This window comes from Peromyscus eremicus, chromosome 8b (genome assembly GCF_949786415.1).
Source record: "Peromyscus eremicus chromosome 8b, PerEre_H2_v1, whole genome shotgun sequence".
Lineage (NCBI taxonomy): Eukaryota > Metazoa > Chordata > Mammalia > Rodentia > Cricetidae > Peromyscus > Peromyscus eremicus.
In genome coordinates, this window is record NC_081424.1 from 18,700,449 (window position 1) to 18,844,627 (window position 144,179).

Here is a 144,179-nt window from a genome sequence, read left to right on the forward strand (position 1 = left end):
ATGAATGGAAATGTTGCTTTTGTCTGTAATTTTTCTCATGTGCCAGTATATTTCTTCCCTAAAAACTGCTACAGGTATTTTCCCACTGCTTGTGTGTTTATCTCGAGAAAATATTCCATCTTTGGGCACACATATAGCTGTGGATGTTCAGGAAGATGATTTCTGCTTAAGCTGTATAATTCTGATGAATGGCAATAACACTAGAATGTTTCTCATGACTGACACAGGAAAAGAACAGTATTCTCAGTCACAGAGACAGCTACTTTTAGACTTCATAACAAATTCAAAACAGACTAGCTGTCCCTGCAGAGAATACACAAAGACAAATTCCCAGGTGTTTACTGCTGAATCAAGGTCAGACTTGAAGCAACTTTGGTAGGCATAACCCTCTGCAGTAATGGACTTTCTGCACGTACTCCCAGCCTCCATTTATGTTACAGGACTCAAGAGTTCAGCCAACTAACTGTTATTGTTAAGTCCTGAATTTCAATGTTACTTTCTATCTGGGAAAGAGCTCCGTGCATGGACAAGCATTACTCAGTGTCCAGTCGGTGTGCCCTCTCTAGCCTGAGAAAAACTGTGTGACTTATCATGTGTTATGAGAATGAGTCAGACCCTGAAAATGTACCATTTAATTGTTGAGAGTTTGAAGAGTGAGTGAGAGAGTGAGGTGCGTGTGTGCGCGTGCGTGCGTGCGTGCGTGCGTGTGTGTATGTGTGTGTGTGTTGAAAAGGAGATGGAGCTGAGTGTGCAGGAGTAATGTGAGTGAATGAATGAGTAAAGAGTGAATAAATGGTGTAGTAATATGTGAAAGAATGTAGCAGGGTAGAGAGAAGGAATGTGTATAGAAGAGGGGTGTGGAGCTATGTAAAAAGAGATGTAACTGTATAGACATATGGCTGTGCAGGGAGAGATGTGGCTGTATGGTAAGAGAGCTGTGTAAATGAGACGTATGGCTGTGGCTGTGTGGAGATTTGTAACTGTGGAGACAAGGAAAATGAAGCTGTATAGAAAAGAGATGTAACCGTGCAAAAGAGGTATGTGGCTGTGTGGAGAATGTATGGAGAATGTAACTATGTGGAATGTAACTATGTGGAGACAGATTTTCAGAAAGAGATTTTTTTTTTTAAGATTTATTTATTTATCATGTATACAGTGTTCTGCCTGTATGTCTGCCTGCAGGCCAGAAGAGGGCACCAGATCTCACTACAAATGGTTGTGAGCCACTACGTGGTTGCTGGGAATTGAACTCAGGACCTCTGGAAGAGCAGCCAGTGCTCTTAACCGCTGAGCCATCTCTCCAGCCCCAAGAAAGAGATTTTTTTTAAGATGAAGTAAAAGAGGAAGTTGCCATCAGAAAGTGTGTGTTTCCTTATTTTCCCCTTAAATAGAATAAGTCTAGTCCTCACCCCATTTATGGAATTTTTTTTTTTTCAGACCCTAGTGCTGCCTGGAGGCTGGACCCTCCAGTTAGCAATAGGTTATCCATCAATGTGGTAATGATGGTTTCTGTTTAAGAGGATGTGTTGTGAACTTCACACAGGTTAGAGTCATTTGAGAGATGGGAACCTCAACTGAGAAAATGCCTCCATAAGACTGGGCTGTAGACAAGCCTGTAGGGTTAATTGGTGATTAATGTGAGAGAGCCCAGTCCACTGTGGGTGGGTCCACCCCTGGGCTGATGGTACTGGATTCTGTAAGAGAGGCTGAGCAAGCCATGAGGATCAAGCCACTAAGCAGCATTTTTCCATGGCTTCTTCATCAGCTCCTTCCTCCAGGTTCCTGCCCTGACTTCCTTCAGTAATGGACTATGATGTGCATATGTAAGCCAAATAAACCCCTTTCTCCCTAACCTGCTTCTGGTCATGATGTTTCATTGCAGCAACAGTAACCCTAACCAAGACAGGGGATTTTGTATGTTTGCTTGATTTCCTTTTTGTGATGCAAGGTCCCATTATATAGTCCAAGTTGGTTTCAAACACATCATGTAGCTCAAGCTCGGTTCAAACTCTCAGCTGTTCTGACTTAGCCTCCAAGCACTTGGCCTTTAGGCCTGAACAACCATGCCTGGCTGACTGTTTATTTGAGACAAGGTCTTGCTAATGTAGCTTTGGGTGTGCTGGAACCACTCAATTGAAAACAGCTGTCCTTAAACTTGAGACAATGCTCCTGCCTGTGTCCCAAATGCTGGGGTTATAGGCATTCATCACTATTTCCGCCTTTTGTAATGGTTGTTTAAAGCTGCTGTTTTTTAGGGATTTGAAGACAGCCCTGTGTGGCTCAAGCTCACTGAAGCCAGGGACTTCCTCACTTGGATCTGCAATCATGTCGCATGGATGTCCCCCTCAGATCACACTAATGCTGCCATTCTCTGATATGTGCGCTATAATGAGCCACCAACAGGGTTTACACATGCAGACAGCCGATTTCTTGATTGGTGCTCACCTTCAATCACGTTTTTCCACAGTCCAGACACCCCTTTTGTTCACCCATGAGTCCTCTACGTCCATGAGGCTGGAGAGATGGCTCAGTGGTCAAGAGCACTGGCTATCCTTCCAGAGGACCCAGTTTCAATTCCCAGCATCCATATGATGGTTCACAACTGTCTCCAATTCCAATTCTGGGAGACCTGATGCTCTTTTCTGGCCTCCTGAGGCACCAGGCATGCATTTGGTGAACAGATGCATGCAGGCAAAATACCTGAACGCATAAAATTAAAAAAAAAAAAAAAGAGGTTAAAAAATGATTTAAGCCCTCTAAGATCAATCCTTAGGGAGGCAGATGAGTCCATCATTCTATCACTTACGTTCTGTGGCTGCATGATGAATTAAACTCCCACTTTTGCAAAACAAATCAACTTCATGGATTAGCTCCTGTGCTGTGACTAAGATAAGCCTGGTTCCAAGCAATTCCCAGTAAGAGGGCAGGTGGTAGCAGGGCCTTGGTGGTGCATACCTTTAATCCCAGCACTCAAGAAGAAGAGGCAGGCAGATCTCTTTGAGTCTGAGGCCAGCCCGTTCTACAAAGAGAGTTCCAGGACAGCCAAGGCTACACAGAGAAACCCTGTTTCAAAAAACGAACGATAACAAAAACAGAGAGAAAGACAGAGAGAGAGCAGGTGGTACAATGGATAAGGCATTGGTTTCCACATCCTGATCTCACACACAGGGAGTGATAAATTCTCCTTAGCTAGTTATGTAACACATGGAACTCCAGTTCCTCTGGGTAGAAGATGGTGCCTTTTTTCTGCAAAGGTTGCTGTTTTAGTCACTGATCTATTGCTGTGAAGAGACACCATGACCAAGACAACTCTTACAAAAGAAAGCATTTAATTGGGAGCTTGCTTACAGTTTCAGAGGCTGACTTCAGTATCATCATGGCTGGGAGTGTAGCAGCAGGCAGGCAGGCATGGTGCTGGAGCAGTAGCTGAGAGTTTACATCTTATCAACAAGTTGGAAGGAGAGGGAGGTGTAGAAGTAACCGTCTTATTAAATAAGAAACACAGAGCCAATGTAAAGATAAAAGCCCAAGAGGTCACAGCTAAGAGCCTTACCCTTCCTGCTTCAGCGATCCTCTTCAGCCAAGAGAGACCTACTTCCTGTGTGTTTGTCTTTATATAGACTTTCTGTCCTGCCTTCTCATTGGTTGTAAACCCAACCACATGACCGCCTCGTCACTGCCTGTCTGTACAGACCTCCAGGTCTTCTATGGTTGGTATTGAGATTAAAGGCGTATGTCTCCAATGCTGGCTGTATCCTTGACCACACAGAGATCTACCTAGCTCTGCCTACCAAGTGCTGGGATTAAAGGCGTGCACCACGAATGCCCAGCTTTGCTATGGCTTGCTATTAGCTCTGACCCCCAGACAACTTTATTTATTAACATACAAATAAAATCACATTTCAGTACAAATAAAATATCACCGTAGGGAGGGGAACAGGGAAAGAGAAAGAGAGAATGGGGAACGGCATGGGCTTTTGAAACCTCAAAGCCCTTTCCAGAGACACACCTTCAACAAGGCCACACTCCTCCAACAAGGCCACACCTCCTTCCTAAACAGTCCAACTGGGAACCAAGCATTTTAATATGAGCCTATAGGTGCCATTATCATTTAAACTGCCACAGTTCCAGATAGGAATCTTTTTGCTTGCTTATTTTTGAGGCACGGTCTCATTGAATAGCTCCAGCTGGTCTGCAACTTGCTATGTAGGCCAAACTGGTCTCCAACTCACAAAGAACTGCTTGCTTCTGCCTCCCAAGTTCTGGGCTTCATGGCCTATGTTACCATGCACAGCCCCTAGAATCCTCTTTATACAGTGCGTTCTGCACCCATTACATTCCTTCTCTACACATCTTAGCTCATTCTGACAAAAGAAAGGAGTTTGTTTGAAGACAGCACTCCTTCAGTATGGCCTCACTGTGCAGAACAGGGTGGGTGAGTGGAACTTTCTGATAAACTCTCCACAGCAAAGCCTGGACTAGCAGGTGAGGGCAGAAAAATGGAGCTTTTCTGTGTTCTGAGTATTGTGGCTGCATTCCTGCTGAGCTACTACTCCTGGCCAGGCTCCAGAGAGTAGCACCTAGCTCTGATCCATCTTCTGTTTACCCGATACCTTTTGTTTTTCTTATCATCCTATGTGAATCTTGTCTGAGAGTCTCCCAGGGGTCAAGGGCCTATGCAAAACTTGGTTCAGGAAACCTAGAAAACCGTGTTACCTGATAAATCGAGGAATTTGCACTTGGCATTGTATCTTTGGGAGCGCCTTTCAGGTTGTTTTGAGCATATGGAAATCAACTGGCTAAACTGTAAATATTGAGAAAAATAAAAATGCCCTGGGCGAAGGGAAAGTGCTTCAGTCCTTAAAGGCTGGACCCCCCTGCAGCCAAGAAAGGCGAAATTCATTCTTTTTTTTTTTCTTTTTTTTTTTTTCTTTTTTTCAAGACAGGGTTTCTCTGTGTAGTTTTGACGCCTGTTCTGGAACTCGCTCTGTAGACCAGGCTGGCCTTGAACTCACAGAGATCCTCCTGGCTCTGCCTCCCAAGTGCTGGGATTAAAGGCATGTGCCACCACCGCCCGGCCCTAGATTCATTCTTAAGGTGCCTCTGAATCTTCTTTCCACGGATCTGTGTGAACCCCCACACACATGCAGCGACATTTTGCCACAGAATATTGCCACAAATGATCAGACACACAGACAACTTGATTTCATAGGTGCCATCTCATCATATGGGAGCACACATTGCATTCTGTCACTTATAATTACATCTCCAAGACATTCCTAGTCCTGGGATTACTCCTTCCTTTTGGTTTTGGATACAGAGTCTCATATAGATCAGTGGGCAGGGAATTCATTATGTAGCTGAGGATGCTCCCAAACTCCTGATCTTTCTGCCTCCCTTTCATCACCTTATAGTTCTCCATCACCATTAAAAAAAGTTAAGACTGCTCCAAACCTAGGCTTCATCAGTCCTTGTCCCACTTAGGAAAAAATGAAAGTCATGTAAATGGAATGAGACATGGAAAGCCTTTGATTTCATCTGTAGCTCCCTTTTCTCTCTTCATGGCTTATTAAAGAATGAAGAGAGGACTTTACATCATGACCGACACTGTGTAACCCTGGGCAAATGACGTAACTTCTCCAAACTTCAATTTATTCGTCCTTAGAATGAGTCTAGTTTATGTAAGGAGCCTCAAAAACGCCTCTTTAGCCCAGCAGGTTAAACGCAGCACTTGGAATTTCTTGCCCCCTACTGGCACTCTCCCAAATTGCACCTACCTTTCTAAATTAACAATCTGTTTTAGTGTCTGTTTGACATTTACCCAAATTTCCTCGATACAGACCATCATCCATCTATCTTCCTCATTAGAAACTGCAGGTCTTTCTTTTACCAAATACAAAAAAATACAGCTTTAACTTAAGATTTAAAGCAAACCTTTGTTCAAATCTTGATTTCTTTCTATGTTGTGTTGCTATTACTATGATGGGTTCCAGGGGCTGAACTCATCATCAAGCTGGAGGCTAGTGCTTTTACCCACTGAGTCATCCTGTCCCCACGCCCCTTTATATATTTCGAGGCTATTTTAAGTAGGTGTATACAAGGTGTGGTGGTTTGAGTAAGCATGGTCCTAATAGGCTAATATATTGTGGTAGTCTGAGTAAGAATGGCCCTCATAGGCTAATATATTGTGGTGGTTTGAGTAAGTTAACATATTTGAATACTTAGTCCCATTGGTGGAACTGTTTGGGAAGGATTAGGGGGTGTGTCACTGTTGGCCTTCCCAATTACCTCTCTCTGTCTCATGCTTGTTGATCAATAAGCTCTTAGCTACTGCTCCAACACGATGCCTGCCTGATACTATGCTTTCTGCCATGATGGCATGTAATGCTGAAAATGTAAGCCCCAAATAAACTCTTCTGCTAAGCTGCCTTGGTCCTGGTGTCTTACCACGGGAACAGGAAAGTAACTAAGTCAGAAGGTTAGAATTATTTCAACTTCATGGTAAACTGTAAAAATATTTCTATCACAAATGCTTTTTGTCTTAATCTGTTTTGTATTAACAAATCAGCTTTTGGGGGACAAAATTACAACGTGTATCTCCTCTTTTCCCTCCTGAGCTCTATGTCCTTGTGGTTAAGTATGCTCCTCATAAACATCCTTTTCCAAAGTTAATCAATCCCCCTCCCTGCAACTAGGATTCTTTCTGATTGACCACACCCTTTTATCATCCCATCCTTCGAGTACTCCATTGGTTCTTGGTAGAAGGCAGCTATACCCTACATATGAGTATGGGCTTCTCAAAGATTTGTTTACACCACATTTTATAGGGTCAGTTAGTAGGCACCCACTGCCCAGCATGTACCAAAGTTCCAAAGCCTTGAAGGTAAGCAAGTGTCAAACATGAATCCTGTTGTCTATACAAACATTTCAGGTGTGTGAACCTCTTACTACCAGAAGCCACATCAAGTTTTTTGTTTTGTTTTGTTTTGTTTTATACTGTCTCTGAAATACTTGGCAACCAAGCCATGCCCGAGTGATCAGCACTAGAGGTAGAGGTGTCCAGTCAAGAGCTTCAACGCCCCCCCCCCACGCGTGCACACAGATGTGAGAGCTAAATCACAGCAACCTGACGGCTGGAGGCAAGGATTTCTAAGTGTTCAGAGTAAATGACAGTTTCCGAGTTTATGATCATTTACCAAAAATTATTTCACGTATAATTTGCAAAATTCTAAATTAGATGTATGTAGATGTTGCCATGGTGGAATTTCCTTTCAAATACTAATAGGATTGGGTTTATCCTTTTATCAAGGCTGTCCTTGTTATGGAACATTAACTTTTAAGATCTGTAATGCAAAACTAAGCCAAAGAGACTAGGGTTCCTGTCTTCTTTTTTTTTTTTTTTTTTTTTTTTTTTTTTTTTTTTTTTTTTTTTTTTTTTTTTTTTCCGAGACAGGGTTTCTCTGTGTAGCTTTGCGCCTTTCCTGGAACTCACTTGGTAGCCCAGGCTGGCCTCAAACTCACAGAGATCCTCCTGGCTCTGCCTCCCGAGTGCTGGGATTAAAGGCGTGCGCCACCACCGCCCGGCCAGGGTTCCTGTCTTCTGCTAAAAGTTTAAAACACACTACTGGTCCCAGAGTTGTTCCCACAGTTCGTTCCTTCTAACTACCATATTTTTAATTAATTCAGATGAAACAGTTATGACTAAACAATTAATTCCTACCAGCCCCATAATATTCTACTCCAGAATCTGGATTCAATCTTTGCATATTTCATGACATGGTGGTGCAAGTCATAGAGGCTACTTAGAACCCACAAAAAACCAAAATATTTAATGTGAATGAAAGAAAAAGCATTTATTTTCCTTCAAATCTGGTCAATACCACTTTAATGTAGAAGAGGAAATTTTTATTTACAGGCTAATTAAGAATATGATGCTCAACTTAACTAGATATAATACATTTATCATAAGTCACCTTACATGTGAACCAATATAATTTTGTTTTAAAATATGAAAACAACATAAGCCCACTGCTGTGGGGAATATTCCAGCACCATGGACAGGTTGTGCTAACTTGTAATTTTTCCACTCTAATCAACAGGCTTCATCTCTCTTGAATTTAATTTAACAATAATCCCTAAGCCAAATGTGGCGTTTCCATCATGTTCAGAACAGAGCTGCAGGAGACAATTTTGCACGGCGTTAGGGTGACTCTATCTGCACACACACCTCACGTTCGTTCGTTCTCCTGAACAACTTCCCCTTTCACTGTAATGGTTTCACTGTAATGGCTTTGCAACAGCTGCCTGCCCACTTTTTAGCTTTGTCCAGGAAGCTTCGGTGTTATCTGGCCATCTATATTAATCTATATTATCTCACATCTATATTAATGTGAGATATAAAAACTACTTTCCACTCAGTGCTTTGGAAAAGGTGAAATACCTAGTTCATCCCTAACGATGACATAGTCTGAAAATGAACTCCCCACTAGGCCTGGGAAAGTGCCAGGATGCTCACAGCAGCAGTCAATCACTGTGCTCTCACAGCCTTCCAAACCACAAAGCAGCAGAGACCAGGACACTGACCTGCAGAAACATAAACTACTCTTTCTAAATACACACACACCGTAACCATCTCACACAGTCTCTCAGAGGGAATGCACAAAATGCCCATCCAGCTTCTAAAAATCTTATCCATTTATTGTGCAGATCTTGAAAAAAATCCGAAGGATTATAGCTTATATTTCCTAAATATTCACTCATACATATAAGGCATATTCTTTGGGGGAGAAAAAGCCATGGTCATTCCCAGGCAATGTATATTGAAAGAATATAGGAACAACAGCATGGTTTCATGTCATGGCAAAAATGTTTTCAGATCTGTTACCATGGATATTTTTTCTTCACCTAACTGAATACACTGGCTACCACCTACTTTGAAGATCACAAGTCATGCAGTGGGGCATGTGTTTGGCATGGGGAAATACATGAGAAAAAAACCAATCTTTCTCTTAAGAGGCCTAGCCTGTCAGGAGCAAACAATAATACGTAACTTTTTATTCATTTGTACAATTAAAATACTAACCTTGCTTACAGGCAATGTTACGCTACTAAGTACCTCAGCATCAGTAACAATATACAGACGAAGTGCATCTCTAGTTACCAGTGAACATGGTGATACTCTGAAGGATGAAACCACCCACACAGACCATAAACGAGCAACAGTTACAAACTAAACTTATAAATAGCGAAATCACAAAATAAAGTATATACACTTTATAGATTTAACTTTGAACAAATATATAATGCATCTGGGAAGAAGAATCATACCAAGAAAAGAGATACTAGAGGCTTCTCCCACTTAATATTCCCTTAGATGTAAATCCTTTAGAACAGTGACGGAGCGAAAGTCACCACCTCTTTAAAGACAGTATTTGACTTTGCCTAGCAAGGTGCAGTGCTCTGTGGGTCAGGAAGGAGGGAGCAGGCACTCTGTGCTTAGTTCTGATATGAGAGAACTAACGTATTTACAGAGTTCGCACATGAGTATTGCTTTAGTCAAGCATATACTCAAGAGAAGACCAATACGGTCACTGTACCAAAATGTCTTTACCTCGTCTTGCCCACCTTGGTTCCTGGCTTTTTAAATGATTGGCAAGTCAGGTACTTAAAGCATACTGCAGTTTGAACACAATGTATTTCATGACATCGTAATGTTTCCTGACTATCACAAGACAAAGCTTATAAACAACTCAAAATGTATAAACATTTGAGACTAAACACTAATAGTGTAATGCTCCAGTGCCACGCACACAGATCAACATAATTGACAACAGGTATTTCACACTCGTCTGCGTTTCCTTTAAAAACCCAAAGTAAAATGCACACTAACTTTTCAGAAACTACTTCTAGTGCAGCATTGATTGCTACGGATTGCCTAAAGAAAATATTTTGTACTGCAATAAACTGGAAAGCAAACCCGTTATAATAAATGATCATGAAGAATTAATTTAGATATCAGGAATGTACAACACACCTTTTTAAAAAACCTGAAACAAATTTTTCAGTTAAGCAAAAATGTCAACCTAGATTTCTGCAATTCACTGAGTCAAGTTCTGTCATCTGAAGTTCTGCAGTTTATCCTTAGGGAATATGTGATAAGGATTCATTTACGCTGCTGTGTTTAAAGGGTACTTAGAAAATCCAGTTAGCATTGTCCTGTTAAATATGAAAGGGAGCCAAATGAAATAGCATCCACTTGGCCCTTAAGAGCCTAGTAATACCCCTTGGGAGACACATGCTTTGGTGCTTAGAGTCCAGGAAAATCAAAACTGCCTTCCATGCAATAGCTAATTAAGGTATACCACAGAAAACAGGGTTTATGCACTTAGAATTGCTCACACGAAGCCCTGAGGTTCCCGCCTGTCTTAGGCAGCACACAGCCTGCCCTGATCTTGTGCAATCTATCACCGTCTTCACTAGTGCCCCAAGTTCAGAGTCTGATGACCATCCGGGGGTGGATTAGTAAGCCTTTTTATGATGCAGGCTGTGCAGATCAGCTGCTCGTGAGGTGCTGTCGTCCAGAGGGCTCTCACCCGAAGCCCCCATGTCCCCGTTCTCATGTGCGTCACTCACTGTCTTCTTATACCCTGGAAGAAGGGAACAGAAGGAAAACCAGGAAGTCTGGGCTGAAAATACGTCTATATTTTATAATTTCACTGAGAAAAAAAAGTGTCCACTGAAATTATTAGCAGTGATATAAGGCAAACTAACACTGTCTTGATCAAATTAGGAGTACTTAAGGGTTCATGTTATAGCAGATAGCAACATCACACACATTTTAAAGTGTTACTGAAATCTATTGAAGCCACCTGAAAGTTGTGAAATAAATCTATCTAGTTTTCTAAACAACTTAGGGTTGAGAAACATTCAATTTTACTTATACAACTATCTACTGAAATGCAAATATTTTAATTTTTATATTTTGCTTCCACATGACAATGAGTTCCTGGACATCCTAGGAGTCACAGGAAGACCTCAAACCCAACAAAGATATAATTTTCATTATCTGGTGCAGTTAAAGTGATATGCCATATGGCATGCCTTTTGGCTGAGTCCTATTTCATGGTTTAGGTGCTTGCAGTTTACATAAGTAACAGAGAGTTTTCTAACCTCAGCTATAACAAAAAATAAGAAACATGCTTTCTGCCTTTCTATTTGTTTGTTTGTTTATTTATTTATGTGTCTGTTTGTTTGTTTTTGTTTTTCAAGACATGGTTTCTCTGTGTAGTCCTGGCTGTCCTGGATCTTGCTCTGTAGACCAGGCTGGCCTCGATCACAGAGATCCGCCTGCTTCAGCCTCTTGAGTGCCATATTAAAGGTATGCACCACCACTGCCCAGTGTGGAACAGGTTTTCTAATCCCCATAATAGTAAAAAGACAATGGAACCATGGGATAGCAGCTCAACACTGTAAGGTTCTGACAAAATTCCACAACATTCTATCCATGTCCATCCTGTGGGCCACCTGTGTCCTCAAGACAGAGTCTCATTGTTATGGCTCTAGCTGTCCTGAAACTCACTTTGTAGACCAGGCTGGCCTCAAACTCAGTTTCAACTGTCTCAGCCTCGTAAGTGTTGCCTGCTATTCATTTCTAGACACATTTTTAACATATTTATTTTATTTATGTGTATAAGTATGTACACGTGTCTAAACGCCTGTGGAGGCCAGAAGAGGGCATCAGATTCCCTGGAGCTCAAGTTCCATTAGGTTGTGAGGTGCACAATGTGGGTGCCGGGAACTGAACTCCAGTCCTCCACAGCGTGGCAAGTGCTCTGAACCAGTGCCATCTCTCCAGCCCCAGCAGCTGCTAGCTTTACAGAAGGTAGCTAGATTTGCATCTAGGTCTTTGTTTATTTTGTTACAAGTGCATGCAGAATCAGCTTCATAGACTTATTATTATTTTCAAATAACTGCCAATTTTCTTTAGTACCATACAGAAATCTAACAATGTGGACCTCAGGTATCACCAACTCACAGTTACATTAGAGTTCAATTGCTTTTCTTACACTGTGAAGGTGAACACACACTATTCTGTAAAATCTCATACGGGTCATGTGAAAAACACTGGATTCCTGAAGTAAGTAGCAATTCAAAAGCTGACACATTTTATTGCATTATGTAAGAATTACATTTATTAGTGTGTCCATCCAGCTCATTACAAACTTACATATGGGAAGCAGTCAAGCTCCTGGGGATTGATGCCGTGTTCTACAAAACACTACTTTTCACTGGAGAGCTCCTGTTTTATTTCTGGCAATAAGTACTCTCAATTGTCTTCTCTGAAGTAACAGACTGAAAAATTTTAAGATAATGGCCACCCAACAGTCTGAATAACCATCATCTGTCAGTCATTCCTCCCAAGAAGTTAGGAAGCCAACCAGTGCAGTACTTGTTAAGACCAGCATCTTTGTTCAGTCTGACGAGTAACTGACACTCATACCTGCATCTCATGAATGGAGTTTTAAAAAGCAATGTACAAAAACAACTGGCACTGGGACCTAGGCCAAGAACACTGTAGAAAAATAAAGATAAAAGTGGAGGGGTTTGTGATGCATGCCTGTGATCTCAGCACTTGGAGACTGAGGCAGGAGGACTGCAAACTCAAAGCCAGCCCAGGCTTTACAGTGGGATCCTGTCTCAAAAAGCAAATCAAAACTAAGTAACATACTCAAGAATTAGCATTTAATTTAAAAAAATCAGTTTTTATAGTAACCCAAACGCCAATTTCATCTAAAAATCAATTCTGTTTCATCACAGTATTATTATGAAAAGCTCCCCGAGTCCATGTGCCTCTCTCAAAAGATCCCAAGGACTCCCCGACACTTATCTAGGATAACTTGGAAATCACTACTCTACCCAAAGAAAGTGCTAGCATATTTCTTTAATAATTACCAAATTAAAAATCTTGAGGCTCATATATCCTGATTTGGGCAATAATCATAGACATCAATTTAACCACTAATCCACACTTAAGTTCTAACTCCTTGTGTTCTGAGAAAAGAATTTTCATTAAGACACTTGTACTCTAAAGGGACGTTGGTTTCTGTTTCAGAGTCTAGAAAATCAGAATCTTCTGAAGTGTCTTCGCCAAGATGAACTAGAAAACATGTAAATTAGTATGCATAGTAAACTTTCAGAGTGACTGTTCCTTCCTTTCGTCAGCATCATTAAAGCTGTGTTCCTGGAGAACACTGAGGCCTTCACATGTCAAAATGCCACTAATAATCAGCATATTCATAATACAGTTTGGAGGCATTTTTACCTTGTAACACTTTCATTTCGCCACCGCTCTCCTTGCAGCTAGCACCAGGATTACCACCTCCTTCTAACTCATCAAGGTACAGACGGTAACGCTGTCCACTCTCATCCTCATACTCGACATTTTCATCATCAGAATCCACTTCAGGAGCCACGTACACCACTTCAAATTCAATCTCTCCTCTCTAAACAGGGAGGAAGACAGAAAGTCAGTCACTGTGATCATAATCAAGACAGAATTCCCAGTCTTCGGGAACAGGTACCGGGAGGAGGAGATGGCAGACACTGCTCCTTTTCAGTCAGGCATGACATTCTCGACTCTCTAGAGGTCCAAGTGCGGGAGGCCATGATGGCCAGACCACTCCGTGGATGTCTCTACAAGGGAGTCCCTTCTAACTATTACAGTTCCTTCTACTGATCAAAGCATTCGTTCGTCTGAGACGAAGTCTCAAGCAGACCAGCCTGGCCCTGAATCTGCACACAGCTGAGGATGAGCTTCAACTCCTGGTCTTCCTGCCTCCACTTCCTTTTCTTAAAAAAAGGTATTTATTTATTTATTTTATGTATGTGAGTGCTTTATCGGATTGTATGACTTTATGCCAGAAGAAGGCATCAGATCCTATTATAGATGGTTGTGAGCCACCATGTGGGTGCTGGGGATTGAACTCAGGACCTCTGCAAGAGCAGCCAGTGCTCTTAACCACTGAGCCATCTCTCCAGCTCCCTGCCTCCACCTCTTAAGAAAAGGGATTACAGGTGTATGAGTGACCTGACCATAGTATTTTAAATAGTGTATCTAAAATAAAAGGGATGCTTAACTATTAAATTTACAGAATACTGGAACAAGTGTCCAGTTTAAAGTCATCTTACACTTTACCAGCAATTTAACAAATCTATTTAAACAGATATTAAATAAACTTGTATATAAGGGTGTCAAACAAACTTTACTAGTTCAAGAAATTGCTATGACTATTGTTCTCCCTTTGAGATAGGAACTTATTCTGTAGCCTACACTAGCCTGGAACTCAACCACACTAGCTTCAAACTTGCAGCAATCCTCCTGCTTCAGACTCCCCAAACTGGGATTATGGGTGTGAATTACTACACTCAACTTATTTTTAAGTCTTAAACCTTTGTTTAAAAGAAAAAAAAGCCGGGCGGTGGTGGCGCACGCCTTTAATCCCAGCACCCGGGAGGCAGAGCCAGGCGGATCTCTGTGAGTTCGAGGCCAGCCTGGGCTACCAAGTGAGTTCCAGGAAAGGCGCAAAGCTACACAGAGAAACCCTGTCTCGAAAAACCGAAAAAAAAAAAAAAGAAAGAAAAAAAAACTTCTTACTGAGACAACATTTAATAAAGGTATTTATTTAGTAATAACAGTAATTACTATATTTATTGCATAAAATTATAGGTTTTATTGATCCCCAGGGCATCCCTATTATAGTCTCTTTCTCATAAATGGGAAGCCTTGATGAGTACTGAAGAGAACACGTAGCTTTCTGCACATCACAAGCAAGCACAAAGCAACAGCAGTTTGGCTGTGAAGTCCTTACTCGTTCCTCTATGCTAGGCTAGATGCAGTATTTTTATGGTTATTCTTTAACAACAACTCTATGCTCAAGTATAAAATTATAAGTAATTTGAAGGTAAAGAAAACTCCCAAGATCTAACTGTTATTTACTGAGACTGCAGTCACCACATCCTAGTCTTGTGTGTGTAACTCTGAAAATTACAGCCTGTCTTTTGTCAGAACAGAGTGTGCCGGTTTTGACTGCTACCCACTTAGAGTCTTTGGTGCTCTGCTTTCCCGGTGCTGGCCCTGACAAGTGTGCTGAGGCTGTTTCTTCCACACTCACTACTGCCTACCTGCAGCTCCTTTGCTTTCCCGGTGCTTGCCCTGACAAGTGTGCTACAGGCCGTTTCTTCCACACTCACTACTGCCTACCTGCAGCTCCTTTGCTTTCCCGGTGCTGGCCCTGACAAGTGTGCTACAGGCTGTTTCTTCCACACTCACTACTGCCTACCTGCAGCTCCTTTGCCACAGCTGCTATTCATCCAGTTCTTCTGCTATTGACACACAGTCAAAGTGAGCCCCGAAGACACTAACTCAGGAGGCAACAGTAGTGTCTCTCTTATCAGATAATTAAATGACAGCATCATCACAATATAGGGCGTCAGAGAGAGGACTGCTGGAAGTAGACGGTTTTTAGTCATAAAATATAACTGTCTAGCTTTCTTATTTAACATAATTAAGGTGGGCTGAGGGATAGCTCAGTGGTTAAGGGCACTTGCTGCTCTTGCAGAGGACCCAGTTTCAACTCCTAGCACCCACATAATTAATAAATACCATGTGTGAAGTTAGATAGATAATGTAGTCTCAAAGGCATGTCCATATCCAGCCCATGCCCACATACATGTGCCTAGGATACCCATGAATGTGACCCAACACAAAATTGTAAAACATTGCAAGACTGTTTTTGCCATTTTTTTTTTTCTTTTTTCCTGAGACAGTGTTTCTCTGTACAGCTTTGCACTTTTCCTGGAACTCACTCTGTAGCCCAGGCTGGCCTTGAACTCACAGAGATCTGCCTGCCTCTGCCTCCTGAGTGTTGGGATTAAAGGTATGCACCACCACCGCCTGGCTGTTTTTACCATTTTTTTAAAACTCCATTGTGTGATTCCAAAGACTAAACTTTGCAGGTGACAATGTTCTGTCGCAGTATCAAAAGGTTAGAAATACATACAAACACAAATTTCAGGCTTAATATAGAAGACCTTTCTAAAAGTCATTATCAGTAGGTCTTCCCTTTGAATCCATTTAATCAATGTCATAGAAATGTTTCATGCATCATCATGTAGAGCTGAGCTAATCAAATATACAATCACACTCAAGTACGATTGTTCTACACTAGTATAGTAACGTCGATGATCCCCAACCTTAATGTTGTAATTCCCTCAACCCTATTTTCAGAGGAAAACAGAGGTGATAAGGACATGAGATAACAAATCTGACTCTAAATATGGATTCTTATTCTATAATTTAATTTGCTAGGCAACTCTGAGCACATCCTTCATTCTCTAAGAATTTCAGTTGAGCTACTTTAGTATTTATTACTATCATTATTTTATATTATTTGTATTGGTGTTTTGCCTGCATGAATGCCTGTGCCCTTGGAAACCAGAAAAGGGCTTAGGATAGATCCTGGACCTGGTATTATTATTAATGTAGGTGCTGAGAGTCGAAACAATTAAGAGCAGCAAGTGCCCTTAACCACTGAACCATCCCTCAGCCCACCTTAACTTTGTTAAATAAGAAAACTGCACTAGAGGAATGCTAAGGGTCCTTTCAGTTATATTTTATGACCAAAAGCAGTCTGCTTCCAGCAGTCCTTTCTCTGACACCCTATACTGCGGTGATGATGTCAATCATGCTCTTAAGTGTCTATCCTATTCTGAGTATCAACACATACCTTACTGCTCCATTTCAACTGGACAGATGAGACTGCCACACAGAGGACTGATGCAATCTGTTCAAGGGTAAGTAGCTTTGGAAAGGAGTAAACATAACCACCCTTTTCGGCAAGTATGATCATATGACATCTATAAGCTTCAAAGAATGGAAACAAGCTCTATACCAGTTTTAATTACATGAAGAAAATTAATTCACCTGCTGGGAAAGTATGGTTACAGCTTCTTTATGCTTTGTGTCCCTTAGGTTAACTCCATTCACTGCCAGAATAGCATCTCCAACATGGAGTCCTCCACATCTATCAGCAGGCTGTCCTGGATGGATCTCAGAGATGAGGATGGGAACACCATGCTCCTTCCCGCCCTAACAATAACAGTATCAAAGGCAGTTAGTTAGTTTACATGTTATAAAATGGCTGCAGATCATCTTAGAGACATTTTCTTAAAAACTCATTTCAGTAAGTAGAGGGTTTCTGTAAACACTTGCTACCAAGGAGGCACCTCCGAGCACAATGACTAAAAACAACCTCACCTCATTTCTTAAACATTAAGAACAAATTATGTATGTCCCCAGAACTTTGTGCCATCTTGTGGGCCCTTCGATAGCACTTTTACCCAGTGTAAATTGTTATGTACTGTGATGGCAGAGTATCGGGGCTCCCATAGGCTCATATATCCGACTGCTCAGTCACCAGGGGGTAGAACTGTTGGAAAGGATTAGGATTATTATGAAGTGCGGCCTTTCTGGGGAAGTGTGTCACTGGGGATGGATGGGCTCTGAGGTTTCAGGTCTAGTGACTCTCTCTCAGCCTTCAATCGGGATGCAGTTCTCAGCTACCGCTCCAGTGCCATACCCGCTGCCGTGCTCCCCACCATGACGACAACGGACTAAGCCTTGGAAACTATAAACACCCCAGTTGAAGAGTTGCCTTTTATAAGAGTGGCCTCGGTCCTGGTGTCTCTTCAGAGCAATAGAACACTGACTAAGATATGGATGATAAGATCAATTCTTTTATGTATAACCAAGATAATACAGGTTTTTTGAGACAAGGTCTCTCTATGCAGCTCTGAAACTTGGTATGTAGACCAGGCTGGCCTAGAACTCAGAAATCCACCTAGCTCTGCTTGACAAGTGCTGGGATTAAAGGCATGTGCCACTATGTACAGCTCTAACCAAGACAATTTTAAAATTGCATAATAACTCTTCAATTTCAGAAATACAAAAATATGTAATGTTGAATTGAAGAAATACAGTAATAGTTAACTGCTTGTATAATTGTTATGTTATTTCTATTTAAAAAGTTTTATTTTATGTATATTGGTGTTTTGCCTGCCCCTATGTCTTTATAAAATGGTCGTGCCAGGTGCCTTAGAAGGCCAGAAGAGGGTGTCAGATCCCCTGGAAATGGAGTTACAAACAGTTATGAGCTGCCATGTAGATGCTGGGAATTGAACCTGGGTCCCTTCAAAGAACAGCCAGTGTGCTTAACCACTGACCTTTTCTCTAGCCCTAAGGGCATTGCATTTTGAAAAGTAGATACTTAATAAATAAGTAAATAAATATAAATTAAATCTTTTTTTTTTTCTTTAATGTCCTGGAACTCTGTAGACCAGGCTGGCCTTAAACTCACAGAGATCCTCCTGCCTTTGCCTCCCAAGTTCTGAGATTAAAGGAGTGAGTCATCATCACCCAGCAGTTAAATCATGTTTTTATAAGAAACATTTCTACATTAGGCAATACCAGAAAACAAATGAACTCATACAATACTTAAACAGTCTCAAATGAAAACCGAAGGAAAGCATTAATATAAAACAAAATGACTCCTATTATGTATTGCTCTTTAATATGTTGTCCAAGAATAAGCTTTGGTAAAGTAGCAAAAAAAAAAAAAAAAAAAAGATGCTGAAATACGGATCCAAGGCCCAGTGAAATCTGACAGGTAAAAGTGACACATAACCCAAGGAGAACAGAATCTGGAGCCACTTAACTCAGAGGGAACAGCCATGGCTGCACACAGGCTCCAGAAACAAAACAGAGACTTGTACAGATCACGCTTCCAGTTGTACTGAAGATGTTAGCAACTAAGTTATAACAAGTTTTATACACAAAAAAAGGTTTTTTGCAAAAGTGTTACTGCCTAAGTCTTGAAAAATTTAGGGGCACCTGGCAGAGGGATGAGGATCTATCCCTGGTGTGAGCAGGCTTTCTGGAGCCCATTACCTAGGGAGGGACACCTTGCACAGCCTTGATGCAGTGGGGAGGGGCTTGGACCTGCCTCAACTGAATGGACCAGGCTCTGCTGACTTCCCACGGGAGGCCTTACCTTAGGAGGAGGGGATGGGAGGCCGGGGAGAAGGCTGGGGGCGGGGGAGTGGGAGGATGGATAAGAGGAGGATCTGTGGTTGGTATGTAAAATGAAAAAAAAAATTTCTTTAAAAAAAAATAAAGAAAAAGAAAAATTCAGTTGTTTTGAGCTATATCCAAAACATTTTGTTCCCCAGACAACGCCCAACAAAGGAGCCTGGTTCTACCAGACACCTGTCCATTAGGAATCCGGAAGCACTACTTCTTACTGTAATTGAAATGCCAAGGCCTTCATGATCTTCCTTAAGGAGGAGAACTTTCCGAATCGGACCAACTCCCTGGCTTTTCTTCAAAGAGTCTTGATCCTTATTGCAGGGAAAAAAGAAAAAAAAAACGTAGTATTTAAATAACAAACCAAGCAGAACTCTTGTTACATAACTCGTTTTTAGAAATCATTATTAATCTCCTGGTATAGATAAACAGCACAGTAATTAAAAGATGAAAATGCTGTTCAGTAGGTATTGTAAATTTTAAGATAATTTTCTCACCTTTTGTAAATATCTGTTTAGATTATAAAATGACCAGGAAGCAGTCAATAAACAAATATCTTCAAGGAATAACATATCTTAATATCCTATATAAATGCTAACTGATTTTTAGAATTGAGAATTTTTTTCAACTTGAACAACTACTTACTTTTTATTCTCTAGTGTTCTAGAACCTATCTGTTAAAAACAGTTCCTTTAATTGTTCTTTCTTTGACTTCCCTTGCCTTTTTTTTTTTTTTTTTTTAGTTCAAACCTAAGACCTTATTGCACGCTAAGCAAACACTTTGCTCTGGCACCCTCAACTCCCTCTGGTATCTTTGATCCTTTTCTCTCTACTAAACTCCTTTTCAACTCAGCAGGTAGATAATTCTAACCATCTTCCAATTTTAGGAAACTTGACAAACCCCCAAACCAAGCCAAACAGGAGCCCAACCCAACACCCCTCCAGTCTTCCCGTCTTGTTATCACCACCTTCTACCCTTCATGCATGGTCACTTCCTTGCCTCCACATTACTTAGGTCACTTTGATTAAGACTATTCCCTAGTCTGCAATTTTCTTTCTGGTCACTTGGAACAATACTGCTGAATCCAGTGAACACCTTTCATCACTGCTCTACCCAGCGGAAAGTTAACAGGCCATAAGTACCTGGTGTGAAACCCCCTCTTTCCCTCTGGCTCTATCACACTACTTTCCCAGGTGATCTGCATCGACTGTTCGGGCTTCTCTCTTGGTGACCCCCTCTTTCCCTCTGGCTCTATCACACTACTTTCCCAGGTGATCTGCATCGACTGTTCGGGCTTCTCTCTTGGTGACCCCCTCTTTCCCTCTGGCTCTATCACACTACTTTCCCAGGTGATCTGCATCGACTGTTCGGGCTTCTCTCTTGGTGACCCCCTCTTTCCCTCTGGCTCTATCACACTACTTTCCCAGGTGATCTGCATCGACTGTTCGGGCTTCTCTCTTGGTGACCCCCTCTTTCCCTCTGGCTCTATCACACTACTTTCCCAGGTGATCTGCATCGACTGTTCGGGCTTCTCTCTTGGTGACCCCCTCTTTCCCTCTGGCTCTATTACACTACTTTCCCAGGTGATCTGCATCGACTGTTCGGGCTTCTCTCTTTGTGACCCACTCTTTTCCTCCACACTAAGTTCCCATCCGTGGCCTCCTGTTCCTGTTACTTTATACATGCTTTCCCTGGCTACTTACTTCCATGATTTCAATTCTACCAGACAAAACACAACTTCCCTAATAGCTCTCCAACTTCAGTCTTCTGTCCTGAACTGCAGCCACTCGCTCAAGTGGATGGATTTCTAGATGTCACACGGGCACTTCAAACACTGCTTGTCTAGAACTGAGGTCATCTTTCCTCTCACAGAACTTCATCTTCCTGTACTTCCTCCATCAGTAAAAGCCAAAGAACACTTAGTTAGCCAAACCAAAAGCTCAGACTTACTTCCTCATCTAACAGCTGTCAAAGCTCAGCCAGGCAAACCCTCCTCATTCCAACTCCCTCGGAGCTGCCCTCCTGTATTTCCACTGTTACTTCCCCAGCTTTTCCCATTTTCTCCCTGGATCACCACTATGCCCTTCTGACTGAGGTAGCTGGGCACATAATCATACTATTATGTTCACTATTTTATTTAAAAGGTCCATAATTATCAGAGTAATTAAGCCTCCTATATTTAATGTAAAATAACTTTGATCTTCTGGTTTCTAGCTAACTAGTTAGATGATGTCACAAAGTTATTTGAGTATGCTTTATCACTCTGATACCACCCACACCAACCACTGTATCCCTCTTGTAGGCGGTTCTCAGATCCACTGGACCTCAGGGTTAATACGGGGCATCAGGCTCTAGAAGACAGTGACATATCTATGCACTGGGACCGTGTTCCTCATTATGTCCTATTAATTCTTCTTACAAAAACTTTTGTGGAGGCAACAGATTATTATACTGTTTAAGGCTGTGGTGGTTTGAATGAGAATGGATCATATATTTAAATGTTTGGTTTCTACTTGTTAGACTGTTTAGGAAGGACTAGGAGGTGTGGTCTTGTCTCTGTCTCTCTACTTGTTGCCTGCAGATCAGGGTGTCAGCTCTTAGCTACTGCTCCAGCATCATGCCTGCCTGCCTGTTACTGTGTTCCTCATCATGATGTTCATGGATTAATTCTCTGAAACTGTAAGCAAGTCCCCAAATAAAATCTTCCTTTTATAAATTGCTTTAGACATAGTGTTTCATCATAGCAATAGAACAATAACTAACACAAAGGCCACATTCATATGGTACTAAAATGTGTGAACTACTGTGGGAAAGTGGTTCATATATTAATTTTTTTTATTTGTTTGCTTTTTTTGAGACAGGGTCTCACTATGTACCTCTGGCTGTCCTGGAACAAATTTTGTAGACCAGGCTGGCCTCGAACTCATAGAGATCCGCCTGCCTCTGCCTCCCAAGTTCTGGGATTAAAGGAATGTGCCACCATCACCTGGCCCAATATATTAAATTTTTATAGTTAAAGTCTGTATTATCTAATACAATTTAATAAGGATTTATCCAGGTAGAATGCTCCCGTAAAATGATGGCTATGGAAGCAGAAACCTGAATAAAGACTTCAAATTCTTCTAACTGAAGACAAAATAAATGTAAATATTATTTCAGAATCTATGTTTGGATATAGGTACCAAAATTCCCTTGAAAAGTTCTCCCAAATACAACTCATCACAGATAAGTTTATAATAAATTTCAACATGCTCAATCATGATACAGGAAAATTTTGAAATATGATCCAAAGTACAAACAATATGTGTTTGCTAGACAGGGCTTACGGTCTGCAGAAACACCACTCTTGGGACATCAAGTCAGAAAAATGACCAAATTCCTTTGGGTAATTAAACCTTTTAAATATTTAACTACTTAAATAAGCTGAACCCCCTTTTCATTCTTTAAGTAAAGGTTTCAAATACTGGTAGAAGGGAAGAAGGAACAGAGAAGTAGACTGGTAATCAAGCCACGACAGGATAAGTGGGTGGGAAGCAGGAACATACGTGGCCTGGGGGTGCCTGCATGGGTCGCTTCAGGTCATTGCGTCCTCTGCAGGCTCTGATGACAGTTTTGTGGCGATGCAAATGTATTTCTGCTTCTAACTGGTTCCAGAGCTTGTCATGAGCAGGTCCTTTCATATCTCGTCCCAGTAACTGTATTTGTTGGACCCTTCACATGGGAAAAAGAGAGTAGCTCTTGGTACGCTTATTATATTTAAGATATTTGAGAAGAATTATTACTTTAAGTAGCTATTACATACATTTTAGTTGATAACAAAACTAATACCCAGGTTTTTCACAATGTCTCTCAAATTTGTACAGGTAAATGGAAAGGGACAAGTATCTTTAAGGAAAAATCAGCTAAAAAAATTTTTTTAAAGACATAAGTGAGAACTACTTTAACTATATACTTAATTTAAATACATCTAAGAAAACATTTTTTGAGGTTAAAGGCAACACGTTTTATTTCTTGCATAACTGAATTCAGTGTACTATTGGCATAGAAGCAGTTAGATGACTCTGACCATATAAAAACATTTCTTTTAATTATATTTCAAAATGATAAAATTATTTGCTTAAGGGCTAGAGAGAGAAAGCTCAGTGGTTCAGAGCACCTGATGCTCTTGAAGAGGACCCAGGTTCAGTTCCCAGCACCCATATGGTCTCACAACCATCTGTAACTCTTGTTCCAGGGGATCTGACCTCTTCTGACCTCTGAAGGCACTGCATACACACGGTGTATATTTAACATGCAGGCAAAACACTCACACATAAAATAAAATTTAAAAATCTAAAAATAATTTAAAAAATCTTTGCTTCATCTCAGTTCTTTTTTTTTTTTTTTTTTTTTTTGGTTTTTTTTTTTTTTTTTTTGGTTTTTTCAGACAGGGTTTCTCTGTGTAGCTTTGCGCCTTTTCCTGGAACTCACTTGGTAGCCCAGGCTGGCCTCGAACTCACAGAGATCCGCCTGGCTCTGCCTCCCGAGTGCTGGGATTAAAGGCGTGGGCCACCACCGCCCTCATCTCAGTTCTTAATAGAACATAAAAATGAGTATAAAATGATTTGATACTAGCATGTCACCAAAGTTTGTGACTGATTTCCTAACAATATTAAAGCCAACAGAACTAACTTTTATAATAAAATTACTTTTATTCTTAAATATATTTGAGGGGCCAAAAAGAGCAGATGTAGCAGACCAAGGGACTCCTCATTGATGACCACATGGGTACTGCCTATTGGCAGAGTTATAGGCATCTCACAGTAAGTTAATGTCAGTCTGTATGAGTAAACGACACTTAGTATGGGTAAATAAATAATGCTGCCAATATTAATTCAACACTGCTAACCTATAGCTACACATAAAAACAACTGAGGGTAAAATGGTTCCTTTACAGGAGGTGAGTCAGCCGCTGGCCACTAAGAATACAAGCAGAGCCGTCTTTACACACCTGCCCGCCAGCTCCTTATCCAAGTACTTGGCAGCCAGCCTGGCCCCGTAGACCTCCGCCTGGAGAACAGCGATGTGCCTGCGGAGGGCCTCATTCTCCTTCCTGAGCAGCTTCACTTCAGCTTCCAGTTGAGCTTCCTTTACCTTCTCCGTTTTATTTGCCTCAAGTTCTCTTTCCTAGAGAAATTTAGAAACCATAGCTTTATAACAATGTCTTTATGACTCTACAGCCAGGAGATGATGCCCTGTAAAAATACATGCAAGCTCAGGACAAAACACAAACAATGAAAACATGAGAAACTGGATTGGAACACAAGGCTGAATCTAGTTCTTTGTTTTCATACGTATTTTAGTGTGTGTGGCACACATATGTGGGCTGTCCGCGGAGGCCAAAGGAGGGCTCATATACCTGGGAGCTGCAGTTCCTGGTGGTTGTGAGCAGGCTGATAGGGTGCTGGGTCCTCGGGAAGAACAGCAAGTGCTCTTAACTGCTGAGCCATCTCTTCAGAGCATAATTCTTGGTTTTTGAGATAGTCTTTCTCGGCAGCTCAGGCTGGCCTGCTCACTATATAGCTCTGGCTAGCCCTGAATCTGAAATCCTTCGTCCGTCTTTCAAGTACTGGGATTACGGATACATAAAACAATGCCTGGCTGGATTTCCTTCTTTTAAAATTAGGAATACAATGTCTTGGACCTTCTTTTGGATAAGTGCATGCCATGATGCACGCTGCCATTAAGAGAAGCAAGAGCAGTCTTAAGTAAATACTGAGTTGACTCACTTTCTAAAAATGACTAGACTAATAGAAAAACATAAGTCACACATGGCAGCTCACGACTGCAAGCCTCAGGAGGCTGCAGTAGAAGGACCCTGAGTTCCCGGTCACCCTTGGCTACACACAGTTTCAGGCTGGCTTTTACCCACTGTCCTATTCCAAGTTTTAAGAAAATACCATATAACCATGCTTGGAGAGCCTATAGTTACTACGTTAGAACACACACTTAAAAATTCTGTAGGAAAGAATGTCTATGGTATAGAGTATTCTTTTTTTTTTTAGAGATTTATTTATTTATTATGTATACAGTGTTCTGCCTGCATGTATGCCTGCACATCAGAAGAGGGCGCTAGATCTCATGATAGATACTTGTGAGCCACCATGTGGGTGCCGGGAATTGAACTCAGGACCTCTAGAAGAGCAGCCAGTGCTCTTAACCTCTGAGCCATCTCCCCAGCCCAGTATAAAGTATTCTTACTACATGGATCTAGGTCATTTTTCTAGGGAAAACAACTTCTTCCCTTTGCCTCCTATGAAGTAAAATAGTCACCCATTTTCAGCTCTCATAAAAGAAGTTCTATCTTCAGCCTTCTATGTGCGTCTACAGGTATTAGAGGACATAATCCCCAAACCATCACTATTAACGTTTTTTCCTCCTAAGACAGGCTTTCCCTGTGCAGATCTGGCTGCCCTGGATCTTGCTCTGTAGACTAGGCTGGCCTCAAACTCAGAGATCCACCTGTCTCTGCCTCCTGAGTGCTGGGACTAAAGGTATGCACCACCACCGCCCGGCTAAATTTTTACTTTGAGTTCATATATGAGAACTAATGTTCACTTTTCCTTGTGTTTATACAGTGTGATTATGCTCACAGACCATGGGATCAGGATCCAAGTATAAAATGGGAAGCTTCAAGTCAAAGCAGAATGCAAAATGGAAGGTACAAGTCCTGGCCAAAGAAAGGCAAATTCCAAATCAGATGCTCACTAAGTGTGTGGCTAAACACACCTCTTCTACAGTTGAATAGAGGCGCCACAGGTATTAGTTCTGAGTCAAAACCAGAAGAGGATCGCTGAAGCAGGAAGGGTGAGGCTCTTAGCTCTGACCTCTTGGCTTTCTTCTCTGAATCAGCTCTGTGTTTCTTATTTAACAAGACGGTTGGTTACATCCACACTAGCATTTATCCTGATCTGAGCCACTCCTGCTGACTTACAGAAGTCCACAGAGCCGAAGAAAACATGATTATACTTTTATGATATGTATATCATGATATATGATACGTTGATCATGAGATACAGAGGACATTACTCAATTCATCGTTATGTCCCCTTTATGAATACTCTGCTTCTCATCACAAGGAGAAGCTGTTTCTGTTGAGGAACTGGCAACGGTATTATTCTGGTATAGGCACCAACTAAATAGTTATTTTTCCTTTTAATCTAGATACTGAGAAGGTACACACTGGATATGCACCCAGTCACTGGGAGGCTGAGGCAGGACAATTAGGAGTTCAAAGCCAGCCTCAGCTGTATAGCAAGTTTGAAGCTAGCCCAGAATACCAGAGACCCTGTCTTAAGCAAACACTTGGGCATGGTGGCTCACTCCTGTCATCCCAGCATTCTGGAGGCAGAGGCAGGAGAAACTGCTCAAGTTTGAAGCCAGCTTGGGCTATACAGCAAGTTCCAGGACAGCCAGCGCTACACAGTGAGGTTTGCCTCAGTAAAGAAAGGGGGCGGGGAGAGAACACAAATCAAATATAAGCAAATGTTGGCCAACTTGTTGAATATATTTTGGTACTAATTTAGTTGATGCTTTTGTTCTATTTTGACCAGCATCAAAAATGATATGTTCAAAAACAAGGTATTACATAATCTTAATACACATGCATTTTAAGTACATTATGTGTGTATACACATGTAGAAAGAAGGGAAAACTATCAAATGCTGAATATTCAGCAATTTCCTTGAGTACAAACGTCTGTTATATATAAGGCTGGGAGTGTAGCTGAATGGTGAGGGCTTGCCTAGCTAGCATGGGTCTGATCGCAGCTGGGGAAGCCCGTCTCATTTGTAAGGATATTTATTATATAACGGATGAGCAGAAGGAAGAGAAGCAGGGTTTCCCTCAGCTTTTGTAAACACAAACACACACACACACAAGCCCATTCACAGTCTCTAGGCACTCTTGGTAGAGACATGGAAAGCTAGTAACGTAGACTCTTTTATAGCAACTCCCCTCCTTCCGCCTGCTTTCTCTTCTCTGAGACAGTTTCATCACGTAGCCCAGGCTGGCTGTGGTAGCCCAGGCTGGCTGTGCTACCCTGCCTGGTTTTAGGTGGTGCTGGGAGCTCTCTCCACGCTAGCAACTCCACTCACTGAGCTTCACTCCCAGCCTGGAGACCAAGACTTCTTTGGTGTACAGGTTATATAAACATTACTACAAGGATTACCTCCTTCCAATTACTTTAATGAGCTAGTTACAGCGTACTAATGAATTGCAGATGCTTATGAGGCTACCACTTCCTCTTAATAATTCAAATTCCTAAAGACTCTGACAGTCTCTGAGACTTGAAATGAAGACATGTAAGCAAGCCAGCAGCCACAGGGTGTACATACCTTTAACCCTAGCACTGAGGGGACAGAGACAGGCAGATCTATGTAAGTTCAAAGACAGTCTGTCATTTAAAAAATATGCAAATAATATGATTAAGGAAACTCAAGAGAATTACTTTAAGATTTAAAGATAATTTGTAAGTTTGTTTCCTAGTTAACTTTTCTGTATTAGGTAACAAGCATAAAGTTTGTTTCACGTCTTAGACTTGCAAAAAATATATTTTCAGAAGTGGTAAAGTCATAAGTCAACTGGAATCTGATTAGCCTGAGGTAACAGGAAAGACATTAAGAATTTACATACTGTTACTGTCTAAAATAATTTCTGATAAAAATTTTAAAATGCAGTGCTTTAAAGGCTATACAATCATTTCCAAACCCACTAAAAGGTACCAACAACACATGCAATAGATGAAGGAATCAGCATGCACGCTCTCTAAATGGGAACAAGTTCAGATAGAAACTTGGGGGTAAAAACTAGGTCTGTTCAATACACCTTCAATACCCTCATGCAGGTATTTTTGCCGAAGCAGAAGTGTGAGCAAGTTACAAGACTCAAAAGTTGTCAAAAATTGATGGGCTCTGCTAACGTTGGCTGTAAGTCCCAAGTGAAAGACAAGTCTTTAGCCACAGGCAGGGAGCAAAGCACAATGGGCCCCTCTGAACTTCAGGTATCTGAACATGGGAAAACTGGCAATAACACTGTTTTCAGAGTATGACGACAGGCAATACACGGAAGACCAGAACACTTCAGCAGCACAGTAATTAAAGCATGAGAAACAACAGACTTACCAGCTCCTCCACAGAGGGGACAGACTTCAGATACAAGAAAAAAGGTTTGCAATTAGAAAACTATTGAACAAACACATTTAACTAGTGGTATTATCATTACAAGGAAAACTTCTACAGTTTGACTATCAGTTGGGTAAAGCTCATTAGCACAAATATATTTGCAAATCTATAAACAACAGTTATAATATTAGACTAAACTTTTTTAAATTAAAATTAGTTAATACAACTGGCCCACTATTTGTTTCTCTACAGCACCTGTTAAAAGTTTAGGACTTGGAGCTGGGCAGTGGTGGCACATGCCTTTGATCCCAGCACTTGGGAGGCAGAGGTAGGAGTACCTCTGTGAGTTCAAGGCCAGCCTGGTCCACAAAGTGAAATTCAGGACAGCCATGGCTACACAGAGAAACCCTGTCTCAAAAAAACCCAAAAAACTAACAAAAAGTTTAGGAACTCTTCGAATGAAAATGTAGAATGTTTCTTCATGTTAATATCACATAACTCAAATAAGAATTTATGATCTGACTTTTAAGGCGGTTAAATAAAACACTATTAACACAGATCCATAGCCCTTCAGTTTGTGAGGACTTTAGGAAAATATCAATGTTGAAGTAGATTTCAACATATCAGTACCTAAACCAGTCAAACCTGATTAAGGGCAACTAAGCCAAACTTAAACATGTTGTACACTCAGGACACCAGGAGCAGGGTTCATGGCCTGTCTCTCCCAAGCTTTACCTTTCTTACTACTGTCTCCATATAGTTAGCCAAATGTCTGGAACATGGAACGCACTCAATACATTGGTTAAATTGAAACAAGCCTTACAATTTGATTTTCTATTTAAATAGCTTGTTTTGATTAAGAGCATTCTGACTAATTAGAGTGAACTCACAACAAAACAATATATAGACACGACAATGTTCAGTGGCAGAAGAAATGCTCACACGCTACTGGGAGCTAAGAACCTCGTTGGTATTTAACTACACTGGTCCCTTCTCTGTATTACCAGCACTCCGACTTTACCAAGATATCCAGACTAACACACAGCTAGGGCTGAGCGAATGGGATGCTGGCAAGTTACTGAGGAAATTTAATGCTCTTTATGAAGGCTAACACAGTTAAGAAGAAGAATTTTTCTACCCCTCTTTAGACCCTTCCTTGTTCCTGTCTAGGCAGAGACACGAGGAAATCTCAAGGCTGGAACTCATCTGATAAAAATGGCAGAGTCCAACAGAAGCAGCTCAACCCCTAGGACATAGGAGTGGCTGCATCAGTTCTGGGATGCCTGCCTCAGGGCTAGCTGAGGAAAAAAACCAACAACACTACTCAAGAACAATCTTAATGCTACTTGGGATGTTTGCTACAGCAGCTGAATTTAACCCTGACAGACAGTAGAACAAACATTGGTTTATGTTATATCATAAATTCCCTTTAAATATATTTATACCAATATTTTAAGATAGAGAATTTTCTGTTCTATCGGGTAGCTACTGATATCATCACAGATGCTACTGGTGAACATGATGACCATAAACTTTCTATTGCCTGAATTCTCACAATGAACACAACATTTTAGGATTGTAACTCTGCTAAAAACCATCTTTACACCCTCCAAAGCACCACTGCCCACCATGGTTCACTTACCAACTTTGCCTTAATGGTGCCAGAGTCGGCACTTTGCCCAGTTTTGGCATGCAGCTGAAGCTGCGTGGAGTGCAACTGTAAAAGCTGGTCGTGGACTTCCTTCTCCAGGACAACTTTCTCCGCTTGAGTTTCTGTCAGTTCAGAGCGTAGATCGACCAGTTGTGCCTTACGGAGCAACAGGAAACAGTAAAGGCACTTAATTGTCTTTATTATTCGAGAATGACAAAAAGATAACCTTTGAAATGAAAACATAAACACTAGACAACTATTAGCTGATCAAAATACCCATCTGAAGTAACAAGAGGGCTGGCAAGATGGTCAGTGGGTAAAAGCACACACTGCTGCCTTTGATCCTCAGGACGCACATGCACACACACAAATAAACAAAATGCAATTAAAAAATTTAAACCTACCAGAAACCAAGTGTGGAAAACAGAAGTGGCAAGAGAATTCTACTAGAAGCAGTGTCTTCTAGTAATAGAGGTTACTTCCATTTAACAACCCTTTTCAAAGGCTTTTCATCATAAAGATGACTTCAGAGCTTTTGAAATCACAGAAGTGTGGGATACAGAAGTGTTCATCATCCTGTTCAGACAGTATGTGCTGTGGTGGTTCACTACCATCTTCATGTTAGTGGGGTTCTGTCTTCAACCCAGAAACGATCAGCCTACATTAGACGTCTGGAACTTTTCCCACTTGCAACATTCATTAATTCGAATGGTTTCTAGACCAAGCTGCCTTGAATCTGCTATGCAGATGAGGATGACTCTGAACTTCTGATCCTTCTGCTTCCACTTCCTGGGTGGTCAGATTAGATGTGTATTTCCATGTTCCATGTATGTGTGGCTAGGGACTGAATCCTGGTCCTCATGCATGCTTAGGCAAGCCCTCTACCAACTGAACTGTTCCCACTGCTCTTTATTTTTGAATTTCTTTTTCTTTTTTCTTTCTTTCTTTTTTTTTTTTTTCTTTTTTTGGTTTTTTGAGACAGGGTTTCTCTGTGTAGTTTTGCGCCTTTCCTGGAACTCGCTTTGGAGACCAGGCTGGCCTCGAACTCACAGAGATCCGCCTGGCTCTGCCTCCCGAGTGCTGGGATTAAAGGCGTGCGCCACCACCGCCCGGCTTATTTTTGAATTTCATTGTGTGTACTCACTGTGCGCGGCACTGTGTTACATAAGGACATTTTCACACAAGCATATATTCTATGTTGAGCTTATGCCTGCCCTCCACTTCCCTAGTTTCCCTTTTCTTACAACCCTTTCCACTGGATTTTTTACACGACCCCAGGTATGCAGGTATATAAAATAAATACACAAACATTTCCTGGTAATAAATCATATTTATTTTAAAACAATCACTAAACAATACCCAATTTATTAAAGACCAATACTAATTTGCATAATGAGGTATGTGTATTTATTTTTACATAGTTCTTGGCTGAGGATGTGATACTATAAGACATAGGAGGTATGCCTAACATGGGTCACATGCCCATGGGTCACATGTGGTTGAGGACAGCTATGAATGCAGCCCAACACAAAATGCTAAACATACTTAAAACATAAGAATTTCTTTGGAACTTGATTTCAAAGTTCTCAATTGTGAACTTCACAGGTGACAAGATGTCACGAGGTTAGCCAAACCTTAGTTAGAGCACCTTCAACATTTTTCAGAGTTGATTAATACTCTGATTGGATAGGTAACTGTCAATGCAGAGACTATGGTTCTGCATGTAGAAGTACACTTAGGGCTATTTCAGAAGCTGTTGGAAATTCTTTCCTAATCGCAAGTCAAAATTCATTTACCAATAAAAAAATTAGTAATTAAAAATACTATTATTTTTATTTATGTGTCTATGTTCCACAGATGTGCAGGTACCTGATGATGCCAGAACATATTGTATTTCTTGGAGCTGGAGTTACAGAAGGTTGTGAGCTACCTGACATGGGTGCTGGGAACTGAACTTGGGTCATCTGAAAGAGCAGCAAGTACTCTTAACCACTGAGCATCTCTGCAACCTCCAAAGTGTTTATTTATTCATTTATTTGTATGTGTGTACATGTCAGTGTGGAGTGCTGCAACATGTGGGGGGAGGTCGAGGACAATGTCGGGTTTGGTCCTCACCTTCCACCTGGAGGTAGAGCCTCTCTGTGTGCTGCTGCACTGCACATTCCGGCTATCTACCGCGGGCTTCTAGGGAATTCTCTTGTCCTTGCCTGACATCTTGTCACACATACACACACACACACACACACACACACACACACACACACACACACACACCACCGCTTTTACACTGGCTCAAGGGATCCAAACTCAAGTTGTGAGGCTTGTACAGCAAGTGCTTTTTATCTGCTGAGCCATCTCCTTGGCTCAACAATTCTATTCTGTTCTATTCCATTCCATTCATGTTATTTTTTGAGACAGGGTTTCTCTGTGTAGCAGTCCTGGCTGTCCTGGAACTCACTCTGTAGACCAGGCTGGCCTCAAACTCAAGAGATCTGCATGCCTCTACCTCCCAAGTGCCGGGATGAGAGGCATGCGCCACCACTGCCCAGTTACTTTTTTTTTAAATGAAACTAAAGTCAGAAACTCAAATACCAATTTTTGAGATCTATCATTCCAACACAATATAATCTAGGTATATACTGATCTGAGCTTTATATGCTGAAGAATGGTAACGGGAAAACCTTAAGGTTTTGTTTTCTGTAGGTAAGCTGTACATATTTGTACAAACAGAAAACTATGTATGTGGAAGAGCACTGTCATTCATAACCTGCATCTGAGCCAAGGTGCTTCAGGCACGTTCCTCCTCACTGTGGTGCAACAGTATGCACAGTGCAAACTGTACATGGACTCAGAACCAGGGCTGCCGTAAGGTTGTGTGAGGCAATACCGGCAGGTGCTGCCCGAGCACCTTGGGTTCACTATGTGTTGGAGTTTGAATCCATTTTTGGTTGCTGCACATTCAGAAGCCTTTTACTGTTCTCCAATTTCTTGAGACCCTCCCATTCAGTTACAAGACCTCATATAGGAGCCCAAATCTCATTTATGGAGATGTGGGGTTTTGGTTTTTGTCAGAAGACTACCCTTTGTACTGTGTAGCAATTATTTTAAGTGTAAACGTGCCAAGTGCTGAGACCACAGTGAACGTAAGCGTCATAGTTAACGGTTAAGTTTTCAGTTACAGCAGAGAAGCCTCTCAAGAGGGCTTATTCCATGAGAAGCTTTCTGTTTCTGCACAGCTGATAACAGTGGTTTACCACTGTGTACTGCACACAGCCCTTACGCTTGCTCTTCCCAACTAGTCAGCACCTGCACCTTTCCTTCCTATTCAACTCAAAAGACTTTGAAAATTTAATATTTAATTTAAAAATTAAAAAGTCAGAGAACTATACTGTCATAGAAAAAAAAACCATAGAAAATAATGAGTTACCTTGGCTCCAAGGAAAATCAACTTACAGTAGCAACCCTGTTGTGGCTTTCTAGAAAAATCTGCTACCATGGCGACTTTATAAATGGAAATAAAGGATTTTATAATGTTAAAAAACAGTGTTAGCAAGCCGGGCGGTGGTGGCGCACGCCTTTAATCCCAGCACTTGGGAGGCAGAGGCAGGTGGATCTTTGTGAGTTCGAGGCCAGCCTGGTCTACAAAGTGAGTTCCAGGAAAGGCGCAAAGCTACAAAAAAAAAAAAAAAAAAAAGTGTTAGCAATACTCTGTGCAAAACATTCAAAAATAAGGTCAAAACCAGAACAAGACAAAACCTTTCCAAGGTGCAGCCATTGATGCAAGCAGTTACGTTAAGATTAACAGCTTACTTAGGAGGAAGGAGGTCTTAGGGATGCCCATCTTGGCGTCATACGTCACGGTATGAAGAACACCAGGAGTGCACAGCTGAGAGCCTAGCACTGGAACTGGGAGCAGAGATATAATATCCCAACACAGAGTTACATGGAGAAGAGAATGTAGGGCCTGGGACCCGGGAAGTTACAGTCAGAGATGGTCTGAGAAGGAGAGGGAAAAAAATAGCAGGTGAGGACATCGAGTCAAAATGAGGTGGCAAAATACTGCCACATGCGATGGCTAGTGTTGATTGCTAACTTGACAGAATTAGGATTACCTGGGAGATGGACCTCTGTGTGTGTGTGTGTGTGTGTGTGTGTGTGTGTGTGTGTGTGTATGTGTGTGTGATCTTGCTTATGTTAATTCATGTGGGAGGACCCATCTTAATTGTAGGTGGAACCATTCTCCGGGTAGAGGGTCCCACACAGTATAAAACGCAGAACTCTGCAGAGCACTGCATGCAAGCATGTGCTGGTCTCTGCTCCTTACTATGGATGCAATGTGACCAGCTGTGCCACCGTGACGTCCCCACAATGATGGACTGTAGCGTCAACTGTGACACAGAAAAGACCCGTTCTTCCTCAAGCTAGCTCCTTCCTGTGTCAGGTGCCTTTATCTCAGGAGGGTTTTTATTGCTAGGCTGGTCTTGGATTCATAGAGCTGCCCCCGTCCCTGCCTCCCAGGTGCTGAGATTATAGGGGTGTGCCACCATGCATGGCTCCTGGCAGACTCCCCCCCCCCCCCCTCCCCAGACAGGGTTTCTCTGTATGTAGTCCTGGCTGTCCTGGATCTCACTCTGTAGACCAGGCTGGCCTCAAACTCACAGACATCTGCCTGCCTCTGACTCCCGAATGTTGGGGATCAAAGGCATGCGCCATCATCGCCCGGCTCTGGCAGATTATTTTATCACAGCAACAGAAAAGAAACTGAGACACTGCTCTTTCTTTGCTTCCTCCAGACACCTCCATAAACCAGGCCTTCTCATTCTCTGTTGTTGCTGTCACCGTTGGTGCCAGTAGAACTCAGGCCCTTGTGTATGTCAGGCAAACACTCTACCATCGAGCTACATCCCCAGTCCTTCCTTCCTTTTCCTAACATTCTTATTCAGGTACACCTCACTTCAGAGCAATACACAAATCACATATTGTCAAAAATAAGCATATCTCTTTAACAGCACACAATTAAAGAGCAGTCTGTTTTTGAATGTCACACAAATGCAATCATACAGGGCACATTCACTATCTGGTCTTTTGCTTCAAGAGTGCATTTAAGATTCACTTATGCTAATACTTTATTTTCATTCTATGTGATTTTCACTAAGACACAATTTGTCAATTTCTTTGACTTTCAGTGGGTACCCCTTTTGGTTACAGGTATGAAAAGGATAAAACAACCTGTCATTTGTTACATACAGAGTACACTTTCCTTGACTGTGTCTAAGAGGGAAATTCTGGGTTACAGAATGGAAACAGTTGTTTTGTGATTGATTCCAAGACCCTTACAGAAAACGGCTAATATTTACAAATAACCTATGTGCTCTACATACCTCTAGTCACCTCTAGATTACTCATGTAAATGCTATGGAAATAATTGTTACAGCATTCTTTTTTCTTTTTAAATAAACTTTTATTATCTTTTAAAAAATTGCAAAGAAATAAAAACATCACGCACCAAAATTAACCAGACTCAAAGTCTATACAACTTAAGAACTATTAGAATTGGCATTAGGGCAGAAGTTGTAAAGGTTAGTGTTACAGTGTATCATTTAGGGAATAAAGTTGAGTAGATAAAATTATTTTTACCTACATTTGACCTGTGGGGTCCCCTTTTCCCTCGAGGTCTGTTGGCCACCAGTCCATGAGGACAAAGGGGCAGACATGGCCAGAGAACTTTGTATGGCCTGTGAGCACAATGGAATAGCCTTCTGAGAGGCAGTTGCAGTGAGGCAGCTGGGCTTTATTCCAGAGTATAGGGCATATATAGGACTGGAAACGGTAAAGAGGGGTGACGGGCGGGGGGTGTCACCTAACTTGCATTAAGGGGCACACTCTTATAGCTGGATTAGCAGCAGCACAGCCCAATCAAATTAGCTAAAGCATGTCACCTAACGACCATATGGGCAACAGGGGAAGAGCATTTGTAGGGAACTGTGTCAAGGGTCACACTAGAGAGAAGTCAGGCATCCAGGCCTAGAGACATTCTCCAAATAAGACAAGGTAGAGAGCAGGAAGCCCTCTGGAGGGCAGGGGAGTGTCCTCCACATTGTCGAGCTGGAAGAGAGCTGGCAAGCCATGGTAGACTGTCACCTCTGACCAGCAGGGCCTCTCAACATTGACCTATGGTTTCTTGACTGTCCAGATGTAGAACTCTGTGTGCTAAAGCTCAGGAGAAAAGGCCCAGCACCTTTTCAAGGGATTTTAGGCATCATCATGCCCACCAAGTATGAGAGCTACGCTTCACATCTTTGTCTGTACTTGATTGCCAGTCTTTTAAATGTTAGCTATATTGATAAAGAGGTAAAGGCAGTTACCTGTGGTTTTAATTTTTTTTCCTCATTGCTCACCTTTGCATGTGTTTTACAATGAACTTTGTCTTGAAATCTTTGGCTCACATTTTTCTTTCCTTGAGTATCTCTACATATGCTACCCTATTGCCCTCCAGTATAAAACACTGCCACTAAGAATCCAATGCTAATTTTTCCCTTGGACGTGACCAAAGTATCATAGCTTTCCTATTACAGTAAAAGTAGAAATGAGAACTTGTGATCTAAGGGAAAGTGTGATGAAAGAACCTTTGTGAAAAAAATTTAACTTAAAAAAAGGGAAACTGGAATCACAAACAAAACCCAAGGGTGGACTACCCAACAAAACTAGATGTGAAGGTTTCCTCTCAAATTCCAGAGTATGGTGAGTTGAAGTAGCAGGACCTGCCCACATCTCAAGTGGAAAGATTCCTGTGTGACAGAAGGGATTCCAAGGAGCCTAGACACAAGTCACCAGCAGATGCCAAAGGGAGAGACTATCCCTTCACTGGAACACTGAAGCAGACAGGTCACAGAGGCCAGAGAAGTGCTTATAAACAACAGGAAATCGAGACAGAGTGGCATGGATGTCTCACTAACAAACATTCAAAAGGTCTGGGGATACTTTCAGGATTTTAGAAATTTTCAACCAAAGCTGCTTTTATGTGTATGAGGTAGAAAGAAAAGGTTTATTATTTATTTGTGGATGTGTGGATAGGTGGACATAAGTCATAGTCTGCCTGTAGAGGTTAGAGAACAACTTCTGGGAGTCAGGTCTTACCTTCCACCTCAATTATTAATTTCTTTATTAAGACAGGGTCTCACAGTATATCCCTAGCTGACCTGAAATCACTATGTAGATCAGGCTGGTCTCCAACTCAGGCAATATCGGCTGCCTCTGCCTCCCAAGTGCTAGAATTAAAGCCTGTCAGGTTGCCATCACCTTGTTTTGAGTAAACATATTCTGCATATCAGATATCTACATTACAATTCATACCAGCAGCAGAATTACAGTTACGAAGTAGCAACAAAATAATTTATGGTTGGGGAGTCACTATATGAAGAACAGTATTAATGAATCACAGTGATAAGAAGGTTGATAACCACTGGTTTAGACTAACACTGTGCAAAAGAAACAGCCAGACATTTGATTTAAATATTTCTGCTAACTACATTAATAAAACGGGCCAAAGAGATTGTTCAGTAAAGGTGCCTGCCACCATGCCCGACAACCTAATTTTAACCCCTGGGAGACCAACATGGTGGAAGGGGAGAACTGACATCCATATGCAATGCAAAAAAAGTGGGAGGGGGGAGGGCAGCCTCTGCTACGAAGTGAATTTAAGCTCAGCTTGGGCTACCCCAGACTCTGTCTTAAACACATGCACACACACAAGTAAAAAGGCCAGTGAAATAATTTCTGTAGTATAGTTTATTTGACATAACATATATAAATAGAATCAGTATAACACTTACTGAGATATTACACTTTTTATACCAAGTCTTTAGGTCCATTATGTAGATATCTGTGTAGCATATCTAAATCAGAATTAGCCATTTTTCAAGTACACACAATGGCCACATCATACTAGTTAGTAACTACTGATCTAGACTGTTCATTACGATGCCAAACTAGGGATAAATTTCATTATGAATTATATGCTTAAAGGGATAATACTAGCAACTGAATCATATGTAATAAACATATGTAATACATAAAATAGAGCAGTGTAACTGGAAGTTTTCCTGTGTCCTGCCTGGTCCTGCGGCTGTTTGGACCCAATTATACATATAGAGGCTTATTTTACTTACAAACTGCATGGTCTATGGCAGGCCTCTTGCTAGTTAGCTCTTATATCTTAAATTAACCCATTTTTATTCATTTAAGTTTTGCCACATCTCCCGTGGCTTTACCAGTGTTGGCATGTTGCTTTTCTTTCGGTGGTGGCTCGCGTCTCTCCCCACCTTTTTTTTCCTCTATTTGGATTTCCTGCCTTCATCAAAGCTGTCTTGCCATAAGCCAAACAGCTTTATTTATCAACCGATCAGAGCAACACATATTCATAGCATACAGAAAGACATCCCATAGCATTTCCCCTTTTCTGTCTAATCAAAAAGAAAGGTGTTAACTTTAACATAATAAAATTACATATAACAAAATAGTTATCAAGCAAGAATTATAGTTACAATATCTAGTCTTTTCGTATGTGGCAAAATTAAAGAAAAATATTCTATCATCTATCTTGGATTTGTTAGTCTAAAGTTTCATATCTAATTTATCTTTTATCATAACCAAGGAAAATTATGATTATAACTATCTAGTCTTCAACTACATCAAAGACCCCAGGATATAATATTACGCAAGTAAATAGGGAGTGCATGGTAAGTAACTTCCAAAAATTCTGGAAATGACAGAGACAGCTGCCTGCCTGGACAGTCACCCAAAGTTCCTCTGTAACGTTGGAGCATCCATCTTCAGCCTATAGGCTTAGAGTCTCACAGTTGCTTCTCTCTGTGTCCTGTAGAATGTTTGGCAGTCTCCTCTGCAAAGCAGGAACCCGAAGGACTGTTTCACCTTGTTTTAGCAAATTCAGTGGTCATTTTTCCATGGGTCCTGCATGTCCAGTCGATACATTTTGTCAAGCAGTCCAGGCAAGAACAGTTTCTTGCCTAAACGGCCATTTTGTGCCAAGAAGATAAACTCCATATGGAGTGTCTTCGATGCCCATCTTTCTCTTTGAAGTAAATCGGTGCTGCCAGGAGCAGACGTGTCTCACTGTCCAGGAAAGTCTAAGTTTTTTGTTTTTGGAGCTGAGGACTGAGCCCAGGGCCTTGCACTTGCTAGGCAAGCACTCTACCACTGAGCTAAATCCCCAACCCTGAAAGTCTAAGTTTTAAAAACATTTTAAATGCCATATCCTATAGTCTTTGAAGTGTTTGAAGATTACCTACCTAATTGAAATATATCTAGAAATATACCTAGAAAACTTAATTAACATGACTATAAGTTTGACTATCATAGAAGACTAATTATTAATCTGCATTTCTTAATTATCCATTACAATTTAAAAGAGTTACATAAACATAATATCTTAAATGAGAGTAGAAATATATATACAATATAGCAAAATTAACTTTAAATTTGTATCAATAAACTAAAATCCATAGCAATGTAAAACATTTTTAAACAAGTTGTTGCTCTTTAAAAGTAGGTTCAATAATCTACCCTTTTATCCATATCTATAGAGCAATATTTCATTTCCACCATCATCTATAAGAGTATGTAGCAGGTTTTGTTTCTCATTTTTCGGCACCAGGAATCAACTTGACCCTGCATGTATTAGACAAGCACTCTACCACCAGTCCTCAGTGACGTTTCTATCACCTTTGATAAATCTTCAACAGAAAAACCTGACCAGTACCATAAAGATGGTGGACAAACCTCATTCAACAAATTATCCACCAAAAGAAAAAGTATAAACATTTAAAACCACATCCCACTAGACAATGTTGAGCACACTTTGAAGACCGCTGTTATAAAGACATGTGAGCCTGGCCTAGAAAGTGAAACAAACAACAGAAATCCTCTGAAATTATAAGAAGAAAACAATTATTTTCATAATATATGTACTCTGAGCAATATATATAGCTTGCGTTACACCCAGCATACCCACAATGTTTAAATTCAGCAATTTAATCTACAACAACTTTTTTGTCTCTTTTCCTGCTGTTGCCTTTCCTGCTATGTTTGATTTTTTTTCTTTGCAACGTCTTCTAATGTACTTTTTCATTCTTTGCATTTCTTGTACACTGGAAGCTAGAATGAAATGCTTTTAGCCTTCTTAGTAAGAATATGGGTATGCTGTGTATTTCTTAAGTGGACATATATAGTCTAGTTCTCTTACTATGTTTTGTATTTTAATCCACAAATAGCATGATATATTAATACATGTAAAATCTGTCATTAACAAAGAGATGCAAATGCAAATTAGATCTAATTATATCCTAAAATGACAAGAAAAATGGGGCTGTGAACAGGTCTTCAAATTGAATGTGGTCTATTGCACAGGTTCAGTTAAATGAAGGAATTTCCTCTTAGTTTGCTTAACACAAAAATAAATATTGGCGGCGGTGGTGGCGCACGCCTTTAATACCCACACTTGGGAGGCAGAACCAGGCGGATCTCTGTGAGTTCAAGGCCAGCTTGGTCTACAGAACGAGTTCCAGGAAAGGCTCCAAAGCTACACAGAGAAACCCTGTCTCGAAAAAAGTAAAAAGGTAAAATAAATATTGGGGCTGGAGAGATGGCTCCGTGGTTAAGAGCACTGGTAGCTCTTCCAGTGGACACAGGTTCATTTCCCAGCATTCACAGGGTGGTTGAAACTGTCTGTACCTCCAGTTCCAGGGGATCTGACGCCCTCTTCTGGCCTTCACGGCCACCAGACACGCATAGTTCACAGACATACAAGCAGACAAAACACCCATACATACAAGATTAAAAAAAAAAAAAAAAGATGCAGGTTATCAAAATCTTCAGTCTTATTTGGTATCTAGGGAATAAGACTGTTTCAGATTTACTCTAAATTCTGTAACATATACTAACCCCTTTCTTGCTTAAAATGTAAGCATTCTGCCAAAGAAAATTTAATCATGGATAAACTTTAGGTAGTGATTTAAAATTTCTTCATACTATTTAATGGTCACCCTTTAGCATGGCAGAACTCTAGAAAGGGACCTACAAGAACACAAAGACTATGATTATTATGATTATGACAATATTTAGGTAATGCAATCAAAGCTGCATATTTTCTAAGACTACCTAGGTGCTCAGTGGTATTCCTTCCTGCATCCAATCCTGATTTCCAGGGCAGCACTGTGGAAGTACTACTATCAAGCAGGCAACCAGAGGAAAACTGTGCTTTTATCACTCTAGTATATGGTTAGTGCACCGACAATAGTCACACTCCCACAAAGCAAGCAGCTGCCTACCATATGGTAGGCAAGTATATTACCTCTACTTGTCATACTTAACTTTTTTTTTTTACAGTTAAGGAAATGGAAATCAGGATCTAAACAGCTCACCCACGACACACAGCCAAACAGGACCTGAAGCTAGTTTAAAAAAAAAAAAAAAAAACTTGAGGATCCTTTACCTCATTGTTGTAGACCATACCTTTCTCCCCTCTCAAATAAATAGGAAGCTTCTGTTGTTTTTGGTTTTCCGAGACAGGGTTTCTCTGTGTAGCCCTGGCTGTCCCGAACTCATGCTGTAGACCAGGCTGGCCTCAAACACTGAGATCTGCCTGTCTCTGCCTCCTGATTGCTGGGATTAAAGGCGTGCACCACCACTGCCTGGCATAATATGAAGCTTTTTATTCAGAACAATTTCCTTAAAGATGTTTACAAAAGAAACTGTACGCCGTAAGTTTTCCTTGCTTGTCACTACTTTTTTATTCAAAGTGAACTGGTGAACTACAGTTCTGCTTCAACTCTGTGGGTGTGGCTTGAGGGCATAAGGATTTGTCTGAGGTGTCTGTACACGGACGGATGCAGTAGTAGGTTTTCATCAAGTCCACTCCCAATTCCCTCTTCTTGTGTGTTCCTTTCTTTCATTTAATCTTTTGTTTTTCAGGTTCACTGAGTCTAGGCAGCACCGCCAGTATGTGCCTGGATGCAGGGCCATCCATGGGGGGCAAGGGTTGTAGCTGCTCAGGGTTGAATCCCTGAGGAAAACTGACTTTTCTTTTCCCGGCAGCCATGGCTTGCCAATAGCTCCTCAGTTACACTGCTCTTTTATTCTGAGCAAACAGGAAATTACTGGGACTAACTACCTAAGTCTTTCTTAGCTCTGTTCACTTGGGTCAAAGAACCCTCTCTATGATGTGTGCACATCTACCAGAGGTGGAGGAAAGGAAGAAAGAAGGAAGGAAGGAAGGAAGGAAGGAAGGAAGGAAGGAAGGAAGGAAGGAAGGAAGGAAGGGAAGTCAGGAAGGGAAGGAAAGAGAGCGAGAGATGGTGTGAGTGAATGAAAGCTAACTTTCAGTAAGGGAACAGAGAGCACTGTGAATTTTTTGTGCTTAGGCTGACCAACTTAAAAACAAAAACCAGCTGATTTCAACCTTAATTAACTCCTCAAGAGTGTTTTAAAGAAAAAGAAAACCAGTTTTTGGTGGTGGCACAGACATTAAATCTCAGCACTCTGGAGACAGAGGCAGGAGAGTCTGAGGCCAACGTGGTCTACAGAGTGAGTTCTAGGACAGCCAGAGCTGCAAAGTGAGGCCCTGCCCCCCCAAAAAACAAAACAAAACAACAACAACAAAAACCCTCCAAAACATGACATACAGATTTTCCTTGGTAGACATCTTTTCATTTTCTTACATCTGACCTGGAAGGTTCATTAAATCAACCCCAGGAAAAAGATTTTCTAGGACAGCGGTCCTCACAGGGTGGTCCTTGGATCGCCAGCGTCAGCAAAGGAAGGAAGGGCTCAGCAGACAACTCAAGGTCGATGTCACCAGGCTTCGCTCCTGTTTTCCTTCTCACAGTTTCACATCCAGCACTTAGAGCTTCAGCCCATCTGGGGTTGATCTTTTTGGGGGGCACATGGTTAGAAAACAAGCCTAACTTCTCTTCCACATGGAGTCCTCCTACCTGGCACCATTTATTGATGAAGTCTATCCTTTACCTACTATGTATTCTCGCCAGCTTTTCCAGAGTCAGCTCACTGTAAATTGGGACGGGTTCATTTCTGGGCTATTTCGGCATCCTTATGCTGCTGTTCCAGTGACTACAGTTTGGTGGATTATTTCCCTTTTTGCTTTCACAACTGCTTTGACTATTCAGGCTTTTTTGTGGTTCTACACAAATTTTAGAGTTTGGTTTTTTTGTGTGAGGAATATCAATTATACTGTGATAGGAACTGCATTAAATCTGTAGACTTCTTTGTGTAGTATCAATAGTTTAACAATATTCTTTCAACACTAAACACAAGGTATTTGTCCATTTTTTTTTGAGCCTTATTAAATTTCTTTTCTTGATTTTTTTTATTGGTATAAAACCTTAAAAGCACAGTGTGGTGGTCCCCATAAACTCATATATGGAATGTTTGTTCCCAGTTAGTGGAACCATTTGAGAAGGATTAGAAGGTGTGGCCTTGTTGGAGGAGGTGTGTCATTCCAGTTAGCTCTCTCTACCTAGCGCTTGTGATCAGATGTAAACTCTTGACCGCTGTGCCAGCTCCACTGCCTGCTGCCGCCACCCATGAAAGCTAACCCTCTGGAACTATAAACCCCCCAATACACCCTTTCTTCTGTAAGTTGCCTTGGCCATGGTGCCTCTTCACAGCAACAGAAAAGTAATTAAGACGCACAGTAGCAAAAGCAAAAATAAGTGAAGGAACTATAACACACTAAAAACAGCCAAACGAAACCCAACAACCACAGATCAGCCTACAGCGTGGAAGACTGTATGTGCAAACTATATATCTGATAGGGAAATAATATCCAAAGCACACAAGGAACTAGGGCTACTCCACCAACAACAACCAACTACCCCAGTTAAAAATGGACAAGACACCTGAGTAGACGTTTCACAAAATATTTAGAAACAGGTACATTTAAAAAAAAAAAAAAAGTGTAACAGCAGGGATCACTAGTGAACTAATAAAAATCAAATCTACAACAAAATATCGCCACCACCCCCAGTTAAAATGGTGACTATCAATGGAAATAAACCAAGAAAAACACTAGCAAGAATATGGGGGGGGGGGGGGGACAAATAGTATAGCCATCATTGAAGACAGTATGGTGTTTCCTTAAACAAACAAAGAAGCAAAACACCAAAGATACAACTACCTGCAAATTCACAATTTAGGTCTATCCAAAGGAAATGAAATTAGTACACCAAACAAACACAAACCCATATATATATATATATATATATATATATATATATATATATATATGCCTATGCTCACTGTAGCGCTATTTGTTATAGCCAAGATAAGAAATCAGCATATGGGCTGGAGCAATGGCTCAGGGGTTGAGAGTATTGCCTGCTCTTCCAGAGGTCCTGAGTTCAATTCCCAGCAACCACATGGGTGGCTCACAACCATCTATAACGAGATCCGGCATCCACTTCTGGTGTCCAGGCATATGTGCATGCAAAACACTGCATATGTGATAATCTTTTTTTAAAAAGATTTTATTTATTTATTATGTATACAGTATTCTGGCTGCATGTAGGCCTACAGGCCAGAAGAAGGCATCAGACTTCATTACAGATGATTGTGAGCCACCATGTGGTTGCTGGGAATTGAACTCAGGACCTCTGGAAGAGCGACACCTTAACTGCTGAGCTATCTCTTCAGCCCGTGACAAATAAATCTTTTGAAAAAAGACAAAAAAAAAGAAATCAGCCTAGGTACCCATTAATGGATAAAACAACAAACAAAAAAACAGTATATAAGATGTAGTACACACACACACACACACACGTACACACACACACACAGGTGTACATACACACAATGGGACAGTATTCACAAATCAAAAGAATGTTATGTGGGCAGCCCCAGCAACCAGATCAGCAGAACCCTAATCCAGTAACTGATGGAAGCAGATGCAGAGATCCACAGTAAAGCACTGGGATGAGCTCCTGGAGTCCAGTTGAAGAGAGGGAGGAAGGGTTACATGAGCAAGGGGGTTCAAGATCATGATGGGGAAATCCAGAGACAGCTGGCCTGAGCTAATGGGAGCTCATGGACTCTGGACAGACAGTTAGGGAGCCTGCACGGGACCAAACTAGGCCCTCTGCATGTGGGAGACAGTTGTGCAGCTTGGTCTGTTTGAGGGGCCCCTGGCAGTAGGATCAGGATTTATCCCTGGTGCATCAACTGGCTTTCTGGAGCCCATTCCTTATGGTGGGACACCTCACTCAGCCTTGATGGGGGGAGGGGACTGGTCCTGCCTCAACTTGATGTGTCAGGCTTTGATGACTCCCCAAGGGAGACCTTTCCCCTCTGAGGAGTGGATGGCGACATGAAGGGAGAAGAGGAGGAGGAGAGAGAGGGGGAACTGTGGTTGTTATGTAAAATTAAAAAAAGAAATGTCATGTGAAGCAACATGTGAGGTAAGCAACACGGTAAGTAAAGTAAGCCAGACAGGTAGCTGAATACTGCATGGTCTCACTCATATGTGGCCCCTAAAAAACTGTTTTCATAGAAGCAGAGGTTCAAGTGGTTACCAGGGACTTGAGGGGGGGGTGGGGGATCAGTAAAGTCTAATCACAGGTACAAAGTCATAGTTAGAGAGGAAGGATACATTCTGGAGCTCTACCGTACAGTTAGATGCCTGGGGTTAACATTGTGTATATTTCAAAAGAGCTGGAGAAGCAGTTTTTACACATTTTTACTATGAAGAAATAATAAGGGTATCAAAAATAATGCTTTTAAGTACAATAATTACATGTATGCATGCAGATGCATGCAAGCATACACGCAGACAGAACACTATACATAATAATAAATCTTAAAAAAAAAACTGGGAAAAAAAAGAGGTAAGATGTTCAAGGTCCCTATAAAGTCAATTTTATTGCATATATAATTATATGTAATTGAAAGCTATGTGAAGGAAATTAAAAGACTACTCAGTAAAGGTGCATAACCATTTTTCTGCAGTTTCAGCCATTACTAAAGCATTCTCACACATGGGACACTCTCACAGTGCAGGTCACTTTCATGATAATAAAATGTGACTTGCTTTTTCCTAAGCTAATGTCTGTACCAACAATGCAAAAGCTCTGGTAAGTAAACTGCTGGCATTTGTGCACAGGCCATGAAGGGGCAGAAACTGCACCAGTGGTTGCTACTCTCTTCACTGCAGGCATTCAGCTTTAACATGTTCCTAAACCAGGCGGTGGTGGCGCACGTCTTTAATCCCAGCACTTGGGAGGCAGAGGCAGGCGATCTCTGTAAGTTCGAGCCCAGCCTGGGCTACAGAGTGAGTTCCAGGAAAGGCTCCAAAGCTACACAGAGAGACCCTGTCTCAAAAAAAGAAAAAACAAACAAACAAACAAAAAGCCATAATGTTACTTATCCATAAAAAATTACCAATTTCTTACAAGTTTCAGTCTTTGAAAATATGTCTTTTTAACTTTCTATGTGATAAGATGGAGGCAAAGTATGCACACTGCACACCAACATATGTTATCCCGAAGAAAAAGCACCTAGGAGCGGGGTGGTGGTGGCATATCCCTTTAATCTCAGCACTAGGGAGGCAGAGGCAGGGGATCTCTGTGAGTTCGAGGCCAGCCTGGTCTACAGAGAGAATTCCAGGACAGGCTCCAAAGCTACACAGAGAAACCCTGTCTCAAAAAATAAAAATAAAAATAAATTTAAAAAAGCACCTAGGCATCTGCTTGACTTACAGACTGGACCTTTTCCTTTAAAGAACATCTTGAAATGGGAGAAGGACCACGTAGCTGAGTATGAAGATGGACACCTAATAACCCCAGCACCAAGAGGCTAAGCCAGGAAGACCACAATTAGAGGACAGCCTGGACTGCATAGTGAGACCTGTCTCAAAGACAAAATATGGAAAAAAAGGACAAACCACAGTTATTTAGATTAAAATGTGGCAGATACATTCCTGAGAATGAGTAGAACAGTATTTGTGACTAAAGATAAAACTGTAGTTTTTAAGTGAAAACTGGAATCCTGGAAAACTTGAAATCCATTATCATGAACTTGATGACTTCCCCAAATCTCGGGATTTTCTTGATGACGTGGGAAACACTAACAAATTTAATACTTAAATATTCTGTAGTTTTTTTTTATCAAAAACTGGAGAACCTTAAAAAAAATCAGCAAGTCATTTTAAAAATGATCCATCCATTACAAAATCATCCCTGAATAAAGAACTGCTCAACCTACTAGACAGACCAATATTTACTAATGTAACAGTGGGGGAGGGTACAGGAGGGTAGTCAGGTGGCAGATATAAATACAAAGACGTAGGCAAGAGAGGAAAAAAGTACAAAGATAAATATGTATGAAAATGTCATAATAAAACTCATTATTTTGTACACTAAAAATAAAACAATTTAAAAACAAACCCATTATATGAACAGTTCATTTCATTGCTTTGAGACTCTACATTACAGCCAATCTTTAAGAAACAATCTCATCAGGAGGCAGAGGCAGGTAGATCTCTGAGTTTGAGGCCATCCTGGTCTACAGAGCAAGTTTCAGGACAACCAGGGCAACACAGAAAAACCCTGTCTCAAAAAATACAAAAACCGAAACCAAATCAAAACAAAAAAACAACCCAATCTTACGTCTATAGCCATACACCCTGAACACATCAGCTGTTGTCTGATCTCAGAAGAAATTATCTCATCACCTCTTTAAGAGTTGTTCTGCAACAGTCTCCCTCCTGGCTGATCTGGAACTTGCTATGCAGCCCAGGCTGGTCAGGAACTCACAGGGATCTGCCTGCTTCTAATCCTGAGTTTTTATCAACTTTTACCACCAGAGAATAACAACAATTGCCTGAAGAGGCTATCAAAATACTCCTCCCTACCAAGCTACAAATCTCTGTCTGGTCATACTTTTTTCTATGAACAAAATGCTATAACAATAAAACTGAATACAAAAACAGATGTAAGAATCCAACTATTACCCATTAAGCCAGATGTTAAAAGATTTGAAAAATACAGAAAACAATGTTATTCTGCTCATTAATTTTACTTGGCTTTGAAAAAGCTATTTTAAATTTAAAATACTATTAACATTAATATGGTGGTGGCATGCCTACCATCACAATACTTGGGAAGCCAAGGCAGGAGAATCCCAAGAGGTCAGCATAGATTACATACTGAAACCTATTTACTGTCCATCCCCATCCAGATTAATATATATTAATATTTACAACTTATTTTCAACTTCTAAAACAGTAGACACACACACACACACACACACACACACACACACATACTAAAGCTCTCTGGGGTCCCCAAAATTTAAGTGCTAAGGGGTCCTGAAATAAAAAAAGTTGAGAATATTGTCAATGCTTTCGAAAGGTCTGTGTCTGTCAAATGCACCATGAGCTCTCACCCATCACTGTACTTTCCACTTCCTAGTTTCTCTGCTTTATACAATGTGGGATAATATTTCCAAACCTCCTAGCTTAATTCCTATTAATCCATGATGTTTTAGGTTAACAGAAATTTCTTCAGGGAGATGGAGACAGGGGGATCAGAGATTCAAGATCACCTTTGGATATAATTATGAGGCTGAGGCAGCCAAGATTTCAAGAGGTCCTGTTTCAGAAAAAAATAAAGGAGCTGGGGAGATGGTTCAGTTGATAAGATGCTTGCTCTGCAAGACTGTGGACTGGAGTTCAGATCTCCAGCACCCAAGTTAAAAGCCAGGCATGGAAGGGTGCCTGCAACCCCAGGACAGGCAAGTGGAGACAGGGCATCCCATGGGCTTGCTGGCCAGCCCAGTTTAACCAAACTGGCAAGCTCCAGGTTCAGAGAGAGACCCTTCTCAAGACATGAGGAAGATACCTGATGTTGAGCTCTGTCTTTTACACACACACACACACACACACACACACACACACACACACACCATGCACAATAAACAAACAAATAAAACAGCACAAACTTAAAGCTGCATGAAGACAAGTATATCATCAGCTTAATGTCAACCCAATTCTGACCAAGGCTTACCACTTCTCTACTAATGATTTGACAATAAATCACTTTAAAGAGATACTAGTTCAGCTACTGTGGAAGAAAGACATGCTGTAGAAGGTATATTTTTGACTCTGGAAACAGGGTGTCATGTAGCCCAGGATGGTCCTGAATTCAATGTGTAGCTGAGGGTGCCCTTGATCCTCTTTTCTCCATCTATATAGTGCTGAGATTATAGACAAGGGCCACCATGCCCAGCCTAGGTGGGCTATGTTTTGCTGTTATTTCTTAAAAGGATAGAAGAAGCAGAGCTTACATTCCAAAACAGAGATGAATTACTTTAAGGCATTGGTTCACAGCCTTTGCTCCTCTATGGCTATTATTGCCATTGCAATTGATATTATACTGGTCACTGGAGCTGGGCCTCAACCAAGTGGCTCACCACAGCAGGAATTCTCAGGCAGGTAGGAAGTTTGAGAGAGTTATTTTGAAATGGCACCATCTCAAAATAATCTGATTTTTTTTCTTCAGTTGCCAACCCTTTATGTACATCTCTTGCCAAATACAACTTACAGCAAAAAGCTATGTGGATGGTACTTATATTTAATTTAAAAGGGAACCTATGATTTTTTTTTCAGTAAAATTGTTTTCCTAACCACTAGGTTAATCTGAAGTGTAGTATTACCTAAAAACACAAGGACTGGGTAAAGTGGCAATTTGGAAGGAAACAGAAGACCAATTTATATGGGTTGTTTGTTTGTTGTCTTTCTTTCTTTCTTTCTTTCTTTCTTTCTTTCTTTCTTTCTTTCTTTCTTTATTTATTTATTTATTTATTTATTTTTGGAGACAGGGTTTCATGTAGCCCAGGCTAGCCTTAAACTTTTGATCCTACTGCCTCCACCACCTAAGTACTGGGATTACAGATATAAATACACACTGGAATTATATGTGACTTGAGAATATAAAAACATTTTACTATAAGGTGGTTTAATATTAATCTCTAAAACCACTAAACTTGGTGTACATTTGTTACACAAACAGTAAGCAGCTTCAAATATTATTTCAACATCCATACAGAATAGTTAAAAGAACTAGTTCATTTGTTTATTGAGACATAATTAAAAGAGTAAGAAAGCATCAAAATCTCTTATAAGATTTCGATACTGAGAATCTCAGTAGACTGCCAACAGTTTATAGAGCATCCCCTGAAATTCTGTGTATAGTATACTAGGTCTACTCTGAAAGGTGTGGCTAGCCGTAAATCATTTCACAGCAGTACACAACTATTCTATGTAAAGTACATAAGATGTTTCATGTGTAAAAATGAACACAGATGAATCATGCATAGTTGCAAATACATATAAACAACAAAAATCAAATTATCGCCCTCACCATTTTCTAAGATCTCTGAATCAAGAGTTACATACACCCTGAAAAATACACTCACATTGTGATATGCTAGCATTTCTTTTCCTTCCTTCCTTCCTTCCTTCCTTCCTTCCTTCCTTCCTTCCTTCCTATCTTTTCCAAGAAAGGGTGTCTCTGTGTAGCTCAGGCTATCCTGGAACTTGCTCTGTAGACCAGGCTGGCCTCAAACTCAAAAAGATCCACCTGCCTCTGACTCCTGAGTACTGGGATTAAAGGAGTGCACCATCACACCTAGCCTTAGCATTTCTTTTCTTTTTTCTTTTTCTTTCTTTCTTTTTCTTTTGGTTTTTCGAGACTAGGTTTCTCTGTGTAACATTCCTGGCTGTCCTGGAACTTGCTTTGTAGACCAGGCTGGTCTCAAATTCACTGAGATCCGCCTGTCTCTGCCTCCCAAATGCTGGGATTGAAGGCTTGTGCCACTATGGCCCGGCCTTAGCATTTCTTATTTTAAGAAATAATGCTACTTCCTAAGATGGGACATAGACTCCAAATACGTAAATACAATTTCTGGAAAAAAAAAAAAAAAAAAAAGGAGAACCAGCCAGGCGGTGTTGGCGCCTTTAATCCCAGCACTTGGGAGGCAGAGCCAGGCGGATCTTAGTTCCAAGCCAGCCTGGTCTACAGAGCGAGATTCAGGAAAGGCGCAAAGCTACACAGAGAAACCCTGTCTCAAAAAAACGGAAAAAAAAAAAGGGGGGGGGGGGAGAACCTGCATAAGTTATAACATGCATGATCTATTACTTAGTAAAATATTCCTTTAAAGTACTTAAGAATTTTTAAAAAGTTGAGCACCTGTTAGTCATAGAAAAATTCTTTTTTTTTCAAAATCAGATTTTATAGCTAACAACAGAAAGCACTATTGTTTAGCTTCCTTTGGTCATTTTTTAAAAAAACAAGTTGGAAATTGTTTTATTCTTTAAAAACTAGTTATCACCAACATATGGTTAAAGATGTAAATGATATGTAAGTTCTCGTGTGATAAAAGCTACTCATCTTTGATCTTTAAAGTTAAAATACTATTTTAAAAGCCACCAAATGCAATTTTACTACCTGAAAACTCAGCCGCTAGTAATTATCATTCATAGAAAAAAAAAAAAAAACCAAGAGACATTTTCTCTTACCTGTACTTAAAATTTGTTTGTTTGTTTGGGTTTATTGTTGTTGTTGTTGTTTTTGGACACAGGGTTTCTCTGTGTAACAGTCATGGCTGTCCTGAAACTCACTTTGTAGACCAGGCTGGCCTCGAACTCACAAAGGTCTACCTGCCTCTACCTCCCAAATGCTGGGATAAAAGGCAAGTACCATCACTGCTCAGCTATCCTTAACCCTTTTACATAAACTTTCATCCCAACCTTTTCAGAAAGGAACCATAAAATCCTAAATATGTAAATAGATGCTAATTAAATACTAGTGGCACCATGTTTTTCACAGTTAACTAATATGGAAGGTTGATAACCACTAAGCAATGACAGGAAACAAATCTGGCATATGCATTTAATGTGGACACAATGGACACTATCATTATTACAGTTAGCAGTAATGAGGAGCTCTTTGGAAAGCTAAGGCACATACAACTTCACACATCACAGATTATCTCATTTTTTAATCCTGTTTAAAATGAAAGACTTTTCTCTGTTTACATTGTTGTCTATTTCTAAAGTGCTTTCCACATAATGTTAATACACCATGATTTCTAAATCTTGTACCACTGCCCTTGTTTGATTTTCCACACAAAATGGGAGGCTTGGAATTTTTGTCTTGGAATCTCCCCACCCTCTGATTAGAGACCAAAGCAAAAGACTGTCTTTATATACTCTAAAATGTCTAAAATTTGGGAAATGCAGTAGAGTACAAACACAGATACCTCAAAGTTGGAAGTTACTTGAAATATTGACAGGGAGCTCTGAAGACATATCTGTCTGTAATTGAAGGACCAAGTGTGAATGTAAACCGAGAAGGGAGGTAGTAATATACATTCCATTCCAGTTCCCTAAGAACTTTCCCTTAAAGTTCATGCATGTCTCTGTGTACAGTCACGGACGTTGATCTGGGCTATATCAGATGAAAATAATCGGAGCTGCATCGGTCTGAAAACATATCAATCTAGCTTATCATGATCAAAGCTGGTCTGCAAAACTCACACGTCCAAAGGAGGGCTGAGGTAGTATTTCCCCGACAGAGGATCTTGGTTAATGTGACACTTACAGGGCAGACAGTGTGATTTAGCTCCTGTTCCCTCCTCAGTGAGATGCTGAGAGGTGGATGACAGACCCAGGAGACCCACACGTCGGTCTCCATCCTTTTCCTCCCCCACCCGCTCCTCACTCCTTCGCTTCACTCACACACACACCACACGTATAAGCGCACTCTCGATTACATTCGAAACTGAGAGGTGTCCCAGGGGACAGTTTTACAGGGTCGTTTTCCTGGCGCGTTAAATGGGAATCTAACGCCCTCGGACAGCCTGGGGTTGAATGCCATTGCTGCCAGCCCCCGAGGCTCACCTCTAGCTTGTGGTTGATCTGGGACACAGTCTGGGCTTTGTGGCAAAGCTGCGCAAAGCAGGAGCTAAGGCTGGTCATCTTCTGTCGCCCCTCGTAAGTGATGTCCGCCTGGTCCGGATCGATCTCCCCGAGAAGCAGATCCACATCCACGAAGGCCTTGTCGAACTCCTTCTCCAGCACCTCCAGCCACCGGAACATGGACACCCCGCCAGGGGAGACCCCCACCGGGCAGGAGGCGCCCCCTGGGCCGCCGCCGGCTCCCGCCGGGCATGGGCCGCCCGCCGACATGGCGCCGTCCAGGGCCTCGCCGACTGCTGCTCACCCTGGCCGCCGGCCCCGCGCGCAGGGAACTGCTGGCACCGCGGCGCCCCTCGCGAGCGCACACAAGCCCCGCCGGTCCCCTCGCTCCCCTCGCGCCGCCAACGCCGGCGGCAGCGCAGCGCCGGAGCCGCAGAGAGACAGCGCGGCTGAAGCAGCGACGGCGCCACACGGAAGACCCGCCCGCATCCCGGCCCGCCCCCGCCGCGCATGCGTGGCGGAGCCCCCGGCGAGCGCAGCCCGGAGGGGAGGAAGTGGGCGGGGCCGTGCGAGAGCTTGGCCAATGAAAAGCCTCCGCCTCCGCCAGCCTGTCTGCGGCCATATTGACAGCTGGCAAAAACCCTGGGAAGCCGAGGGATGCGCTGTCTACGTGCGAGTGGGAAAGGCCGAGGGAAAGGAAAGGGTTCCCAACCGCAGAGGGGACTGGCGTCCGCCGATTCGGCTTCACAGTGGGCGGAACCGGTCCGCAGACATCTGGGAAAGTCGCTGCTAGGGTGTCCAAGGAGCTTCGGGTGGGAGCGCGGGAGGGCCGTGTGAGCATGCGCGATAGCCACGTTTTGCCCTTCGGCTTTCCTGTCTTACTTAGGGCGGGGTGGGTGGGGTACACTGGCTGTTCTTGGTAAACCAGACAGTGCATTCCAGTTAGAAACTGCCTGAAGCTGTCCATGACCGGGTTTTTTGCTGAATCAATGGCCCATTCTTGTGTGGTTGACAAGTGTGGGTTCAAGGCCTGCCTACACGTTGTCACATGCTAGCTGCTCCACCTCAGTGGTGTTACCTAACTGGGCAACCTAGTTGCCAAAATTCACTTCACTTAGTATTAAGGCAAAGCGAGAGCGTTAATACTTGGACATGGCACTCATCTTACAATATCACAGATCATATATTTCCAAAGCAGCGACTTGGGATGCTGTGATTATCTTCTAAACTAGTGTTAGTGCCGCCTTCCTGTGTCATTTTCATATGATCATAGACATTGAATACATGTCCCGGTTGAGGCACTTGAGGACATACAATCTAATGAAACGACCCTCACTCAAGCTGAGCTCGTAAGCTAGTGAGGCTCGCACAAATTTTAATTCCAATGGTATGTGCATTTGGGAGCATTTAGCAAGGGATTTCTTTACATCCTGCCTCCCATCTCTTCCACTCCCCACCTCCACCTCTGTCTAGTCCAAGAGTAGACAGTCTGGAAGGGAAAGGAGAAGCCAGTCTAATTCGAGTAGACTGTAGGCTCCCACCTCGCCTACAGAAGTATTTGGAGACTGAGTGCAGAATATTTTGTAAATTGTTCTTGGAACAGACCCTTCTAATCAATCATCAGTTAAAACCTGTATGGCCTTCTAGGCCTCTCATCAAAGTAGTACAATAAGAATTAAGAAACAACAGATTTAGTTTGCATTGTGGGTACCAATGCAAGGCTAGTTAGCATCAAGCAATAAAGTATTTTGGCTTCAGCAAACTTAGCTAAGTGAAACCTATGCATCCTTCTGTTGAGTATAAGCAGAGACTGTCTCATAAGGCCTTAGTACACATTAGTATAAAACTTTCCATCCCCTTCCAATGTTGCTTGTATTTTCTTTTATTTTATGCATATGGTGTTTTGCCTGCGTGTATGGTATTTCTGTGTACCACATGCATGCCTTGGTGCCCAGGAAAGCCAGAATAGAGTACTACATCCTCTGGAACTGAAGTTAAAGATGTTAGCTACCATGTGGGTGCTAGGAATCAAATTCTTCTGCAAGAGCCAGCCATTGCTCTTACTGAGCTCTCTCTCCAATCTTCCCGCCTACCCCTCCTACAGGTTTGTTATATTTTCTTGTGCAATATTTGCAAGAACGTTGAGGAAGCTCCAGGCCATTTTCCCTAGTGATACTCACCCCCCCCAGGAACTTAAATTAAAAATTACTGTGTGAGAATAGTGAAATACTTAAAACTACAATAACACTAGCTTTCAATGATTAAGAACGTGCTATGTGTCAGCCATTTCTTTGATTCTCAAAAAATCCTGTGGTAGGTATAATTACTCTTTTATAAATGAACTGTAGGCAGATTAAGCATTTTAGTAATGCCACAAAGCAGATATTTTAATGTAGGTATCTTTCTTACTAGTCTTTCATGTTAACAATAGGACACAGAAGAATAGGGAATCTATGTTGCTAGTGTGAAAAATATTTCCCAGGTATATACACATTCAACTATAACAACATATAAAAATTTATTTCCCATTATAATGTTATTTAGTTTAGATAAGCCACACAAATAAAATTTGTGTTTCTTTAAGAGTATTAAATTTAGTACTTATTATGTGAGAGACTCTGAGCTGCATTTTTTGTTTATGGACCAGTGTTCTTATGGCTGGCGAATATCCTGATTTTCACCATTCATTTCTGTCACAGCTTCATTTCTGTCACAGCTCTTACAACTCCAACAATCATACCTTGGATGTCTCAGGCTAATTTCATGTCAGATTGCCCTTCTCGTTATCATGCTATGTAGCAGCCGCATCCTTTGTGCTCACCATCTTGGCAGCCAGTGATGATTTTAAACACTCATGAGACTTCCTAATAGAATGTTTTGTCCACTTTGATTTGGGATTTTGCAATTCTGCAAGTCACAGTAGAACAGGACCGTGGAGAAGAGGCTCCATGGTCAAGTGCTGCCATCTGTTGGCGGTGTGCTCTAGCTGCATTTATTGCTTTGTCTTCGCTGGGACTGGGACTTGTCTGTCTTGTCATTTCAGTACCTGTGACGTTGGTTTTCATGCAGCTTTAAAAAGGCGGTGAGATCTCTATTTTCAGTTGGACTGAAAGATACTTCCAATAACTCATCAATCATGCTTGTGTGATTTGAAATAACATCACTAAGACCGGTTCGGTTTTATTTTGTCATTGTTGTTTTGAGACGAGGTTTTGCTGTGTATCTTTGGCTGGCCTGGATCTTGTTGTATAGAGCAGGCTAGTCTAAAACTTCTAGCAATCTTCCTGTCTCTGCCTCACGATTGCTGGGATTCAGACACGAGCCGCCACACTCAGCTTGACAGTTTTGTTCGTATTGAGTGTCACTACTAAAGACAGAGTGAGGACTGGGGAAACTAGAGACAGAGGGAAGGTGCTGATGGGCTCTTTGGTAGCTAGTTGGTAGCTGTGAAGTTAGTGAATGGTAGAGATTTTTCTAGAGCACCCCCAACTCTAATGATGCTGGGAAGTCTATGGAAAACCTGCCTTGTACGGGATAGGGAGACTATCAGTTGTAACTGTCCTGTGTTCCAGGCTTTATCCTAAGTATCTCTTGTTCCCGTTAATTTCCTGTAACCCTACCAGGAATAGGAAAAGAAATGAAGTACTTTAAAACACACACACACACACACACACACACACACACACACACACACACACACAATGAGAAAGTTCACTGCAAATTCACCTTCTAAACAGTGAGAGTGGGGCCTGTGGAGATGGTTTACCAGGTCAGGGCAATGCTGTCCAACCGTGAGTACCTGAGTTAAAATCCCAAGCATCCACATGAAAAAGCTGGGCCTGGTCTCAAAAAACACACAGAATAAGAAATAAGAAAATTATACCACTACCAAATGAAAAGCATGTTTTTCCCCCCAGTCATAGCAAAATACATATATACTTATTTATAAAGGCATAAGCTATTTCCAATATAATATGGTTTTGTTTGCTGAATGTCTTTAAATAAGATTCACCAGCCAAGAGAGTAAAAATCACTGTTTCTCAAGAATAGTGTTTCAAATGGAGTACATTTTCTTTTTTATACTTTTGGTTGGAAGAGTCTTACTAGCCACTGTTCTCAAACTTGGGAACTAACAATCTTCCTGTCTCGGCTGCATGGGCCTTGGGTGCTCGACACGAATGTATTTCTGGCAGATTTTTCAAGAGGTAGTTGTGAACTGACTGCAGGTACCTTAATAAAGACCATGGCATCTTGATGTTCTTTCATACTCATACTCTTGGAAGGAGTTGACTCTGTCATTGGGGTAAAGTGTGCTTAGATTTGTAAGAACTCAGGCTGCGCTCTGGTCACTTTCTGGAATTTTTTAGTGTGGGTCTTCGGACACTGCATCTCACACTAGCTGATGGGAATCATCTGGACATCTGATTCACGGTCCGCTACCACCACCCCTAACTCATTTTCAGCAGTGGTCAGCAGGTAATTGGACTGTGTATCACCAAGGGAGATAACTTTGGCCAAAACTGTGTCACCCGAGCGGAAACTCTTGTAAATTTCAACCTTGTCTTTTTCAGTTGCTCGAGTATCTTCCTTGCAGATGCTTCCTTGAAAAGCATTTTTTAGTGGTGTGGACCCCACATACAAGATGTGTGTACTTTGGCAAACCATGAGCTGAGGCTAGAGACCTTACAGGTGACAGCAGCGCCCACATCTGGAAGTAGCTGGGACTCTGTTTCTCTCATCACAGACACCACAGGAAGCGTGCCCGCCCTTCTCGCTGGTCTTCCTCAGGCAGATGGCCAGTGACGAAAAGATGTAGCCTTGCCCAGTGTAGGTGCCGCTACCAGGGCTGCTTCCTTCCTCCAAGTCACACAGATGTTCGCCGGGGATGCAGTATCTCACAGGTGGTGCCATGCTTGCCCCTGTCCCAAACCCCGAAATTAAGTACTCTTGATAGTTGTAAACAGTTGTATGAAGAATAAAGAAATGCAAGGAAAGTTCGTTGCCATTTTATTGGAGCCATGTGGGAAAACCTCAGAATACTGTACTTATTTTCTCTATTACACAAAACCGCTACAATTTATAATTTTAAGAATGTCATGCAAAAGAAGCATTTCTGGGTGGTTTGTTCAGCCTCATTCTTCCTCTGTTCATTTCTTTTAATGTAAATGGGGAAACTGTTGTCCTATTCTAAAAATGTGAGAATTTTAGTGGAGTAATTTAGGATTAGCTCAGCCACTCTGCCTCCCTTCTTTCTCAGGAATAGATGGACTCCATTCCCAGTTAAGTTTCTACAAATGTCTGCAGTAGCTCTTTGTGATACTCATTTGAAACACCTTAGACTGTAAGCCCTAACCTGTAACTTATGTGCTTATACTGAAATCTCAGGTGTGGCTCAGTGAGTAATGTGTTGGCTGTCCAAGAAGGAAGGCCTGAGTTGAGGCCCTTAGCACCTTCTTTTAAGAAGTCAGATGTGGTGATGGCGTGCGTCTGTGATCTCAATGCTGGGAGGCAGAGAGACAGGAGGACTTTCTGGGGCTTTCTGGTCAGCTCATCTAGCTGAATCAATGAGATCCAGTTTCAGTCAAAGACCTTGCTTCAGAAACCGAGCTGGAGAACGACAAAAGGAGACACTTGTGGTCACCCTCTAGCCTCTCTATACATGAATGGGCACGCACGTGTGTTTGTGCACACACACACACACACTTAAAAAGAAAAAGTCTCAAATTCTAACCTAGAATCTGGACTTTAGGAGGAATGCTGTAACTATGGATAACTTGGATAGTTAAGATAGTCTACTATTTATCTAGGAAAATCTAAAAGCAGTTACTTTTCAAACACACCTTTAATATAACAGAACATAGCTAAATAAACTTTTGGTTTTGTTTGTTTGTTTGTTTGTTTTGAGACAGGGTTTCTCTGTGTAGTTTTGGTGACTGTCCTGGATCTCGCTCTGTAGCTCAGGCTGGCCTCGAACCCATAGACATCCGCCTGGCTCTGCCTCCCAAGTGCTGGGATTAAAGGCGTGCGCCACCGCCACCCAGCTAAATAGACTTTTATATTGTCTAATGGGTTAGAGATATTTCTAAAATACACATTAGTCTTTAAATTTTAAGTAATATTTTTTAATTTGAAGAGAAAGATTTATTTAACAATATTCTGTCTTAGTTATTAAGTCCAGTATAATTAAGTTTCAAGAATTATTTTTCCTGTTCCACAATTAAAGCTTCCTAGACGCTGTATTTTGTATATAGATTTTTTTTTTTGTACAGAGGCAGACTTAAAGTCTGATAAAAAGTTGTCAATCCCTGTTACTATATCTGTTTTCCTTTGTACTGCTAAGGCTAACTTGAAGCTCTTCTCCACTATGACCTGCTCCACACTCTTCGTTCACCCTCTCCCATGGTTCATTATCTAGGCCACTATTATCAATGGCTATCAGCATTTACCGGTCATTGATTCTTTCTCTTTATTCCCTGTCAAGTTACTGTTTACTTCTCAGGTTGTCAGTCTTTACAGATCAAACACAAACTCACCCTCATTAACCCCTTTCATTTATGTTTCTAACAGGTTACTTCTACAAGCACCGTCCCCTCATGAAGTACATTCTAAACACCCTTCAACGTTTTCTATTTCTTTGTACTTTGATTTTAAAATACAAGAATGCTTTCTATTTCTTTGTACTTTGATTTTAAAATACAAGAATGCTTCAACAGAACTTTTTCTGAGACTTGCTTTTGTAGCCCAGGCTGGTTTTGAACTCACTATTCTTCTGCCTCAGTTGAAGGCTGGAGCTGTAAGAATGCACCACCATTGCCAGCTAGCTTCATTTTATAGAAGGAAAAAAAAAAAGTGAAGTGCAGAGTGCATTTTTTTTCTGTTTCACTTTAACACATTTGTTAAACATGCCCAGAATAAACAATTTCGAAAGAATCATGTACACATTTTTAAAAAATCCTCCAAGTATTTTTTTAACCTAAGAAATCCGTGTGTCCTTATTTTTGAAAAGCTTTCTGTTTACCGTTTGGCTAATCAGTTTGTAGTCAGACCAGGAGCTGATACCCCTAGTACCAGATCAGGTGCAATTTAGGGAAGTCAGTTTCTTTTCTGGATTTCAGTTTTCTAAGGATAGCAGGGAAATTAAAACTCATCAAAATGTCACAAACAAGAGTCAGATCCTCCATTTAACATAACAGGGATGATCATTTAAAAGAAATTTCTACAGAGTTCTTCATGATGCCTTTTTGTGGTAATAGCTCCCAAATTATAACAAACAAGATATTATGTAACTTCAGAGTGCAGGCCAATTATTTTTAATCCTTGATTTTAATAAATCAGGAAAGGTCAATATCCATTCGAGTGTCCTGAAGCTTTTCTTTTTTAAACAGTGGCGCTACTGATATTTTGGACTGCAAGAATTCCTTCCTATGGGGGACGGCTTCTCCTCGTAGGATGTTTAGCAGCCTTCCTGCTTGTTACCACTGGAAGCCAATGACACCGTCCCTTCCCCTACAGGTTCATGTTTCACTTTGCAGGATGTCCCAGGAAGGGCCCTTATGTGATTGTTCTTGATCCTGGCCATAACTTAAGGAAAACTTTCTCACCACACCCAGAGTCCTGGAAACCCTGCAAACAAAGGGAGAGGAATTCCTCGCAGCAGGAACCCAGTTAGGTGGCACCTGCCTGGGTTTCCAGACACAACAGCCACACCGACAAAAGGAGAAGCGGTGGAATCTACAGCATAAATCTGAACAGGACCTGGGAGAAAGCTGCTGCTGGGAACCGTTGTTCGAACCGTTGTTGCCATGGAGAACTCCGGCTGATGTCAGGGTCATCTCTTCTGGGAACACTGGCCAGGGAGCTTCACTAAAATTTACTGCTGCTACCACAGCCGTTCCTATTGATGGCAACTTCGTTCCTAGGCCTTTCATTAACTCGATTCAAGCAGCTTTTCAGGAGCCATGTCTTCCAGTGGTGACTGGTTCCAGGGTTGAGCAGCAACCCCTCCTAGAGGCATCTTATGCCCGTAGATTCTCCTGTGCAATGTGGAACATGGCCATTCCACGCAGCAGGAGAGCTCCCTCCGCTGGTGTGATGGGTGCATGATGGCTGACCTAAAGCAATGAGAAAGAAGGGATTGCTGAAAAGACCGAGGAGGAAGGTCAGGGTGCATGTAGGGGCTTTGCTACCTCCCTGAGTTCTCCGTGGCTCAGCCTGAGGTGGCAGACTGATCTGAAGATACTTAGGTGGCAGCTGAGCCTATCCACTGAAAACTGGAGTGCTAAGGCAGCTGCTGGGAACTGGTCTTGTAACTCTCCCTGCTCAGGCCACTGAATGAGTTGGAACAATCACAGATCGGTTGCAGGCTGTTCTGCAAACACTTAAGCAAAAGGGAAAGAAGGCAGATGGAAAATAAAGTTTCTAAAAAACAAAACAAAACAATACTTTCAATGGAGAGGAAGAGTAAAGATAAGTCAGGAAGGAACCTGGTTTGAGAAGCTGAACCAAAACCTAATCAAGCCCAGTTCCATTAATTCCTTGAGACTGTTATTTTCTGTGCTGAGAGATTAAACGGAGGTTCTGGGATGCATATTGAATAGAGCTGTTGGGTAAATCATTGTATTTACATAGTATTCCTGTATTGGCATTTTCTTCCTGCAGTAAACCTGGTACAAATATCACAAGTGCTCTGGGTTCTCTGATGTGAAGAACATGGCTTATCCTTGGTCTTAGGGACTCAAGTTCCAGAACTAGAAACCTGAACCATATGTGACTACCCTTCAGTCAGCATGTGGAAGCTCCAGATGTCAGTAGAAGGAAGCTAGGCTGCTGGGCAGTTCCTGTGGTTATTTCTTTTTTTCCTTTTTTGACAGGGTCTTCTTGTGTAGAACAGATTGCCTGGAACTCATAATTCTCCTTCCTCAGTCTCCTGAGTGCTGGGATTACAGTGCTCCACCATGCCAAATCTATGGCTGCTTCCTAGCACAATAAATAGTGAAAGGAGCCCTCAGCCTCCACATTAGATCCTACAAAACAAGAAAGTAACATACAGACTCACACGTGTCTAGTGAGCACTTCTCTTGTCTTTTCAAAGCCTAAGCATAGAAAAGGGCTAGATAACAATTTTTTTTAACTTTGAGACAGAACTGAGACTGACTTTCTCTCCTTCTTGCTATCTTTCTTTCTTAAAATTTTTATTACATTGTGGTGTGTGTGTGTGTGTGTATGTGAGATGACAGGCATGCAGAGGTCAGAGGACAGCCTTTGAAAGTCAGTTCTCACCTATCAGGGATTGACCTCAGCTCATCAGGGTTGTAGGCAAGTGCCTTTATCCACAGAGCCATCTCAACTGCCCTTTTTTATTTTCTTCCAGTTTTTAAAAGCAGCTATGTGCTTTGATATTGGAAACATTTTGAAAACTTAAAAAGTAACTATTATTAGACAAAAGTAATAAAATAGATAAAGGCAGAACATCGATGAAAAGGAATTTTTTTAAAAAATCACTCTTTGTCTCTGATAAAATTAAAAGCAACAACAACAACAACAACAAAATCCAGGAGCAAATAGGAAAAACCATCTGAAAGACACATAGTGCCGGGCGGTGGTGGCGCACGCCTTTAATCCCAGCACTCGGGAGGCAGAGCCAGGCGGATCTCTGTGAGTTCGAGGCCAGCCTGGGCTACCAAGTGAGTTCCAGGAAAGGCGCAAAGCTACGCAGAGAAACCCTGTCTCGAAAAAAGCAAAAAAAAAAAAAAAAAAAAAAAAAAGACACGTAGTACTGGTACTCTGGATATCAAATCAATTGGTTATGAGGTCAGGGAAGCTGGTTTCAAATTGCAATCGTATCACAGAGCTGAGGCTTTTCTACATGAAAGGGTTGCTGTGGAGCTCTCCGCTGAGGCTGAGCAGAGTGATAAAGTTCAGTTTTCTGCTAAACACTTCCAAAGGCCTCAGCAGGATGTGCCGTGTGGGACAAAAAGCCACAGCAGAGAATCACCCTGGATACACAACGCTGTCCGTCTACACCCTGACAAGATTTCACAATCAGCAAATCCCTCTGAAGAAAAGAAAGGCCTTTTGTGCCATCATCACAAGAAGATAAAGACAATAGACCTATTTAGTGTTTTGTTTTTAATAGAGTTAATATTTTCAAGTGAGAAAGGTACTTTCCCGAACATTGCATTTGGGCGAATTAAAAGATAGATAAAGCAAGCTCTTTATCGGCGGCTCTAAATATTTCTCATTGCAACCCATTGTTTCATCTAGCAATAAAACGACACCGAAACAGTAACAAGTAGAGAAATGGCCTGTTTCCCCTTAATAATTAATGTGAGAAGAAAACACCTGCTTGCTGAGGTCCTGCAAAAAATGGTTTTAATACAGGGTCACAGAAAATGCAAAGGTTTTATGGCCCACTATAAACCAGCTCTTTGTCTTTTCCCACTAATTCCTTCGTGTCACATTTAACAAAACGAGGAAACTACAGATAATAGGAATGTTTGCAGATTAGACTTGCAAGCCATAAATAACATAGGGTTTTGTTCACCTAGAGATATTAAGGCGGCTTATCAATGTTTACGCCCTTCCTCTTTGTAATGATTACTAACCCAGGCAAATGAAGTAAATGGAGTTTTTCCCCCCTCCCTCCGTTTTCTCACACTGACAGAGTACACATGCATAAGATTCTGTTATCAGAGGCCATGGTATAAAGAGTAAGGTGTCACCTAAACAGTTGCTTGCTACCCGCAAACTTCTGCGTTGGAAGATGCGTCTGCTTTGCGCCTTCCTTCTTTGGCTCTCTCTGAGCAACGGCCTGGGCGCTAACTGTCCAGGGCGATGCAGCTGTGATGCCCCACAGTTTGTACAATGTTACAGACTCTTGGAAGTACCTTCAGGCATTCCTCCTACCACCAGGAGACTCTACATTAGCCACAGCCGAATCCAGCACCTTCAGGTAATCACCTCCATCTCCACTGAAATCGCTACAGTTTTGTTCTTGGAGCAGGGAGGGAGGGTGTGGGTTGAGTGTGGGGATTTTAAATTTTGAATCATCCTAATCAAAAAGGGCTAGTTCTCAAGCTAAGCCGTTCTACTACAGTTTGCTGAGCATTAGCGAGATGCTCTATGCTTCTGGGTATTTCTTTTTCGGGAACTAGTCACATACACCCTGCCCTGAAAGTCAGAATTTTATTTCAATTTTTACCCAACAATTGAAAAGCCATGCTTTTACAAAGCACACATGAAGAATGGACTCATTCTGAAAGAGTACATCCATTGCCTAGCATGAAGAACAAATTCTTCCAAAGGAAAGGGTTTCATTTTATGCCACAGGTAGAAGAACAGAGCGTCACAAAACTATCAAGATGAACTGGCCAGATTCACTCCTACAAACCCATATCCAGTTGGGTTCCTGGTCTTTTTGAGAACCTAGGTGGGAATATGTGGCTTAATTTTGTCAAGTTACTTGCAGTTCTCATGATGGGGCTTGAATTATGACTTCAATTTTCTTGAAATGGAACTATAGATTTGTCTGACTTTTTCAAGTTAAAAGAAATTGATTTTTGATCTTTGGTGTTTTGGAAGGCACCAGGAATCAAGGGCTCTCTCTCTCTGGTTAGATGCATGACCATCTTAGACAAGCTACTAGCAAATCTCTGTGCCTCCTTTTTATTCCTGATGAAATGTGAAGGCTGCGTTAGACAAGTCCTCTTCTAGGTGGTAAAGTCTATGGCTGTCTGATTTTCAGTATTCGCTGCTACTGGTTCAGAGGTCCAAACCCCCAAAATAAGGACATGGTTTTCCGAGAACTATTAGGTGAAGCTGCTCCCCTCCAAATAGAGGCGCCTCTGCACTTTCATTTGGTTGACAACTTTTCCAGGCTCTACAAGTCCCACTCTCCGCATCTGTTTGCTCCCCTTCTACCCTAATAGCACCTGACACCAGAGAGCAAATCCGGCCTTGCCTGCTGGGTCTTAGCGTTTAGACAAGACAGCTGGGTAAATGTGAGACACTTAAATATTTGTTCTGCGGCCTCAGCTGCCAGCAGAGTCTGGTAATGATTCTGCCACTCTGTTGTCAATTGGTGACTCATCAAATTCTGTTATTGACTGGGCCAATCTGTCACCTGTTTAGGCTTATTGAACAGTAGTATCGTCGTTTCTACGACTTTATCTCTCTTAGTGGTCTCTTGGAAGGGCAGGTCACATCAGAAAGATTGATGAAAGACAGATTGTTTTGTTGAGGAAACAAATCTTTCATTTGTGCACAGGGAGAGCAGTGCATATTCTACAGTGAATACAAGGTATATTCTGTTTATTTAGTTTGGACTTAACAAAACTAGGTGCCTGTATGTAAAGAAACCTACTTTGAGTAAAGCCTCGGATTATTAGTAACACAAATTTTGTCTGACTTAATTATAAACACGAATATAATCAGCATTTAATGGGTTTATTATTTGTTCATGCAGTTTAACTGTGTTTGGGATTGTGAACGCATGCATCAGATTAAGAGTAAGACTGAAACTTCTTCTTCTGCCCTTAGTATAAGAGGAATTTTACTTATTGGATTTGCCTGTAAAAACCCCCACTTTCCTGAGGTTCATGCTTTGGGCCCGTAATCGTTTTCCTTTTCCTTTTGCCCACGTTACACTACATGTCTGGTCTCATCCTAGCTCCTTGTTTTCCCCGCCGCCCTAAGTCCTGCATCTTCTTGGGTGTCTTTAGCCTCTATGTGATGCCTAGTCTAATGTCCCAGTCTCATGCCTCCTTGACCTCAAAATGTATCTTTCTTCAATTCCACCTTACCTCAGCCATCTTAGTTCTCTCACTTGGTTCTGTGGCAATCACGTCTCATACTTCCCTTTACCACTGTGACCATCTCCACTCAGAAAACCCTGACTTCTCCACTCAGTTGCCTCTCTTCTACCTTATGGAGACTTGGAACCCTAAATTTACCCATGTTCTCCCAGATACTCGGTTTAGTGCCAATCTCCTTCCTTTCACTGCTACTTCTCTCTGCATCCCACTTTTAATTATCTAAACACCCTTCCAGCAGGGCCTCAGCCTAAAAGGAGGGTGCTAATTCTCCATGATTTTTTCTATACATAGACAAGTAGGTGCTGCTGGAGATGATCACACAACCAGATGGTTTGGAGCAACAACAAATACAAGGTCTCCAACCAGATGAATGTCTTGTTCATCCCTTTTCTTCTTTAATTTTTTTTTAATTTTATGTATATTGGTGTTTTGCCTGCATGCATGTCTGTGTGAGGGTGTCATATCCCCTGGAACTGGAGTTACAGACAGTTGTGAGCGGCCATGTGGGTGCTGGGAATTGAACCTGGGTCCTCTGGAAGAGCAGCCAGTGCTCTTAACCTCTGAGCCATCTCTCCAGCTGCCACCCCTTGCCCCCCACTTTTTCTTCTGTCTGTTCCGGTTTGCCCTTCACTCCCTCACAATCTTCTACAACTCCAGTACAGTTTTGGGTGCCCTCATCAATGCTGCTGCCTCAGTCTCAACAGATGGCTGGTGGTCCATTCTGCTGACAGATCATGACAAAATTCCATCTTCCTTCATTCCTGCTCAGTGTGTGCTAACACTATGTCCTTCTCACCTCTCCCTAGACCTTGCTCTGGCATTCTCCACCCCCACATCAGCAGTAGCCATTTCCTGCCTAGCTCTTTGTTCTAAGCCACACACTTACTCCTCTTATTACAACAGTGAAGTCCTCATAATATTGTTCCTCTTCTCCTGACCACCTCCCTTGATTTTCCAGACTCTGTGCCTATCTCAACTTCCTCACCTCATCTCTTCTTTATTCTTTTATTTTTTTCTTCCAACACAGGATTTTTCTGTGTAGCATTGGCTGTCCTGGAACTCACTCTGTAGATCAAGCTGACCTCGAACTCACAGAGAACTGCTTGCCTCTGCCTCTCGAGTGCTAGGATTAAAGGAAGAGCCACCACTGCAAAACTATTCCTCTCCTCCTCCTCCTCCTCCTCCTCCTCCTCCTCCTCCTCCTCCTCCAACACTTATTGTGTGTGTGCCCATTCATGTGGAAGTCAGAAGACAACTTGTATGAGTTGGTTCTCTCCTTCTACCATGTGGGTCCTGGGGATTGAACTCAGGTCCTTGGGCTTGGCAGCAGATGCCTTAATGCACTGAGCCATCTCTCAGGCCCCCTCTTCTTTAATTCGCTGCTGTCTCACTCCTTCCTATTCCACGTAATTAAAATTCTAAATCCTGGCTGCATAATTCCATTTTCCAGAAATTTACAGCCTCTTGCCCTTTGTGAAACCATATATACACGCCTCTCTATTTTGTCTTTTTTGTTCGGTTTTCTCTACACTCCCCTCACTGCTTTTGGAGTTTCTCAACAAGTCCTAATGACTAAACAATGTCCTTATACGACCTCAGTGTGTCTCAGTGATGATGGCTTCTCTACCTGAATCTCTAATACAGAACTCCCCGAATCGTTCAGATTTATTCAGAGGTCATTGGGTTCTTTACTTAGATATGAATGAGGATCTCAAAATAACATGCCTCAAACTGAATTTAGTCTTTCTCCCTATACTTAGAGTCTTCTGTGACTGGCTTCTTTTGCTAAATGGAATATCCTCAAGGTTCATCTAAAGTAGCCTATGTCAGAATTTCCCTCCTTTTAAAGGCTGTCTGGATTTATATATATGATATATATATACAATATATATATATCATATATATACATATATGATAGGTTATTATCCACTGTAGTCATCAGACATATTGTTTCTTCATTTTGTCTATTGTGAGGCATGGTGCTATGAATACTTGTGTTTCAGTACAGAAGTTTTTGTATGCATCTAGATTGTCCCTTCTTTTGGGCATCTACATAGGAATATTTTTTTTTCATGAAATGGGGGCTCTTCCAGCATGTTGAATAACTGTCAGACTGTCTTCTACAGTGGATACATGATTTTGTATTCCTGTAGCACATTCGACACTTCCAACCACTCCACATCCTCCCCGACCATCGTGACTCTTTCTCTTTGTGACTGTAACCATCTCAGTGGGTTCAGTTCAGATTTGGGCTAGCGACACTGAACATTTTTTTTTCATTTGCTTGTTGGTCATTTACATATTGTTTTGGGGGGAAGTATAAATGCAAATTCCTTGCTTATTTTTTAACTGGGCTACTTGTATTTTAATTATCAAGTTGGAAGCATTCTTCAGGTATTGCAAGCACAAGTCTCTTATTAGAGATATTACTTGCAATTTCATTCTCCCAGTCTGTGGGCTGATTGTCGTTTTTTTGTTGTTGATGGTGTTTTGTTTGTTGTTCTTGGTAGCATTCTTTCAATACACAGATGTGTTTAGCTTTGAATGGGTCTGGTTTCTCCTTTGTGTGTCTGTGTTTCATTTGTACTCCCAGCCTCATATCTAAGACGCTTCACCTCAGCCAAGGTCATGAATATTTATGCCTATAATTTCCTCCGAGAATTTATAGTTTTAGCTCTCACATTTAGGTCCACAGTCTCCACCCAGTTACCTTTTACATGTAGTGTGAGAAAGGAGTCATCCTTACTCCTTTGTGTTCTTCATCTTTTCCTGTTGCTACTCAGTAACTCATAGTTACTTCCAAGCCACCATGAAGTGCTTGATTGTACTGAATGAAAGACATGAAAAGCATGTGACCAAAATCCCATGTAAACACTGCCAGGGCACCAAGTTCGCTCCTGTTTGGGGAGGCGCAGACTCAGTTCAGTTCTTTGTGTCCATGTCTGTAACAGAACTAAATCAGCCCACTGGTGTCATTCAAAGTCACACAAGCCCAAGCGATACACTCTCTTCTATGGAAGAGGTCAAATGTGAGTGTAGTTTGGGAGTCAATTAAAATGATTCAAACATGCGTTATTATTATTATTATTATTATTATTATTATTATTAGTGTGTGTGTGTGTGTGTGTGTGTGTGTGTGTGTGTAAGAGAAGTTCTATCAATTTCCAACTGGGTCACTTAACAGTGGGACTACAGATTATTTTTATTGTCTTTCCACATTTTCCCAGATCTTTAAGATAATTTATAGCGAACAAATGTTCCTTTCATAATCAGAAATGAATGAAGGTTTCTTTAGAAACTCCTTGCTGGTTGCTTCATACAGGCCAGAAGCCATCTCAATGTGGGATTGGCAGTGTTGTCCTATATTGGGCCTATAAAGAGTCCAAGGAGAACGTGTGTGGCTCCCTGACAGTTGGACCACAGCCTGCCCCGGACTGAAACCAGAAACAAAGCCTCTCATGGGAAAGCCGATGGGGGCAAACCTGCTCCACACCGCATTTCTGGCTTTGTCTTATTAAGAAACCTGAATAAGCCGCCGGCCATGCCAAGGTTAGCGGTGGGGCAAACGCGTCTCTCTCCACTTGTGTCAGCACATCCTTGCTGAGGTCATGGGAAGGGGGAAATCCGTTCTGGCAAACTCATTTCCCCGTTGTCAGCTCGGCAAACCCACCCCTCAATGTTCAGAATCAGTGGGTGATTCCACAGTCAGTCTCACCAGGAGACAATGTTCTCTGCCTAAATATGTCACAGCCAAAAGGGTCATAAAAATAGACACTTGAATAAGAAACCTGTGCTGGTGACTCTTCCACGTGCTGTCAGCATGTGCTTGGGCAGGCAATTTTAATCTTCCTTTCTTTCTATTTTTTTTGAGACAGGGTTTCTCTGTGTAGTTTTGGTGCCTGTCCTGGATCTCGCTCTGTAGCCCAGGAGGGACTTCAACTCACAGAGATCTGCCTGGCTCTGCCTCCCGAGTGCTGGGGTTAAAGGCGTGCGCCACCACCACTGCCTGGCAAATGGTACATTTTTCTTTTTCTTTTTCTTTTTTTTTTTTTTCAGTCCGGCAATTTCTTAAGCCTTGGCAGTCCTCTTTGAAGAGTCAATAATCACACTTAGTAAAAATTAAACAGTAAAATTTTTAGAAAGTGGTGGCTATGTTAATTAACAGCCAACAAAACTAATCCACGCTGACTCTGACAAAAAATAATAGGAAAATATTTCCGTGCTTGATAAAAGAAAAAAGCTAGCTGCTAGATTCAGTTAGGATGTGGTGGCGTCTCTTTAATATCTAGGCTGCTCTCTGCACTTCATAAGTAGAAGTGAAAGCAAATTGAAACTTGGTAACATGCTTTGTCTAGTCTCAAAATGAATCACCCATTCGGATCCATGCCGATGACTCTTACAGCGTCATTAAGGTTTGTGGTCATTGAGGATAAGTAGAAGTTTTAGCAACACCAGATTCTTTCTTGGGGGATCCAACAGGTCAAGAAATGAAGGTCCATGTCTATTTCTGACTTTATATAAAAGATAAGCACCTAGCAAAGGTCATTTCGGAATGCAGCATGCAAATGGAACAGGCTAGTTACTTTTTGGGAGAGGGGGACTGAAATTCACCATTGAAATGGGAGACCCAGACAAGATAACATAAAATACCAGTTTTTCTAAAACTGTGTGGAATTGTGTCCAGATCTGGAGTTCCTTTTGAAATGTCATGATTATAGGCCAAACACAATAAAAAATGATGTGGCCGAAGAAGGGTGGGCTTTGGAGTCCATAGACCTTGTTGAACTTCTCACTTACCACTTCCTAGTTTTCTCATCTCGATACTAACATTGGCAATAGCAAACTTGAAATGCTGTCGGGAGGCTGTGGGAAATATTTAAGAAAGTGCATGGCAGTCATAAATACTGAGCGAGTGCAAGAAAACACGTGCTGTGAAGATTAGGACAAATTAATGGAGCTGATGGATCGTTGAGAACGTCCTGAACAGCAATATATACCTCAGTGCCAATGTGTACTGTGAAGACACATGTATACCTTTGTCTCTTTGGGAATCTTTTTCATTAGTAAGGTATAAATTGCGGACAGAAAATAGTTAGGCTTGGTTTCCAAATTAAACATAACTGAAAATGTTTTGAGTAATATTCTAATGACAGAAGAATCGGTGACATTCAAGTTTTTGCTTTCCATATTTTCCCTCTTGTAATCTTAGTTTTTAGGATAAGAAACTTTTGGCAGTTTGGTGAGCCATTTGTAGATTGTTCAACTTCTGATTGTTGTAATGCAACAAGAGAACACTCTAGGGCACGAAGCATTGTGCAATTTTTAAGCACTGCTGCCTTGAAAAGAATTTCCTGGGTCAGAAAAAAAAAATGTAGTAAGAGTTGCCCAATATCATATATGTGCCAGTAGTGTGTGAAAGAGTGTTTTTAATGTCTTACAGTGATGGGAGCTATATTAGTCAGGTTTCTCAAGACCTAATTTGGGAGGCAGATGCGGAGGGGAATCCAGGAAGAGTTGGGGGTGGGTAGGGATGGTAATGATCCAAATACATTATAAACGTGCATGAAATTACCAAAGAACTTAAAAGATTATCTAGACTTGATTTTTAATTATTATTCTAAAAGATAATGAAGAAAACTCAAAGGGAAGTCTCAAATATCACTAGTGTTGTAACGATAATGTGTGCATTTTTTTGACAGAATCTTAATTTATGTCTCCGTTTTCTTGTCCTCCCCCTTCTCTCTGTCATCACCACTGTTACTGCTGCTGCTGCCGCCGCTGCTGCTTTGTAGCGCTCCAACTTCACCGGACTGTTGGCTCTGGAAGATTTTATCCTGCTGGCCAGTGGAACTGAGTCCGTAGAAAATGACACCTTCAAAACCCTGAGTGCTTTAAGGACCCTGGAACTTTGGAAAAATAAATTGAGGCGAGTCCCCAGTGCTCTCCCAGCCAACCTGGAGGTGTTAAAATTAAACGATAATTCGATATGTGCTCTACACGGATCAGATTTTGAAGGACTGAAGAAATTAAAAGTCCTTGAGCTTAAAAACAACTTGATCTCTTCCCTGTCTCCCAGCATGCTCCCCTCGCTCATCAGTTTGCAAAGGCTGATGGTGGATGGTAACAACATAGAATCTATAGCTGGACCACTGAGCCTTCCACAGCTCAAGTACGTGAGCATGGAGAACAACAAACTCCATCTTATACCGGGGAACGTCTTCACTTCTCTGCAGAATTTGCAGTTCCTCAGTTTCAGTGGTAACTTTCTGACGAAGATTCCTATAAATCTACCCAAGTCCTTGCTATCTTTAAAGATGGAGAGAAACCAGCTCAAAGCCATTAGGTTTCGAGATGTGAGACACTTGGAGAACCTGTCCCATCTTTACCTGTCAGAGAACTTCCTGTCTTCCATTGACGGGGCGCAGCTACTTACCAATTTAACTACTCTTGAGGTCTCTCAAAACCGGCTTCAAATGTTGCCGCCCAGGCTCCCACCGAGGTTACAGAAGCTTGATTGTAGCGGTAACTTCATTCAGAAAGTGACGGCACCAGAATTCCAGGATCTCCGAGACCTGAAACACCTGTTTCTAGACAACAATGTCGTCAGCTTGTTCGAGGCTGGAGCCCTTCAGAGGTGTTCTCAGCTGTCCAACCTGGCCCTGGAGCAGAATCTGCTGTTGTCCATACCTCTGAGGTGAGTGAATGATGTCATTTACTGCAGATTCCTGCAGGCACTGGAACCCATCAGCTGTCCACCTGAGTCATCAGTCAGAAAACAAACCTAGGGCTTTGGGACAGAAGTTCTAACAGTGGTCGAGAATCCCCAGCATGCAAACCGAATCCATAGAGAATTCATTTTGCTGGTGGAACAGTACACACAGGTGCTGTTGAAACTGACAAACATAATATGAATACACTGTGAAAAGTGTGTCTTGATTTCTACATATGCTGTGTGCATAACTGGCTGACTGGGCATAGGTAGCCACTGGCCCGGACACCAGAAAACATGGATGGGGAATATTTGGTAAGATAGTTTTAGTTTGAAAAGCATCAAAGTAGCACTCATGTGGGAAAAAATTAAAATCTATAATTACTTATTAGGAAGTTCATATTCTTATTACTTATTAGGAAGCTCATATTCTTCTCAGCTCTATGACCCACCGGCTTAAGCAGGCTCTGCGTATCCGAGTCTGTATGAGAGGGTGAATCTATCAGCCTTGGTCTTCCTTTCTGTTTTCGGCTATGCATCTGCTTTCTTCTTTTTCTTCTCTTCTTCTGGCCCCTCCTTTCCCTTCCTTTCTTCCTCCCCAACCTTTTCCCTCTCTTTAACTCTTCCTTCCCGTCCTTCTATTTTCTTCTTTCTCTTCCTGTCTCTTCACCACTCACACTTCAGTTTCCCTTTCCAAATATTCTTCCCTCCATACACAATTCACTTCAACTGTTTCCTTAACTGCTCAGCCATCCCCTTAACTGCTCAGCCACCCCCTTAACTGCTCAGCCACCCCCTTAACTGCTCAGTCATCCCCTTAACTGCTCAGCCACCCCCTTAACTGCTCAGTCATCCCCTTAACTGCTCAGTCATCCCCTTAACTACTCAGCCATCCCCTTAACTGCTCAGTCATCCCCTTAACTACTCACCCATCCCCTTAACTACTCAGTCATCCCCTTAACTGCTCAGCCATCCCCTTAACTGCTCAGCCATCCCCTTAACTGCTCAGCCATCTCCTTAACTGCTCAGCCCTCCCCTTAACTGCTCAGCCATCCCCTTAACTGCTCAGTCATCCCCTTAACTACTCAGCCATCCCCTTAACTACTCAGCCATCCCCTTAACTGCTCAGCCATCCCCTTAACTACTCAGTCATCCCCTTAACTACTCAGCTATCCCCATAACTACTCATAATCTAGTTATAAATTTACATCTGTGTGCATGTGTTTATGTGGAGCACAAATCAAGGCTCATGTGTGGAGGGTAGAGGACAGCTAGCCAGAGTTGATTCTTTCCTTCTGTAATGTGAGTCCTGGGCATTGAATTCAAGTTGTCAGGCTTGGCAGCGGGCACCTTCACCACCTAAGTCATCTGGTTGCCCCCCCCCCCATTTACTTTTAAGGCATAGCATGTTGTTTATTATCTCTATTTAAAAAATTTAAAAACCTTTCAACACTTCATTTAAAAAAGGCCTTCTCATCCTGCCCAGTATCTTTATCAAGTTTCTTAGAATTAATAAAACAGTTTTTGGCTTCCATGGCACCCACCAGGAAAGGAAGAATTATCTTTAATATATATGGATTTTTTTTTCTGAGCTGGAAAGGAACTTTTATTGTGTAGTGTGATAGCTGTGCCCAGTACAAAACATCAAAATGTGATTTTCCCCCAAAGAGACATTAACACTTATAGTATGTAGAAGACGATTTGAACAGTGAGTTTCTACTTACTCTTTCCTGTCCACTTTCCTTGTTGTTTTCCAATTGTCTTGTCTCCGCTTTAAGATGCCTCCTGCATTAGGGAGATTACCGTGTGTGACGGAGCTGCAGAGGCATTCCCTTCTTTTGTCTTTTGACTTTGAACACAGCTTTTGCAATACAAAATTTTTAAGTTTATTGATTTATCAGTTTTTAATAGCATCTAGATTTTTGAGCCATAGAAGTTTTTTTTAACCTAAAAAAATTTAAATTTTTACTAATTTAAAAAACAATTAGCATTTTAAATTTTTGATAGTATTTTATAATCACATAATAGCTCATTATTTTATAACTTTTAAAATATTGGACTTTAGGATTTTATTGCTTCTTGTTGTTATAATTCAACATGCTACAAACACTTGCAAATAAATCTTTATTCATTTTCCATATTATTTCCTGGCTGGAGTCATGACATTATTTAAACTTGTTACATTTCATTACATGGTTTCTGAAATGGAACCAACTGATGATTTCCTCAACAGCTTTTAGTATATCTTTTGGAGAAGAATGTTTTAAAGTTTAAAAACAAATCATTTTATAATTTCATACATCAAATCATACAGCTTGTTTCCTGCCTTGAGAAGAGATGGAGCTGTATAGAGAGGCGGCTGCTGCCTGTTGTCTTAGAGGTTCTGAACGATGGTTGATGGTAGTAGCATCCTCTCTCATGCTGTTTCTTAACTTTGCAGGCTCCCTAAGACCCTGGCCAGGCTGGACCTCAAGGGCAATGCCATCCAGGACATGGCCGAGAGGGAGCTCAGGGACCTCAAACTGCTTCAGGTTCTCAACCTGAGGAACAACAAGATCTCTGCCTTAGACCTCAAGGCGCTGGAGGGGTTGCCCCGACTCAGGCACCTGTACCTGGATGGAAATCCCTGGAACTGCACATGTAGCCTCCTACGAGCCAGGGAAGTCCTGAAGGCCAAGGGCACGGATGTGAAAGGAGGCCAGTGTGCCGCCCCAGCGGAGCGACAAGGGGAGAGCTGGATGTCTTCCAAGAAGATCGCGAGACAGTGTGAGCATCACATACGCCAGAACGAGAAAAGCAAAGAGACCAAGAAGAAATCAAAACTGGAAGACTCTTCCAGCATCAGACTCAGCGTGGATGACGACGATGATGATTATGAGATAGATTAGAGATGAGCTTTGTTTTCAGTTTAGAAAATGATTTTTAACGTTCACTCTCTTACACAGGAATATGTTGTCATTTAGATATGCAAGCCTCCTTTGTAAGTGGTGTTTGTATTTTTGAAGGTGAAATAAGGGTTAAGATTAGTTAAAATGTGGGAGAAAAGAAACAATAGATGTGTTTCCCATTTTGAAACAATTTGAATCTTAGTCTGCAACCTAGGCAAATAATGTCAAATAAAATTAACATTCAATCAACTTCCCATAGAGTATTTCATGTTACCAAACAATTGTTGACATTTTTATACAAAGCTGCTGTTAATGGCCTACTCTACAAACTCCTACCATAAGCAACAAGAACAGGATGACCAAGTGTGAAAGAACTTACTAGAACAACTCACAGTAATTCACAGAATCAACAGAAAAGCTGAGGAGTCTGGCGAGAACAGTGGGTTACCTTCCTCTCAGGAGAATGAAATACCTAGGAGATACATAATCATCAGGGGAGGCTTGCAGTTTCTGAGGCATCAGTGCGTGGTTGTGTGGTAGGAGTTTGTAGCAGAGGCCTTGCTCACTCACCTCATGGTGACCAGAAAGGAAAGAGAGAGAAGAGAGCCAACCAGCTGGATAAGGCTTTCAACTAACACCCAATTACCCGCCTTCCTCTAACTAGTCTCCTCTGCTTCAGAGTTCCATAGTGGCATGGGTAGGGTGGGTGGGGATTCCAGGAGCTGTTTCAGGTTCAAATATGGGAGCTAGGGATCAGGACCGCGTGAGGGGCTCACACAGAAGTATGCAATGGGGTCATCCTTGGCTTCTCCAGGGCTCTCCTCTCTGGAGAATAAAGCACTTTCTAGTACTTCTGGAATCTGTTTGCCTATCTTCAAGACTTCTACCCTTGGAGGTGGGGGGCAGGAAGGTCATTTGGCCTAGTGTGACCCCTCTTTGCCCAGGGGACAGAAGGTCTTTACCAAAACCCAAAGGAAGGCAGAAGAGGAAGTGTGAGTTAGCGGGGTATCATCACAGATGTCGCTGCGTGCTCTGAGTTATAACATTCGGTTTCTCCGAGCGAACCACAGTCTCCACAGTGCCTTCCTTCCGGTTAACTGCATGTTCTCGAGGGTGCTTTGTCCAGGTACAGGAGCACACAGACATCAGAATAGTACTTTTTTTTTAATCAGTCTGTTTACTATTTATGTGAATGCATTTGAAATCCCATTCAAAGTTAGTTTTTGTTCTCGTTAGAAAAAAAATTATCTGTGAAATAGTTAAGAAAGTTTTCCACCAAATACCCCTCATGGCAGAGAAAATAAATAGGGGTCAGGAAGTTGGGCAAAGAAGCCACCAAAGGTAGCCCTTTCTCCAGTGGCATGTTTTAAATTAAAATTTCACACAGGCTGGGTGGTGGTGGCACACACCTTTAATCCCAGCACTTAGGAGGCAGAGGCAGGCAGATCTCTGTGAGTTCAAGGCCAGCCTGGTCTACAAAGCAAGTTCCAGGAAAGGCGCAAAGCTGCACAGAGAAACCCTTTTTTGAAAAACCAAAAAAAAAAAAAAAAAAAAAAATTCACACAGGTTTTTACTTTATTTGATTTATATTTGTATTTTCTTTCTTCAAAATATTTATGAAAATTGAAATTCTTTGAGAGGAGTCTTATGTATATTTTTGGTTTCTGAAACTCCCTAGTACACTGACATTTCCTTCACCAGCACATAAATACATAAATAAGAGAATTTAGACACAATTTTTCTTGCTATTACACGGGTTAGATCTATAGTCCTCTCTAAAAAAGATTAGTTATGTGTGATGTGTAATGATTTACATACTCTAACACCTCCCGGGGATTTATTCTCAGTTTCCAAGCTGCAAGGGCTTGAGAATGAAGCTAGTCATTTTGCACTTGAAGGAGATGGCCTGGAGAGGCTCACAGACAGGAAAAGGCAGAGCTAGGGCTTGTTTTCAGTGCTCCCCCAAACTGAACCAGGGTTTGGTGCTTGCTGAATAAGGGCTCTACTATGAGACACACTCCATGCCTGCATCCGTCTTTGGTTTGGGTTCAGCCTTCCAACATAGCATGCATGAGTGTGTGTGCATGTGTACGTGTGTGTAGGGATTGAACCTAGAGCCTTGTGCTTACTAGGCAAGTTCTCTATCATTTATCAATTTCTCCAGCTCTTTCAAAATGTTTTATTCTGAGACAAGATCTCATTATGTTGACCAAGTTAGCCTTGAGCTCACTCTGTAGCCCAGACAGGGTTTGAACTTGTGATCCTCTTGCCCTTAGCTTCTTGAGTAGGGATTATGGGCTTGTGCAACCAGTCCCAGCTTACTTCTAGGCCTTTTATATAAGTTGCATGAATTTTATCAGCACTGAGAAATTAAATACACACACACACACACACACACTCACACACACACACACTTAAAGCTCTGTTTTGTCAAGGACCCTAGTTCAGTTATGTCTAACATCACTCAGATAATTTACTCAGCTAAATTTGCTTAATCATATATACACACACATCAATGAATGAATTACTGTGCTCACAAGTGACCCAGAATTTCAATGTTTTTTTCATCATATACTTGCAATTGTTTGATGACTGTTAAAAACTGAATGATTGCCAGAGTATTGAGCCAAAACTAAAGGAAGGACACACATGGCCCAAAGCACAATTTATGAGAAGAAACTTTTTGTGACTGGTGAGAACCCAGTTCTAATAATGGGTTATCTCATCATTAAATTGATGACACACAGATTTTTGTACTGTCTCTGAGCCCCGGGTTTGCCTTTATTCTAGATGTATCTGGTTTTGACACAGAGTAACGTATTTTCCTATTTTTCTCTCTAAGGCAAAGTATTATTTTAATATACTCTGTAAGTTTCCCGCCGAACACTGTTGCTAGGAATCCAGTACAGAGGACTGGATGCAATAGCCATTAATCAGATGTCCAGCTAGTCACCTTAATGGCTAAGGTCCGATGTCAGCTTGACTGGGTTTAAAATTGTTCCGGAGATTAACCCCCAGGCAAGTCTATGGGGGCGTTTCCAAGAAGGATTAACTGGAGAGAGATTCACCCTGAATGTGGGTGATGCTATCTCACGGACTGGGACCCAGACCCAATAAAAGGGAAAAAGGACCAAGTCAGGGTGTTCCCTTTCCTTCGGTCCTCCCAGATGTGAGCAAGTAGTGCCCTTCCCGCCATGAGGGATTATACTCTCAAGCCATAACAGAAATAAACCCTCTCATTTGTTCTCATAGTAGCTGTTTCTTGTCAGGTACTCAGTTATAGAAACAAGAGAAGTAACTAAGACCATCACTGACAAATGGCTGTACAGTGGGGTATTCATGGATCTAGTGTGGATTCAGAAAATACTTTATGGTCATTCGGCCTCAGCCATTTTCTTCCCACTCCCCACAAGCCTGGATCAGATCACTGTTTGTAGGGCTTCTGCTATTTATTTCTTCTCAGCCACTTTTATTATTCATTCATTCATTTATTCATTCATTCATTTATTCATTCATTTATTTATTTATTTATGTTTTTTTCGAGACAGGGTTTCTCTGTGTAGCTTTGGAGCCTTTCCTAGAACTCATTTTTTAGACCAGGCTGGCCTCGAACTCACAGAGATCTGCCTGCCTCTGCCTGCTGAGTGTTGGGATTAAAGGCGTACACCACCACCACCCATCTTATTATTTATTTCTTATGCTGAGGATTGAGCTAAAGCTCACTTCTGAGTGAAACCCCCCAGCACTAACTTCTTTTAGTAAACACAAAAGCCACTGAAAATTTCTCAAAGAGGCCACAAGTGTCCATGAGTTATTTAAAATGTAGCTCATGATAATGATCCACGTAGAAATATAATGACATTCCAAAACAGGCTATCTTACAGGCTGTGTATTGTTAATTTTAGTTATTTTTCAGGTTATTTAGTTATTTTAGTTAATTTTAGGTTATTTTTTATTCATTGGTTGTAGATGTAACAGTCTTTTAAATAAGAAACACAGAGCCAAATGCAGAGTTAAAAGCCCAAGAGGTCAGAGCAGTAGCTAAGAGCTGTTATTAAAAACCCTTTCTTACCCTTCGCTACGGTCCTTCCCCTCAGAAAGAGACCTACTTCTTGTGTATCTGTCTTTTTATTGACTTTCTGTTCTACCTTCTTATTGGTTGTAAACCCAACCACATGTGATCTCTTAGCTTCTTGCTCCCAACGCCATGCTTTCCTGCCATGGCGGATTCTTATCCCTCTGGAACTGTAAGATGAACTAAACTCTTTCCTCCACTAAGTTGCCTTGGTCATGGTATTTTATCATAGCAACAGAAAGCTAATTAATATAAGCATTAAAAAAAACCCCTCAGGGTCAGGTATGGATTACCTTTTCTCAAGTTACTGGCCAGTAGGGTTTCACAAACTTGCTCCCTGCCATCAGTTACAGGCTATTGCTGTTACTCTCAGTTACCCTCCAGGACTTAATGGTAAGGCCCATTACTGAAGACATCACATACCTGAGTCATAGGACACACAGATCATAGGCTATGGGGGGAACCCTGTAGCTTGAGTTTTCCTGCCTGGCCCACAGTCAGGGCAAATCTCTGTCACCTGCCAGTCCCACAGCCACTCAGACCTGACCAAGTAAACACAGAGACTTATATTGCTTACAAACTGTATGGCCGTGGCAGGCTTCTTGCTAACTGTTCTTACAGCTTAAATTAATCCATTTCTATTAATCTATACCTTGCCACATGGCTCGTGGCTTACCGGCATCTTCACATGCGGCTTGTCATCATGGCGGCTGGCAGTGTCTCTCTCTCTCAGCCTTCCACTTCCCAGCTTTATTCTCCTCCTTGTCCCGCCTACACTTCCTGCCTAGCCAACGGCCAATCAGTGTTTTATTGACCAATCAGCAACACATTTGCCATACAGAACATCCCACAGCAGAACCCAGTACTATGATTCTGCTAAATGGACATAATAGACTGCCCTTGAATTTCTTCTCTTTATATCTATAGACTAGTGCATCTCTCAAACTTTATAAGAGAAGCTTCATTATGCAGTAGATGGCAATTAATACAGAGACCCATAACTATTCATTGTGCAGAGACTGAGCAACGGTGGAGCGTTCAACTCCAAATGGGACATCTATATCATATCTGCTTCCACAAGGCTCAAGAATCATAGCAGAAGAGGGAGCAGACATCTACAAAATGAGGTTTTTCTAGGCATGACAGTGAAATTGCACCCATGAACTCACAACAGCTGGGACCACAGGTCCAAGACTTGCCAGTTGAAATCCTAACATGGATGGGGAGGGATGTTAATGAAGCACCACTCTTACCTGAGGAGCTATTGGCAATTAGTGACTGTTGGAAGAGGAAGGATCAGTTTTCTATGGTGATGCAGGCCCCGAGAGGCCCATGCTCCCATACTCATGCACATGTAGGCAGCATGAAATGGACTCAGTAGGTATTAAAAAAATGAGAATGATCAAGAAAGCAAATGAAGTTGGGAGGGTAAGTGGTGGAGGGTAAGGGAGGGTGGATTTGCTTAAAACATTATATGCGTGTATGAATATTCAATAAAATACTTAAAATATATAAAAAGAAAAGACAAAATAAAAAGGGAATAAAACATTAACTATGAAAATAAGGAAGAAACATTTAACATTGTTGAAAAGTTGTTGGTGAAAGTTTTTGTCCTACTGGCCAGCTCCCAAATAACCACACAGAGACTTATTTATTATTAATTATAAATGCTTGGCCAATAGCTTGGGCTTATTACTAAGTAGCTCTTACAACCTAAATTAACCCACACTTACTAATTTATGTGCTGCCATGTGGCTCATGGCTTGCTATCTCATTTTCTACACATCCTGCTTCCTCTACATCTGGCTGGCGACTCTGCCCTTCTTCATCCCCACAATCTCTCAGTCTGGCTCTCTCACCTAGCTATTCTTCCTGCTTAGCTATTGGCCAGTTAGCCTTTTATTAAACCAATGAGAGCAACACATATTCACAGTGTACAAAAGGATTATTCCACAGCAAAAAGTATTTAAAAAATTGCTTCACCATTAAAAAAAACAAGGTGCATGACTGAGGATGTAGCTCATGTGCAAGCATTCGTGGAGTCTAGGATTTGATCCCCAACCCTTATATTCCAAGCATAGCAGCACATGGCTTAATGCTAGTACTCTAGAGGAGACAGAATGATCAGAAGTTCAAGGTTACCTTCAGTTACTAGCAAGTTCAAGGTGAGCCTGGGGAACATGAGGCCCTGTCTCAAAAGTGAAAAGTGAATAATACTAAATATGAAGGAGAGTGACAGTTGTTGGTTTAACTGACATGCTTTTCTGGTTCGCTCCCCTCAGCTGCTGAAATATGGTAAGGCTTTAATAAAAAAGAATGTCAAGGTAATAAAACTTGATTATTTACAACATTAAATACAGCCAGCATTTATAGGTTACATATGGGTGTAAAAGGTTTGAGTCATGGATCTAAGGGGCCAATGAGCTAATTTAAATAAGTAAATCAAGACTAGATGACCTTGAAAAGTGGTTGAAGATTGAACCAAACTACAGTGTTTATTCCATACCTATATAATTTTAGGGAATCACGAAGTATAATGAGAAGGCAAAAATAGTTCAAAAGTTGTATAAATTAAAAAAAAAAGCCCAAAGTTGGCAAGAGACACTTTTATCAAAAAGAATGTTGCCAGGAATGAAATGGACTCTCAAGTCTCAAAAGGGATATACCAACAGGTTTGTTTCTTTACAGGGATAGAAAAAAAAAAAAAGAACTTGGGTAAAAGAACCACACAATATAATACTAACAATACATGACACTCTCATGAATAAAATGTCTCATGAATTCTTATTCCAGAATTAATGAAAATTTGCTCAACTTGACAAACAATATCTACAAAAACTGCAAAGAACACATTTCACAGTGAGGAACTGAGAGCTCTTCCTGTAAGGTCAGGAACGAGGCCCCGGGCGTCCTCTTTCATCTCTCCTTTTTCACCATCATATTGGAAGTACTAGCTAACGCAATAAGACAAGAAAAGAAAGCCAACACTTCACTGGTTGGGAAGGAAGAGATTGTGGATGGCAGAGCTGCAGATGTAGGGAGCCCACAAAAAGTGCTACTAGAATAACAAGACACTGTAGCAAGGTTGTAGGACGAAAGGTTAACAGAGAAAGCCAATCATTTCTTTATGTATCAGCAATAAACAAGTGGAATTTAAAATTCAGAACACAATGCTGTTTATGTTGGAATCTCAATGAAATACTTATGGATAAGCCTAACAAATTATGTTCAATGTCTGTATGAAGAGCTCTGAAAAATGGATGAAGGGACTTGAAGGAGAGGGTTGTGATTGTGGCTCCGTGGTTGAGTACTTGTCTAGTATTTGCAAGGCTATGGGTTCAATCTCCAGCCCTCTGTGTCCTCCAAAAGATTATTCATCATAATGAGTTAAAAAAAAGTGTATTTAAAAAAGAAATTGGAGAACAAGTCACTAAAAAAATAGAGAGCCAATGATCTTGTAAAGAAAGATTCACTACCCTCACGATCTGGGATATTTCTCAACTTGGTCTATAGATTCAATGATTTGACTCCCCAGTCAAAATCTTATCAAATTATTTTATGGGTATTGACATTTTCTTCCAAAATAATCCTACCTTGACCAGATGATCCAACAATATAGCTGAGTTAGGCTTGAATTCTTCTAGTACTTACCTAAATAGGTTTGAATAACAGCTTTATCTATGAGAACCATAACTTGGAAGTAATCAAGATGCCCTTCAGCAGGTGGACAGATAAGTCCCCTCAGACAATGGAACATTAACACTAGGAAGAAATGACTTACAGAATCATGAAATTACAAGAACAACCATAATCCGTACTAAGTAAAAGAAGGCAGTGTGAAAACCTACTTCCTGTGTAACTTCAAATGTGGAGTGTTCTGGAAAAGGGACAACCGTGGAAACAGTGAAAGGATTAGTGGTTGCCAGGATTTAGCTGAAAGGGGAATGATGATTTGAGTTGAGTACAAAGAATTTTCAGGGCAAAAGGTGTTATGTATTATAACACAATGGTGGAAACACTGAACAGTTTTCAAAACCTACAGAACTGTACCAGCAAGAGTGAGCACTTAAGGAAATTGTAGTGTGGGAGACAATGATGTGTCGAAACAGGTTCACCAGCTGCTATGAATGCATACCTCTTGTTAAGATATTGAAGTGGCGTGAGGCAGTGGTCACATGGGAGCTGTCTCTACCGTGTGTTTTATTTTTTCAATAATTTTTTTTGACAACTTCAGTATGCTGTTTTCATGCATTTCTTCTCATCTTAATTTTCTTTCTTTTGAGAATTTGAAGCTTTTATTACCAAGGACGTCATTACAAATATTAAGTTTCCCGATATTAAATTTACCAACCTAATTACAAATATTAAGTTTCCCAGTTTCGCTTTGGGCATGTGCACATTCGACATACTGTGTTTTCAAATAATCTTCATTATATTTATTTATTTATTTGTTTTTTATTCTTCAAGATCCAGAAGATGGGCTGGGTGGTGGTGGCACACGCCTTTAATCCCAGCACTCAGGACGCAGAGCCAGGTGGATCTCTATGAGTTCGAGCCCAGCTTGGTCAAAGAGCAAGATCCAGGAAAGGCACCAAAGCTGCACAGAGAAACCCTTTCTCAAAAAAAAAAAAAAAAAAAAAAAAAGATCCAGAAGATGAGCCATGTCTCTTTATTTATTTTATTTTTTCACAGAGTGAAAAATTTTATAACAATGGTTTCAACAAGAAAACAAGTGAATACTTAGAAACATGAACAGTGAACAGTGTCTCCCATAACAGTGGCCAGCGAAGGGAAAAGAAAAGGGAAGTCTGTGGGTTTACCCCTTTGTCAAAGCAGAAGCAGGACCCCAAAGCAAAGGCCAACTTCCCTCCATTCAGCTGGGAGCCCAGAGACCACAGTCGGGCAAGTTTAGGGCAGCAGCTGAGGGCAGGGTGGAGGCAGCCAAAGGCTAGGCCACAGAGAGGGTGGGCAGAAGTCCAGGATCCAATTACTCTAGGTGACATCACCATGGGGCATCATGGGCTGAGGATTCTGCAGCTTGGACATCAGCACCGCAGAGACTGAGAATGTGAAGCTACTATCACCTGCTCAGCGTCCTCCGAGCTCCGAAAGTTGGCAAAGCTGCTAAAGGAACAGTACACGGCTTCCCAAGCACACCACCTCAGCTTAAGCATGAGACCCATCATGCCAAGGAGGTTCATGTGATCCAGCCCTGGGTCGTCCAAAGCCAGGCTGCACTTGCTCAATAGAAACTTACACCTCAGCGCTTAGTTGGGCCTCCATGGGTCGGACATACTGTTGGTGGACACAGCCAACTGGAGACCATGCTGTCCATCTTTCCCTACTCCCGACTCTTTATTTTACCACGTAGTGGAGGGGGGGAAAATCCACGTTAAAGGCTAATTGTGGGAATCAGCCATAAGGTTACCGTTCTCTAGAATAGATTTTACAAGGATTGAAATGTTATCTCATTTATTTTTCTTCAGCTGATTTAATTACTGAGCACCACCACAAACCAGACACAGGAAGCATTCCAAAGCGCACAATTGCTTTAGTTCTCAGGACAATCAGAAGCCAGGAACACCAGGAACTGGGAACCATGAACATCATTAGGAACCTTCACAGAGCTGTCTCCACTTCCATGAGGCTGCAGGAAAGAGAAGACGGGCTAAGTGGGTGGAATCAGGTCTGTGGAGTCAGAACCCGGTACCTTTTTCATTATTCTTTAATTTAAAAAACATTTTTGAACATTTTATTTGTTATCTTTTTTATGTGTATAGGTGTTTTGCCTGCATGCATGTCTGTGTACCACACTCATGCAGTGTCTACAGATGTCATTGGATCCCCTGGAACTGGAGTTACAGACAGTTATGAGCTGCCATGTGGGTGCTGGGACTAGAACTCGAGTCCTCTGGAAAAAGAGCCAGTACTTTTAACTACTGAGGCATCTTGTCAGTCCCTTTAGTCACTATTCTTAATTATCTGGAAACTATTACTTTTGCCAAGACAAAAACGGCTTCACCTGCCTACACATCATTTGTTCATTGTGAAAATTAATGCATTTTATAACTGAAAAGTAAAGAAAATATTGACTCTGAAATATTTGGAACTTCATGACTATCTCAGACTGCATTACTCTACATTATTATTATTACTTGTGCTCCTGGTCTAATTTAGGCTGTATTAGGTTACATGTGTTTAGTAAGTCAAGACTTTATGTTCTGAAACCCCAGTTTCCTTAAAAGGCTACATTACTTCCTTTTTTGGGGGAAATTAACAAAATAAGAAAATGCAGCAGGAGGCATCCACTGTGGCTTTTCTGTTATTTCAGAACAGCAGCTGAGAGTGAGAGGCATTCTCTGAGTAGAGAGATGAGCCAGGGGTTGGGCACCACTGCCAGATGTAGATTCGTGGTGCGTTGGCCATGCCACACCACTGTACCTTGGATGTACTTTTACTCTTGCCTCAGTCTAACGAGATGAAATGTACTCACACACCTAGTTACACAAGGTGCTTCTATGACAGGTAGACAGAAGGGGACAACAGAAGTCCAGGACTCGGGATGAGTCCATCCCCAGAAGGTGTCCTGGGAAGACGGAATCTCATTTTCAAATGTCTCACTGCCACTGCAAATGAGGCACCCCAGAAAGTGGCCTGTGATGGGTTTTATAATCTGGACAACTGGTGAAGCTGTAGTGCTAGGTGGGTATTAGAACAAAGACCCGGCAGTTGAGGGCAGGACCTCAGTGTTCCATTCTAAAAACATGTACAGGTATTCCTGGGAATTCCAGGAAAGAGGGAGAACTATGTCAGTCCAAGGTCACACAGAGAACTCTCTTGCATCAGACACCTCTGTCTCTATAGAGGCACAAAAGCAGAAAAGTGGTCCTCCACGGCTCTATCCCTTGGGAGGCTGAACATCCTTAATGTAGAGGAATTGTTTACCTGCTTCCGCTATTTTAGGAGGAAAACAGTTACCAAGAGATGAAGGATCCACACATCAGAGGGTGATGCCAGATGGAGATGTGGCCAGAAATCTCTTGCTTGAGTTTGTAATCCGAAGCAGTACATAGATGTATCTCTAATGCTGCTGTGGATCTGAGAATCGGCCAACAGGACATGAGATCGATGGCTGTAGCCTTGCCAGAGCAGCAATCATGGGAACAGAGAACTGAGTACCTCAGAGAAACACGGTAGGGTGTTGGCTGAGAGGGTCGGGGCTTGGTGCCTGTGGAATAGTCAGCCAGGTGGCAATGTAACGAATTCCCCGCATGGACTTCTGCTACCAGCGGTTCTCAATAGCCATGGGTGTCTTAGCAGCTTCCTTAGGAGTTCATCTGGGCTGCAGAACATTAACATGCAGCCGGAGGAGAAGACTGCATCTTGCTGTTCACGGTCTTTCCTCTCCCACTACTTTATCCACTATCAGAAGAGCTGTGCCCAGCAGACCGAGAGGGAGAGGAATGTGCAGGGTGAGCACTTCCTCGGGTTGAGCTGTCAAAGGCAGGGAGACTTGCAAGATGGACACGAGATGCAAGTTTTAAACTACAGCAAAGCAAGTCTTACAAACAGAAATGAGGCCAGTTGAAAAAGGTGCCAATGGCTAAAAAATTAAGAAAATGTAAACAGTTCCTGGTGGGAAAAGGGGACTGTACAGACCAAAACTAGCTGTATTACACATATTCAAACATATATATAATTTATATATTTGTATGGAAATATAATACATATGCTGTAGGTAGACATAGTGGAAAGTAAGTCTTGAGAAGTGAGTTGGGATTTGAGTAACGTCACACTGGGAAAGGAATTGAGAAGGAAGAGCCTAAGCAAAAGAGGCAATAATTCTCCAGAACTGCTGCAGGGAAGTTCAGAGTGGCCTAGAGGATTAGTTTAAGTGGAGATTAGCTAGAACTTGGGGCTGTAAAGTGACAGGACTAGAGGTCACTTTACATTAGATGGCAGAGGTGACTGAGCATCATGCCCATTTTCCCATCCACTGAAACCTAATTCATAATCGGAGATCAGAATCACTTAATGAAGTGACTGGGTCATCAGGTGTTGGACCACCTTATACGTGTGAGTAGTGGGCAGCCATAGGATTCTGTAACTGTTCTGGCAAGGATGAAGATATTCTAAGAGACACTTCTGCCCCCGCATCTTGGCTGTTAGATTATTAAAACAAAACGGACCCCAAGAAATTGGAATTTCCACAAGGGTCTCTTGTTGAGAGAAGGAAAAGGCTGGAACTTGGAGCCAGAAGGGGACTTGTCCCTGGGAAAAAGACTTCACACAACTTGCCAGACTCTTCTTACGGAAGAGACTGGGGCTGAGACAACGGTGCGTGCGTGCGTGCGTGCGTGCGTGCGTGCGTGCGTGCGTGCGTGCGTGCGTGCGTGCGTGCGTGCGTGCGTGCGTGCGTGCGTGCGTGCGTGCGTGCGTGCGTGCGTGCGTGCGTGCGTGCGTGCGTGCGTGCGTGCGTGCGTGCGTGCGTGCGTGCGTGCGTGTGTGTGTGTATACATGCTGATCCTCTTCTCAGTACGGCCACATTGACTCAGTTTCTCCTTTCTGCTTTCACTCTCACTTGTTTCATTGGTCTATTAAGGATGCGCGGCATCGCTTGACTTGTTAGGGATGCTAGGGACTGATTCTGACCGTAACAATGCCATGGCACTTCTGTTTCCAGGTCCTATGCTTAAGGGCCTCATTCCCACTCTGGGAAGTTTCATTCTGGTCGGAGGACTGGACAACAAACTGCGATGAGACCTCTCCAAGAACATTCTAGCCCTTGGGAACATCTATTTGGGGACCCTGGTTGATTTCCAACATCTGCACTTGCTGACGGGGTGGATTCTCTGTGTGTTTTGCAACTCACTTAGTTCACTTTTGTTTTTTTGTTTTGTTTGTTTCTTTGAGACAGGGTTTCTCTGCGGGTAGCCCTAACTGCCTTGGCACTCACTCTGTAGACTAGGCTGGCCTCGAACTCAGAGATCTGCCTTGCCTCCGCCTCCTGAGTGCATCGGCCACCACGCCCGGTGTCGACTTAGCTCACTCTTAACTCCTTGGGAATCGTTTGTTTCATGGCCGTGAAAGGAGATGGACAACACGGGATGCCCAAATCCTGGGGCCTCGGGGGGGGGGGGGGGGGGGGAACAGTCCCATCTGCTCACGACTCCATGCACCCCCCCACCGGAGAAAGGCCGGAGGCGTTGGCGCGTCGCCCTCCTCACCCCCAGGGGGCGCCAGCGCCCGGGAGTCCGCCTCATTCTCCCTAGTCGCACGCTCTCCCTGGTCGCTTGGCGGCGGCGGCGGCCGGGGCTCCAGCCTCGACTCCCGGCCGCGTCAGAGTTCCCCCGGCAGCCAATCAGGACTGTCCATGTACTACCGGGGGCGGGGCTGCCGAGGGCGGAGGAAGATGGCGGCGGGGGCTAGGTGAGGTGTCGGCCGTGGCGAGGGGCTCGGGCGCGGGGGGTGGGGGGACGCGGAGCGATGGCCCGCGCCGGCCGCTGGGGCGGATAAAACCCCCCCGTCGCGCCGCGGGTGTGGGCCGGAGGGAGGAGACGGTGCCCGAGCGCCACCACAGGAGTATGACGGGGCTGTACGAGCTGGTGTGGCGGGTGCTGCACGCGCTGCTCTGCCTGCAGCGCACGCTCGCCTCCTGGCTCCGCGTTCGCTTCGGCACCTGGAACTGGATCTGGCGGCGCTGCGGCCGCGCCGCCTCCGCCGCGGTCCTAGCGCCGCTCGGCTTCACGCTCCGCAAGCCCCCGGCCGTCGGCAGGAACCGGCGTCATCACCGGCACCCTCGCGGGGGACCCGGGCCCGCCGCCACCCACCCCCGGCTGCGCTGGCGCGCGGACGGCCGGTCCCTGCAGAAGCTGCCGGTGCACATGGGCCTGGTGATCACCGAGGAGGAGCAGGAGCCCAGCTTCTCGGACATCGCGAGCCTCGTGGTGTGGTGTATGGCCGTGGGCATCTCCTACATTAGCGTCTACGACCACCAAGGTGAGGACGGGTCGGGGGGTCGGGGGGAAAGGTGGGGTGGCAGGGGCGCTTTCCGAGTCCCAGGACTACACGTCTGACTGGTTGGCTCCCGGTCGCCTTGCGAGGCCGCCGCCCTCCAGGCCCGGCGAGTTTAGGTGGCTCTGGGCCCTTAAGTCTAAATAAATCACAGTGCCGGCGCTTTCGAGGAAGGGAGATGAGTTTTATTAACGTTGACCAAGTCTTTGGATTTGGTTGTGTATTTTTTAACATTCAAAAAAAAAACAAAACTTGTTATATTCCATTGAGGTAGATGGTATCTATTTGGCTTTGCTTCACAAAAGAGGGAGCCGACATTCAAACATTCAAAACCATAAACCGATTTGCCCAAGGTCACCAAAGTAGTAATGGGGAAATCATTGTAACCAGTCTCTGCGTTCTTCAAAGTGTCTCTTGAAAGGGGTTCAATGCATTCATCTTAAGTACGACTGGTCAGTGGAGGACTTATACATGAGCCGTATCGTAGGTTTTCCGGATGAGCTCTTGGAGTTAGATGGCGTTTGCATTGAGTTTCTGAAAAGCATGTGAGATTTTAGATAGGCCCAGAACACGATGCTGCCCCGCTCTCTCTGAAGCCTGTGATCATTTATCCTCAGTGGCCAGTACAATACTGCAGTTGTCTTCTGTAAGTTCTGATCGAGGCAATGAATTTCACCATAGCCCTGTTAAGTACAAAATTCAACACTTCACTTCATGGCAACAAGCCTAAAGCACTCGGCCAGATGTGTTCCTCGGAATCTTGCCTTCATCTTGTGTGCTCTCAGGCTGGCGAGGAGAAAGGCACACACTAGGTGATGGATGACGTTTGGGGAGTAGAGTTACTGCTAGAAAGGAGAGAAATTCTGAACAGAGGAACTTGAGAGTTGGTGGAGAGGAGATGAAATTTGAGCAGGGCATTGAAGAATAGGGGGGAGAGAGAGTGAGTGGAGGCTCCCAAATGTCAGGCGTGAGTTTCAGTCAATCCTAAGTGCAGTGGTATTTCCTTGAGGATGTGGTGATAAGGATGAGTTAGGAGGGTTGATATTCAGGAAAGAAAAATGACTGTTTTATCCTTGGTTCAATAAATTGCCTGTGTGCTCTAGAGAAGCCACTGAGGTTTACCTTTAAATCTCTATCAGCTAGATATTTAAGTGCAGGGTTTGGCTAGGGTAAGTAGTAATCACTGACTCCCTTATCATCGTTCTCCTAGCTACCGAGGAGTTTTGTTCCACGGGAGCCTGCCATCTGAGATGATGATGTGCCCTATAGGGTAAAGCTTAATATATCCAGAGACTGACAGTACAGAACTTGCTAAAGACTCAAGAGACCAGTAGAAGTCAGGAGACTGTTAGGTGACACAGTCCTTGCCTAAACCAGTGCAGTCAGTAGTGTGGGATATAACTTGGCAATAAAAAAAAGGAAATTAAAGCCATTAAGCAATGTGCGTTGACTGAAAAGCTATATGCCAAGTCGTTGGACACGACTGCATCCAAGCAGAGATTACACTGCCATCGCACTTCCTTGTTCCTGCAATTCCTGTTAGTGCGTTTCTGATGTGACTCAGGTCCTGTGTCATGTGCTCTTGGAGAGAAAATGGTTGGCAATGAGAAGGAGTCAACTGAACCAAGTTTTGACGAGAACCGAGCAGAGATTGAAGGAACGTTTTTTACTGAATGGGCTTCAGGGATTCTGTGTGCTCCTATAAAAGCATTTTTAAGCGATAATTTCATAGTTTGAATAAGAGATCTTCAATTTACTTTCCGGCTTTTGACTGATTTGTTCATTCAGCAAGCCATAGTTGGGTTATATGTAAATACCATGCCTTTCCAGGCAGGAGCATGCAGGAGTAAATGAAAACAAAACCTAAGATTTTAGTGAAAGTCTGGCATCCTCTATTAATGTGTTAGAAAAGAGATAGTTTTAGAAGCATTATGAGGAAAAATAAGACAGGGCAGAGGGGAGGGTGGCTGAAAGGCGATGATGAAGGAGAGAGAGTTTTAAATTGGGTGACCAAGTTTGACCAAGTCAAACTTTTGGATAGATAAAGATATGTAAACTTTATTCTATTTCCTCCAGTATGCTTCTATTTAAGCTTGTTTCTGTATACTTAGAAAAATTTATGTGTATTAACATATACATAAATGCTGCATTCACTGATACCTGCCTTGCTGTAGAGGTCTGAAAATGAAGAAGTAAGTGTAAGAAGTGGTATAACATTCAAGGAGAGATGCCTGCTATACATAATGCAGGCTGATAAATCACAAATGACAACTGAGTGTGAAAGACTTCAGGGAGAGAAAGGGGGAAATTCCCTTAGACGTGCTGTTACCACCATGTGGCTCTAGGAAGAGGGAAAGTGACATTTGCGTTGGAACTAGCAAAAGCAGATAGGACTTGAGCACTCTCCTGCCCCTGTATGTGAACTGGAAGTGCCTCTTTGGTTTATTTTGATAAGATTTCACTTAAACAATAGCATTGACTGGAGCCTTGGGAACAGTGAGTAGAACAGGTAAGTTCCCTTAGCAGAATGTTGGAAAAGAAGGGAAGATGAATGCTTAGGCAGCTGTTTTGCTTATGTGGTTTTGTAGAAATCTATCCCAAAGTTCAGTGTTTTAAAATAATTATGTGTTCACTCCGTTCAGTTGTGCAATTTTCCTCGGGGTCACTTACATAGCTTGCAGTCAGATAACTGGCAGGGACATAAAGGCTGTCATTGTGTGTCATCCGTTTGTGCTTGGTTTGTAAGGGCTGGAATAGAGAGGAGATGGTTATCTGTCTGCTTATGGATCCCACATGACGACCGTGGGCTTCCTTGTATAATAGAGGCCTCAAAATTATCAGATGCCTCCAGATCAGGTGTTCCCAGAGTCAGACCAAAGGTGCAAGGCTTTAGGACCCAGCTTAAGCAGTCAGTCACACATCTGTCTTGAGGGAAGGAAGTGGATTTCACCTCTCATCGGTGGGGAAAATGGTCTGTGCCTCAAGATAGAGCGGAGGGAGTTGATAGCAGCCACCTTGGAGACAAGCTTATTGATTTAATTTTCCCCTCTTCTACATCTCTTCAACCTCAAATCTGTATTTAAATAACACTCATTCTGATTATGATGGGTTTTAGATGGTTTTTAGTCCTTGAAATACCCGTAGATATTTACATACTTTGAAGTGTCTTTTCCTGTGAACTGATGGTCTGGCTTGCTTGCTTATGTAGAGAGAGGCAGGGTCTTGGGAGGCTGGCCTTCAACTTAAGGTTCTCTTGCCTCAGTTTCTCTAGTGCTGGGGTTACAGGCAGGCTTGTGTCCAAACCTGGCTTGTTTTGATTTTTTTTTTTTTTTAATTTAATGAGCTCTTCCTTTGCTGCCCGAATCTGTGGACTCAGATGATTGGGTGTCAGCTTCCCTAAAGCTGGGACTGTAGGTTCACCCCATAGCCACAACAAAACACATTTCAAAGATGCTTTATATCTATTAGTTTTTGGTGGTTCTGGAGATCAAACTCTGGGCCTTTGGCAAGTTGAGCACTGTAGCACTGAGCTACTCAGTTAAGCCCTTGTACTTTTTTATTATACTTGTAAACTTTTTTGATTATGATTAATTTCTGCTGTATTCATTTATTAGGAATTGAGGTTTTCTGTGATTATTCAGGAATTTTTCAGCTCACAGTTCTCATAAGGAGAATTGACTTTTGTCTACATGATTATGATTTAGGAAATGATTATGATAGGGATTGTGTTAAAAACTGTTTCTTGCCTGGCAGTGTTGGCGCACGCCTTTAATCCCAGCACTCGGGAGGCAGAGCCAGGCGAATCTCTGTGAGTTCGAAGCCAGCCTGCTCTACCAAGTGAGTTCCAGGGAAGCGCAAAGCTACACAGAGAAACCCTGTCTCAAAAAACCAAAAAAAAAAAAAAAAAAAAAAAAACAACCACCCAAAAAATTGTTTCTTAATGTGTTTGGTGTAACAGTCTTGGGGCTGTTATGCTTTCTTGTGTACACTTGAAGTACACAGTGCTCCACATTGTCTGGATGGGTACTGTTCTCATTGCCCAATTGTGTTGGTACCATGCTTATTGTAGGGTTGTTTAGAAAAGCTTAAGAAGGAGTCCTTGGAATGTTTATAGGAAATACTGATTCATCACACTTACTGATCAGCTGAATTAAGATAGTCTAACCTGGGCATCTCTATTTTTATCAAGCCACTTGTATGGTGCTTTTGCACACTGGAGTTTGACCTTAACATAGAACAAAAGCTTCTCTGGCACTTATGTAAGATTAATCATGGGCTGGAGTTGGAGCTGAGTGGATATAGTACTGAGGTTCTATATCCACGCACACACACACACACACACACACACACACTTACTTCATCTTTCACATTGTTCATGTGTAATGATAATTTGGGGGTAGTGTTTTTTATTATAAATTGAAATGAGTCAGCAAGGTATTTTCTATATGACATCCAGTTACCAGACATCAAAAATATTTTCTTTCTGCTTTTATCCCTTTGCTTGTAAATCTGTTCTGTGCAATAGTTTTGGGGTAATGATTTCTCACACTAGCCCTAATGGGACTGCCCAGTGCCATCCCAGCCTTCTCAGCCTATTTCTCATAGTATCTGTACCTTTTATTACACCATGTTTAGGTTTCTTTCTGTCACCTCTTTTTCTCTTTGAGTGCCTGGAGTGCTTACTTTCTTCTTCTGTTTTTGGTTTTTCAGTACAGGGTTTCACTGTGTAGCCATGGGTGTCCTGGAACTCACTCTAGACTGACTGGCCTTGGACTCACCTGCCTCTTCCTCCCTAGTGCTGGCATTAAAGGCATGCACCACCACCGCCCAGCTCACTCTAGCTCTGATTGTTTTGAGTCTACCCTTACCTCCGGCTTGTGTTGTGTCTCTTGCCACATCACCTCCTGTTAGTCCGTCTTGCTTGTCTTACTCTGTTCCTGGATCTCCTTAGAACGTTGGGTACCTCTAAAGATAATTCTGTTGTCTCAGTGTGTGTCCGCACTTGACGTTTATAAATCAGAAGCTCCATGGATGTCATCTCTACTTTTCCTTTTTGCTTCTTTCAGGGTATGGCTGGGTGTTAAATGCCTGCCATGGTTAGGCAGTACACATTCTTTGACTCCAGAGAGGGAGGGCTGTGCTTCCTGTACACAAGCATAAGGAGCTGAGTTGCAGCTTTTGTTTCCCAAGAGTGAAACCTAGGATCCAGGAAAGTAAACTTAAGTCTGTTCTAGTGTGACCTATGAGATAGATAGTAGCAGGAGGTATATAACTCTTTTTTTAAAAAAAGTATTTATTTATTTGTATTTTATGTGCATTGGTATTTGCCTGCATGTATGTCTGTGTGAGGGTGTCAGATCCCTTGGAATAGGAGTTACAGACAGTTGTGAGCTGCCATGTGGGTGCTGGGAATTGAACCCTGCTCCTCTGGAAGAGCAGCCAGTGCTCTTAACGCCTGAGCCATCTCGCCAGCCCTGGTATAACTCTTAATAATGATTGTTCTCCTTATGTTGAATTACAGAGGTGTCAGATGTATTGAAAGTCCAAATACATGCATGACTGTATTTGATGTACTAAACAGTGTATCTGGAGTGGTTCTGTTCCCTTGTTTAGAAACTCATGGAAGAGAACCCGTGTCCCTGCTCTTCACTCTTTCCTGGAATTCTGTATTTATCTCACCATCCTGTGATGTCCTAGTCTCCTTTTTCTAGCAAAGGACTCTACCAAAATCCTATCATTTGATTTTTTTTTTTTTTTTTTTGAGACAGGGTTTCTCTGTGTAGTTTTTTTTGGTTCCTATCCTGGATCTCTCTCTGTAGACCAGGCTGGCCTCGAACTCACAGAGATCTGCCTGGCTCTGCCTCCCAAGTGCTGGGATCAAAGGCGTGTGCCGCCGCCGCCGCCGCCGCCGCCGCCGCCGCCGCCACCGCCACCACCACCACCACCACCACCACCACCACCACCACCACTGCCCAGTCTATCATGGATTCTTAGAGCAGCCAGCCAGCCCCATCTCCTTGGGTAGGCTCTTTGAGTTATTTCATCCCTGTCTTGCTTTGAGAGGTTCTGTTCTGCTTTGTTTTTGGATGTGAGGAATGATTTTGTTCTCAGTCCTCTTCTATTAAACCATAGTGCTAGATCTATGAATTAAGCCTTTTAAGAAAAGGTTTATTATTTTTAATTAGTATGTGTGCTCCTTAAGTGGAGGTGTTCTTGGGGGCCAGAAGAGGGCATTAGACCCCTGAAGGCAGAGGAACAGGCAGCTGTGAGCTACCTTGTGTTGGTGCTGGAAAGGGAACTTGGGTCCTCTGCAGCAGCAGGACGTGCTTTTACTACTGAGCTATCCCTTCAGCCCCATCTATTCAATTTTAGTAGTAACAATTTTTTTGTTGTTGTTAAATTCTTGAAGAAAATATTTAGCTATTTGGTATGGAGGTGTGTGTGTCACAGCACATTCATGGAGGTCAGAGAACAACCTGCAGGAGTTGATTCTCCTCTTCTTCCTTGTGAGGCCCAGGGGGATTGAACTCAGGACTCTGGGCTCCAAGACAGTGCCTCTCTGGCTGGACCATCCCGCTATTCCCTTTGTTCAATTCTTACTGTGTGGTACATGCTATACAAAAATGCAGTAATTCTAAAGGATTTCCAGCTCAAGAAACAGAGAATCAAAAAGCCAAGATACATATCCCCTAAGGAGCCAGGTTTAGAATTTGAACCACATTTTATTTAAAAGCTTTTGTTCTTAGAACTGTTAGGTTATTGTCATTATTTCGAGAACAGACAGTAGTCACTTTATGGACTGACTATATTGTATCATCTTCAGGTCATGGTATCATGGCACTGACATACAGGTGATAGAAACCTCCTGAGAAGCATTTAAAGCAGGTAGTTTTCCTTATCTCATCTAAATGGCCACCCTCGCTATTGGACACCTGTTTAATCACTGCGCTTCAACTACGGAGCACATGCTCTCCATGAACCGTTTGTCAGATAAGCAGAGCTATGAAGGCATTCTTGTTTTCAGAACATGCAACTTGAGCTGGAGGTGTTGCGGGGTTGGGGTGGGGTGGAGGAGTTCTTGCTTCATGTGTGTGAAGCCCTGTGCTCAGTCTCCGATGTTGATGAAAGACAGACAAATTAAATCACATCAAACGTGCAGCTGGGACTGAGAAAGTCTGTGTGTCTTCTTCAACTTACATACTTGTGTTGGGGGGCATAGAGCCATTACAGGAAGCTGTCAGTGCCCGTTGGTTTCCTTGCTACAGTATGTTAGTGTTCTAGCATAATTGTTGATCTGGGAGGTGTCCTGAGGCTCTCCATTAAAATAAAATAGTTTAATGACTTACCAGGGTTTGTGTTTATGACTGTGGTAGTCACATAAAATTTTAGTTTGTTTTTTCTTCATTTAAAATAATTGTACTACTAAGTACATGTTTTCTTCTCCAAAGACTCCCCTCCAGTAGCGTGATAGTTGTCTGTCACAGAGGTTAAATGAAGGTAGCCAACAGGTAGTTTACTTTGGTCTCTAGTTGATAAAAATGTGCGATCAAATGGAAGGCATTGTGCATAAGGAAATAGTGCTTGAATTGCGTAGCTTGGAGGAGTGGGCAGCTGGGAGAGACTATTTTAGTGTTGTTTTTCTTTGTCCTGTGAATCCTTTTTGCTAGATGTTTCTTAAAAGGTCTGCTTCTACAGAAGGAACAACTGTAAAAAATTTTCTGTTAAATGTCTCTTTTAAACGTCATTTTATAGGTTTGATTATACATTTCACATGAGTTTTAAAAGAACCTTTAGGAAGTACAGGCAAGATTTGTTGAATGAATACTTGTTTAAACTTGTTGTTCCCTGATTCTCTTCATTTGGTAAGGTGCTTATGTCGTGGCTTATTGCTTAGTGTTCGCATGCTTGGCTGAATGTTGAGACCTGAACATGATCCTGGAATGTTATTGATGTCTCAGAGCAGAGATTTTAGAAGACCCCAAAGGAGCCTGAGAACTGTGTGTAATGGGTAGATTGGTGGACTGAATTCTGTTTGGAATGTTGCTGTTTCTGGTTTCTGTGGCGCCATGTTTGCTTGGATTTCTCAATGCACATCTGAACCTACTGCGTCTCATGCCTGGCTTCTCTTTTGTTTCCCTTTAAATGTGAGCTGTATGCAGGTCTGCCTTTCACCTCCACATGGCCATGAACAGCTGGGTAAATGGAATATGGGCAACTGAGTGCTGTCTCAGGTGATTTTCAGCATTACTGTGTGTTGACATGCAGTTGTACCTCTAGCCCCCATTGCTTCATAACATCAGATTCTGTGTCTCCAATAGTACATGTCCAAAACATCGCTCTTGAATATCCCCCCAAATCTGCCGTCCCATATTTTTCTGCATCAGCTGAATATTTTCTTCCATTCTGTTGAAGTTGTAGTCTGCCATCAGGCTTTTAGTCTCGTATGGAGTATGTCTGAAATGTCCCACTTGTATAGGTGTTATCTGCCCTGCCCAGATTTCAGGGGCCGTCATCTTTCACTTGTGTTACTACACTATCCCCCCATTAGTCTTTATTTAGATTCTGGCCCCTCTACAGTTCATTCTTCACCTACCAGCAAAGTAATTTTCTGAGGCAGCATGGGTTGAGGTTAAATACAGGGCCTGTGAATACTCTACCACTGAGCCAAGTTTTTAGCTCTTAGTTTTTCTGAGAAAGCATCTCACTCTAGCTCAGGCTAACCTTGAACTCACTATGTTGCCTAGGTTGGCCTTGAACTCAAGATCTTTCTGCATCCCAGTCCTAATGTTATAGGTAGGTGTACACAACCTTGCCTCGCTGTGATTTGTTTTATTTTTAAATAACATCAATCAAACTCTGAATAAAACCCTCTAGTAGATTCCTACGGTACTTAGAATGTTAAGTTCACTACCAGGAGTAATGGGCCTCCTCCTCATGTTGAGTTTTTTTCAATGTCTCTAGTCTCATTTAATATCCATGTTCCAGTTTTATCTCTGTTGCTGTAATAAAGCATTCTGACCAAAAGCAGCTCAGGGAAGGAAAGAGTTTATTTGGCTTGTACTTACAGTTCACAGTCCACCATTGGGGAAGTCTAGGCAGGAACTCAAACAGAAACCAAGGAGAACACTACTTGGTGGCTCTATCACAGCTCATGCTTAGCTACCTTCTTAGGACCCAGGACCACTGCTTAGGGAATGGTGTCAGCCATAGTATCTATTAGCAATCAAGACAGTCTTCCACAGCCATGTCCACAGGTCAGTCCTATCTGGGTGACCCCTTAGTTGAGACTTCTCAAGTGACTCTTGGCTGTGTCAAAATGATAATTAAGTCAGCTGGGACAGTCCCTCTTTCCATTTTCCAGTTACTGCTCAGAGTGGTACTCTTCTTTCCTTAATAAGATGAACTCTGAATGCTGAGAGAATATACATCAGAGCTATCTCTGTGATAGCCAACAGCTGAGGAAATCCTGATTTATTGGTTGGTTGATGTGTAGTGCTGGGATTCGAACCCAGGGCCGTAGAGCATGCTAGGCAAGTGTTCTACCTCTGAACTACATTATCCAGTCCCAGAAATACCAGCTTCTCTACTTTGAGATCTGAACAAAATCAGCCAAAACATTTTTGGTAAAATACCAGGATTGAGATATTCATGAGCCGGGAGCTAGGAAGGATACATTTTGTATCAGTGACAGAGCAGCACAAAAGAGCTGCTTCGGTGTGTTCTAGGAGTACTGTGTGTACACATGCATTGGGGCACATCCAAAAGCAGAACAGTTGTGTTTGGATGGGTAAGAGGAGGAATGTTCCAGTGTGTCATGGTGGAAGGTCAGGGAACATTCTGTTGTTGTTTAAACTCTGTACTTAGTTTTTAATACCACAGTTACAAACGTTTCTTAGAATATAAAAAGACACGCATTTGGCTCCCAAAGTTCATAGTTCATTTTACCAAGAAAAACACATGCACAGTCACCTGTTTTTTCTGAGATTCAGCTTTCCTAGCATAAAATTTGAGTCCTAGATGACTCTGCAAGAACACTTGTAGTTAGACTTCCTTTGGGACCGTCAGCTCCCCAATAATGACAAGGAGACTTATTATTAATTATGAAAGCTTGGCCTTAGCTTAGGCTTGTTCCCAACTAGCTCTTTTTTTTTTTTTTTTTTTTTTTTTTCTGGAGCTGAGGACTGAACCCAGGGCTTGTGCTTGCTAGGCAAGAGCTCTACCACTGAGCTAAATCCCCAACCCCCCAACTAGCTCTTATAAATTGACCTGTTTCTTTTAATCTATGTTCTGCCACGTGGCTTTTTACCTTTCCTTCATTCTGTATTTCCGACTCCCTCTGTGTCTCGCTGGCATCTCTCACATGCCTGGATTCATCCCGAGTTCCTCTCTCTGCCTGGAAGTCCTGCCTATTCTCTCCTGCCTAGCTATTGGCCACTCAGCTTTTTATTAAACAAATCACAATAGCACATCTTCACACAGTGTAAACAAATATCTCACAACAAATACTTGTTTGCCCTGTGAACCTTTTCAAGCCTTTAAAAAACTACGGAAAAATAATTAATTACTTCTGTGGCTGTGATAATTCTCTGTTGCGGTGATAATACTGTGTGACATACTTCCTTCAGCAAGACCACACCTCTGAAGTGTCCTCAAACAGTGCCACCAGTTGAAGACCATGTGTTCAAATACATGAGCCTATGTGAGACATTTTCATTCAAACTACCACATGCTATATCCTAGGTTTTTCAAAAGTTAATACTTGTTGGCTTTCAAGACAGCCCAGCAGCTAAATGGGATTGCTGCTACACCTGACAACCCGAGTTGCATCTCCAGAACCATTTCAGTGTGGAAAACATCTCCACCAAGTTGTCCTCCAACTTGCCTAAACATGGCAGGTGCACCCCTCCATCAAGCACACACAGCACCAGGGATAATGAATACTGGATAGTAGTAATTTAGACCTAGATTTCAGATCAAATCCTTCAACACCTAAGGACAATTGTTTGACCACACCGAATCTCTCTATTTCCTCTTCATTAAAGGATAGGAGAAGTTTTCTTTCTCTCTCTCTCTTTTTTTTTTTCCAGTTGGTGGTGTCATCTTACTGTGTAACTCAGGCTGGTCTTGAATTCTCAGTCCTTGTGCCATAGCTCCCTAAATGCTGGGATTATAGTCATGCACCACTGGGTCTGGCTTAAAATAAATGGTTAAATTACAGTACTATATTCTGCTTTCTCAAAATTGTGTTTTCAGATGGGTTTTCCTTAAATTGGTTAAATCCAAGTGGTTATGAATGCCCACCCACTTTTTCATTCCAGCACTCTTGGATCAGTCAGTTTAGGTTGTAGAAGGCAAATAGGGAGGATTATAAAATGAGAAAAAAATTTCTACGTACTCTGTGCTGTTACTTGAGAAATTATGTGAGTCAAGGCCAGCCTTCTGTCTTACTGCCTTTCTTATGTATCATGCGACGCATGTGTAGACTTTGATTGCCAAAGAGAATTGTCAACTAGTAATACTCATATACTTTATGGATGAAATGAAGCCATAGAGTGTGATCAGCTATGGGGGTCAGCTGTGCAGCACCAGGAATTAATTTTCCTCATAACCTGTTTCATGCAAGCCTCGGACAGAAACTATATATAGTTTATATTTCAGCAGTTCTCTGTCCAGCTTAGCCTAGAGCAAGGCTCTCTTTCTGCGAGTCTGGATCGACCATTCTGCATGCAATCAGGAAGTATCTGCGTGTATTGTGAGAGGTTCCTGGAAAGTAAACTTTCCATTCATGTCCCTTCAGGTGGTGTTAGTTGGCACTTTGTGCACTGATAATTCAGTTTATTACGTAAACATTGAACTCCTGTTATATGAAAGGAGACTTGGGGGAAAGAGATGAACAAACCAGAAGTTCACAGGAAAGAATACATGGTGGAGGTGGTTGGTTAAGTTAGTGCTACTTTAAAAAGTGTGATATTAAGTTTATTAAGGGATTTGAATACAGTCCTTGTTAATTGGGTGAAGAATGGGACACTGGGAAGGTCTTGGGAAGGAAATGACAATTTAGCTGCCCTGTAAAGACTTGGAAGAATTGTACAGGCACAGGCTGTTGAAGTTCATGTAAAGGATAGGGTGGCAGACATGCTACTGGAGAGGTAGCTGAGAGTTCTCCATCTGGGTTGACAGAAAGCAGGAAGGCAAGTGAGCCACTGGCCTTGGCTTGAGCTTCTGAAACCTCAAAGCCCACTCCAGTGACACACTTCTGACAAGGCCACACCTACTCCAACAAGGGCACATGTCCTAATCCTTTCAAATAATGCCACTCCCTATGAGCCTGTGGGGGCCATTTTCATTCACATCACCACACTACTGTCTGCTCCCCTTCTCCTCACCTCCTCCTTTTCTTTTTAAGTTAGATCATTAGATGGGTGCTACATAGTTTTCTTCTTTTTTTTTCTCTAAGGGATGTGGTGGTCACTAACCTTAACTTCTGTGCATGATTAGAATATCAAAAAACATTGTATTTTTGTTCTTGGGTTTAAATTTTCTAAGTTTTGTGTGGATCATTGACTGCCTTGGTTCGTGAGGGAGGAGGGAGCAGAAGCAGGAAACTGGTTTCAGATGGCTGTGGATATGACGGAGACAGCCCTCTGGGGGACGACTTTGGCAGATCAGCTCAGCTTTACTCCAGAATATAGGGAGTGTGTGGGATTGGGAGGCCTGGGGACAAACCCTAGTTTGCATTAAGTGGCAGGCTCCTATCATAAGGCTGAGTTAGTCCTACAGCAAAGCTCCTAGTTCAAGTCTTAGTTTCCAGGTGTCAGCAGGAGGAAAGAAAGACTTCTGGCGGGGGATCTGTGCCAAGGGTCACGATAGAGATAAATCAGGCATCCAGGCTTAGAGACAGCTTTCAGAGAAGGTCAGTCCTCTGGGCCTAGGGAGAGGCTCCAGATAAAGGCAGGTAGAGAGCAGGAAGTCTCACTGCAGCAGGGGAGGGAGAAGTCCTCCATGTTACCCAGCTTAGAGAAAGCTGCTAGCCTATGGTAGGCTGCAACCTCTGACCAGCAGGGCCTCCCAACAGTTTTGCTCTTATTGTATTCTTTACTTTGTGCATAATTTATACTGCTTTCTCTTATTATAAAACAAATCAAATTGAGGCAGTAGCATTTCATGTATATAATAAATCTGTAGAGAAAAGATGTTCGTTTGGGAGTCAGGAGTAAAGACATTCTTAGACCAGCCCTTTCGAGACACTGGATTTCAGTTTCCTAGATGTGAATAAGGCTTCAAGGAACGGGTCTCTTAAAATTCCTTCTCGGGTCTTAGTCTGTCGTATTCACATGTTCACATTGCTTCCAAGTAGCTAAGCTGTTTCTGACTGAGCCTAAAGCCAGACTCCTTATTAACTAGCTCTGCTGTAGTGTTTCCCTGTTAGATCTCGTTTGAGACTAGTCATTACTGCTTTATTTGAAATGGATCCAGTTTTGGGTCTAGTATTGTATCCACAGCAAACATCCACTAGTCATTGAAGAATATCACCTAACCTGGTTGTGATCTATTTGCTCATACCTTTCTTTTTAAGGTATTTTCAAGAGAAATAATTCCAGATTGATGGATGAAATTTTAAAACAACAGCAGGAACTTTTGGGCCTAGATTGTTCCAAATACTCACCAGAGTTTGCAAATAGTAACGACAAAGACGATCAAGGTAAGTGAGTGTGGGCAGTTGTGCACACGACCATTGGAAGAGGGTGTTTGTGTTTCAGGGCAGATTCTGTCACATTCATAATTTATTTGGCTCTGTTAGTCCTTCTTATCAGTTATCTTGCTAGAAGATAATATTCAGAAAATGATACAATAGCAGTTGACGTAGAAATGAATCCATGTTAAAGAGTTTATTTAACTACGCAGATTGTATGCCCTGTGAACAGAGAAGCCCAAGAACAGATACATTTGTAATAGTAAATTTAGTGAGTGCATAAATTGATGCAGAACTGGTTTTTCTGTAGGGTGATAGAAAAGAGTAAGTCAGACTTCTGCATTGTTGTCAGTTTTGTAGAATCTTAACAGTTCTAAAGCAGCTTCCGGAGTCAGATCGGCTTATGCACAGTGCACACACACTCCACTGAAGCATAGTTTCCTTTGTCTGAAGTTTTCTTTTATGTTACTACTAAATTGACTGTGAGCGTAGATGGCATTTTTAGATAAGCAAAAATTGTAGCTAGCCTCTTGTAGAGAGAGGGTTTACTCACTATATGCATAGCTACTTTTAGGATTTGGAGAAGGTGGTATATAAAAATAGGCACCACTGTGACCTGGGGTGCATGGCCCCTCTCAGAGAAGCTGAGCAGGTGTGTTTGGATGCTGACACTGAAGGGTTTGACTGGTTCCTGCTTATCACAGTTGTATCTTTGTTTTGGTCTGAACTTGCTTCACAAAACTGATTTTGAAGTAAATATGGAAGAGTGTGTTTTAAATATTGTCTTGTCTGTTTTTTCTCTAGTTTTAAATTGCCCTTCAGCAGTGAAGGTGCTGTCCCCAGAAGATGGAAAAGCGGATATTGTGAGAGCTGCCCAGGACTTTTGCCAGTTAGTAGCTCAGCAGCAGAGGAGACCCACAGATTTGGATGTAGATCTACTAGACAGCTTACTTAGTAAGTCAGGAATGTTTCCCATTGTGTCTCCCAGAGACACAGAGGAAAGAGAATGTTTCGGTTCTTTTCATTCTATACAATCTGATTTACCTGGCCTGGTGGCTCATGCCTTTAATCCCAGCATTCAGGAGGCAGAGGCAGACAGATCTTTGTGGTCCAGGCTAGCTAGCCAGGGCTAAATGTGAGACACCGTTTTGGGGGGAGGCTTTTATTGCTGTACTCCTTACAGTTCTGACAGTTAATGACCCACATGTGGAAACGATTTCACGCTATGGAACTTATCCTTGTACTCAACATGAAGATTTAATAAGATGCATTGAGTGTGTGTGTGGGCACCTGGGCAGCTGGGCAGCTGGGCAGCCGTCAGGGTAGCTGTCTGGAAGTGCTTCTCTTCTCCACTGAGTGAGCGTGAATAGTCACCAGGCTTGCTGGCAGGCACCTTTCCCCACTGACCATCTTGCTGGGTCAAGGAGGGGTTTTTGAGGAACTTTTCTCTTTAATGTGTCATCCTGGAAGATGGATTTCAGTGTGCTGTCACTCTTTTCTGTCCCTCCGCCACTGCTTGTCCCTTTTTAGATACAGCCTTTTATCCATGCCTCCTTTTTGTATTCACTCTGTTTGCTATGCAGAGAAACCATTGTGTGTGCTGTATTTTACTAAAATACAGCACTACATGTAAGTGCGCACGCGTGCGTGCAAGCGGACACACACACCTCCACCTCCACCTCACTGTTCTGCTGGTGAAAGTCTTTGGTTAGTTTTTTTGCTTTGGAGTCCCTTTAGGAACCTTTTGCTCTAACCATGGTTCTTCTTACTAGCATTATCTTTAACATTTTAAAAAAAGACAATCTTTGTAACAAATTAATGTTCATTGATGGCTTCTGTAACCATGTGATGATATCAAGACATTGATATTTCATTCATTACCATAGAATGTTATTTCCCTTTCGTACTAATCTTGCATTTTCTGCCTCAGTTATTCACTTAGCTCTTGATTCTGGTCTTCTGCCCTAACTTGCTACCTACTTTGGTTGACTGCTCACCTCTTACTTTCTGTCACTGGTTAACTGTTTGGGCTCAGGGAGTAGCAGACATTGTAGGACCATTTCATCAGAGTTACTGAGATAGTGGCCATATCTTGGACATTTTGAAGCCCAATTAGAGAGGAATTTATGGATATGTCCTAAATGGTAGCCTGGGGTGGCCTATAGATGGCCTTGAGGCAGCACATTGGGGAGTTAATTGAAGTGGTGAGCCAAGGAGCTGCAGGGTTTGTTAATTTATAATAAAAATGTTTACAGACTTCAAAAAATTATTTCTTTCACTTTTTGAGATTTCTATTTCCCCCTTCCCTTTCCTCTCTCTAAATCCTCCGTGTTACCCCTCCACATTCTCTTTTAAATTCATGGGGTTTTGCATCAATTGTTGCTGTCCATACCCCCTCCCACTGTTGTTACAACGCCCCTCTCCTAAACATGACCTGCTCAGCTGTGGAATGTTATTTATACGCATGTTTTCAGGGCTGACCATTGGTATTGGATAAGCAGTTGGTGTGCTTATCCCAGGGAAGACCGTTTCTCCTCTCAGCGTTCCTTCTTGGCCCCTAGTTCTTAGTGTAGGGTTGAGCTCATCGGCCTTCCCCTGTGTGCTTCAGCATGTCTGTTGTTGTCCTTGTTTGGCTCATGTTCAGGCAGCTGTATTGTTGAGACTATGTGGATGTAGCTTCTCACATTACTAGAGACACACTCTCTCAACAGATGCTCTCATCCTCTTGCTCTTACACTCTTTAGTGTAGGTTTTAAACTTCATTAACTGATAGGATATTACCAAGCACTCTGACCACCATCATTCCCATTTCTATTAATCTATATTTTGCCACATGGCCTTGGTGTTACCCGCCTGCTAGCATCTTGTTCTTTGGGCAGCTGGGTGGCATCTGCCTCGACTCCTCCCTTCTTTCTCCCTGTATTCCGTTTGGCTTTCCCACCTAGCTACATTCTGCCTGGCTATAGGCTAAATCAACTTTATTTATCAACCAATGAAAGCAACACATATTCACAACATACAGAAAGACCGTCCCACAACATACCCACACAAAGACAGGCATGCAGGTGGTCACAGCAGTATTATCAAAAACTACAAACAAAATGTCTAGCAACTGGTGAGTGGATCAAATGAGTTATATCCACAGAACATACCACTACCCAACAGAAGACTAAAGAGTAATGAAGTACTAATGCATTAAACTTAAACAAACCTCAAAGGTCTTAGCTTACTGGGTATGGGAGCCCACAGAGGTTTCTCTTTAAGGCTGCTTGAGCTCTAAGGAACACTGAAAACATTTATATTGTCTAGCTAGTAATTGGTCTTTCAGGTTCCTTAGCTATAAAATATGGGCATGGAATGAAAGGAGGTAGATACTATTCTTCCTTCCTTCTTTTCTTTTTGTTTTTGTTTGAGATAGGATGTCACTGTGTAGACCAGGCTGGACTCAAACTCACAGAGATCCACCTGCCTTCACCTCCCGAACATTCTTTTGTCTTTTTTTTTTTTTTAAATATTTGTTTTTAATTAAAGTTTTTTTTTTTGTTAAAGTTTATTAAGCATTCAGATAAGGCTTCAGATAAGAGAACAGACAAGGAAGCCTAAGAAGCCACCTGATTGATAGATTTTTGCCCTTGTCATGTTTGTGTATAAATGGTACATGTCAATTTTATGTGTGTCTTTATTCCCAAGGTTCACATGGTTTCCCTGATCCTGATTTAGTGTTGAAGTTTGGTCCTGTGGACAGCACATTAGGCTTTCTTCCCTGGCAAATCAGATTGACTGAGATCATGTAAGTAACTGAATGTGTATTGGTTTTGTTCTTTGATCCAGCACTGTGCTAGATCTAATGGTAATACCTCAGCCTTATCTCAGGAGCTTAAGTCTGAGTGGACAGTAAAGGATGGGATTGTGCAGATGTTTGATATTGACATTAATTATCTTAGGGGATTGAGAATGAGCATTATCTGAGTGCTGGAGTCGTTGTTCCAAAGAAAAAGTAGGAGTCCACTGAGGCGTATGATAGAGATAGAAGTTTTGTATTGTAGTAACGGTAGGAAGCATAGTGAGTGGGAGGGAAGCAAAAGAGAAGATAGGATGTTTAAAGATGCAGGGAGCTGGCCCTGTGGAGTGACAGTGTGAATGAAAGAGGAGGTCCAGGGCTTCCGAGTCTGGATGGTTTTAATAACAAAATGAGTAGACGGTGAGTGGGAACAGGTTGAACCTATAGGTAGTACAGGAATGGTGACTTTGGAAGGCTTATTTAGCTATTATGGCTAGAGTTGGGTTGGAGAAAAGATAAAGTCAAAAGACAGTTGAAGGGGCCATACCTATGATTTTGGGATAAGTATAATGAAGGGAATGAAATTATTTACAAAGAACAGGGTTTGTAGACTCTTCCTAAAATGGCCAGGAAATAAATACCTTAGTTAAGTCTTTCAGGTCATGTAGTACCTTTTTCTACTTAACTAAAATTTGCCCAACTCAGCAAGTGCAGCTAAATATTCACAGATAACACATGAACAAAGAGGTATGACTGTTATTTATAAAAATAAACTGTTAACTTGGGGAGAAGGAACAGGAGGTCAAGGCCAGCCTGGGCTACATAGTGAGTTCTGGACAAATCTGAGCTACCAAGTGAAACCTTGTCTAACAAACAAACAAAACACATAAGCAAACAACGACAGACTGTTATTTGTTGACCCCTGATTTAGAATAAAAGAGAAGTGGTTTTGTTTTGTTGTTTTAATTTTATATTTTCTTAGACATGGTTTCTCTGTATCCCTGGCTGTTCTGGAACTCACTCTGCAGACCAGGCTGACCTTGGAACTCACAGAGATCTGCCTGCCTCTGGAGTGCTGGGATTAAAGGCATGTGTCACATGCCTGTTTAATGTGTTACTTTTTAAAATGCGGATTTTAATGTAGAGTTGAGGATTAAATAGATCAGGTGACAGGTACCAAGCACATGACAGGTTGTACATTGTACCTGTGTCTACACGTTTGTCCCAGTGCGCATACTTTGTTGAATTTTGTCTGCATTTTTGTTTCCTCCACAGACTAAGCATCATGATGTCAGCTAAGGCATCTCAGTCCTAAAGCACGCTGAGAGGCATTCGCAGTCTCTGAGACACTGAGGGTAGTGCCCACAGTGCTGAAGACTGGGAGATAGGGCTGTTGATAGAACGTGCAGGGAGACAGGGATGCTGGAGGGTTGGTTTGTTTGTTTGTTTGTTTCCATCTATTTACTTTACATCCCTGCCTCAGCCTCCCCCAACAAGGGAATGTCGGAGTTTTAAGGGGGACAAAAAGCAAATTTTAGGAAGAATACCATTAAGTATTGTTTGAATAGAGATGGTAAGACAAGGTTGGCAGCAGACATTATTTTCATTTGATGTTAAGATAAGAAGGATAAGTTGGCCACTTCTTCAAAATTCCTGACAGATGGAGGAAAGACAGAGAACCATAGGGTCAGGCAGGAGCTCTTTTGTTGTAGGGTGGTGTGTGTGTGTGTGTGTGTGTGTGTGTGTGTGTGTGTGTGTGTGTGTGTGGAATGTGACTGGAACTCTGTGGCTTTTGTAATCTGACTCTGTGTTTGACCCTTACTGTTTTGAATTTCCAAACCTCATTATTAAGCCGTTTAAAGTGGAGGGCTTTTTCATGTCAGTTTTTGAAAATTGGGTAACGTACTTAAAGGAACCCTCGTTGTGTGTTCATACTGCCTCTCTATGCTGTCTTCATGGTGTAAGTGCTCCTGTAGTAGTTGGCAGCAGTGGGTTACACATCCATTTATTGCTTGCTCACTGTATTACGATGTTACTGTGTGCGAGTGCCTGGCTTCCACAAACTGTCGACAGTCCTGACTTTACTGTGACCACGCAGAGTTCTTAAAGTGCATTTGAGTACATTATTGATACATAGATTTTTAACTGTAACATAGGGTTTGCATTAATAAATTGTGACTCGTTCTGCTTGCGCTGTCTCACAGTGAGTCTGACTAAGAAATTTAGCCTGTTCTGTGTATAAGTGGCCGTGTTCTGCCCTTCACTTCCTTTTGGACAGAGGATCTAATTCTCCCCTCCTTGTGTTCCCTTTTCAGCTCTTTGCCTTCTCACCTAAACATCAGTTATGAGGACTTTTTCTCCGCCCTTCGTCAGTATGCAGCTTGTGAACAGCGTCTGGGAAAGTAGTGGTTCCTGCTTGCATAATACGATTTCAGACTTTTGGAGAAAAGGACCCAATTGACTCTGATGTTTACAAAGTACCTATAAAACCTTGTACACACCTAGTTCATATTCCTCATAATTTATCAACAAACACAAAAAAGTGTCTTACTTGAGAGTGAATGAGTGTGTGTGTGTGTGTGTGTGTGTGCGTGCGTGCACGTGTGGAGATGAATTTATAAATGGGGCACATTGGAGAATGGAGTACATAGAGTGGAGGACACAGTTCAGGCACGTAGGGGCCATGGCTTAGGAACTGAGATTTCAGATGTAAAGGCTTCAGCTCCTGCTACTTCTCTGTTTTTGTGGGGAGTACAGGCAGTGAGTAGAGCTGGCTTAGTTGTTTGTGGTGGGAGGGGATGGTTTTCGTTCAGTCTTTATAGTGACCAAACTTTAATTTTTCAGAATAATATATTGACCTACTCGTGGAAGTACTCTTGTTTTGAGGGACATTCGCAGAGTCTGGATTGTTGACATGTTGAAAGGTTGCTCACCTGCAGAGCAAAGGGAGCCTCCTCAGTTTTCCGTCCATTTCATTTCATTATATTTGCAGTGTGACCTGAGAGTATTGCTCTGGTGTCTGAGTTGTAAAGATCATTTGGAAAAAAAAAAAAAAGTCTTACAATATTGAAGTACAGAATACAAACATTTAAATACTGAATTAGGAAGTCAAAAACCAAAAAAGTGAATAAATGATCATCTTAAAGATGGAAAATTTTCTAAGAGGACAGTTTTGATTTCATGTGTGAAGAGTACTATGTTCTGTAGTACCCAAAGCATTTATAAAGAAATGTTTCCATTAGCTTTTTATTTCAAATAAACATTTGAGAGAAGTTACCAAGGCAGCTCTTTCCCTCAAAAGTAGCCCACCCCTCCCCTGAGTGCTCCTGGGCTTTTCTTTGTCCAGTAAATCTCAGTGACAACCTTGCCTATGATTAAGTAGGATGGAGGCCTGTATTACCAAAGTCTGGGAGCACAATTTACTTGATTCTACGTTCTCTTGAATTCTAGAGAACAGCACTGGTTCTGACAGAATTGAATTCTCGATAGATGTTTAATGTTTTTCCACTGATAATCTCTGGATGGAAAGCATTCTTTATATTTGATGGACAGTTTTCAGAAAACTTCGATCAACAAGTGTACACGAGTCATGTACATCCAGAATAGAGCAGTTTAAATGCTAGGCCTCAGAAATCTGAAAAAACAGCAAAGAATGTGGGTTTGGAAAGTATGGTCTGGAATTGCCTGTCAGATTCTGAAGAATCCGTGTTTCAGCTTTGGATTACAAACCCCATTTATGATTTTTAAAATATACTTGAAATAAAATGATTAAAATGAATTTTGGTCCGGTGACATTACTTTGCACTTCAGTTTTTTTGTACACAATTTTAAAGTCTTAATTTATTGCCAAAATGTTGTGTGACGCTACAGTGTATTTAAAGGTTATTAGAGAATTCCCCTTTTCTGTTCCCTATACTGTGATCTGTGTTCCTCTGGTTTTATTCCTCCATCGGGGTTGGGGTAATTTAAGGCAGTTGAGCACCTGTCGTAAATGTGATAGATATAAATACAGACCTTCTGGGGTATGTGCAGCTTTAATGAATTAAATTTATTGGGCTCAGTTGAAATAAGGAGATTCAAAGTTGTTAAAATGAAGTTTGCCAAATTACCCTTTGGAATAGAGCCAAAATTGTAAAGTGTTGAGTTACTACATTTTCTTTCTTCCATAATATAACACAACAAAACAAATCTGTTGTGGCCTTACGAAAAATTGCTTAAGCAAATTAAGGGTTTTGAATTTAAATATAGCATTCAGGAATCTTTTCACTTGAGGTCAACAGCTAGTGCAATCTCTACAACTTGAATAGCACTGGTCACTCTTCAGTTCCTGCCAAGGTCATCATCACAAGGTGGATATCATCAAAACTCCCTTTGTGCTCCCAAGGAACTTAGTGTCTTCGTGTGTATTAAAGGGTGTTCTCTTTAAGTTGTTTCTCCTTGACACGTTCCACAATGGGAAGACACCGAGTCGAACCTACTCCACAGATGGCATGGAACATATAAAGAAGTTGGAGGGATTAACTCCACTCAGAAGTCTGATTGTAGATTGCTCCTTGAAACTGGTTAATGTTTGAAGTTTAAAAGCTGATTATAATGTGAATAGCAAATTCTGGTATATTGTGACTAAGGCTTAAGAATGCCTGTTTTTGACAATAAAAATGTTTCATTATTAATCAACAGTGCCAAACACACTGTATATCTATAATTTACCATTTGAATGTATGTTAATTAGCTACTCCCTTCTCTGTGATGGTCCCATGCTTAGTGTCAGTGAAGTCCTTGTGATGTGTGTCATGCCTGTAGATTTTGGCAACATGTAAATAATATGTACAGTAAGTTTTTATGATTAAGGAATCAAATTTATTGAATTTTATTATTGAAAGTTGAAACAAGATGTACGAACAAAAAAATCAATAAAAGAATATACTCTTTTCATGAACTGTAGTAGTATGTGAATGTTACATTTAGTCTATACAGTTAGGGATTCTGAAGTGTAATGAAAAATGTGTGACCAGATAGCAATCCTGTTTTTAGATAGTGTGCTCTTGAACACATTCTCATTTTTACTAGGTTAAATATTTGTAGTCTTACCTTTGCTTTTTATTTAATACTAGAGTAAGGTTCAGCTTTGTTTTGCTGGGATTGTCAAGTTACATAGTAACTAAAAGCTGAATTTTCACCCATCATAGGAATGTTAACTTAAAATAAGTATGTAGCTTTTTAAGAAGTACTTTAATTGAAAGGTAAGAACTGTGATGTCTTACACAACAGTGTTCCCTTTCTAACTTAAGACCTAATTGTAAAACAGCTTTGTATGCATAGTTTTCATCTCAATCCAGGACTTACCAAAGGTTACATTTTAACTCTTGTTAATAGGAAACGCATTTAACAAAAGTGTAGGTGACCTTGTTGCACAGCGGTAGTGCATCTGACTTGGAAAATGAATGTGGGATGGTTTGAAGGAAAACCCAAGGCATGTGTTAGCAGTTGCCCTAGATTCTAACTAGTATCTGTAAATGATAAAACTTGTGGAAAAGGAGAATGTGAAAAGAATTTTCTTGAGGCTTAGCATTTATTATAAAGAACAATAAAATTTAAAAAAATAAAAGTATTCAGGGATCAAAAAGGAAGATTCCCCTCCCCCATTACATTTTTTGGTGACAGTCCTTCTTGAACTCTTTCATACTTTTATTTTAAAATGTGATACTATATCAGGTTTAATAAAGAGATTCTTTTAAACTATACACTTAGAATTTGAGTTTTTCTGTTGGGTAGTTGGTTAGTTTGTGCATATAAATAGTAATAACAACCTGTTAGTTTTGTGGAAAAAGACAGTCTACTTTCATTTTAATGAGTAATCTTCGTCCAAAATCTTTGTTCATTTTTTTTCTTTCCACCCTATAACAATTTAGAGACTAGAAATTTATTTTAGCATCACATATAAATGAGTGTAAAAAATGAAAGGTAATCCCAGGTTCTTTGTTGACTATTCCTTTTCTTTAGAACTAATGATTTAAGTTGCTGCTAGGAAGACAAAGTCTGGAGCTTGGGAAAGAAAAGTCAAGAAACAGTTGGAAGATAGGTAAGTCAGCTCAAGTCTGTAGAAGATGAGTTAGTGTGAGCTCAAGTCTGTAGAAGATGAGTTAGTGTGAGCTCAAGTCTGTAGAAGATGGGTAAGTGTGAACTCATCTCTAGAAGATGGGTAAGTGTGAGCTCAAGTCTGTAGAAGATGGGTAAGTGAACTCAAGTCTGTAGAAGATGGGTAAGTGTGAGCTCAAGTCTGTAGAAGATGGGTAAGTGTGAACTCATCTCTAGAAGATGGGTAAGTGTGAGCTCAAGTCTGTAGAAGATGAGTTAGTGTGAGCTCAAGTCTGTAGAAGATGGGTAAGTGTGAGCTCATCTCTAGAAGATGGGTAAGTGTGAACTCATCTCTAGAAGATGGGTAAGTGTGAGCTCAAGTCTGTAGAAGATGGGTAAGTGTGAGCTCAAGTCTGTAGAAGATGGTAAGTGTGAGCTCAAGTCTGTAGAAGATAGGTAAGTGTCAGTTCAAGTCTGTAGAAGATGGGTAAGTGTGAGCTCAAGTCTGTAGAGGATGGGTAAGTGAACTCAAGTCTGTAGAAGATGGGTAAGTGTGAGCTCAAGTCTGTAGAAGATGGGTAAGTGTGAGCTCAAGTCTGTAGAAGATGGTTAAGTGTGAACTCAAGTCTGTAGAAGATGGGTAAGTGTGAGCTCAAGTCTGTAGAAGATGGGTAAGTGAACTCAAGTCTGTAGAAGATGGGTAAGTGTGAGCTCAAGTCTGTAGAAGATGGTTAAGTGTGAACTCAAGTCTGTAGAAGATGGGTGAGTGTAAACTCAAGTCTCTAGAAGATGGGTAAGTGTCAGCTCAAGTCTATAGAAGATGGGTAAGTGTGAGCTCAAGTCTCTAGAAGAATGGTAAGTGTCAGCTCAAGTTTGTGGTCTGTCAAGGAGTATGCCCATTGTGGTGATGTGGTTCAGTAGCTGTATGTTGTATGGATTTGGTTGTAGGCGTCTATTATTTTATAAGTACTCTTTACAGTGTTAGTTAAGCCTTAGTAACAGCTATACAGGGTTGCATTAAATTTACTCTATTTAGTGAAGAAAAGTGGGGAATAGTAATAGTAATGGTAATGAAGTATTTCCGAAATAGATTTCAAGCTGTGGCTCATCCCTGTCACCCTTCACTGTTAAAAAGCCCTGAGAACTTACTTCATTTCTTACTGCCTCCAAATTCCCTACCTCTTCCCAGTATCACATCCTCTAATTTAGTTGTGTGTGATTTAGTTATTATGAAACTGTTTATACAGTCTGTCTGTTGGTAGAGTGCAGCAACACAATGATTTGATATGTGTATACACTGGAATGGCTGAATTAAGCTCATTGACACATTCAACCCCCCCCCCCCCATTGTGTGTGTGTGTGTGTGTGTGTGTGTGTGTGTGTGTGTGTGTGTGTGTTGAGAATAGTAATTTTCAAGAATACAACACATTACTATTAATCATGCCATACAATAGATTAGTTTACTCTTTTTAAAAAACGGGGAGTTTTGCTTCTGTGTCTGTCTGTGGACCACATGCATGCCTGGTACCCAAGGAAGCCAAAAGAGGGCATTGAATCCCCCAGGACTAGAGTTACTAGATGTTTGTGAGCTGCCATATGGGTGCTGGGAGTGGAGTCCAGGTTCTCTGAAAGAGCAGCCAGTGAGTGTTGTTAACTGCGAAGCCATTTCTCCAGCCCCACTTTATTCCTGAAGCTTTGTGTCCTCTGTGTCTCTTTCCTACCCCATCCCCCAGCCCACCTGGCTAACTAACTATCACTCTTACTCTTTGCTTCTCTGAGCTCATCTTTTTATATACTACGTGTAAGTGAGATCATGCTGCATTTGTCTCTTTGTGTAGGATTCATTTGACATACAGGCTCCTATGTAACCCATCATAGCACTAAAAATAGCACCTTTAAAATAGACAATAGGACTGAGTTATGCATTTATACCACATAGATTGGTTATCTGTCTCATTGTGGCTGATGAACACGAACGTGCAGATGTTTTAGTTTATTCATTCCCTTTGATACACACCTATAGTGGTGGGATTGCTGAGTCACTACATAATATCTTTGCTTTCATCATGCTTCTACTGACTTATTTTACCACCAACATGTTTTTGTTGTCAACATATTAGTCATCTTTTGGGATTTTCATTTGCATTTGGTTTGCGTATATATTCATCCTCCCATCCCCCTCCCTGTATGCTCAAGTGTATGTGTGTGTGTGTATGCCTAAATGTGCATGCTTGTGGAGGCCAGAGAGGGACTTTGAGAGTCCCGTGTTGCCCCCCCCCCCCCATTGCTTTATACCCCTCTCCTCTTTGAGACAAGGTCCTTCACTAAATCAGAAGCTGGCAATTTCAGCTAGGCAGGCTGTCTAGTAAGCTCCACCCCCAGTGCTGGGGTTACAAGTATATGAGGCTGTGCCTCTCTTTTAGGTGGGTGCTGTGGATTTAAATTGAGGTTCTGTTGCAAGTTCTACCCACTGAGCCATCTTCCAGTTCCATTTTCTCTTGTCTCTCTGTTGATTGTTCCTTTAACTGTGCAGACATGTTTTTTGTTTGATGTAACCTTTTGGTTTTGCTTTTCTTGGCAGTGCTTTGGGATCACATATAAAAACCTTGTTCAGTGTCATGGAAGCTCTTATATTTTTTTCTAGTCATTTTGCAGTTTCAAGTGTTACGGTTAAGTCTAATCCATTTCGAGTTGAGTTTTGTATGTGGTATGAAGTAGTGCCTAATTTCATTCTTTTGTTTGTGGATATCCAGTTTTCACAGTACCATTTATTCAAATACCATTCTTTCACCCACTGTGTATTCTTGGGCTCCGTTGTAGAAAAGCAACTGCCCATAAGTTTGTGAATAAGTAATAATGAGTAAGTTTATTTTTTTATTGTATATTTTGTTCCATTGCTCCATCTTTTCTATTTTTATTCATTTATTTATCTTTTTGCCACCACTACACTGTTTTGATCCCTATAGCTTTTTAATATGTTTTGAAATGACTATGATGCCTATAGGTATTTTCCTTTTGCTTATGGTTGATTGCTTTGGCCATTTTCTTGGTAGTTCCTGTATATTTTAGGTTTTTTTTTTTTTTCCTGTGCCTGTGAAAAGTCAGTGGAATTTTGATACAGATGTACTGAGTTTGCCTATTCTTTCCAGGAATGTGGACATTTTAGCAGTGTTAATCACTACAGTCTGCAAACCTAGGTGTCTTCCCATTTATTTGTGTCCTTTCTCTTCTTTTATAAATGTTTTGTAGATTCCAGTGTACACATCTTTTATCTCCTTGATTGATTGTTTTCCAAAGGATTTATTTCTTGTAGTTTTCGAAGTGGGATTGTTTTCTAGATTTTTTTTTAAACAGCTAATTGTTAGTGTACAGAAACACTGTTAATGCTTTTATGCTGACCTCTATGTACAAAGGACAGGGACTTGTCTTGTTCAGGTATCATTTTGTTTAATTGGTGAAAATCTAGAGACTCATTGTAATCTAATTTCCCAACTTGCACTTTTAGCCTAAATGTTACTAAAGCCAAATCTGTATTTTTTGTTGTTTTTATTTTTGAGACGGTCTCATTATGTATCACTGACTGGCTGGCCATCTAACTCACAGAGATACGATTGTCTCTACCTCCCAGGGGCTGGGATTAAAGGCGTGGACACAACACCTGTCTCTAACAACTCTTTATTCCATTTTACACTTCTCTCTGCCTGTGAGTTTTAAAATATTTCTTAGTTTCTTTCTTTTTATTTTTTTTGTTTCATTTGTGTTGTATACAATGTTCTGCCTGTATGTATGCCTGCATGCCAGAAGAGGGCACCAGATCTCATTACAGATGGTTGTGAGCCACCATGTGGTTGCTGGGAACTGAACTCAAGACCTCTGGAAGAGCAGCCGGTGCTCTTAACATCTGAGCCATCTCTCCAGCCCCACTTCTTAGTTTCTTAAACATAAATATTACTTATGTTTATTGGAATTTATTATTTACTTGTTTTCCTAAAAGTTGAACCCCAGAGAAGCACTAGGATTATGTCTTTAACTTGTTTGTGCTGTGGCTGAATTAGAAAAGGGTTTATTTTGTTTACACTTCCATATATCACAGTTCATCATCACAGTTAGTCAGGGCAGGAACCTGAAGGCAGGAGCTGATGCAAAGGCCATGGAAGAGTGTTGCTTACTGGCCTGCTCCTCCTGGTTTGCTCAGCCCATAGAACTCAGGACCACCAGCTCCAGGGTGGCAACACCCACAATGATCTGGGCCCTCCTACACCAAACACTAATTAAGAAAATGCTCTACAGGCTTGCCTATAGACTGATTTTATGGAGGCATTTTCTCAATTGAGATTCTCTCTCAAATAACTCTCACTTATGTAGAGTTGACATAAAAACTAGCCAGCACACTCACCTAGCCAAAAATAAAATTACCATTTTCAAAAGACTGGAGAGATTTTCTGCAATTTTTTTTCTCTTGAGTCATTCTGCCTTTAAAATCTCAGTTTTATTAGAAGTACATCATGGCCCCCAGATATACCTTGTTGCTGAATTGTAATAAATTTCTCATTTGCAAAGCTGGCCTTTTCTACTTGCTGTGTTCAGTACTAAATTAGGTCATTGTAATGTTTTACTGATCTATTACAGTAGCCTCCTGTTATGGGAAAATTGTACCATAGTTCTCTTTCAATTCATATACTGAAGCAATTCCTCCACCCCATCGCCCTCATGTAGTGTTATGTGGAAATAGAGCCTGTAGGGGAGGTAATTAAGATTAAATAAGTCATAGGGTGGGGTCTGAATCCAACAGGTTTGGTATCCTTCAAAAATGAGGAAGGTATACCAGAGCTGAAGATGGTAGCCATCTGATGCAAGCAAGGAGAGAGCCCTCAGCCAGATAGCAGTTTGATCAGAGAGCTCCGGTACCCAGAAAAGAAAACTTGACTTTTGTTTTATACACTTAGTGTATGGTTTGTTTGTTCTTTGTTTTGTTTGTTTTTTTTTTTTGTTTTTGGTAGCCTAAGGAGACTAATACACCTCTCAACTTTTACATTACCTATCTTACTGTCCTATTGCTGTGAAGAGTTACCATGACCAAGGAAGCTTATAGAAGAAAGCATTTAGTTGGAGACTTGCTTACAGTTTGAGAGGGTGAATTCGTGACCTTCATGGTAGGGAGTATGGTAGCAGGCAGGCAGGCAGGCAGGCATGGTGTTGGAGCAGTAGCTGAGAGCTTACATCTTATTGACAAGTTGGAGGCAGAGAGGGAGAGACTGGGAATGATGGGCTTTTGAAACTCCAAAGCACACTCCCAGTGGCACACCTCCTCCAAGACCATACCCAATTCTTCCTAAACTATCCACTACCTGGGAACCAAACATTCAGATATGTGAGTCTGTAAGGGGCATTATCATTCAAACACCATACCACCTTACCTCTCTTCTGTATATTTTACAAGCCATTGCAGATAAATTTCCCACAGCACAGCTTTACCCTCTTCATTTCTATTGATGTCAAGTTTCCCGTTTCCTGTGTTGTAGGTTCAGGCTCTCTACTGCAGTTGAAGAGCCTTCTATGTGATTGTAGCCTCCACATCCAGCATATTTCCAGTTTCCTTAAAAATACCCTGTAGTAGCTGGATGTGGTGTCTCTAAATCTGTAATCTCGGCACTTGGGAGAGTCAGGAATTCAAAGCCAGCCAGTGCTACAAGGGACCCTGCCTAAAAAACAACAGACTGTCACAAAATAAGCATAGTCTTATTGTAATAATATACCATTTGCTCCTGTTTGTGATATTCTGCAACTTTGCCTGAATTGTTGGATTTACTAGGAATGCTCTTTCATTTCTGCCTGTTAGAACCATTCACCTTTTGTGATCCATGGGGCAGTGCTGCTGCTTCTGTGATGTCTTTTCCGGCTCTCCCAAGCAGACAGCTTTGTCTGCATGAGACACCCCACCACACAGAAATGTCCCTTTTCTGATTGGACAGACTTCCCATGTCTGACATGCAGTAGTCTCTCAATGAATATTTTAATGAATTATGGATATATATATATATATATATATATATATATATATACATACATATGAAATTTGGTGTTTCTAACTCCTACAATATTTAACATTGTGTGGGCAATACATTTAAATCAAATTGGTTCCATTAGGACTCCCTGCTTATCTGTTATAATGCTCTGTAAAACAGTCCTTTCATGTCAATTTCCTACTGAGTATTTCCTCTAATCTATTATATTGAGGCAAATTTCTAAACTGTATAGTCAAGGTCCTGTTGCTTAAGTCCAGTACACTAACCTGGTTTATTTAAGGGAAGTGGGAGGGAGTACCCATGAGACTGCTCTGGATGTTGACAGTCCTAGTTAATTCCTTGACCACCTGGAATGAGGAAACATGAACTAAGGAATTGCCTCCATCAGATTGACCTATAGACATGTTTGTGGGGTATTTTCTTGAATGCTAGTTGAGAGCCTCACCCACTGTGGGGAGTGCCATGCCTGAGCACATAGCCCTAGGTTATATAACGGGGCTATCTGAGCAGAAGCAAAGGGCCAGTGCTCCTCTGTGGTCTCTGCTTCAGGTCTCACCTCCAGCTTCCTGCTTGCCCAGCCTCCTGCCTGACTACCTTGATGATGGATTATACAGTGGAAGATGAAATAAACTTCTTCCTCCCCAGGTTGTTCTTGGTCAGTATTTCATCACAGCCACAGGAAGAAAACTGGGACAGCAGTATTGATTTAATTGTATGCAAATTCTTATGGAGTTTTTTCTTTTCTTTTTTTTATTTTTCTTGTTTTCCAGGTATTAGGTCATACAGACAGCAAACACATAACTTTAACTCTTTACAAGTCTTGTCTTTTTTTTTTTTCCTTTTTAAATTCATGTTAGTTAATACTTCAAATGTAGAGTGTTGGAGATTAATGCCCACATGCCTCATATTGGGGTTAAGTGGAAACACTTCTAGTGTTTCTTCATCAGTGTGGTACTGTTTTGGGTCTAAATGTGCCTTTATATCTTTATCTTTTTGTTTATTTTCTGAGACAAGGTTTGTCTGGGTATCCCTGGCTGTCCTGGAATTCCTCTGTAGACCAGGCTGAGCTCACACAGATCACCTGCCTCTACCTCCTGAGTGCTGTGATTTAAGGCATGGACCACCATTGCCCAGCAAAATTTGTAAATATATATAATTATATACTTCTGTATACACATGTAGATATGGTTCTCATTTATTACATAGGTATTATCACTAATGAGCATTAGATTTTGTTGAAGCTACTTTAGAATATTCAGACGTAGGGTTGGTGAGATGGCTTACTCAATAAAGCATGATCTGTGTTCGATCCCCATTTCCCACACAGAAAATCCGGGTGTGCCAATGCATGCCTACAATCCCGGTACTGGGGAGGCAGAGTCAGGATCTTGGGGGCTTGCTGGCCAGCCCATCTAACCGAATCAGGTTCAGTGAGAGATCATACACAAACACATATGGTGGGGATTTATACAATGGAATATTATTCAGCTGTGAAGAAAACTAAAATTAAGAAAATTACAGATAAATTGGGGGAGCTAAAAACAATCACCCTAAGTGAGGTAACCCAGACCCCCAAAAGATAAATACTGTATATTTTCTCTTATATGCCGATTCAATAGGTTTGACTATCCACAGATGTTAGGTATGTAGGAAGGGACCTGTGGGTGAGGAGCTCTCTGGAAGAGAGGGGAATAGAATATAGTGTTATAAAGAGATAAAGGGGACAGTAGAATAGGAGGATTAAATGGAGAGGGGGATGAGAGGGCAGGGTAAAGGATGGACTGTGGGGAGGGACAACTCACACTAAAGGCCCTTTGAAAGCCATATGGAAACACTGTAAAAGCTCCCTAAAATATATACATATATAAAAAGATTTTAAATGGAGTCATCATATAATGAGGGAGACCATAGCCCTGCTAGACATTTCATGCCACTAAGTAAAACTTCCAGTGCCAGGAATGAGTTACGTCTTGTTGAGTCGTTGGCCAAAGAGTTCTATGGACCTACTCCTAGCCCCCAACATCACAGAGTATTGCCCAGGCTATTGGTTGCTCTGCACAACCTGATGATAGGGTCCTATTGCTGAAGACAACACTTAACATATGTTGTCAAACATGGAAAAATCAAGATGGTGCCCAACTAGAAACTTTTAACACCTACTGATGAGCATTCATGTTCCTAGAGGATACTCTGCATGCTATCTGAGGAGAAAAGTAATCATTAGTCTCACCCTATGGACTCTCTGACCTACAAGAGCTACCTTCTACCAGATATACAGTGGTACAGTAGTGGTCCAGATGTTATGGTAACAACCAAGCACGTTTTGATTGGCTTTAAGGCCTACCTCAGGAGATGGAACCCATACTTGACACTGCTAAGGCAGCCAAAACCCCGAGATAGAGAGTTCATGGGCCTAGGGGAAAACCTGCTATTATTCTGCTAAAGAACATAGCCATAAAGTGACTCCTAATGGCATACCGTAGCTTTACCTGTAAGTCAGTGCATTGTTCAACTGTGATCAGAGAAACTTCTTGCAGTAGATGGGAATTAACACAGAGATCCACAACCCATGTGCGGAGAGTGAGAGACTTTGAGCCCTCAGTCCTAAGTGGGACCTCTTCATCAAATCTTTTCCATCAAGGTTCAGGACTCTATGCAGAAGAGGAAATGGAAAGATTGTAAGAGCCTGTGGTGACGGAAGACTCCATGGAAAAAGTGTCTTCCAGACCACAACAGGACTAATGCACAGAAACTGTGGTAGCACACATATAACTTGTTACAGCTTCAAGACAGATGGGGTCCCAGCACTGAGAGGGGGAAGTAGACATGGATTCCCACCCCTAACCAAGAAGCTATTTGCAACTGATACCTGGCAGAGGGAAAATCAATTTTCTCCAGTGGGGTGTCACTGGGTATACCAACCACACTCCATGGTAAGCCCCATGTCCAGGAGTAATTGGCTAACACAAAATGGACTCCATGTTTTGTTTTGTATGTGTGTGTGTGTGGGGGGGGCTTTTTTTTTTTTTTTTTTTGAGAAAGAGAACATGTAGTTAGGTGGGTGGGAAAGGATCTGAGAGGAGTTAGAGGAGGGGAAACAGAAATATGTCCTACGAGAAAATTTTTATTAAAGTGGAACCTGATTGAGGAGATACCTGATGTTGACCTTTGGCCTCTGCATTCATCTGCACATACATGTGCACACTCGTGTGCACATACACACAGATTGCAGTGGTGAATGTATGTTTTTTTGCAGATCTTTTAATGTGATGAATTAATAGATTTCTTTATTTTTTAAGATTTATTTATTCAACATGTATGAATGTTTTGTTTGCATATATATATATATATATATATATATATATATATATATATATATATATACCACCGTGTGTGCCTGGTGTCTGCAAAGATCAGACTAAGGTGTCAGATTCACTGGAACTGGATGTTGTGAGCTTACTATGTGGGTGCTGGGAACTGAACCCTGGTCCTCTGGAAGAGCAACCAGTGCTCTTAACCACTGAGCCATCTCTCCAGCCCCAATGGATTTCTTAATACTGAATCGTTTCTTATATTCCTGTGAGAATTCATAGACAGCATGTATATTATTATTATTTATTTGTAATATGCCACTAGCATCTGTTTGACATTTTAATTGTTTTAGAATTTTGCATTGATAGTCTTAAATGAGTTAAGTTTGAAGTTTTCTGCCCTTTGAAATATAATTCAAGTGTTTGGATTGATGTTATGTTTTTGTCATAACAGTAAGGGAAAGTTTTTCTTCTTGTATAACTGTTTAAGTAGCCTGGCATGATTTGGTCCTGGAAGATTTGTTGGAACCGTATAGTCCTGTGCTTATTTAGTTTAGGCCTTTGATGAATTTCAAAATTGCAATTATAATTTGTCCCGTGTCAAATTTGGTAAGATGTATTTTTGCTGGTAATGACCTTTTTTTCTAACTTAAAATTTGTTTGCAAAGAGACAACTTAAGTAATCAAAATTTTTTCATGATTTTTTTTTAAAGATTTATTTATTTATAATGAATACAGTGTTCTGTCTGCATGTCTGCCTGCAGGCCAGAAGAGGGCACCAGATCTCATTATGGATGGTTGTGAGCCACCCTGTGGTTGCTGGGAATTGAACTCAGGACCTCTGGAAGAGCAGCCAGTGCTCTTAACTGCTACGCCATCTTTCTAGCCCTTTTTCATGATTTTTAAGTGCATACTATTGGCATCCAAGTTGTTTTCCCTCTCATTTCCTGTTCTGTGTCTTTGTCCTCAGTCTCATCCTCCACTCCCCCATTAGCTGATTGGTGAATCATTTCTTTTGTTGCTTAATGTTTATGAGTTAGATTTTTGTTTTGTTATTTTGTTCCTAAATAATTATTTGTATCTTTTGCTTATTGCATTTTTTTCTACCTGTCTTTATTGCTATTTGACAGCTTTTAAAATAAGACATATATTCATTTTTATTGAATAAGTATATAGGCTGTAAAGATTTCATCAATTACTGCTTTAATTTCATTATATATATGTATATATATACATATATATATATATACATATATATATATAAATTTTTTTTTCAGAGCTGAGGACCGAACCCAGGGCCTTGTGCTTGCTAGGCAAGCACTCTACCACTGAGCTAAATTCCCCAACCCCTCATGTTATATATTTTAATATCTAATTTTATTGGACTTTTTGTAGGCATTTGTCGATCTTGGTTTATATTTTCCTCCGACTTGCCTGAGTTATATGTTAGTCCTTTTGTTTACTTTGAGACAAGGCTCTGCTGTGTAGCCCAGGCTTGCTTAGACTCTGGATCCTCCTCTGTCAGCCTCTCAAGTACTAGGATAGTTATGTGGATCAACATCTGTTTCTAGATTTTAATTTCTTTTGATTTATGTATTTTATTTCATATGTGTGCATGCCTGGTGCCTGTGGAGGTCAGAAGAGGGTGTCAGATCCCCTGCGACTGGAGTTACAGACCACGTGGGTGTCGGCGCTGAATCTGGGTCTTTTCTACGCATAGCAAGTGCGCACAGTGGCTGTACCATCTCTCCAGCATCCGTTTCTATTTTTTTGTTTTTGTTTTTTAAAGATTTGTTTTTATTTGTGTGCATGTCTGTGTTTCTGTGTGAATGAATGCCATGTTGGCACTGGGCTCGTGGGGGCCAGAAGAAGGTATCAAAGGTGTCAGAAGCCCTGGAGCTGGAGCTACAGCCAATTGGCAGCCAACTGATGTGGGTGCCAGCAACTGAACGCGGGTCCTCTGTAAGAGCAGGGTGGCCTCTTCACACGGTTCCATCTCTTTAGCTACATTTTTTGTTTAAGTTATTAGCTTCTAAATTGACTATTGTGATCAGAGAATATTGTTGCCTCTCTCTCTCTCTCTTTTTTTTTTTTTCGAGACAGAGTTTCTCTGTGTAGCTTTGCGCCTTTCCTGGAACTCACTTGGTAGCCCAGGCTGGCCTCGAACTCACAGAGATCCGCCTGGCTCTGCCTCCCGAGTGCTGGGATTAAAGGCGTACACCACCACTGCCCGGCTTGTTGCCTCTCTTTCTAGCTTCTCCAACTTTCTGCGGCTTTCTTTGTGATAATGTCAACTTCTTTGAATTCACTTAACATTGTTTGGGAAGGTAAGATTCTGTGATGTCAGGGTACAATTTTGGAGATATATGATATGTACCTTATTAACTATTTCATTAGGCTATTTATATACATTCATGTGTATATTTGCTTGATTTCTTTTGGATTGATATGATGTATTACTAGTATGTTTCTGTTGATTCTACCTTGCCCATTTTATGAGGGAGGTATACATATTGTATACTGAGATATTCTGAACTGCTGTGTTTTTGCTATGGAGTCTGGCCATTCACTGTAAAGCGTTTTTATTTTTTGTGATGCTTTGGGGCCTGAGTTCTGTGTGAATTCTCAAGCTCTCGGTCTGCTTTACTTTTGCACTGCCCAGCCTCTTTTGCCTATTCTCCTATTTTTAGCCTTCTTTCCGAACAAGGCAAATGAGTTAGGCTCATTTGCATATATTGATGCAGCTTACTATTGACTGTCTTCAGAAGGAATGAGCCTGACTTGCAAATGCATTATTAGAGCCACCTTGGCGGTCTACAGCACTGTGCCAAAGACTTTGTGAACAGTTCATGTCAATGATCTTGTCTCTGTTTACTTGATTTTCATAAGTAAGACTATTTGGTGGCTTTGTCAAAAAAGAATAGGACTACTCTAAATCAACAGTCTGAATGTTTCAAATTTATCTAACATTTCTTGGCATGGTGGTGTGTGCTTTTAATAACCAGCATTCAGGAGGCAGACAACAGCAGATCTCTGTGTTTGACATTTGCCTGGTCTATGTAGAGAATTCCATATCAGCCGAGGCTGCATAGTGAGACACTACCTCAAAAAAAAAAAAAAAATTACCTAACAGTGAATGGAAAGATAAGTGCTGAGCAGGAATATTATATATTTTTATTATATAAATTCAGATGATCAAGCAGCATTCTCGTCAAGTCTGGAACAGGATTCATGGGGGGTGGGGGGAGGGCATCAGAGACACAGTACAGGGGATGGCACTCCGTGTTCATCATCCTATGAGAAGATACCCCCTAAACTTCACTTATCAGATGGGTGGAGGCATCAGCAAAGGCAAAGAACAGGTAGCACACAGTCTCATTTCTCCCCATCGCTTACACCCTCAGCTGTTACCGAGACCTGGTTGTTGCTACACATCAAGCCTGGAGAGTGCTAGGTATCGTATGAGTCAGTTCTGTGAGTCTTACCCCCACCCCCACCCCCAGAGCCCTTGGCTGTGTGACTCAGTAGAGCATGATGGTGCCGCTGATCAGCACATGTAGACTGCAGCCATCTGTAGACTTGCTCAGATGTATCTGTAGTTTAATTTATTCTTATTTGTTAATTTACTGGTAATAGTTTCCTACTTTTAAAGTAATAAGCGCTATTTATTTTGCATGTAAGGAGGAGTAGGGGCAGCGAGTGTGTAGAGGTTAGAGAACAATGTGCAGAAATCCATTCTCTCCTAAGTCCGTTCTCTCCTACCATGTGGGGGTCCAAGGGATCAAACTCAGGTCACTGGGCTTGGTGGCAGGCGCCTTTATCCACTGAGCCATCTCACTGGCCCTAGTGTATACTTTTTAAAGGAACGCCTTCATCTAGAAAATCATTTGGGGTTTTTTAAGGCAATCTCAGCATTACAGCCCAGCCGGAAACAAGGAGAATCTTCATATAGAGGTACAGAATAAAAATAAAGGTGTATGTCTTAGGCTTTGTGAATGAATTGACAGACACATCTGCTTAGGCTGCTGCCTTTACACCGTTCTTCAGCCCAGTGTTTTGTTTTGTTTTTTCTCCCCTCTTTAGTGTGGTGGTTAAATGTGCCACATAGAAGGAATGGATAGTCTCCAGCACAGATCTAAGATTTCTGAAATCTTCATTATTTTGCCTCAGTTTCCTCTGCTCTGTAATTTTCTGTTTGTTGTCATGTTGCCTCTTATCCCTCTTTCTGGCCCTAGCTTTCCCTCTACTGCTTAACCCAGGACACATATTTATTTCAGCATTCCAGTGCTATAGAAGAAAGCACCCCAAATTTACGGGCTTAAAATTCTTTAATAATAATTAAATTAATAATAATTCTTTCATGCTGGGCGGTGGTGGCGCACACCTTTAATCCCAGCCCTCAAGAGGCAAAGCCAGCCGGATCTCTGTGAGTTCGAGGCCAGCCTGGGCTACCAAGTGAGTTCCAGAAAAGGCACAAAGCTACACAGGGAAACCCTGTCTCGAAAAATCAAAAAAAAAAAAAATTCTTTCACTATTCTGTGGATTAGGAATTCAGACAGGGAAGAGAAAAGCTGATCCACCTCTGCTTCATGTCATGTCTGCCCAGGGTGAGATGTCTTCATGTTTCCTCACATCCCTGTCAGGTGCCTCCACTAGGTAGTGTCTACGGTGGAGGCTTTCTTTTCTGCTGGAGTCGTAGGTTTAGTTAGTTAGTACCTTTGCCTTTCCTGGTGGCTGAGCTTTCTGAACCTTAGTCCTAACACTTTGAGTAAGTTTCGTGAGGTGTTGTGAGGTGGCTTTGTGAGTAAAGGAATTTGCCATCAAGCCTGATGATCCATCCAAGTTTGATTGTCAGGACTCAATAATGTAAGGAGAGAGCAGACTCTCAAATATTGGCTTCTGACCAACACGTGTACACACACACACACACACACACACACACACACAAACACACACACACACCCTTGGTTTGGTAGTTCTGTTCTACTTAACCCAGTTCCTCTTTATTTAATTACCTCTCCATTAAGCCACTCAAATCTTAGTTCTCAAGTTTCTCTTCCTTTTCCTCTAAGTCCCCATCATCCTCTTCCGTTACTGTTCTTGAAAGTCATTTGTACCCGTTTATCACAACACTCATCAGGTTTATTCATATTTCCCATGAGTCTTGGTTTAAGTTGAAGCAATTTGTGTAATTTATTTATAAAGCCCTTACAGTTCTGAAAGATCTGACAAGTTTTTTTCAGAAAAGTTATTTTATTTATTTATTTTTTAAATATCTTTTGAGACAGCTTCATTATATAGGCCAGGCTGGTCTGAAACTTTTAATTCTCTGGTCTCGGCCTCCTTAGTGCTGGGGTGCAAGTGCATGCTACCTTACATGGCTTAGGTGTTCATTTTAAACCACAGACAAAAGGCTTCCCTTTGAGTAAACCCTGAGTAGGTGCCAATTAAAAGTTCTAGAGCCTTTTAGTTTTTAAGGAACAGCAATAGACACATTGAGGAAAAACAAGGATGATACTTCCTATACCCCAGAGCAGGGCACCAGGGTCAGAATTCCTTTCTACCCCTGCCCAGCCTGCATCCTCGTTCCCATTCTCTGGATTAGACTGTGCCATGAATCTTCTCAGAGCTTGCCCTGGAAAGGCTTGCTTGTACAGATGAGGCCCAGCTGTGGGCTGGGAGATAAAGCCAGTCTCCTCCATATGTATACCCATGTGTTAAAGGTGGATGTCCAAACAAAACCAGGGCTCAATTGTTAGGAACAGAAGTGGAAAAGAAAAATGTCTGCTAAACTCCATTCATTCAAATGAGTTTATTTACAATAATCTTGGAAAACAAGATGTTGTAGAATATTATTTTAAGGTGTGTTCTTTTGTTTATATTGCATTTGTTTAGCTCTGTGAAGCTGTTTTACTTTGCGTGTTGAACAGCCAATAGCAAGGCAGGAGAAAGGATAGGCAGGGCTGGCAGGCAGAGAGAATATATAGAAGGAGAAATCTGGGAGAGAGAGAAAGAGCCAGAGAAGGAGGAGGATTCCAGGGGCCAGCCACCCAGTTACATATCCAGCAACAGAGTAAGAAAGAAAGGTACACAGAAATAGAGAAAAGGATAAGCCCAGAAGCAAAAGATAGATGGGATAATTTAAAGTTAAAGAAAATTGGCAAGAAACAAGCCAAGCTAAGGCTGAGCATTCATAATTAAGAATAAGCCTCTGTGTGTGATTTATTTGGGATCTGGGTGGCAGGCCCCCCAAAAGAGCAAAAACAAACAACAACAATAAGAAGTAGTTATAAATCCGGCACTGAAATGGATAGTACACAAGGAATTATGTGCTGGTCAGGGGAGAATTAAATGGCAGGAAAAGGGAGCAGAGAGTAAGCAGTGGTGAACCAAAGCCTATTTGTGTGTGTGCGTGTGTGTGTGTGTGTGTGTGTGTGTGTGTGTGTGTGTGTGTGTGTGCGCGCGTGTTAAAATGACTACCTAGGCCATGTTATGGTAGAATACTCTTGTACCTCAGCACCAGGGAGGAGAGACAAACAGTATGCCCAGTAGGGACAGGATCAGAAAGGATTCAGATAAAGATCAAGTCTGGAAGCTATTCCAGGAGGAAGAAGGGCAAGCTTCAAAGGCCAGCTTGGCTGGCTGCAGATTTTTGCCTTAGGTCATCACACTCTATTGTTTGTTTCGCTCATAAATAAAGCAGCATCCCTGGACACTTGAGCACAGTTAGCAGCTGAGGTCAGACCTGCAAGCTTTTCTTACGATAATTAAGTCATCTGGGAAATCGTGCCTCTCTGGATATTGGTGGGGTCTTACTCCAAAAAGAGAATGCATAAGCATATGACGGTGAAGAGCAGGGTCAGCTGTATGATTTGCAAGGCTCAGTGCAAAATGAAAATTCAGGGCTTCTTGCTAAAGAACTATTAAGAGTTTGCAGGTGTTGACAGCATTAACCATGCATGAAGCCATTTTTAGTGGGGAATATTGCTCCCTGTAGAATCTAAAAAGAGCAAGTGGTTCCTGTTCATCCCTTCAAAGCACCTCTTAATATACCCGCACTTGGCAGCACTGTGGCTGTGTAAGACTGACTGGAGTGTGGCATCTCTCAGGTCCCAAAGAAACCAGGAACAAATGGCTGACTGTGGCACCTACTACTATACCCAAGCCCATGCTGGCCTCTAGGCTCTCTAAGCATCAGTTACCTGTTACAGTGTTCTGCCTCCTCTCAGCTCTTCTTACCACGTACCTTACCCTAAACCTTTCCAGCCCAGGGGCTTGGCTTTGCTTCCCCCAACTTCTCCTGTGTAACCCTGCTCATTTGGCCATGTGCTCTTTGTGTCTGTCTCCTCTCTTGGTTCTCTTGGTTCTCAGCTTCTCTCTTGGTCTGCTCCCCCCCCCCCCCCCTTTCTCCACCTCTCTCTCCTCTCATGGCTCAACCAAGTCTGGACCTTTCCAGATGCCTCTTGCTGTACTCTCCCTCATATTTATAGTAAAATCTTTCCCCTCAACCATACCTTAGAGCTATCATTTCATTTAGTTTCAAAGCCTAATACAAGGACTCAGAAGCTGTTCCTTGACTGAGCACAAAGCATTGAATTTTTTTTCAGAGATAAGTTTTCTCATTTGTTATGAGGGTTTTATACTAACAGTATTTGAATTTGTTGTTTTAAAGCTATAGACTCCTTTTTCATAAACAAAAAAAAACATTTAGAGTTTGATATGGTCTAAATTTATTCTCAACACTGGTGTTGAAATCTAATCTCCAATGTGATGGAATTAAGAAGTGGAGCCCTTGAGAGGTGATTGTCATGAATGAATTGAATTCGTGTCTTTATAAAGGACTGAAGAGACCAGGGTTATTCCCTCCCCCCATGTGAGGCCATCTGTAAGTTAGGAAGTGAGTTTTACCAGATACTACACCTTCAAATACCTTAATCTTGAACTTCTCATTTGCGATGGTTAGTCTTGGTTGTCAATTTGATGGAATCTAGAATCAACTAAGGGACATGATGTCTTAGTTAGGGTTTTATTGCTGTGAAAAGACACCATGACCACAGCAAGTCTTAGAAAACATTTAATTGGGGCTTCCAGTTTCAGAAGTTCAGTCCATTATCATATCGAGAAACAAGGCGGCATGCAGGTGGACATGGTGCTGGAGAAGGACCTGAGAGTTCAACATCTGGATCCACAGGCAGCAGAAGGAGACTGTGTGCCACACTGGGCATAGCTTGAGCATAATAAGACTTCAAAGCCTGCTCCTACAGTGACATACTTTCTCCAACAAGGCCACACCTCCTAATAATGCAGTGGCACTTTGGGGCCAAGCATCCAAACACATGAGTCTTTGGAGGCCATGCCTATTCAACTCACCATACACAGTTCTGGCTTGGTCTGTGAGATTACTTCCTGCAAGAGTTAACTAAGTCGGGAAGAACGTTTCCCATCATGGGCAGCACCTTCTGGCAGCCAAGATACCAGAGGTCTGAGGGAAAAGCAGTGTTGCCTTTGCCTGCTTCCTTTCACCTCTTGCTGGTGAGTGCATCTCCTCTGTTGCTACTCCTGCTGCCATCCTCTGCTGATCACAGCCTAGTTTCTCCAGCCTTTGAACACAAAGACCAATAGCTCTTCAGGAATCCTCTAGGTGTCCAGTACCAGGTTAGGACTTCTGAGACACTTAGCCTTGTAAACTGAGTAGCTGCTGGGTTCTCAGCCTTGCCAACATGCACACAGCCATTTTTTGGAATATCTAGGATGTGTCATTTTATGAGTTCTGCTTCTCTGGAGAACTCTAATACACTAACTTCCAGAACAACAAGAAATACATTTATTCTGCTACAGCAGCTTCACTGGACTGGGACAGAGCTCCAAGCACAAGAGAAACTTCTCTGATTAAAACCCCCTCTCCTGTAGAAGGTTCTGGGACTCACAGAATACTTCTGTGTTCATATTTAGATCAGAGTTGCAAATTGCAGCCCTTAACTCACGGTTGCCTGCTCTGTGTCTTTGTGCATGAAGTTTTTTTTTTTTTTTTTTTTTTTTTTTTTTTTTTTTTTTTGAGACAGGGTTTCTCTATGTAGCTTTGGCACCTTTCCTGAAACTCACTCTGTAGCCCAGGCTAGCCTCAAACTCCCAGAGATCTGCCTGCCTCTGCCTCCCAAGTGCTGAGATTAAAGGTGTGTACCACCACTGCCTGGTTGTGCATAAAGTTTTATTAGGAAATAGCCACACACATTTGTTTTTATATACAAATACTTCCTAATTTTGTTTTTGAGATGCCTTGTTTTTTTTCCCCTTGAAATCACAATGTAGCCCAGGCCAGTGTCACACTGCTATGGGAGGATCCTTCTGCATGCTGTGAATATGCGTTTTTCTCATTGGTTGATAATAAAGTTGTTTTGGCCTACAGCCAGGCAGAATATAGCTGGGCAGGAAAGCCAAATGGAGATACAGGGAGATGAAGAGGGGTAGAGTCAGGGAGACTCCTGTCAGCTGCCGAGGAAGCAAGATGTATAGAAAATGAGGTAACAAGCCACAAGCCATGTGGCTAAACATAGATAAGAATTATGGGTTAATTTAAGTGTAAGAGCTAGTTAACAACAAGCCTGAGCCATCAGCCAAACATTTATAATTAATATAAGCCTCTGAGTGATTATTTGGAAACCACTGCATGACAGACTGGAACAGAGAAAAGCCTCCATTTACATCAGACTGTGGCAATCTTCCTGTCTTAGCTTCTGAATTTACATGTGTGTGATACCATGCTTAATTTACTTCTCATTTCTTAACAGAAAAACCTTTGCTGCCTTCTAAGCTATGTGATTTCTTCCAGTGATGGGAAGATGCCTACTATGGGGTGCAGAGCAATGGACAAGCTACTGAGGTAGAGAGTTAGACAGCAGCCAATAAGCTAGACAGGAAGAAGTGTGTGGCACATGGATATAGACACTGAAACCAAGGCAAGAGCCACACGGAGATACAAGGATGATATGACAAGTAGCAGGTGTCCCTGAATTTAGCTTATTTGAAATGTGGATTATTCTAGAAATTTCTCTCAATGGAGGTCTAGATCCTTGAGCCTTGTGGGAGAATAGAGGTGGAGAATGGAGAAATATGGGGGCAGGTACAAGGTGAGTCCTCATCGAAGTTAGAGAGATGAGAAGATAATGGTCCCACAGAACACAGCAGTGAAATAGTCATGTCCACAGTGGATTGAATATTGAGACTAACTAGAAGGGAAAAGCCAGGAAGGGCATAGCAATGACTAATGGAAAACAAGAGTCCATTCCCTAAACACTTGTGGTAGCCACTGTAAAACAAATGGAACTGCACAGATGCACAAATCAATTTCTGACTTTATGTAGCAAATATTTCCAGGCTGTTTCTACTAGAAATACTTCTATCAGAAACTATAATGTCCATAGAGTATAATTCTGTGCATTTTAGGTTCCCTGTGGTAGTTCTAAGTGTAGAGATTCCAAGGTAAGTTTCCCAGACCCACTGAACACTGTGAATGAGACTTTGGCAGACATTGTGAGCTGAATTTTGATCCACCCACTATCAGTTCATGTACTGAAGGAACAACCCCTATGCAACTCCATATGTGACTGTATTTGGAAACAGGCTCTTCAAAGAGGTGGTTAGGTTAAAATGAGGTCAACAGTTTGGATGGCTGAAAAAACAAGGAATCATCCTATTAACTACTTACCTAAAAAACAAATAAGAACCACCCCACAATATGTAACTCAGTGTGTATATTAATACATATTAATATATATATATACATATATACATTAATTAAATTAACTTTTATCTTTGGGGCTGATGGTGCTCCCTCTAAGAGCCACCTAACAAAATCCCCAATACCAAGCTGGGCATAGTGGCGCATGCCTTTAATCCCAGCACCCGGGAGATAGAGGCAGGCAGATCTCTGTAAGTTCGAGGCCATCCTGGTTTACATAGTTCCAGGACAGCCAGGGCTATAGAGAGACATTTTTTTTTCTCAAACTTAAAATGACAACAAAGATAATACTGCCAGACATGAGAAGCCCTCTTTTGAGTTGTTGGCCAGGGCTGTCTACGAGACTCCCCAAACTCCCAGCCCATTGCTGCTGCTCTTAGTTACCCTCCAGAGGGGGAAGCTTGTAGCACAAATCCTAATTGTTCTTATAGTTAAAAACCTGGAGTCAGATATTGGGGTGAAAGCTGAAAGACCAGAGAAGCAGAAGAGCCAGCCACTCGAGTTCTTACCTCTACTGAATCCTCAGCCTGAAAGGGCCTAAGCTCCTCTCCCCTCCCCCCTTATACTCCTTTCTCCGCCCAGCCATATCACTTCCTGTCTCAACCTCCCTAGTTCTGGGATTAAAGGCGCGTGTGCCTCCTTAAGTACTGGGAGCAAAGGCTTGAGATCCCAAGTGCTGTGATTAAAGGTATGTGCCACCAATGCCTGGCCTCTATGGCTAACTAGTGGCTAGCTTTGCCCTCTGATCTTCAGGCAAGCTTTATTTGTTAGAGCTTACACAAAACATCACCACAGAAGCTAGGTCCCTATTGCTGAAGACACCATGCATTTCAGAAACAAGCCCCCTCCTTCATAACTAGCTTTCATGGTAACAAAAGGTGCCCTGAGAGCTTTCAAAGAGACAACTGTAGATGTAACCAACCGTCTTGTTAAATAAGAAACACAGAACCAATGCAAAGAAGAAAGCCAAGAGATCAGAGCTAAGAGCCTTACCCGCCTGCTGCAGCTAGCCTCTTCAGCCAAGAGAGACCTACTTCCTGAGTGTTTGTCTTTATATAGACTTTCTGTTCTGCCTTCTCGTTGGTTGTAAACCCAACCACATGACCGCCTCGTCACTGCCTGTTTGTACAGACCTCCAGATCTTCTATGGTTAGTATTGAGATTAAAGGCGTATGTCTCCAATGCTGGCTGTATCCTTGGCCACACAGAGATCTACCTATTTCTGTCTACCAAGTGCTGGGATTAAAGGCGTGCACCACGAATGCCCAGCTCTGCTATGGCTTGCTATTAGCTCTGACCCCCAGAAAACTTTATTTATTAACATACAAATAAAATTACATTTCAGTACAAATAAAGTATCACCATAGACAACCAACAGTTTCCCCCAGCTACGATACCTATGAACCACATCAACAATCAGCATGGCACAATAACTCTGCAGTTAGTGCAGTGGTGCTGGTAACCAACAGTTCTCTAACTGGACTTAACTCTTCAACAAGAGGGATACCTGGTACTGAAAATCTAGCTAACTCGTCAGAGTTAGTTGAATGGTAAAAAAAAAAAAAAAAAAAAAGGAAAAAAGAAAAGGAGGACCATACTGCTCCTTGGTATGGTGGAGGAGAAGGGTTATTGTAGATATGAGGAGAGCATTTGAAGAGTCCAGACTGAACATGACCAGCAAAAGGAACCGGGCCATGTGTGAGGAGAGAGGGGAGGGGAGAAGAGAGAGGAAGGAGGAGGAACCTGGAGAGGTAGCCAAGGTATCAAAAGGCCCTCAAAGGACCTTGTAGCCCAAATGGCTGTTATATAGGGAAGAGCAGCTAGGGGAAGGGTAGCTCAGGGGGTAGCTCAGCCAGACTCTGGGCTGAAGTTTAGGGTAGGCGGTGGGGTAAGCCAGCTAGTAGGACCCTGTAACAGGTAGGGACTAAGGGATGTTAGGAGGACCTAGTGGCCAGTGTCAGCATTGATATGTTGTTAATGGGCACCTCAGCTGCTTTTTCCACCCAGGTTTGAGACCTAACACTAGTGAAATCATGGTTATTGGAGGAGAATCTACAACCACTAATTTACTAAACCAGCACAATCCCTAACAATGATCTATAGAAATTTGTACTTATATCCAAAGAGAAATGTAGTCTTCATTCCTCATCAAGGAAACTTCATTTTGCAACAAAGACCACTACAGAAAACCACAACCAATCAGAATACAGACTTGTGGAACCTGTCCCAGTGGACACCTCTACAAAACACTCCCACACCTAAGGCTCAGAGAACGTAGAAGAAGAGACAGTAGAAAGATGTTAAAAGCCAGAGGCTCAGGGACTTGGCCGTGAGGTTGTGCCTCCTAAGAACATCAGAAGCTATACCTGTAAAGTCTCACCAACATGGCATTCCAAATGTGAGCTGAGCAAGGACAGAAACAAATAATCCAAAAGTGGATGGGGGAAAGCTTAGGAGACTCAACCTCACACAAAGAAACACAGGCAACCAAGTAAGCTGGGAGCGGGAGATAAGGCTCCTCTACAGGGAGGGGCACACTGATTGGTTGTCCAGTGCCAAATGGTCAGCCCTGAAAACATACATAGACAACATTATATGGACTTAACAGATTATATTTGGGAATACACATATATATGTATAAGTACACATATATACATATGTATATACTATATATGTATACATATGTACTATATATACATACAAATAGATATATGCATGCAATAACAATTGATGAAGAGAGAGGCCATGAATTTGGAGGAGAGTGGAGAGTGATGTATGGGAGGGCTTGGAGGGAGGAAAAGGAAGGGAAAAATGTAACTAAAATACAATCTCAAAAATAAACCAACAAGCACAAAAGAAAATGAGGCCGTTAGGCTGGACCCTAATTGCATTTGACTGGTATTTCTGTGTAAAGTGGGGATTCTGACATATAGACATCAGGATACACTTCTAGAGTGATGACCATAAGAAGTCACAGAGAAGGCAGCCACATGCCAGTCCAAGAGGCCTCCAGAGAAAACATGTCAAAATGTAATAAATGAATAATAGTTGTATTGTGTGTGTGTGTGGTGTGTGTGTATGTGTGTGTGTGTGTGCGCATGCGTATGCACGCATATGTAGATACACAGAGGCAGAGGACAATTTCTCCGGAGTCAATTCTGTCCGTTTTAAATGGAGTCTGAGGCTTGAGCTCAGGTCTTCGTGTCTACACTGTAAGCATTTGTATCCCGAGCCATCTCACCGTTCCCAAATCTGTCAAAATTCTGATACAATGGCAACCACAGCAAGTGAATTTATTATGCGTGACCTTTAAAAATCTACACAGATAATTATGATAGTCGCAACGGTTGAGAATCACTTGGTTCAAGTTAAGATATAGCCGGGCGGTGGTGGCGCACGCCTTTAATCCCAGCACTCGGGAGGCAGAGCCAGGCGGATCTCTGTGAGTTCGAGGCTAGCCTGGGCTACCAAGTGAGTTCCAGGAAAGGTGCAAAGCTACACAGAGAAACCCTGTCTCGAAAAAAACCACACACACAAAAAAAGATATAAACACAGGGGGGAAGAAAAATTGAAGAGTATCAAAAATACAGAAAGCATTCTCTTATCAGTATCAGAGAGCAATGAGCTTGTGTTGCCCAACAGAGCTCCCTTCTTTTGTGTGTTCGTCGGCCGCCGCAGCCATGTTTGTGTAAGCCCTCTGCCGTCTACACCAAGCCCTTTCTATGCCCTTGTGGTGTATCTTTCGTTGTTTGGGGTGGAAGCAGTTTCACCTTTTCTTGGGAACCTTGCCTCCAGCCAATCAGGGCACACGCATTTTCCGATTTGTCTTTTTTTTGTCTCCCATCTGTTCTCACGTTAGGAACTGTACAAGGGACAGGAGCCAAAGAATGAAGGACTGTTTTTTAAGCTAGACAAAATAAGGGCCGTTTCTATGCTGTAATTGGGTTGCTTCCCCCGGCTTGTTTGATCAGTTCCATTTCTCAGAGAGTTGCAGCAGTAGGTTCAGATTTCAGTGAGGCACTTACTAAGCACATTTGGCTCAGATGAAGGCAAATTCGTGTTCTAATGATTTTTATCTGACTGAAAATAGCAAGTCTTCAATATGTTAGTTTCTGCACAGAGAATATTAATGTTGACTTTCCCCCAGTGATACTGAATTTGAATGGCTTTTGACAAATCAGCCTGCTCTTCTGCACTCCCTCTTTAGTGCTTTGAGACCGGAGTTTCCTTTGTAGATCACTCCAGCCCCAGGTGGCAGCTTAGGCCACTCATACCAGCCTGTTCGTCACTGCCGTGGAGTCTTCAGCTCTGTCTCTCTCCACAGCACAGGAACCACTCCGCTTCTCTCCCATTTCTCCACCGCATACCCATTACTCTAGTGGTGCCTGCCTGTCAAGGCCTCCAGGTACTGAATGGGGCCTTTTTACATGCTTAATTCCTAGAGTTACCACCCTCTTGCCTCTCTCCTCCTCTGAGCTTTCTAGCTGCTACCATGGTAGGTCCTTCAGCTCTTGGGGTGATCATGGCTACTGTGTACAAAACAACTGACCCAGCCTTACTGGCATGTAGACATCTATAGTTGGTCTCTAGAATGTAAGTATGCTGCCAGCCCCAGCATACACTGACTCCTGTTGCTGACTTCCTACACCGTTCATACTGTAACTGCTTATAGTAGCTGGGGTCATATATGCTGTTCAGACCCAACCTATGTTGCCACATAAGTACCACATGTTGGTTCTATTACCAAGCACACATGCATTGGCTGGCCCTCATGTCCACTATCAGCTCTTCTTGTCCTTTGCTGCTTGCATTGGTTTTTGTTCTCAATGTGGAGTCCTTGATGTTCTCACCACTGAAAGTGACGTAGTTGTTAGTGTCGTGGACCAGGCACCTATGTTGCTGTGTCCCATAGACTTACCAAGACTAATACCAGTCCATAAAGTATGGAAGGTTTCTTTAAATATGCACAGACCTATGCAAGTCTACAAGGACCACAAAGAATTGGAGAAGCATGATTCTGCCAAAGTGACACAAAAACCCCAGCATCTAACCCCAAAGAGATGGTGTGGTGGTTTGAATGAAAATGGATGGCCCCCACAGGCTCATAGGGAGTGCCACTATTAGGAGGTGTGGCCTTGTGGGAGTAGCTGTGGTCTTGTTGGGGGCAGGCTTTGAGGTCTCAGAAGCTCAAGCCAGGCCTAGTATAATTCCTTCTCTTCCTGCTGCCTGGGGATTCAGATATAGAACTCTCAGTTCCTTCTCTAGCACCATGTCTGCTTATATGCCACCATGCTTGGACTAAAACTATGAAACTGTATGTCAGCCCCAATTAAATGTTTTCCTTTATAAGAGTTGCTGTGGTTGTGGTGTCTCTTCATAGCAAAAAAACCCTAACCAAGATAGATGGCACTTTACAAAATCCCTGACAAAGTAAAAAAAAAATAATTGCTATAAAGAAGTCCAGCAAGCTCTCAGGACATAAGTCTCTTTGTCAAAATTTCAATATGAATGGGGAAGATGTTCATGAAGTCAGACCCTTAGCTGAGAAGCTATTGGGAACTGATGGCTGCTGGAAGAAGAGTCATTATTCTTTGGGGATATGGTCACTGGTAGGTTGCACATGCTCCACACCCACGTGCATATGGGTGGCACTAATTAGACCCAGTGGGTTATTAAAGGAGAGAACATGAAGTTGGGAGAGAGACATGTTGGGGGAGCCCAAGGGGAGTTGGAGGGGTCAATGCAGGTAGATATGATTTATCTGTCTATCTATCTATCTATCTATCTATCTATCTATCTATCTATCTATCTATCTATGGAAAATCTAAAGAGTAAATAAAATTATTTAAAAAGTAAAAGGATAAAAAACAGAAGAAAATTTGAAGTTTTTTGTGAAGTTTAACATTTTTATTATTTGAGGATTTAATATATGTGCACAATGTATTTTGATTATATTCACTATTCACCCATTCTTCCCTGTAACATCTCCCAGATTCACCTCCCACATCCTATCCTTCACAACTTCTTATCCTTTTTTTCTTTTTTCAATAGCCCACCAAATCCAGTTTGTACTGGCCACACACTGAAGGGTGTGGGGACATTTGACATTTTCAATGCTTCGTTTAGAGAGCTAACATTTTCATTGTAGGATCTTCAGAACAGAACAGAAGATGGAAAGAAGAAAATCAAACAAACCAGACAACCAAGCTCATAATGCTCCAAGACTTTCCAAGCTTGGGAAAATACATGGACATTTAGCTACACAGAGCTCAAAGTCCCCAAAGAAGATTTCACTGAGCTATATTACAGTCAAACTATAAAACATTTAGGACAAAAGAGTTCCTTCTTCCTTGAGAGCAACAAAAGCAAAAACAAAAACAAAAACACTAAGGAAGCTTCTTTTTGGCAATCAAAAGACTTCTCAGCACAAACCTTGTAGTCAGAGAGAGCATGAGATGAGATATTTAAAGTTGCTGAAAGAAAGCAACTGTCTATTGGAAGTGTTTTTTTTTTGTTTTTTGTTTTTTGTTTTTTTCCTTGCAAAGCTGTCCTTCACACTTGAATGATAAGGACTTTCTCAGGTAAAAGCTAAGGAAGGGCCTCTCTAAGCCTATCCTAAAGGCAATGACAGTGGTTAGTAATTTATTGTATATTTATTATTTGCTAAGAGAGGAGCTCTCATGTTTTTACCACAAAACATAAAATTGTCAAATAATGAAGTAGTAGATATTAATTTAATTGTGTGAATTATTTCTGAATATGAACATTGATCAAACATCATGTACTACAATTCCTCAGTCAGACCTAAGGAAAACTAGAAAAAAGGACCAGAATTCATCATGCTTCTCAGTTACCCTGTGATATTTCTCCTAGTGACACTGAATCTTCATGCCACAGGCTCTGTTTGTCCTTCTGTATTTACCTCTGGGGTGATCAGAACCAAAACAGGACTTCCATTTCTATTGAGCATACTGTAAACTCTTCCCTCTTACTGTGTTTTTCACTTATCATTTCCTCTTCACTGTACCAGGTTTTTTTCTTTTGGGCCACCAACCAGCTCCCAAATTGTGGCATGGAGACTTCTTAGTAGTTATGAATGCTTGGCCTCGCTTAACCTTGTTTCTGGCTAACTTTTTTTTTTTTAATCTTAAATTAACCTGTTTCTCTTTATCTACCTTTTCCTCCGGGCTTTTTACTTTTCTTTCTGTAGATCTTACTTTCACTGCTTCTCGTGTCTGGCTGGCTGCCTGGCTTCTGGCCCCTGGTGTCTTCCTCATTCTTTCCTCCTCCTTCTCTCTTTCTTCCAAGGCTAGAGTTCTCCCCCTATTTATTCTCTCTGCCTGCCAGCCCCACCCATCCTCTCCTGCCTAGCTATTGGCCATTCGACTTATCACTAGACCAATCAGGTGCCTTAGGCAGGCAAGGTGAAACAAATGCAACACAGCTTTACATAAGTAAACAAGTGCAGCACAAACAAATGCAGCACACCTTTACACAGTTAAAGTCATATTCCGAAGCGTAAACAAGTGTAACACATCTTTGCCTAGCTAAAATAATATTCCACAACACTGCACTTATTTTACTTTTTGGAAAATGTAATTAGGCATACTGAAGTTGTCTCAAACTTCCCTCTACCCGCATGAAATTGAAGAGCAGTAAAGAAACAGCGGGGCTGCTCCCAGGTTTCAGGAACACGAGACCCTTTCCCTCACGGCAGCGGTGGCAATAATCAAGTCCATCTGGTCCTTGCCTTTGCAGTTCTTTCTGGTGGTTTGACATGATTATCCACCTGCTACAGATGCAGCCCCTCCTGGTGTTCTCTCTCCCTCTCTTTTATGCACCTAAGCAAATGGTTTCCTCTGCAGGTTTGCCCGCTCCCTCCCTCTCGCTGTTCACATCAATGATTGAAAATAAATGTTACAGGCTTGCAAACTTCACTGCTTCATTAACTCTCTTAGCTTAGCCAGATCCAGATTATAGGTAATGTATCACAGAGCCCTCTTGCCTTCCTGTTTGACTCCAGTCCTGTGGGAGTGTTTTCATTCCGGGTGTTCTATGTAGTGTCTCTCACCCCCACCCCCTCTTTTTGCCTCCCCCTCCTTCCCTACAATTATAAAGCTCCAGGACATCCCCACCAGGTCACCAAACCCATTATGACTTCCCTGTGGTTTTCTTTCCTCCAATTCACATGCTACTTGTAGGATGTTGATGGAAATAGCTCAGTTAACTTCCTGACCCTTGGATGAACACATGCCTCTTGAGGAAACAGTGTGTGCTGATCACTCATTAGGAAAACTACAAGGGTCCTGGTCCTTTACAAATTGAAGAAAAAATAATTAAGGAATTTCATTTTTTTTCACTGGAGTCCTCCCAAGCAATATAACTACAATGTTATTTTAGGAATATCTCCGCTCATGAATTACCTCCATTAATCATTTTATTTAAGTTTCCTTGATTTAATGTTGAACTATATGTAAGACAGTTGTAAGCTATAATATAAGACATTGCTCCTATTTACAAGAAATTTCAGAGTAATTCATTTGTTCTTACCTGTGGCTAAATGTAATAGTTTTTCAAGGAGGAGTTAAAACCACTATTTCAGTCCTAAGAATTGCAATGTAAATGGCTTAAGAAGGATTGCAGGTCAGTTTTGAAAAGGATACTAATAGTACAGCCAGAATTAAGGGCCACTAAGGTAGGGGCGTGAGCCTATGCCTTTCTCACAGAGATAATGTGGACTTTCCAGGGAGTTCCCTTCATGTGCCTGGTTTTAAGTGCACTCACTTATTACAGTTCATGTAATTCTTTCTAGAGGGTCACTGTGTGGAAAGGACTTTCTTCACTCTGTCCCATTATCTATCTGTCTGTTTGTCTGCCTGCTTGCCTGCCTGTCTAATGTATCTATTATCTGTCCATCTATTATCTGTTTATCTACCTAGTCCTCTCTCAGTAACCAGTCGCCACTGAACTATGTGCTCCCTAAAGTCAGGGACCAAGATTTGCAGTTAGATTAATGTGAATTTCAATCGGGACAGCTGACATTAAGCAACTGTGTTAGTTTGAGTATAAATGGCCCATAGGGAGTGGCACTCCTAGGAGGTGTGGCCTTGTTGGAGGAAGTGTGTCTCAGTCACTTCCTGCTGCCTTCGGATCCAGATGTGGAACTCTCAGCTACCTCTCTAGCACCATGTCTGCCTGTGTGCCACCATGCTTCCCGCCATGACAATAATGGACTACATCTCTGACCTGTATGACAGCCCCAATTAAATGTTTTTCTTTATAAGCATTGCTGTGGCCATGGTGTCACTTTATAGCAATGGAAACCCTAACTAAGACAGCAACTAACCCATACACATTACGAGTCAGATGTCAGTAATATTAAGGAAACTGAATCCAACTCATACAGCCATGAAGTTGGCACACAAATGCAGTAAAACGATGCCCACGTAGCACTTAGCTGGATATGGAATGTGGCAAGTGGGCTGCAAATGGCTACCAGTGTTAGCTGTTGTCATTGTTAGCCTGTCATCCTAGATTCTGGCAAGAGTTTTATGCCCAAGTATTTAATAAGTAAAAACACCACTACAATGCACTTGATTTTGCAGACTCATTGAACTCTGATGGATATTTATGAAATTATTTAACAAAAGACAGGCTTCTGCTATTTCAAAGAGCAATGCTGTGCAACTCAGAAATGAAGTGTCCTGGGTGAGTTTTTGCTTTGTTCATTTCTGGGACCAGTTGGACCTCTGCAGATCCCTGTCCTGGTCATGCACTGGGGGCACTGAGCTTCTATACCATATCACGTGGACTCTTTTGCTAATAGATTGTGGTGAATGGCAGAGACCATTGGAGAGAAGGGACATCTAATCTTCACTCTGTTCCTGCTTAAGCCTGATTTTTTCAGCTGCTGCTGTAGTCGGAAATTTTCCTGTGTCCCACCTGGCCCATGGTCGGGTCAAATCTCTCTTACCCACAATCCCACTGCTGCTTATAAAACAATCACTCAGAGGCTTAATATTATTTACAAACTGTATGCTCTATGGTAGGCTTCTTACTAGCCAGCTCTTATAACTTAACCCATTTCTATTAATCTATAAGTTGCCACATGGCCATGGCTTACCAGTATTTACATCTTGCTTCTGGCGGTGCTGGTGTCTCTCTCACTTCTGCCTTTCTTCTTCCTATCTCTCTCCTGGATTTCCTGCTTGCCTCTAAGCTGCCTTGCCATAGGCCAATGCAGCTTTATTTATCGGCCAATCAGACAACACATATTCACAGCATACAGAAAGACATCCCACAGCAGACAGCCTTTGCCCATGACTACACCTTCTCTTGGGAAGGATGCATAGCTGTGCACCAGCTTTCCTTGCATTTAGGAAGGACTCTTTCCTTCTTCTCTTGCTCTATTGGGTTTATGGGTGGTGATAGTTTCCTGTTGGTGTTAGTCTCTTGTTGGCTTCCTTAGTTCTCCCATACATGGAAGAGATTAGGAAGTGGTCTTATCATTGAAATCTTTTCAGGCATAGGGCTGGACTCCATTTCCTAGGAGGTGCCTAACCCTAGCTACCATTTCCTCAAAGGTGTCACGTTCTCTTCATGCAGTAAGCAGCATACTTTTACTAGGTCTCCACTGTGAGTGCCACCACTAAGGTGTTCATTGAAACTTCTACGGCAGGTGATGTTGTCCCAGCCTCAGTCCCTATGTATGTCTGGAAAATTTGCCACCTCAGATTTAGCTGGAAGGAAATGCCAGTGGCTGTGTTTTTTTTTTTTTTTTTTTTTTTTTTTCTCCTAAGTATCTGCTGATTCTGATGATGGAGGAGTTTCCTGATCTTACAAGTTTGGGGCTTGGAGTTGAGGGTTGAGGTAGATAATGAGTGGGAGGTTGGAGTTGAGGGTTGACCCCCATACCCAAATTATGACTCTTACTCCTTAATTATGACAAGTGTGTCATGACAAAAATTTTTCTCTAGGACAGCAGTGAAAATAGACATCTGAGTACTGACTATATTTCTCTGAGTTGACCCTATTCCTTACACACATACATACACACACACACACACACATACACACACACACATACACATACGCACATACA

The 144,179-nt window shown here is 41.8% G+C and overlaps 3 protein-coding genes, 1 long non-coding RNA gene and 2 pseudogenes across 4 annotated transcripts; 2 read left to right on the forward strand and 4 right to left on the reverse strand.

Annotated features, from left to right (window-relative positions):
• Window positions 1-8,672: 8,672 nt before the first annotated feature.
• On the reverse strand, window positions 8,673-53,270 carry Gopc (golgi associated PDZ and coiled-coil motif containing). The gene is made up of 8 exons (XM_059272573.1): window positions 52,936-53,270; window positions 29,943-30,107; window positions 24,130-24,305; window positions 22,685-22,850; window positions 19,357-19,452; window positions 16,982-17,146; window positions 13,322-13,502; window positions 8,673-10,646 (listed from the first exon to the last, which is right to left on the reverse strand). Exons 1-8 carry the CDS (start codon window positions 53,221-53,223, stop codon window positions 10,519-10,521), a joined length of 1,365 nt encoding a protein of 454 aa, XP_059128556.1. The 5' UTR covers window positions 53,224-53,270; the 3' UTR covers window positions 8,673-10,518.
• A 3,594-nt stretch (window positions 53,271-56,864) lies between these two features.
• LOC131918810 (exosome complex component CSL4-like) lies at window positions 56,865-58,617 on the reverse strand (annotated as a pseudogene).
• Window positions 58,618-63,648: 5,031 nt separating this feature from the next.
• LOC131918463 (nephrocan) lies at window positions 63,649-75,611 on the forward strand. Its single transcript, XM_059272574.1, has 3 exons — window positions 63,649-63,904; window positions 71,558-72,459; window positions 74,915-75,611. Exons 1-3 carry the CDS (start codon window positions 63,716-63,718, stop codon window positions 75,360-75,362), a joined length of 1,539 nt encoding a protein of 512 aa, XP_059128557.1. The 5' UTR covers window positions 63,649-63,715; the 3' UTR covers window positions 75,363-75,611.
• Window positions 71,354-76,019, reverse strand: LOC131918465 (uncharacterized). Its single transcript, XR_009380985.1, has 2 exons — window positions 72,199-76,019; window positions 71,354-71,671 (listed from the first exon to the last, which is right to left on the reverse strand). It is a non-coding gene; the product is annotated as an uncharacterized LOC131918465 (long non-coding RNA).
• Window positions 76,020-84,090: 8,071 nt separating this feature from the next.
• Window positions 84,091-86,796, reverse strand: LOC131918780 (PAT complex subunit Asterix-like; annotated as a pseudogene).
• Window positions 86,797-88,871: 2,075 nt separating this feature from the next.
• Nus1 (NUS1 dehydrodolichyl diphosphate synthase subunit) lies at window positions 88,872-109,429 on the forward strand. Its single transcript, XM_059272575.1, has 5 exons — window positions 88,872-89,436; window positions 103,028-103,153; window positions 103,949-104,098; window positions 106,835-106,934; window positions 109,241-109,429. The coding sequence occupies exons 1-5, from the start codon at window positions 89,022-89,024 to the stop codon at window positions 109,329-109,331; spliced, it is 882 nt and encodes a 293-aa protein (XP_059128558.1). The 5' UTR covers window positions 88,872-89,021; the 3' UTR covers window positions 109,332-109,429.
• Window positions 109,430-144,179: the final 34,750 nt, after the last annotated feature.

Excerpts from the sequence above, each read along its gene's own strand:
- Nus1 (XM_059272575.1), top strand. The coding sequence starts at position 89,022 with ATGACGGGGCTGTACGAGCTGGTGTGGCGGGTGCTGCACGCGCTGCTC. Across the intron at positions 89,437-103,027 it reads TAGCGTCTACGACCACCAAG|GTATTTTCAAGAGAAATAAT; the intron begins GTGAGGACGGGT and ends TTTCTTTTTAAG. Across the intron at positions 103,154-103,948 it reads TAACGACAAAGACGATCAAG|TTTTAAATTGCCCTTCAGCA; the intron begins GTAAGTGAGTGT and ends TTTTTTCTCTAG.
- LOC131918463 (XM_059272574.1), top strand. The coding sequence starts at position 63,716 with ATGCGTCTGCTTTGCGCCTTCCTTCTTTGGCTCTCTCTGAGCAACGGC. Across the intron at positions 63,905-71,557 it reads GCCGAATCCAGCACCTTCAG|CGCTCCAACTTCACCGGACT; the intron begins GTAATCACCTCC and ends GCTGCTTTGTAG. Across the intron at positions 72,460-74,914 it reads CTGTTGTCCATACCTCTGAG|GCTCCCTAAGACCCTGGCCA; the intron begins GTGAGTGAATGA and ends TTAACTTTGCAG.
- Gopc (XM_059272573.1), bottom strand. The coding sequence starts at position 53,223 with ATGTCGGCGGGCGGCCCATGCCCGGCGGGAGCCGGCGGCGGCCCAGGG. Across the intron at positions 22,851-24,129 it reads GATAAGGAGCTGGCGGGCAG|GGTCCAACAAATACAGTTAC; the intron begins GTGTGTAAAGAC and ends TCCCATGTGAAG. Across the intron at positions 17,147-19,356 it reads GCCTTGGCATTTCAATTACA|GGCGGGAAGGAGCATGGTGT; the intron begins GTAAGAAGTAGT and ends TGTTATTGTTAG.